The sequence below is a fragment of the Papio anubis genome, chromosome 13 (assembly GCF_008728515.1).
Source record: "Papio anubis isolate 15944 chromosome 13, Panubis1.0, whole genome shotgun sequence".
NCBI lineage: Eukaryota > Metazoa > Chordata > Mammalia > Primates > Cercopithecidae > Papio > Papio anubis.
In genome coordinates, this window is record NC_044988.1 from 51,609,387 (window position 1) to 51,753,565 (window position 144,179).

A 144,179-nucleotide genomic window follows, 5' to 3' on the forward strand; every position below is an offset into this window, starting at 1 on the left:
TAAAACAAAAGCATCACTGATGATTTAATGGGAAGGAGAAACACCTAAAAATAACCTGTCTAATAACATCATATTTTATTTAATAATTCACCTTCCTAAGGAGTGTTCTACTTTATAATTTACATCAACCAATGTCACTTAGGTTTCATTCATTCTGAGGTAGTTATGTAACTATAAAGATATAATGTATCATTTTAATAACACTAATTGTAAAAATCAGTAGGAATGGAAACGTCATATAAACCAAAATGGTGAGAAGAAAACACATGGGGCTATGCTTTAGAAACTTTTGAGCTGCCATTTTCAAATTATTTCAAGGTAACATTGGTACCATTTCCAGAGTATATCTTCTGCATTTCCATAATTATATAGCAAGCAGAGAGCAAAGATACTCCCAAAATGATAAGAAATACATATGATGAAGTTAATAAAATAGAATTCAATTCCTCTATAGTATAAATAACCGTAACTTTAAAAATAAAACTCAGAAAACAGTGTGGCACATGATATTTGATTAATCATATGAAAGGCTGATAAATATATAAAACTCATATTTAATTATATTTTAAAATTATATTTATATTTATTCAGTATAATAAATTTTACCTGATTCAATGTAACTAAATTAGTTATGGTTGTCAGTATTGTTAGATATTACCCAATGCTCTCTCTCTCTCTCTCTATATATATATAGTAGAAACTCAAAATGATAGCTAATAATTATAATGTAATAGCAGCAGTAGCATCTTGACATGTAATGGTCTCTCTAGTACCTAATTTGAACAATCCTTTGGCATATATTGGGAATCATAACTAACAGATCGTTTCACCATCTCCACCTTTTCCACCATCTTGTCCTCTTTTCTTTTATGACTATTACTTTTCTTTCTCAGTGAAGAATTAAGATCAATAATCACAGAAGTACTTTCACAGTTATCCACCAGTATGACTGACCACCTAACGTCTTCTATACTCATTTTATCTTCTTTTTCTCTCATAATTGTCAGTGTTCCTCTCGAGGGGCAAATATTCCCATTGTGCAATGGATCCTAATTCCTCTTATCTTCTAAGGGATATCACGCCAGCTATTCTCTTTTCTCTTTCCTATATCATTAATTTTCCCTTCAATATACAGACATGCTATCATTCCTCTAATTAAACCTCTCTGTTGCCTTCATTTCACCCTTTGGGCACAGCCATTCCTCTGTTCCCCTGTATATCAAAACTCGTTAAGAGAATTGTACATACTCACTCTAATTCCTTTCCTCTTATCCATTCCTAAACCTGCTGTAGTCAAGCTTTTTTTCTGTATATTACAAACAAAATTGATTTTGTTAAAGGTAACCAATGAACTCCATACTGTGAATCTCATGGTGAATTCTCATTTAAGTGTCCTATGTATCAGCAGTGTTTGACACAGCAGATCAATCATTCACCTTCAAACATTTTTTTTTTTTCTTACTTAACTTCCAGGATGTGAGTCTTATGTTCTTGTATTCTCCACTGGAAGGCTTTTGGAATTCTTATTGTCTATGCCTGAAATTGTCTCTTCCCATTGCTCACTCCCTCATCTCAACCATATCTTTAGTTAGATTTTATCTTCTCAGCTAGGCCTACCTGGATCTCTCTTTAAAATGGGATTAAAATTGGATTCAATGTATCACCAAGCCATTGACAACCTCACTTACTGGGCTCTATATTTTTGTTTTAGTTTCCTGCCTCCTTTCATGAGAATATAAAACTCCACAAGGACTGAGATTTTTATCTTTTTGCTTTACTAACATAGTACCAACACCAAGAACCACTTATTTTGTGTAAAAACACTCAATAAATATTTGTTGAATTTAAATGGTTAGTATTTAAGATTTTTTAAATAATGAAAATGAAAAGGAATAGTTATATCTTCACAAAAGTTATTGGCGAATGAATCACATCAACTTCAATTTTCTTGCTCTCAGATTTCTATGAATCAGTTTTACAAGGCTTCAAAGTTAGTTGTAGATGTTATCTTGGATCCGACCTACATGAGTATAGTTTTTCTTGATCCTTTCTCTTGACTTTAAGTATATAGTTCTTGCATTGTTTCACAAGAAAAACAAGACAGTTGTCACAGAAAGAAAAAAAGGCCTCAAAATAAAACAGTCATAGCTTCTTCATAGAACCACCATCTCATATTTTAGTGCCTATACTGTTCCAGTCAGTTTTATCTACATTTTCTGATTGATTTCCTTCTGCAGTTTAATAAGACTCCATAAGGTTCACTGAGTTAGAAAACTTTACAAAAATAATATTTACATAAATCTATTATTTCTTGTGTGGTAGTGGATATATGTAATTATTTCCATCAAAACCCTTGGTCATTCCCAAGAATCTATTTAAAAGAGAATATTTGTGTGTAGCTACATATATATAGTAATGTAGCTATGTAGAAACAGATGCATGCACATAGTTAAATTACTTTCACTTTTAGGTTAACTTCTCAGAAAAATTGCTTTGCCAAATAATCTATCTGAATTGTTAATTTTACGAATTGCTTACAAATGAAAATTTCTTTGGCATTCACAGTGAAGAGTCATAGTGACTATACAGTAGTTATGAAATCTTGATTGGGAATATCAACTTTATCATGAAAGAAACTTTTTCTAAAGTACATAGATTGTTGAGAATGACTGACTTTTCCAGATGCATATATTGCTTAAGATTGGCAAGATAGTATAAAGAAAAGTTATTTGACTCTTGTCAGAGTGATGAATTTGAACAATAAAAAGAAAAACACAAAAGTTGACATGGGAAATATTTGGAAATTTTCAGCAATCTAGTTAAAGGTGCATATTGAACTTCCTAGTACCTCCTGTTTTACATTCATGTCCACAGGAAAAGCCATATTTCCATGCCAGGCAAATGTATCACATTAAAAACAGTTCATCTACATGATGTAAAATATATATTTTTTCAGCAGGCTTTGCATTTCCAAAACTCCTTGTCATTTAGTTCCATTGGCACTAAAATGCTTACATATTAAATGTCTCATAATTCGAAGGGTACAGAACTAAAATGATGCATCCATGATTTACTAGATTTATAAAGCTGACTCAAACAATGTTCCTTTGCCAATGTAATACTTATGCCTTAGAATTACTTCAGTTTCACAATATTTTATCAGACATATAAAGTAATGTTCTCTAGTGAATTCCTGAAAGTGGTTTGCTAGACTCTTAATTTTAAATTGCTTTCACTCAGATACACATTCCCAAACACCAAGTACCGGCTATAGTTTTGTTCTTAAATCAACCCAAGACAATTTTCAACAAGTGTGTCAATAAACTATTGAGATCTGAGAAAAAAAGAATACCTTACTAGATCAAGTATTTACAAACATGAGATGGAAGGATAAGAATTGTTAATTCTACATACATGTGTATATACATAAAAATACGTAGGTCTATAATCTGACTGCTCCCTTTTCATATTGATGTGCTTTCATTACCTAATCTTTCAGGTCTTATTGTCTTTGTTGTCAGGCATTTCTTTTGCAATGAAAATCAGATGCTCTTGAAATTTACTTGTGACTCATATTATTACTTTTTAAAAATTCTTTCCACTAACTCATTAGAGCCATGCATATTCATTTTTGTCGTGTAATTTGTTCAAAGAGCATGTCAAGTCTATGTATCCCTAATTGAGAATAAATCTATCTGAGGCAGATGTTTGGCAAAAGTAGTGTGAGTGGGTTTTTGTTAGGCCTTTTACCATTCATAGAAATGCTGTCAGCATCGGCAGTCAGATCATAAACCATAGGACCACGTGATGTAGTTCTAGATTTACCATTTCAGGAAATCCACGGCTGTGGTGAGGTGAGGAGCAAGGAGCTGGGAGCATAAGCCATTCTAAAAGTCATGTCTACATGATTTCTGTCTGGCATTTGCTAATGTTGTTGAGCCAGTGACCAGCTTTTCATAGTTAGTTTTCAGTGTGGCCTGGCATCTATGCTGCGCCACACCATGCCTGAGACTGGCTTTCTCCCTAGTGCTGTTACCTCTTTAACTGAATAGTTCCTGCTCCATTAAGAACGGACTATGCTCCATTGGGAAAAATTAAAATATAGTCATTCAAAGAGGAAAATTTGCATTTAAAAGGAGGCTCTGCAACCAAAGGACTCTGGATTTGATGTAGTTAGGTACAGATTTCAGCAACTGTTGAGAACCTCCACTGGAAAGGGGGGTTTAAGTGAAATCACACCTTCACTTAACTAGAACTTCAGATTTTAAGCCTCCAAGTTGTAGGATAATCGGCAAATTCTGCCACTATTTTTACCTGTATTTCATGAATTTCATTTATTCATTGCTGTGTTTTATTCATTAAGTGATTTAGTAAATAAATAATTATTAACTGAATTACAACCATGTTCTAGGTAATGCGATAGTGAGCAAAACAGACCAAATCCCTGTCCTCCAGTTCTTGCTTTCTAACAGGAATATTAACCTACTTTCTTAGGAAAGAAAGTTATAAGTCAACTATAAATTATGTCCTTTAATCTGGTACCAATTTAGCTATATCTAGCAATAAACAGTAATATTTATATTCTCAAGACTTTTATATTGTTGTAGTGATAATGTAAGATTTCTTTCTTTGGCTCTTTAACTATTTAAATTGTTTGTGGAGGCCTTATTCTAGAGGAATGGACTTCAATTTTTTTCAGGAGGGAGAACAAATATTATCTGAAGTAAGTAAAATATGTAGGATATATAGAGTCATTTTATGGACGTCATGGGGGGAAAACTAACTTTCTCTTATCATAAAAAACCATTATCAGTCTGTTCCTTTCATTTTCCTGTGACCCCTTTTTCTTCTCTATGGAATGGCAATTCCTAGCACAGGTCAGAGATTAATGCAGTTTAGGAAAAAATAAGAGAAAGAAATATTGAGGTTTAATGCTTTGAATTTAAAAATAACAATATTATATTTTCTACCAAAATTATATTAATAACATAATATTAGACTGAATTCATTTTATTGACAAATGGATCTATAGTATAAATATGCTAATTTCTTTGATAAGATATATTTCAACAGTGCTATGTAAAAATAGTGCCAGTTCAATATATGAGCATTCATTTTCAAAAATAACACTGATAATTATTGACCAAGTAAATTTAAGCATCAAAAATAAAAACTATCCTGAAAAACATAAAGATTATTTACCAAAGGAGAAAAAGCAAATGCCCAGCTGCAAAAAATCCATTTGATAGGTCCAAGCCAATGCCAGTGCTGAGATCTGGAAATTAAAGCTGCATTATCTTGAATCTTTTATAGAAGTGTCAGGATACTTTTGGCTTTGGGATACACTACATACAAATTATTTCTTAACTTAGACTTGATTCATCTCAAGATACAAAGTTACCTCTTAATTTTACTTTTTTAATGGACCATATTTGGCAAAATGAAGAGGAGGCCTATTATTAGCTTATCAAGAACAAGGAAGTAAAATCCTCCAGTGTGGGATACGTAGCATTAATAAGGAAGTAGAAGTACCTCTAAACTTCACAAAAATCATTAGCAGAATGATTTGGGAAATGGAAAACAGGAAAACCATCAATGTGGTGATTAAGACAACTTCCTAATAACCGAGGCTGATAAATGCATATCTATAGATGTAAACTTTGTGTTGAAAGGAATTTGGGATGGGGGTGATTTGAGAAGGAAAGTCGCTTGTCTTATCTATTGTGGATTGAATCTTTTAAGGTGAAGCTATTTTAAAAATATATTAACATATGCTTCATTATTTGGATAACAGAATATTTATGTAAAGTTACTTTAAAATGCTTTCATGGCCATCAGCTCACTTGAGAGTTTTATGAGGTAAGGCAGGAAAGGCATTATTATCCTGAGATTCATGAAAGTAACTGACTGTCTAGCAAGAATTGGAACAGAGATCCCAAACTAAACTTTCATTCCATCACAATGAAATATACCTAATATGGTTTGGCTCTGTGATCCCCCCCAAATCTCACCTTGACTTATAATAATTCGCATATGTCATGGGAGGGACCTGGTGGGAGGTAATTAAATCATGAGGGTGGGTTTTTCCCATGCTGTTTTGATGATAGTGAATAAGTCTCATGAGATCAGATGGTTTTATAAAGGCGAGTTCTTCTGCACATACCCTCTTGCCTGCCGCCATGTAAGACATCCCTTTGCTCTTTTTTATCTTCCACCATGATTGTGAGGTCCCCCAAGCCATGTGGAACTGTGAGTTCATTAAACCTCTTTCCTTTTATTAGCAACGTGAGAACAGACTAATACGATACCTTCATACCTATGCTAATGTGTTTGTGAACTAATATGTAAGTATTCATTGTATTCAGAAAACACCCTTAGATTCAAAGTATTCTAGGAGCAAAAATGACAAAAAGTATATGCAATATTAGGTATTTTGGGGATCTTCATGAGACCTAAAATAGTAAGAACTACCTGGAATTGAAAACCAGGCAAAGGAATCACAAGAACACCAAAGTTGCATGCAAACTCACTTCCCTTTTCATCCCTGCTCCCACCATAAAATGAATCCAATCTTTCTCTGACTTCTTTATTTTCATTTTTATGAATACATACTAAAGACCTAAAGACTTGTTTATTCCTGTGCTCTAAAATTTAATCTTTGTAGTGGTGTCTTACAATCTGAAACTTGATGTGTTTAAGTATAGAAACTTTTATTTTGTAGGACAACTTATCTCCTAACAGTTCTATTGTTCCCTTCTTCCCTAACTACAATTAGTCAGACTGATTTTCACTTCTCTACCCCATTTTGTGTAGCCTTTTTACTTGTATTTCTACTTTAGGATTGTGCCTCAGCTACCTATTTTGAGTGTTTCACTAAATTCTTATGTTATTTGCTTACATACTTTCATTTCCAGGGCTATAATTTACTTTTTGATTGCTTCTTTGCAAAAACGTCTGTTCTTGTTGCATAAATACAATAACTTTCAATCTTTGTGAGGTATTAATTATAAATATTTGCCATATTCTGCTTCTTCCATTATTCTTTCTTCTTTTTAATTTTTGTTATTGTAATTGTTATGTGAGGCTTTTCTTAAATGTATTTGATTTTGTGTTTTGTATTCATACTTTGAATCCAGCAGCACATCAAAAAGCTTACACACCATGACCAAGTTAGCTTCAGCTTGGCATGCAAGGCTGGTTCAACATATGCAAATCAATAAACGTAAGCCATCACATAAACAGAACCAATAACAAAAACCATATGATTATCTCAATAGATGCAGAAAAGGCCTTCTATAACATTCAACACCCCTTCATGCTAAAAACTCTCAAAAGTAGGTATTGATGGAACGTATCTTAAAATAATAACAGCTATTTATGACAAACCCACAGCCAATATCATATTGGATGGGAAAAAACTGGAAGCATTCCCTTTGAAAACTGGTATAAGACAAGGGTGCCCTCTCTCACTACTCCTATTCAACATAGTATTGGAAGTTCTGGTCAGGGCAATCAGGCTAGAGAAAGAAATAAAGGGTATTCAAATAGGAAGAGAGGATGTCAAATTGTTTCTGTTTGCAAATGACATGATTGCATATTTAGAAAACCCCATCGTGTCAACCCCAAAACTCTTTAAGCTGATAAGCAACTTCAGCAAAATCTCAGGGTACAACACCAATGTGCAAAAATCACAAGCATTCCTACACACCAATAATAGACAAACAGACAGTCAAATCATGATTGAATCCCCATATGCAATTGCTACAAAGATAATAAAATATCTAGGAATACAACTTACAAGGGATGTGAAGGACCTCTTTAAGAGAACCACATACCACTGCTCAAAGAAATTAGAGAGGACACAAACAAATGAAAAAACATTCCATGCTCATGGATAGGAAGAATCAATATTGTGAAAATGGCCATACTGTTCAAAGTAATTTATAGATTCAATGCTATCCCTGTCAAGCTACCATTGACTTTCTTCACATAATTAGAAAAAACTACTTTAAATTTCATGTGGAACCAAGAAAGAGCCCATAGAGCCAAGACAATCCTAAGCAAAAAGAACAAAGCTGGAGGCATCCTGCTACCTGACTTCAAACTACACTACAAGGCTACAGTAACCAAAACAGCATGGTACTGGTACCAAAACAGATATATAGAACAGGGGCCTCAGAAATAACACCACACATCTACAACCATCTGATCCTTGACAAACCTGACAAAAGCAAGCAATGGAAAGAATTCCCTATTTAATAAATGGTGCTGGGAAAACTGGCTAGCCATATGCAGAAAACTGAAACTGGACCCCTTCCTTACACCTTATACAAAAATTAACTCAAGATGGATTAAAGACTTAAACATAAGACCTAAAACTATAAAAACCCTAGAAGAAAACCTAGGCAATACCATTCAGGACATAGGCATGGGCAAAGACTTCATGACAAAAACACCAAAAGCAATTGCAATAAAAGCCAAAATTGACAAATGGGATCTAATTAAACTAAAGAGCTTCTGCACAGAAAATTAAACTATCATCAGAGTGAACATACAACCTACAGAATGGGAGAAAATTTTTGCAATCTATCTTTCTGACAAAGTGCTAATATCCAGAATCTACAAAGAATTTAAATTTACAAGAACAAAGAAACAACCCCATCAAAAAGTCAGTAAAGGATATGAACAGACACTTCTCAAAAGAAGACATTTATGCAGCTAACAAACAGATGAAAAAAGCTCATTTTCACTTGTCATTAGAGAAATGCAAATCAAAACCACATTGAGATACCATTTCACACCAGTTAGAATGGTGATCATTAAAAAGTCAAGAAACAACAGATTCTGGAGAGGCTATGGAGAAATGGGAATGCTTTTACACTGTTGATGGGAGTGTAAATTGGCTCAGCCAATGTGGAAGACAGTGTGGTGATTCTTCAAGGATCTAGAACCAGAAATACCATTTGACCCAGCAATCCCATTATATAGCCAAAGGATTATAAATCATTCTACTATAAAGACATGCACATGTATGTTTATTGCAGCACTGCTCACAATAGCAAAGACTTGGACCCAACCCAAATACCCATCAATGATTGACTGGATAAAGAAAATGTAGCACATATACACCATGGAACACTATGCAGCCATAAAAAAGGATGAGTTCATGTCCTTTGCAGGGACATGCATGAAGCTGGAAAATATCATTCTCAGCAAACTAACACAGGAACAGAAAACCAAACACATGTTCTCACTCATAGGCTGGAGTTGAACAATGAGAACACATGGACACAGAGAGGGGAACATCACACACTATGGCCTGTTGGGGGGTAGGGGACTAGGGGAGGGATAGCATTAGGAGATACACCTGATATAGACGACAGGTTGATGGGTGCAGAAAACCACCATAGCACATGTATACCTATGTAACAAACCTCCATGTTCTGCACATGTATCCCAGAACTTGAAGTATAATACAAAGCAAAATGAAGTACTACAAAACTGTTTGGTCTTTCCACATATATGAGTGATCATCTGCACTATTCAACATTGCACTTGAGGCATTAGCTGGCAATAAGAAAAAAGAATTAGATGCATAAGAAATATAAACAATTGTTTAAGAAGAAGTAAAATGATCTCATCTCACTTTGTAGATGCTATGATAATATATATGGAAAGCCCCAGGCCATAAAAGATAAAACTAACACAAGTAATACAATAATTTATTGTGAATATATCATGAAGACAGCTATAAAATAAACAATCAGAAACAAATAGCTCTCATATATGCAAACACTAACCAGTTAGAGAAGAAAATCAAGTTTATGAAAACAGTAAGAATTATTAAATTGTTTAGGACAAACAACAGAAAGAGTGAAAAATGTTATGAAAAAAACTTTTAAAAAATGACTGAAAATGCAAAGTCACCCTATGTTAATTTACAAACTGAATTAAATCCAAACTAAAACATTGTGTTATATTTTTTATCATATTAGACAGGTTGACACTAAAACTGACATAGAAAAACTAACATTCAAGAATAGTCATAAAAACACTAAAACCAAAAAGCTATGATGGAGTACTAGTCTCCTAGACATTAAAGCATACAATAAAACTTTTGTAATTGAAATAATGTGTCACCACGCATGAATAGACAAAGCATAATTGACTAAACTCCAGTACCTATGAATATTGAAGAATAAACCTCAGTACATATGGATATTTAAGAATTGGTAAAGGTGGCATCTCATATTACTGAAACAACAATGGAGTTTAAAAAATATATTGCAACGAGGCAAATGGCTACCATTGGAAAACTGATGAAATTAGATGCACACCTCACATCAAACACAAGAATGAATTTTAAATGTCTCAGAGATGTAAATGTGAAATAACCTTTGAAACAATTCATGCAACAATAATGAAACCATGCAAATACTGGAAGAAAATATGGGTACATTCTTTGATAATGAGTGTAGGAGATAGTTTCCTAAATATGACTCAAAATCCAGACGCAGTGAATTAATGGATTAATAAATTTGACAATTTAAAATATTTTAAGAAAACTCTCCTTTGCAAAACACAAAATCAAGAAAGGCAAAAGGCAACGGAAAGACTGGGAGAAATTTTTGGCACTGTATATCACATATAAAGAGTTCATGTCATTACTATATAAAGAACTCTTATATGCCGACGTAAAAACAGATCTATCCAACAGAAAAAAATGGGCAAAGACATAAACATACAATTCACAAAAATATATATTAAAATGGCACTTAACTATATGAAAAGATGTTCATTTCAATCATATTAAAAATATATATTGAAACTACAAGAAGGTATCATTTCTAATATATCACAGTGGCAAAAATTAAAATTTATAAAAATTAATTCCTGATAAAATCACTGAAAAGTAGGAATTCTGTTGGAATAGCTGTAGGGAGACAGAGACTCTCACAAATCTACTTCTGATCCTACAATTTTCACTTATTGGAATTTACCTGAAGATATCCTTCCAACAATACAGAAAAATATTGTTGGACACACACAAGGTTATTCATTACATTATTTATAATAGAAAAATATTAAAAATAAAATAAATAGGTATACATGGGAGAGTGAATAAACTATGGTACATATAAAGAAGTACAATAGAGCTGGATAAAAGCATAAGTTATATGTTTGAGAACTAATACAGAGTTGTTTACAAAATATATATTTCTCAGGGGGAAATGCAAAGGGCAAAAGAGTATCTTTAGCTTTATCTTTTCTGTAAGAAAGAAATTTTATGTCAGTGAGACAGGATTTTTCTTGGCCCCTTTGCCTGGCTCACATCAGGAGGTGCCGTGGCTACTCAGCTGGCTGGGCCACATCTGGCTTGCGCTCTGGCTGGCGGCTCCCACAGTCACTGCGACTGCCTACTCAGCCCCTGATGTGGGATGGGGTGTGCTCCATGCAAGGCTTGCTGTTGGACCAGGCACGTTGCTGTGAGGGGAACGCAGTGGTGCCCAGACAGGGGTGCTGGTGACCGCGAAGCCCCAGAAGGAGTGTTATAGCATGCTAATTAGCTCTTTTAGTCCCATGTTTGCAGCCTAAGAGATGGTGGCATGTTAACAGTTCAGTCAGCCCGTTGCCTCATTAGAGCCTGCAGCTCCAGGGCTCGCTCAGCCGCATTGCTGCTTCTTGTTACATGGGGTGGCTGCCCTCCCCTGGTAGAAGGCAGAGGGTCACAGCATTACAGCCTTCTGAGTACCCACATGTACATGCAGTGAGTTCTGAGTTCTTGTCCTGTGTCCAAGAAGAAAGAGGTCATGCTGACAATTGAAGGGTGACAAGGGTGGAGAATTTTATTGAGCAATAAAACAGCTCTCAGCAGAGAAGGGATGGGAAGGTGGTCTCTCACCCAAAGTTGGGTTGTCTCTTGTAGTGTGCCTGAGTCTGGGGTTTTTATAGGCACAGGATGTGGCAGGAGCAGGTTGTAGGTAGTACTGGAAAAGGCAACATTTGATTGGTTAAAAAGCATTGTTCAGAAAGAACCAATAGAGAAAGGATGGGCAAACTGGAACAGAAGTTCTCACTTTGGGTTGTGGGGTTCATCCAGAACCAGCAGTCCCTTCTTTCAGGCTTAAGGCTGTTTTGACCTTGAAGGTGCAGTTTCACCTGCAATCTGCCCCTATCTGCCTAGGCATTTGTCTGCTTCCTGCCACTACCATAAGCATACTATATGTTTTTAATATATGCATAAAATATGTATATACCTATATATATTTACTCATTTGTGCCAAAAGATATAAATAGAAAAAGTTAACAGAAACAAACAGAAAGGGTAAACCAGAAATGAATGAGATTGCTTATCTGTAAGAGGTGAGAAGAAATGGATTGAAAAAGATAAACTAAAATGACAAAGAATGGAGACAAGAAAGTACATTTAAATATAAATATCTAGGATATGATGATCTGAGGTGCATTTTAAATCAGCCACTCTAACTACTTATTAACAGCTTTGAAGAAAGATTTCTTTAAGGAAAGGCTTTAAAACTAGAAGCTAAAAAGAATTTTTTGGATTAACTGTGGATTTTATTTCATCCTTGATAAGCATGAGCTCTGTGTCCTCTAGAGATACAAATGAACAAGTAAAACTCTAAAAGTCAGAAGTCAGTTTCTTCAAAGCTGGCTGTATTTTAGATTTTTCAAGAGATTTAATTTACAATATTTTCTAATATCTGTCATTGTAAGTTGGTTATATTGTGGCTCAATTTTCTAAATTTATTTCTAAAAACTACAAACATATAAATGTTTGATTACATAAAGGAGATTTTCCTTAAAACATTTTTCTCTTCATACAGTCTCCAAAGAGATAGTAACATGCAAAGTTTGCGAGTGAGGTAGCCACCAAAAAACCCACAATCAAACCAAAACACCAAGATTTCTGGTCAGGGCCTATTGGAGGTAAAAGAGCCAAATTTCTTGAGAGGAGAATAATGTTATTCAAGAAGATTTTCTAAATAAAGATGGTTAGGCCAATGACAAAAATGGCAGGTATTTTTTTGAACCAGTTTTACTCTTCTTAGAATTTAAAAATCAAGCCATTAAAATTAACAGTTGCAGTGTTAACAGTGAATGCCTGTTAAAATGAAGCAGTTAATCACCAGGAACAGCATATTAAAACTGTTAATTTGTAGGTTTGAAACTTTCCTTTAATTAAAGCTGTAGGAAAAGCTTCCTGTTCAAAGCAAATCTGAGATCTCATGGCCTCTGTTATGCTTGTGAAATATCACAAAGAAAAGTCCTTTTGGAGGGGAGGGTCAGGGTGATGATGAAGGGAATCTGAGTGCTTGATTTGAGAGGATTAAGCTTTCTCCCCCTTAGCCTTTAAAAATAATCTATAACAGAATAGCAATAATTTTGATTTCTGGAAAGTGACAAATGCAATCAGACTGCATAAGTATTCTACAGAATTAGTGGGTTGAATCTAGATGACATAAATATTAAAAGAGAAAGAAAGAAAGAAGGCATTTCCAGAAACAAGGTCTAAAAAGCTAGCATGGCTGGGCTTGGTGGCTCGCGCCTGTAATCCCAGCACTTTGGGAGGCTGAAGCAGGCGGATCACTTAAGGTCAGGAGTTCGAGATCAGCCTGGCCAATGTGGTGAAACCCCATCTCTACTAAAAATACAAAAAATGAGCCAGGCATGGTGGTGCATGCCTGCAATCTCAACTACTCAGGAGGCTGAGGTGGGACAATGCTTGAACCTGGGAGGAAGAGGTTGCAGTGAGCCAAGATCATGCCACCGCACTCGAGCCAGGGTGACAGAGCAAGACTCTGTCTCAAAAATAAATAAATGAATAAACAAACAAATACAACTAGCATCATAGAGTGAGATTTTGGGGGTAGGGAGTTGTTTATAACAATGTATTTGAAGTTAATAGGTTTTGATCCCTGAGACCAGCTCCCTAGACTAGTGTCTCTCTGATTCTAGTACTGCATGAGGGAGATTTGTGAAACATTGATTCCAGGACCAGTGCTAATAGAGATTCTGATTCAGTAAGCTTTAAGTGAGCCTGGAATCTCCATTTCAATGTGTATCCCAGAAGTTGTTCATATAGGTGCTTCACAGGCTGACTTTGAGATACGATTTTTTAAAAAAATTTACACCCTCAAGAATGCTTTTCACCTCCTATCCTGGTGAGTTCTCTGTATGAATGAAAAAAACAGCAGAAACCAGAGGGCACATTAGAAACTACAGTCATAAATAACAGTTACAACTATCGTGAAATTTTTAAGTACTAAGAAGTGAAAATAATAAGCAAAATTGATGATTCAATTTCTAATATAAGTGTGTTTATACTAAATAAAACGTGTGTTGTGAAAATGAGCATCAAAAACACAGCAACCAGGATAAGTTACATCAAATATCCTCATACTATTGACTCTACACATGGGCTTCTAATTCTGCTTACAAACAAATTAAAAGCAATGAATAGCATGTGTTTTCTATAGATACTAGGTATGTTGAAAGAATATTGAATATATTAAATTTTAATACTTGCAACGTGCTATGCAGGATCTACAATTATACTAATCATTTTCAAAATACTGAAAACTGATAGATAATCTGAAAAACTTTTTCAAGGACACAAACGTATCATTTGCTGGTACCAAGACTTGATTAATTGCTTACCTTATTAAAAAATACAAAGATTTTGTGTATATGCATATTGAGCATTTATCACTCATTCTGTGCCTGGCCAGATGACATATTTTTAGATCCTCGCATCTAGCATAATTTATGGTATATATCAGACACTATGTAAATGTTTCTTGAATGAGATCACTTTCCATTAATATTTTATATTTTAAAGAAAATCATGAAACATTATTTTTAAAATAAAACATGATTTTTATTACTTCCCACATGTTGCAACCCAACTAAAATATCTAAATATGGGCATCCACCTTGGCAGTGATGACAATATAGGCTACTACATAAGGATGCAGGTTCTGGGTCTACAAGACTTGATTGCTAATATTTACAGACTATGTGGTCTAATGCAATAACTTCACTTCTCTTAGTCTCAGTATCTTCAATTATAAAATTAGATAATAAAAGTAACTACCTCAAAAGTTGTTTCATAGATTGAATTAGCATTGTTTGCATCACACAAATGCCCAATAAATATAAATTATTCACTGAAACAGCTGTATGCAGTATTGAAATTTACATTTCATGAATAAAATCATAATGTTCAATCACATACATGCAACAATATTAATTATGTTCTGATTGTCAGGTCAAAAAGTAGTAATTCAAGCTATGCCACTACATCTAATATATGATAATGATAATTATGGAGAAAGCACGTGTTATTACTGGTAATGATAGGAAAAGATTACTCCAAAGTAAATTCTACAAAGAATTCTTAGAAAAACTGCAGTGTATATTTGTTGACACAAACAACACTCACATACATATTCACATGGACATATACACACATACCACTATATATGCCCAGTATTTTTTAATATATAGGAATAACCATAGTTTCTAACAACTTATATAGGATGTAACTGACATACAATAAGCTGTACATATTTAAAGTTTATAATTTCATAAGATTTAGCACATGTAAACATGCATGAAATTCAAGAATCAAAAAAACAAATATATGTATCATGTTCAAGAGTTTTCTTAAGCCTTTTTGTAATTTATTCCTCTCATTGATTTTTTTATATCTATAGAATCTATAGTGATATCTCCTCTTCGATAACTGATTTTACTAATTTATGTCTTAATTTCCCCCAAATTAGTCTGACTGGAGATTTATTCATTTTAGTGATCTTTTCAAAGAATCAGCTTTTGTTGTCACTGATATTTTTCCCCATTGAATCATATTTTTTATGTTTGTTTTCTCTTCTTTATTTCATAACTTTGGCTTCTTTTGTGTCTAAAATGTGTTGTTTTCTTAATTGGTGTCTTAAGGTGACAGTTTAGATAAGTGAATTTTAGATGTTTTTTCTAATTCAAGCTCTAAATGCTATACATTTCTCTCTAAACATTTTATTAACTATATCTCATAAAATCCGAAATGCTTTGTTTCATGTGTGTATGTGTGTATATATAGACACACACATATATACACACATATATACATATGGAAAATATTTGTTTTCCTTTACATCTTTATTGATCATCTTTGTGTTATTTCGAAGTGTGTAGTTTAATTTCACATATTTATGAATTTCTAGATATTGTTCTCTTACTGCTTTAGAATTTAATTCTCCTACAGTAAAAATGCATACTTTGTATGATTTTAGTGTATTATACGAATTGAAAATATACTGAGACATGTTTATGGCCCAAATTTTATTCTACCTTGATGGTATTTTCATAGGCACATGAAAGAAAAATGGATGCTGCTATGGCTAGAAGGAGAGTTATACAAATGTAAACTATATCATGATAGTTGATAGTATTAAGTTCTTTATACCCTTACTGGCTTTCTGTCTTGTGTTCTGTCAATTACTGAGAGAAAAATATTATAAGACTATTTGAGTGTTTCAATTTTGTTAGTTTTGGCTTCATGTATTTTGAAGAATATTTTGATATAAACACACATAGAATTGTTATATCTTTTTGATGAATTGACCTCTTTATCATCATGAAATGGCTCTTTTTAATATTCCACAGTCTACTGTAGAATTAATGTCTTAATCTGACATTAAGATTTCAGATTTCTTTTGATCATTCTTTGCATGGCTTACATTTTCCAAACATTTTACTTTCAATCTATCTGTCTGTATAATTAAAGTATATTCCTTGTCAAAAGTATATAGTTAGACCTTGCTCACACTATCTCACAATCTTTGCTTTTCAAATAAACTTTTAGAACCATTAACATTTAATGTAATTGTAGATATGTTTGGTTTTAAGTCTACACCTTGCTGTTTTCTATTTAAGCTATATGTTCTTTATCTCTTTTTTCCCCATTTTTCTGTCGTCTTCTGAATAAATTGAGCATTTTTAAAATTCTATCTCCACTATTGTTTTTTTAATAATACTTTGTTTATTTTAAAATTTGTATTCTAGGCTATTATGCATCTTTAAATTATTATAATCTAGTGTAAAATAATGTTATGCCATGTCACATATAATGTAAGGATAATGTAAATATCCTTACAAAAGCATACTTTTATTTCCTCTTCTTTTTTTTTTTTGCTATTATTGTAATGTCTTTTATTTCTGCATATGTTGGAGATTTAATTATCTTTAAGAGATTTAAAATGCAAATAATTTTTTTTTAATGTAACAACATATTTAACATTTACAGTGATCTTCTAAATCTTTGTTGTTTTGATGTAGATGCTCTATGGCTTTATTTTCCTTCTACTTAATGAATCTTCAGTGTTTTCTTATAGAACACCTCACTGGTAATAAAATGTTTGGCTTATATTTCTTAAAATTACTCTTTATTTTGCCTTCTTTTTATTTTTATAGATACATTTGCTAAATATATATTTCTAGGTTGAAAGTTTATTTTTCTTTTAGTGCTTTAATAATTGATTTCTAGCTTGCATTGTTTCTGAAAAAAGTCTAACGTCACTGTTTTGCTCTTCTCTATATAATGTATCTTTTTTCTCTATCTACCTTTAATATTTAGTTTTCATAATTGTTTTTCAAACATTTATTTATTATACATCTTGATGGGGTTTTTCTTATTTTTCTTCTGCTTATATTTCACATAGTTTCTTGAACTTTTGATTTCAAAAACAACTTCAGTATTATTTTCAGTCATCATTTCTTCAAATACTATTGCAGATTGTTTTTCTTTCAAATATATAGTCTGTTACCTTTCAGATATTATAATTTTCATCTACAGATAACTTATGATATGGTTTGACTGTGTGTCCATCCAAATCTCATCTTCAGTTGTAGTTCCTATAATCCCCATATCTTGTGGGATGGACCCAGTAGGAGGCAATTGAATCATAGGGGCGGTTACCCCATACTGTTCTCATGATAGGGACTGAGTTCTCACAAGATCTGAAGGTTTTATAAGGGGATTTTCCCTCTTTGCTCAGCACTTCTCCTTGATGCCACCATATGAAGAAGGATATGTTTGCTTCCCCTTCCACCATGATTGTAAATTTTCTGAGGCTTCCCCAGCTATGCTGAATTGTGAGTCAATTAAGTCTCTTTCCTTAATAAATTACCCAGTCTTGGTTATGTCTTTATTAACAGCATAAGAATGGATTAATATAGTAAATTGGTGCTGGGAATGGGGCACTGCTGTAAATATACCCAAAAATTTGGATGCAACTTTGAAACTGGGTAAGAGGCAGAGGTTGGAACAGTTTGGAGGGCTCAGAAGAAGATATGAAAATGTGGAAAAGCTTGGAACTTCCTAGACTTGTTGAATGACTTTGACCAAAATGCTGATAATAACATGGAAAATAAGGTCCAGGCTGAGGTGGTCTCAGATAGAGATGAGGAACTTGGGAACTGGAATAAAGGTCACTCTTGCTATGCAAAGAGACTAGTGGCATTTCGCCCCTGCCCTAGAAGCCTGAGTAATTTTGGATGATTTAGGGTATCCGGCAGATGAAATTTCTAAGCAGCATAGCATTCAAGAGGAAGCAGAGCAGTAAAGTTTGAAAAATTTGCAACTTGACAATGTGATAGAAAAGAAAAACCCATTTTCTGGAGAGAAATTCAAGCCAGCTGCAGAAATTTGCATAAGCAATGAGGAGCCAAATGTTAATCACCATGACAATGGGGAAAATGTCTCTAGGGTATGTCACAGACCTTTACAGCAATCCCTCCCATTACAGGTCTAGAGGCCTAGGAGAGAAAAATGGTTTCCTGGGCTAGGCCCATGGATCCATTGCTGAGTGAAGCCTTAGGACATGGTGCCCTGAGCCCTAGCTGCTTCAGCTCTAACCATGGCTAAAAGGGGCCAACATACAGTTCAGGGCACTGCTTCAGAGAGTGCAAGCCCCAAGACACCATCATTGAGCCTTGGGTGCACAGAAGTCAAAAATGGATAATTGGGAACCTCTACCTAGATTTCAGAGGATGTATAGAAATGCTTGGATGTCCAAGCAGAACTTTGCTTCAGGGGTGGAGCTCTCATGAAGAACCTCTGCTAGGACAGTGTGGAAGGGAAATGCGGGATTGGAGCCCCCACACAGAGTCCCCAGTGAGAAACTGCCTAGTGGAGCTGAGGAAAGAGCCACCGTCCTCCAGACCCCAGAATGGTAGAGTCACTGACAGCTTGCACTGTGCACCTGGAAAAGTCAGTGATACTCCACACCAGCCTGTGAAAGCAGCCAGCAATGGGGCTGTGCCCTCCAAAGCCAGAGGGTTGGAGCTGCCCAAGCTGTGGGAGCCCAACTCTTGCATCAGTGAATGTAACACATGGAGTCAAAGGAGATTATGTTGAAATTTTAAGGTTTAATGACTGCCCTTTTGGATTTTGGACTTGCATGAGACCTGCAGCACCTGTGTTTTGGCCAATTTCTCCCATTCAGAACAGGTGTATTTACCCAATAACTGTACCCCCATTGTATCTAGGAAGTAACTAACTTCCTTTTGATTTTACTGACTGATAGGCAGAAGGGACTTGCCTTGTCTCAGATGAGACTTTAGATTTGGATTTTTGGGTTAATGCTGGAATGAGCTAAAACTTTGGGGGTCTGTTGGAGAGGCACAATTGTATTTTGAAATGTGAGGACATGAGATTTGGTAGGGGCCAGTGGCAGAATGATATGGTTTGTCTTTGTCCCCACCCAAATCTCATCTTGTAGATCCCATAATCCCCACATCTCATGGGAGGCAATTTAATCATGGGAGCTGTTACTTCCATACTGTTCTCATGATAGTGAGTTCTCACAAGATCTAATGGTTTTACAAGGGGATTTCCCCTCTTCACTTGGCACTTCTCCTCGCTGTTGTCATGTGAAGGTGTTCGCTTCCCCTCTCACTATAATTGTAAGTTTCCTGAGGCCTCCCCAATCACGCTGAACTATGAGTTAATTAAACCTCTGTTCTCTATAAATTAAGTCTCAGGTATGCTTTTATTAGCAGTATGATGGACTAATGGACTAATATAACCCATTTATTTCTTTTTTATATCTCATTTCCATTCTCATGTTTATGTTCAGGTTTCCCTTCAAATAATTGAGTTTGTAAAGTATATTTATTATAGTTGCTATAATGTTTTTGGTTGATAATCCTTTCATGTTTCTATTTGTTCATTTACTTTTTCCTAGCTATTGATGATATATACCTGCCTCATCTTATGTAATTTTTAATTGAATATCAGATATTGTGAATTTTGTCTTGTTGAGTTTACTCAACAAGGATTTTGTTGTATTTCTTTAAAGTTTGTTGGACTTTTCCTGGCATGCTGTTATTTAACTTGCTGATGAGCATTATCCCTTTTAGTTTCTTTTTAATATTTTGCAGAGATAAAATTTAGCTTTTATCTTAGAGACAATTTATATGCATTTCTTCATGTGGCTTTCTGCAGGTTTTACTTAATTCTCTGTATAATTGGTGAAGTTTTTCCACTCTGGCTTGGAAGAACATAAATCTCCTCTGTGTTTGCACTGGGAATTGTTTTCTACACACCAACCCCACTCATTTTTCTTTTCTTATAAGTTATTCTTAACCAACAGGGTTTGGATTTTATACTCTGCATGCACAGACTTGTATCCAGCCAAATATTCAATGGTACCCCAATACAGATTTCTGGATCTCATTATCTGCCTAACCCATACTTTGTGAATGAATAAAAATGATAATTTGAATGGCTTATTCTAGTCATTTGTTGGCTTATTAGCATATCATTAAAGCTTATGAAGAAAAATATTATTTTAAATTCATTTAACACAGGAAAAAAGAATATGAAGCTTAGTTATAGAAGATCAAGATCTTTTCCACTTTACCATAGGGTGCAGAATAAACTTAATAAAATAATAGCAATATGAGAAAAAAATCATTGTTATTCTAAAATGGATAATTTTGATCCATGATGATAAATATTTACAGATAGTACTAATTAGCATAGTACCTAATCTTGGTACTATGCACCAAATTTGGTGCAAACACTTAGTACCTGTATAATATTTGGCAAGTTATATAAAATAAATTCTAATTTAGTTATTGATAATTTTAGTTCACAAGATGATATTAACAGTAAACCATATGTACCTGGTACAAAATAGAAACTCAATACATTAATAAATCATTAAAACATGTTTTAAGTAAACTAGATGGCTGTCATCAAATCCAAGCAGAATAAACATTACCATAGACAGCTTTTCTGGAGAAGTTAAGGTCTTCTTAATTCCAAAGAGGTTTGAATATGGGTGGTCAGTAACATGGATAGCTCCCTATGAGGAAATGGTTTTAAGACACTCCATTTCCATGTAAGGTTTTATCTTTAGTGCTCCAGGGTTTATTCAGTTACTACTATCTCTTCTTTGAGATTAGCCTCTTTTTTTGTAGGAGGCTGTCTTTGTGGATTTGTGCAATTGTATTTCTCCCTAGAGCTTTTGGTCTCCATCAATTTTGTTACATTTGTTTTCTTTTTTTTTTTCCTCAAAGGTGCAGTCCCTTATTATACTGACTAGTCTTTTCCATGATGCTTCCATCTTCCTTAGATGAGACAGTATTCGTGTTAGGGTATAACCCCAATGCCTTCTTACCACAAAATACATTAAGTAAATTGGACAATACGAAACCATAATCTGTGTGCAATAGCACCCTGATTTTAGGCAGGAATGTCTTGTCTTTAGGACATTGTTTTCTTCTTCATCATTTCTCACATGTGCTCTACTCCTGAAGCCTATGCTTTATAAGAGACTCTCTTTTTTTGTTATTCCCCAAATGGGCACCTCTATTATAACTTCAAGATATTTCATGTTGTTTCACAATTCAGGTTTCCCTTCAAATGACTGAGTTAGTAAGGTATATTTATTATAGCTACTATAATGTTTTTGGTTGATAATCCTTTCATATGTTTCTATTTATTCGTTTACTTTTTCCTACTATCTCTGACTTTTACTTTCTCTCACTATCTCCTTATCACCTCCATAAAACGTGATTATCAAGTACTAAAGTGTATTTTTCTCCTCTTATATGTCACACTTCAGTTCACCTCTCTTAACTTTTTGGTACCTCCAGTATCTTTTTCTCCAGTTTATCCTCTTAATGATTATACTACAACACAAATCAGAGTATGCTACTCTCCTCAAATATGCCTTTCAAAAGCTTGCCTTTTATTATAATATTAAGAAAAGCTTTTCAGGACTAGATCTGTGATAATGCTTACCATACTATCAAATTCTATGAAACATAGAATTTGTTCTTGAAGCTATATAACCATGTTTATATTTTGTAGTCAATTACTTAGAGAATGTTTCTTGTAATATGCCTCATTCCCACAAAATAAAATAGCAGTCATTGAAGTGGGCCATGTGTATTTTTTAGTAATGAGCATATTGAAGAGGGTAGAGAGACCTAACATAATGCCACAGTGTGAGAAATATTTTTATTCACTATAATTTGCCACATGATGAGGGTGAAGAATAATTTATAATATTAGAACTGAGAGTGAAAATGTTATTTTAATAACTCATCCCAGAAACTTTCTCAAGGAGAAAATCTGTCCTTTTTTGGAGATATTTCAACGCACTTATTTGGTATATAAGTTGAGATTCTCTAGTTATATCCTGAGAGGACTGAGATAAAACAAAGAAGCAGCTAGAAAAAAGATAAGATTCCTGCTAATAAAAAAATGTAATGAATATGATTTTGACTAGGTATTTGTGGTTTAGTAAACTTGGATAATAGAAGAGGAAGCGAATGTGCTTAATAGGTTAGGACTTTCTATGTACAAACAATATGTTCTGAGGATAAAAATGGCAAAGGAATTTTTAAGAATATGAATTGATATTAATAGTAAGAGTATGCTTTATATATAGTAATATGATGCCATTTCTATTATATCAGACCATCAGTAGATAGTTATCTCACACCAAGTCTTATGCTACTACCCCTTTATGGAAGGAAAAAAACTGGGACCTAGAAGGATAAAGAAATGTGGGAAAACAGGATAGGCATATGTTCCAAAGAATCATAGAGACTGAGAATATAATTATGTTACGTTTGGAGGACAGATATACGCTGGTAAAAGAGATACTCCCTGGCTTTCTAAAAAAAATAATAAATCTACAGATATTGGAAGAAACAATAGTTTCTTCTTAAAGAGTTTGAGTGAAATTTAATCAAAATTTGTAAAGACAGGCTATCTTGGTTAAAATATAACAAGCATCAAAGAATACTGCTATCATTTGAATGTTTTTGTCTTCTCTGAAATCATTGTGTTGGAAACTTAGTCTCCAATTTACCAGTGTTGGGAGATGGGGCCTAATGGGAAGTGTTTACTTCATAAGGGCTCTGTCTTCAAGAATGGGTAAACGCCACTGTTAAAAGTGTTTGCAGAAATGGGTTTTGTCTCATTCACTCTTCTGCCATGTGACGACATAATGTTCTTCCCCTCTGGCAAATGCAACATTCAAAATACCATGTTGGAAGCAAAAACTGTATTCTTATCAAACATAAAAGTGCTGGCTTCTTGATATTGTAACTCCCAGCTCCAGAACTAGGAGAAATAAATTTTTATCCTTTATAGATTACCCAGTCTCAGGTATTCTGTTATAGCAGCACAAAATAAACTAAGACAAATATTTTAGTATATGTTTTCTCATAGTTTTAATATATAATTTATTCCCACACACTGTATTTATTAAAGTCTTCCATTTATTTATTTTAAACTGCATAGTTACTGGTAATTGTGCAAGTTTGTTACTACAGCAAGCTGAGGATACTATAGTAATAGTACCTTAAAGAACACATTTAAATTTTTTGGGGGGGTCAAATAAGCATATAATTACTGAATTTACAGAATTATTTGTCTTTGATATTAAGAAGTTAATAATGTGATGGTTTTGATACTAATAGTGACATCTAAACTCTGTACCCGTAACAACTGTTCTTCCTTTTACGGGCAGAGGTATTATTAACAGGAACTGTCTTTATGCTTCAGTCACCTTTCAAATACCATACCCTTGCATCTCAGCTTTTCCCTAAGCTGAAAAATTTTATTTATAGTTTTAAACTAAACACTTCTAAAATTGAAATTATGTCTTCCTTTGGTTCTATCAAGCTTACATCTCTTTCCTGTTTTTTAATTCTGTTAATAATATCATCTATTTACTTACTAAACTGTAAGACATGGCTTCACCTGCACTATTTCTCTCACTATGTCTTTATTACCTCCATATAACGTGATTATCAAGTACTAAAGTGTATTTTTCTCCTCTTATATGTCACACTTCGGTTCACCTCTCTTAACTTTTTGGTACCTCCAGTATCTTTTTCTCCCGTTTATCCTCTTAATGATTATACTACAACACAAATCAGAGTATGCTACTCTCCTCAAATACGCCTTTCTAAACCTTGCCTTTTATTATGATATTAAGAAAAGCTTTTCAGGACTAGATCTGTGACAATGCTTACCACACTATCATTTTAACCTTATTATATAATACTTTTAAAAATATCCTTTATACTCTAAACATATCAAATTTTTCTGTCATTCTAAGTACAACATATTCATCTTCCACATTATGTACTGACATTCTTTTCTCCCTCTACTGCATGAACTACTACTTATCCTTAAACACTGAGTTAAAATGTCAGCACTCTTCTAAGACAAGGTATAAATTTCATTAGCAGATCAAAAATAGCTGCTACTACTTAATTTATTCACTAAGAATCTATTAGAATCTACAAATCTCTCAAATGACACATTGACTTTCTCAGATTTAGTTGTTTCCTACCAATCCATAGTATATTGAAGAGTGAGAGGACCAGGAAGTAAAATTCCATGATATGTCACAGGCCTGTGCCTTGCTGCAATAAACTATATGAACATTTATATCAGATAGTTGGTACCCTTTGATATCTATGAACAAAAGTCATTGATACAGCTATTTGAGAGGAAAGTTAATGACTTTGCTCTGGATATGCTCATTTAAGAAAAGGGATTATAAACAGATTTGCAAGGTCAGCAGAGCACTGTAAATTAAGGATATGCCTGGAGAAGATTGAGGTCATGCAGCAGATTGCATTGGCTTACCATAAAGACTTACCTTCAGTAAGCTTAGAGAAATAGCAGAAAATATCCTACATGAAAAAGAGTCAGGCAATAAAAAGAAAGCTTGATTCACTTTCCAAGAACTGAGAATCTAAAGGGAAGTAATGCTCCATCAAGAAATTCAAAATGCCAGCTGGATAACACATAGTTGCAGAGAGACCAAATACTCAATTAGGACACTCATGAAAAGGGAGACCTAAGCCAACTAAAGGAAGAACATGAGCTTAAACCAGAAACTAAGGACATATTTCTTCCAAGAAGTATTTTTTGAAGTTTTTTTCTAGTCATCTGAGATATATAGAGAATATATTTCTCTGCGTTTTGTGGGGATTACAATTTTGAACAGATGGTAAGGAGTAAGGGGATATAGCCCTGAAAAAGATTAGAAGAACAAGAAACCTTATACCTAACTAAGTCAAATCACAACATTTTGAAGATGAGAAAACTGAGGTTCAGAGAGGGTAAGACCATGCTCTCAATTCACATTCTGGTGCTTGACTCCAGTAAGGATTGGCTTTTTAGTACCTAATTCAAAGTCTGATGTCAGGATGTCATCATAAATTGAAGGCTTTAGAAAATAATGAACCACATTTCTGGAACAATCCCCTTTATGACCATTTGGGTAGAACTCTTTTAGTATGTCTTTTAGTATGAATATTATTGTTATTTTTGGTCTCTTGAGATATAACTAGCTTGATGATGTACAAAATTGGAAAGATCAGTCATTAAATTGTGTGGAGGCTAAAATCATTTTTGCTTTTTCTTGGCCTTAACTAATGGATCTAGCTATTTGGGAACACTCCTTAGATAGAGGTGAAATGTATGGTTAGTGTTTATCCTATGAGTAGTGAGATGAAGAACTGGAAAATCAGTGTTGGGGAAAATTTCATTTTTTTCTTTCTTATAGCTTATATAAACAAACAAAGAAGATCTGTATGCTTCCAGAAACAAACTATATCTGCAAGTCAAAAATTTATGTATTATCATTGTTTATTTATTCTTTGCTCTGTTAAGTATTTTACTAAATTTTTTTTATTTTATAATGTATCAATATTTTCTCAGTCATGTGATGGATAATAAAAATGTTTATGTTCATAATTGGATATAGGCTTAAAAGAGAAGTTGTATTACTATTATCTTATGTAGTATATAAGTACATATAATTAAAAATATGTAATTAAAATATAAATATCGCTTAACCTGAAAGAGTTATTTCCTCTCTAGTTAGAAACATTAACAATTTAGGTCCCTGTCCTTCATGTTAACAGATTCAACATTTTGGTACATGACTCAAATGTACAGAAAACATGTTTATAATATAAAAACTGATACAAATCATGAAATAATAAAAATTACAACAGTTACAGAGTTAATATCTAAGATGATCTTGCCAGGCTGAAACAAAGGGCCATGTGTTTAATAAAATGAAAAAAATGAATATCAAATACTGCATTTAGATTGAAAAACTCAAACAAGTTCAAAGAACTGTTACTTCTAAATGCATTTCAAAGTTTTGAAGTATATATTTTTTTTAAGCTATCTTTTAAGGGTTGGTTTTTGAGTGGCCTTATGGTTAAAAATGTGTTTTATGGATAATCATTTCTTTGAAATTTTAGTTTTCTATAACAATGCATTGAATTTAAGGGTTTTTACTTTGCTTGATATATCAGTGTCTGATGATATTGCAGTGTTTGCAATTTTTGCTTTATTAATTTTTTGACGATGTTATATACATAAAATGTCATAACCTTCTATGTAAATGTTATTTTAATTATTATGCCATATACCTGTTTACCTATGTTAATACCTTTCCCTTAATTTTAACTATATCTGTTATTATATTAGTATAGTAAGATTCTTCTGAATAGTCTTTATTCATTAGATATTTTTCCCATTTCTTTATTTGGAACATTTCAATGCAATTTTATTTGTGATATGACATTTAAAAGCAGACAATAGCTAGATACATTTTTGTTTCTATCAACAAAGTCTTTGTGTTTTAGTAGGTATGTGTAAGTCATTTACATTTATTGTGATAATATATTTTACCTTTTCCATTATTTTACTCTGCCTTTTACAGTTACCTTTTTTTTTCATTTTTTCTCTGTTACTGTTAAACTGATACTATTTTCTACAACTTAACCTTTTATTAATTTACTGGTTTGGATGTTATTATGTATAATATAGTTCTTCACTATCTGTGGAGGATTGGTTCCAGAAATGTTTCAAGAATAGTGACAAGAAATAAAAACTATACATGCTCACCAGATGTAACCATCCATTTTTAAATCAAATACATATATAGTTATATTTAATCAAATATATATACATATATATGTGTATATATATATTATAGTTTGGTAGTTTGTTTGCTTTTGAGATGGAGTCTCACTCTGTTGCCCAGACGGGAGTACAGTGGCAAGATCTCAGCTCACTGCAACCTCTGCCTTCTGGATTCAAGCCATTCTCCTGCCTCTGCCTCCCAAATAGCTGGGATTACAAGTGCATGCTACCATGCCTGGCTGACTTTTGTATTTTTAGTAGAAACGGCGTTTCACTATGTTGGCCAGGCTGGTCTTGAACTCCTGACCTCACGTGATCCACCTGTCCCCCAAAGTGCTGAGATTACAAGTGTGAGCCACCATGCCTGGCCTATCAAATATTTTTGACCCATGGGTGGTTGAATCTACACATGTGGAACCCACAGATATGGAAGGATGACTGTATATGGAAGTTATAATATTAATATATACATATTCAAATATAATTTTAATATAAATGAAGTATTTATTGCAAAAAGTCCATTGTTATTCATTCAGTATTTCTGTCTTTCTCCCAATATGGTAGTAAATCTCTTCAGGCTTTAACTATCCATTGCAACTACTGGCCCAACCTGTACATCTTTTTAATATTTTAGTGTCTATTCACTTTTTTAAACTCAGAAAATAGTATTAAATCCTTAATCAAATTTACTGATATCATTCATCAAGCTCTATGCTTGTTCTTCCTTATAATCTGTACATGCTCTCTTGGTTCATTGGATTCACTGACCTTCTAATCAAGTACAGCCTCCAAAAGTTATTTGAGTTATTTAGGGTGCTAAACTCTTTCTGTTATAATAACTTAAAAATACTAATTTAGCCCTCTTTCTCAATCATTAAGTGAGAATATAAACAGGTAAACAGCTTCACCTTTTAATGTTTGTCTCATTTTAGGAAATTCTCTTCTCAAAGCCTCAGCTTTCTCATTTGTAAAATGGGGATAAGAGTTACTATCTCACAAGATGTACAAATCATTTAGAACTCAGAATAAGTCCAGTGGAAAAATTTTTATTTTTAGCAACTATATTGTTGTTTCTGGAAAATATTGTCACGAATACCCATTTGTTTATATGAATGTGCTTTTGGTTTTTTCATTTCCAGTAGATTTTAAGATTGTCTCTGTTTTCTTCATTTTTTGGTAGTTTGACTGCAGTGTTTCGTGGTATGGGTTTGTTTTTACTTAAAAGAATATGGTTCAGTACTTAAATTTTTAAATTAGGAATTCATATCTCCCTTTATGTCTAGAAAACTCTCAGCAATTACTTCTTCAAATAGATTCTACCATTATTTCTGTCATTCATTATTTCGGAATCCTCTTAAAATTAATTCTAGGGTACTTAGTCTATCTTCTATTCCTCTTAAATATTCTTCTGTGTTTTTAAAAAATGTCTCCACATTTAAACTATACTCACAGGGTCATCTTCATCAAAAGCCAAGATACACAAGTGTAATACAAATTATGATCTCAATTATTAGAGTTACAGATATCTCGGTAGTTTCAAGGGAAATGATTTAGTGATAAGGTAGTACTTTTATCATTCCTCTAGAAGGCCACCTTCTTCATCTACATTTATAGTGTTACCACTTTCCTAAAGAATGTGAAAAATGAGAATTGCTTATTTCATCATAGAGATCAGTGACAGTAACATGTATTGAAAGCTTGTTATGTGCCAGGCAGTGTTCTAAGTGCTTAAAATTATTTTCTAATGTATGCAAAATAAACGCATTTAATCCTCACAACAATATTAGGAGTAGATCTTCTCATCATCTTCTTTTAAAAATGAAAAAAAAATGAGGCTCAGAATGGTTAATTACCTTTCATATGTCACACAGTGAGTGAATAACAGAATTGTAATGTTGTAATTTCTTTTTCTTTTTTTTTTTTTTTTTAGATGGAGTCTTGCTCTGTCACTCAGGCTGGAGTGCAATGGTGCGACCTCGGCTCACTGCAACCTCCGCCACATGGGTTCAAGCAGTTCTCCTACCTCAGCCTCCTGAGTAGCTTGTATTACAGGCTTGTGCCACCATGCCCAGCTAATTTTGTATTTTTAGTCGATACAGGTTTCTCCATGTTGGTCAGGCTGGTCTCGAACTCCTGACCTCAAGTGATCTGCCCGCCTTGGCCTTCCAAAGTGCTGGCATTAGAGGCATGAACCACCATGCCTGGTCTAGAGCTGTAATTTCTTATGTAGCAACAGCAAACTATACAGCAATGCGGATATGATATTTTATTTAAGCCATGATGACATTTTCCTTTACTAGAGGTGTAATTGCATCATATTTTCCTTTACTAGAGGTGTAATTGCATCATATGGTTTCCATGACCACATAGGCTATTGTTGCTGCTTCCGCTATTTTTAGTTGTTATTGTTACATTATTGTCATAATAATGTTAATAACAATAAGACATTAAATAGCACTGCAACAGAGCTTTAAAATGCTATTTGTTCCTTACAGCATTATGTTACTCAATGCAAAATTCTTAAGAAAGCAGGTGAAAAGAAAGCAAACCAGAAATGAACACACTTTTATGGCAAAGAAACGTATAAATTTGGGTAGTTAAAGCTACCTGAGAGGCAGAAAAATGTACTTTAAAAATGAGGTCTCGGACCGGGCTGGATTACACAAAATGTACCCAAGATTCTTGTACAAATGAGAATGCCCACAGAAAACTAAAACCCACATGACACACAGAAAGGGACATCTGCCAGCATCAGCAAATTGATGATATGTATAAGGCATTTCTTAGAGAGGATGTGGGGGCAGGAAAACATCACCTCTTTAGTTAATGATGCTTTGGCAATGAACATATTCAAATGTCTTGGTTCTGAAGACAATGCCACTTAATGAGCATAATCATAGACCACAAGATATTGCCGTAACTCAGAAATGTATACACAACACACAATTTCAAGCTCTTAACAGCTTTAAAGAATCTTCACCAACTACATCTGGTCACCTCCTTTTTAGTATTCCTAGAAACATACAAAGTAGTGTTGGGGTTAGGTGTGTGAATGCATGCATATATTATCACCATTTTCCCTAATGCATTATATGTGTATAAACTTGTGCTATACCCATTTCTATTAACCTTGTTTCTCACTCTTAACCCAAAGAGTAGCAGCTTAAAAAACAAAACTCCCTTATATAATGTATGGATAAGTCCACACAAATAATTGTAATGTTTAATTAAACTAAACTGTCATCAGCAGAGGTCATCTTTCAACGATCATATATCAGGAGCTTTAACTGTTGGAAATTAACTGTAAGATTGGCTTGACTTTTAAAGACAGTATGTGAGTTTCTCATTAGCCTTATTATCATTTTTGAATCATAAATATGTAAATGATGAGTTTCACACGGGAGATTTAATTCTGCACTCTTCTTTCTGATTAGCTGGAAATACACTCTGGCTCTGTCAGATAATTGGTAACATCGCACACCAATAAGGCATTTCCCTACGCTTCATCAGAGGCAGTTGAAATTAAAGAAGGCAGAGCTGTTATGTTTTTGACAGTTTTGTAACACCAACTTGTTAAAGTTTTAACTCAGCCATTAATATAGTCCATGAATTATTAATACAGTTTTTATGTCAAGGTTATTTTTTAAAGTTGAGATCCAAGAATAAAGTAAAATGCTCTAGGAAAAAGAACACTTTCATTATTTTCACTTAAAAAATCTATACTAAGCAATAAACACCAACGTAATTTGAGTACCAGTAAAAAACAACAACAATATTTTGACCATTTACTGTGAACCACGTACTTCCTAGATCATAGTGCCAAAATATTTGTAAACTTTTAGAAGTTCGGCAGTAGGTGGACTTTTACTGCTTTAATGTATGATATTTTGTTTTTAATATATGCACCTTCGTTTCTTTGTTAGTATAAATTATGCATAATGAATATCGTATCAATTTTTCTTAAGTTGCCTTATTCTAGAAATGAAGGGAGTTCAGTTTACTTCAACTTGAAGAAGTTTAAGCAGTTTTAATTTACAAACATTTCTCTTTTTCTTCTGTCAAGATGACGCTTATACCTTCCACAAGATAATAAACTCCTATCTATATTTTGTCTTCCATGCTAGTACACAAGCAGTGTATGCATTAAATGTTGGTTTATGAAACAAAGAAATAAGTTGCCACTTAAAGACACGCAATATTTCTAAGTATGACAGACATATCTCTAGTGGAAATTTTTGTTTTCGCACCTCTTTAAGTTGGCTTTAAAAAATATTTATACTTCCTTAATAAGAAATTTCAATGTCTAATAACTAGCCATATGTAAATCTACTGGAAACATTGTCAAAGGAACTGCAATATATGGTTGGCTACTATTTTTTTATTTCTATTTTTAAATTAGACTATCAATATATTTATGAATATTTGTGCTACATATGATCATAAAAGCTTTCAAAACAATTGAGTTTACTTCAAAGTTTTTCTGTTGGATAAATCCTTTATTATCACCTTCACTTTTCTTCAATTTTTATCATCACTTTCACTTTATAATAACAATCAAGGTGTAGATTGATTACATGCAATTTTTAATAAGAAAACTAAAAAGAGGGCTCCCAAGTGTCTTCCTTGCAATAGGCAGCATTTGTGTTACTGCCAACATTGCATTCAGTGAACCTCATTCCCCATAACTCTTTTCTCAATTTTCATCACTTTCTTTCAGAGTTGATCATTACACATCTTCCTTATTACAGAATTGGTGTCCTATATAAAGTCCAAAACCAAGAGTATTCCAGTGCCAACTAAAGTACTAATATTTTAAAGTCAATACATATTTGCAAGGGGTGTCTTCTTTTTTTCCAAAAAACTCACAAATTTATTTTTTAAAAATGTATATGTTTAGAGTTGAATGAAAAATATTTATAGTATAGGGAAAAGATCACACATTCATTTTTACAGGCCTTCATTCCAGCCACTATCTAATTCATTCACAGCTAATTTCTCAGCATAAGTAAATTTTCTCTAAAAAAAGAAAAGTAAGCTATTACATGAAAAACAATATTTGGTATGAAATTTAATTGCAATTGTCAGCATACACAATTGAATAGAGTACATTCTCTTTAATCAGTCTTGTCCTCATGTGCTTCTACACATTTGTTTGATTCTATAGTAAGTTGTGAAACAAAACAATAGAAAATATGCTGAATGTTACCAAATTCAGAGAAGGCTAAATGTATAGAAAGCTATATCCAAGAAATTTAAATCAATCATATGAGGACTATAATATGGAAGGCAAGAAATCAAACCAAGTGGTAAAATTTCCCACTGAGATAGGCATGTGACTGTTAGAGGAAATAGGCATGTGACTGTTAGAGGAAATATGATACTAGATATTCTTGTTAATTAGAAATGAATGCTCATTGCTGATCTGAGAACTGAGCTCAGGTGCATTTATCTTCACACATGAAGCCATCATATAAGACAGAGTAAAATGAGAAATGAGCCATCAATTCCCAACTTAATTATCAGCCATCATGAGTGGTGTTATACTACCTTACTGTAGTATATTAAGTACACACAATTAACAATGTGGACTGTGGGCCCAAGTAGACCCAAGTTCAAATTCTGGCTTTGCAATTACCTAGGCACAGTATCTTTGAATCTCAGTGTCTTATTAATAAAATAAGGAGATAAAATCTACCTTACATGTTAATAGGATTATATGAGCTAATATAAAGCTTATTGCATAATAAGCAGGCACATTGAATATGACTAGACTTTAAAAAAATTTCTCTCCTAGATTTTCAAAGAAATAGTTATAAAACTCGAAGGCAAAATCTGTCTCTCATACACATATACACATATACATATATACATATACATATTGAAATTAGTCTAAAATTTTACCCTTCAAAAAAAGCAATATTGTCTATTGACAGTTTTGTGTACAGTCTTACAGATTTCATTTTTCTTACTCACTAGTGTAGGCAATGTATCTTTAGAGGACATTGCTCTGAAATATAGAATACTTTAAAAAATTATCAATGTTCAGGTTTGAAGGGGTCTAAAAATAGCACTACCCTTCTCAACATAAGGAACAACTTAAATGAGTAGTAAACCAAAAGCAAATCAGACAGAACCCAAAATATCAGCTATACTAGTGTTAAACTAGAGTTGCCCTCTTGGTCTATCAGGGACAGTTCTGATCTAGGGTGGATAGATCAATTAACATTTGTTTATTCTGTTTGGTACACTCCTTTGTTCTCAAAAGTCTCTCCATATGGGCAATAAATACATAATTACCATAGCTAAAAGTTATTAGAAGAATGTCACTTAGTTTTAAAGCAACATTTAACTGCCAAAGAAGAAATCCCACCATTAAACAGACATGCCTATCTGGTGACTGGCAGTACTGAATCACCACAGGTCTTCCCATCCAGTGATGTCATCCTGACATGCTTACAGCAAAGATGCGGAGCAAGGAGAGGACGGCAGTTTCTTGCTGTCCTCCTGGCTCTTAAGAGAAATGGCCCAGAAAGGTTATGTGATACATGCCTCACATATTTTCCTAACCTACCAGTTTGGTGGCTCACTCACCATCCATAGGAGCACTAAAAGCCAGGGCAGGACAAGAACACAAGAGTGTTTCACTGCTGAATGATAATCAATGTAGAAGCATGAGATGGAGGAAAGGAGTGACTCACCCTTTCTACATAAATAATCTGGCTTTCTATCTTGGGGAGGTCACTCAATAAAAGACTAAGGGAGCCTAAAACTGGCTCCCAATACATGTTACTATGTAAACTAAGTTTTTATTATATTATTATGTTAAACAAAGGGAAAATATACAAGAGTATAAATAAAAAATAAAAATCACCAATAATCAAAACTCACCAATAATCCAATGACTATGGTGTACACATATTTTTGTATATATCCTATCAGTCTTTTTAAAAAATAAGACGAGTAGTTAGACATAAAGAAAATATAAACAGTAGGTATGTGGCCTTCCTTCGTATCAAGACACTTGAGGGTTTGTTCTTTGGTTGAATTCTCCTTATAATGGTAATTTAAGGAATTTATTGAAGTGTTACAAGATCCCAGAAAAAGAAGAATCTGGCAAAGTTACCATGCACAAGATCAAGCACCTAAAAACTGTTGCCCAGATTGTTTATTGAGTAATGATATGTATGAAAGACAGTTATATTTGTAAATGGAAGTTAGTCATATATCCCTCAAGAGGTTAAGTAACTATTGGGTAAGCTATGGTTTGGATGTGGTTTGTCCCACCAAAACTTACGTTAATGTTTAATTGCCAGTATGGCAGTATTAAGAGGAGGGGTCTAAAGGGAGGCATTTGGAAAATGAGGGATTTGATCAGATTAATCAAATTCAACAAAATTTGGGTACCTACTTGTATTAGTCCATTTTCACACTGCTATAAAGAATTACCTGAGACAGGGAAATTTGTAAAGAAAAGAGGTTTAATTGACTCACACTGCCACATGGCTGGGGAGACCTCAGGAAACTTACAATCATGGTGGTAGGTGAAGGGAAAGCAAGCACCTTCACCACATGGTAGCAGGAAAGAGAGTGTGCATGAGGAGAAAAGGGCCACACATTTTTAAACCATCAGAACTCATGAGAACTCACTCACTATCACAAGAACAGCAAGGGGAAATCAGCCCCTACGATCCAGTCACCTCCCACTAGGACCCTCCTCCAATTCAACACGAGATTTTGGTGGGGGCTCAAAGCCAAACCATATCACTACTATAAGACAAGCAGTATGCAACTACTTAGGATGCAAAGGCAAGAATATATTGTCTCTTATTTATAGACAAAATAGACACTACTTTATTTTCTTGTGTCTTCCACAGTATCCTCCTTGAAGATAGTAACAGAAATTGTAAAATGATGCTCAATATTGAATCAGTGAATTACCAGGAGAAAAAAAACTGATCTCAAATGATTTTCAAGAGATGGCTAAGAAAAGGTCCTTTTCTAAAAGGATTATTAAAATATATATATATATATATATATATATAGCCAAGCCGCATTGGCATGGCGAAGCCTATGGAGTTTTAAAATGTTTTCAATGACTATTTTTATCTCCTCAAGCATAATCATTAGGCATCACAAACACAACTAAGTGAAGATTTGCTTTCATCTTACATTATTTTCATTTAAAAATCACAAAGCATCAGGAGACCTTTCTTTCTACCTTGATGGTTAGATGCTTCTGTTCCCTGCTGCTATTAGTCCCAAGGATAAAACTGTGAAGTTGCTATAAATGACTTTGTCAATTTTATTTAGAAATTCAAAGTTTCAAACTGACACCAAGTCAGGCAACTCCAAATCTTATTCAACTTCACCCTCATATGTATACCTTCAGGAAAATTGTCTTGCATGAAGAAGAGAAAGTAGCAGCAGAGAATTATATTTTTAAAGCACAAAATGATTTCCCTCGCTACTGGTATCACCTATGTAATGACAATAATTTCAAAATAGATATTTGAGCTTTGCAATTTTGTTTTCATTAAATCAGTCCTCAGAAGAGATAGTTTTTTTTCAGTTTGTTAGATAAAATAATTTTTCTCTATTATTGTACCTATCAGGCTATATTACTTAATATCTGCATAACTTGCCACAATCCAGTACACTAAATCATCTGGGGTAATTAAAATATTGAGTGAATATATAGAATATGGCAGAAAACAAATGAAGTAATATTTTTATCTGAGTTAAATAAATAAATTTTATTGTCCAATATGGTAAGCAAGAATAAATAGGGGCAAAGGTTGAAAAGGCAACAATTTATAGAATAGATATCAGGAAAGGAGAGCATGAAAAAGCAAAAAGAGAAACAAAAGTGCTTTAGAAGTCAAAATGAAATCATAATAGAAATAAAAATAAAAGGAATTTGTAGGGTTTCTGATATAGTGGCACCTCTTGGGTTATATCAAAGTTATTAGAGATTCAAATCAAGTAGGAGAAAAGAAGCTTAATGACAGAGAAAAAACTTCAAATTACCTTTTGAAAAATTTCCATGTGTTCACATCCATTTACAATATTCACTATTTAAATCTGCTGAGATTTTATTTTTGTTTTTAGAGAAAAGCAAAACAAGTGGTTTCATAATACCTTGCAGTAACATGTCATTGCTTCTTCCAGCTGTGGTTGCTCAACCTGTGAGTTTATTGTAGCCCTACTCTCACTTTAATCAGAATGGATTTAATAGAACCTTCCCAAGGTTTTGGAACTACACATCCAGATTCTCTTGCTTTGAACCTCCTCCTCTCAGGTCTATAACTGGACTTCTGAAATGTTCCTGAGATACCAGCTTCACTTTGTGCCCCAGTTTGGATAACTGGGTCTCTGTCTTCTCTCCTCTGCTTTTAGTTCTTATTTTTATCATCTAAGCAATTCTTTAATGCTGTGAGGACTGCACCTCTGCTGTGTTCATGATAGTCTCCTAACCAGGGGAGGGATGTGGCCTCTGGATTCTAGCCAAATACTCAAGCACTGGTACTTGCTGACAGCCTAAACTCTGCCTATGCTTATATTACCATTGCCATGTCCACTGGTATATTTTATCCACTCATTGAATTATTTTTGCTGGAATGAATTTTTTATTATGTCATCAGCTTACATGAAAGAACATTATAAAAATTAGCCAGCTCTTTAAATTCATTTATGTATGGCTACTATTGAGACTATTTCTCATCACCTTGTACAAAGAATTCTTTGAGGATCCATAGGAAGACTTCCTCTTTGAACCTAGACACAGGAATCATTATATCTGAAACTCATTCTTTTTTATTTATTGTCATGCTTGTTTTTATTTTTTTGAACACTCAAATTATATAACTGACTGTTTTCCACTTTTTGATAGTTGTTAGAAAAATTCAGCATCCACCTTTATCAATTATGCAGGACCTCACAGCCAATGTTTGTTTGCAGTAATTTCGTCCTCGACTTTCCCTACAAAGTTCATCTCCCCAAAGTTACAAAGGCTCACCTAATTATTTTTAGTTTGCTCTGATCTTAGTGAGTTGAGAGTATTTTTGTAAGCTGTTTATAGTTTTGGAGAGGATAAAGATGGGGTAAAATAAACACATTCTACAGAAACATCACTTCCTGTTCCAGCCTGCAATCATGTAATGCCAGTTACGTCAGGGCAGAGGTTCCCCACCCCTGAGATTCTGATTCTTCCACACTGTCCTCACAGTCTACAGTGACTGCCAGTTTTCAGACTCTACACACAGGTCTGCATTCCCAGTGTCTGTCTTAGGATATGGGGGAGACTAGTTCCGGGGTCTAAGTCTTCAGTCCGTCTGTGTTCCTGAGGATGACTTGTAAAAAGCCAGGTAGGATAGTATAATCTTTCATCCCTTGACCTTCAGCTATCATTGGCTTCAAAAATATCCTTCTCACTTTTAGAAATTTCATTTTTAAAGTTCTTTCCAAAATGAAATTTTACTACCTCCTTCAATAATTCATTTCAAGTATAAAGTATTCAAGATTTAGGAAATTCTATTTGTCTCTAACCAAAGGCAATGTATTGCTTTACATGATAGTTATTGTTAAGACTCAAAGGTGGAAGAGAAAATCTATTCATTCTCTCTTCATTTTCTTGAAGATGACTATTAACCATAACCAAAGGACTAAACATCTTAAAAATATTCAACTCAAGAAATCTTTAAGTTTTACATACGTCAGTAAACATTCACCAGGCAGTGTATATGAAGGAGGTTCATACAGGGTTAGATAGTATTACTATCACTGGCTGTCAGTTATCTTGAATACACTTATGCATATGAATTTATACATTCTTAAAAAAATACTTATGAGATAAAGGCTATAATTATCCCTCTAGTATAGATGTGGAAACTGAGGCACAGAGATTTAGAAATTTTCCTGTGGTCACAAGCTTTTTCAGGTCATGGAATCAGAATCCAAATTTGGGACACTTGACAACATAGCTGTGTATGCTCTGCTGCCTGTAAGCTCCAAGGCCTATGCCAGTGACCAAATGTCCCCTATTTTTGCAGAAGTCTTTTTTAATGTGTATTTATTGTTTTCTAAGAAATCAAAATTTCACTCAACAGTACCTAACACTGTATATTTTATATGAAATTTGTGTATTTTGATTTAATAAGTGCTATTATAATCACATAATTTTCTATTATTTTCAGGGCAAACGAACAGTTTCAGACCTGTGCAAGCTTGCCTAGACGCAGCTCTTCATAGTTATGATTTTGTTTCTATGGACAGAGGGAAAAAAACAATTTCTACTTTCTATATATCTGAACTTGAGGACTACCAGTAAATATAGAATATTAATAATTCATACAATAAAAACCTAACTCGATTTTACATACAACTATTCACAACTATTATTTACAACCATCAGCTATCATTATACCAATTATGCTGATACGGTGATATTATATTAACTATCATATTACACCTGTCACTTTCAGCAGTCATTTCTCCAGCACTTCAAAATCATGGAGCTAAGCCTTTGTAATATATTTTCTCATTTATTGCATCCAAGAACACTATGACCTAGATAAAATTATTAGCCCTATTTTACAGGTGAGAAAATTAAGGATCATAAAAGTTAAGTAACCGGCCTGAGTTTAGTGCTGAGGCAGAATTGGAATGTTTTTCTGCTACGTATGTCTCACAGCGAAGAGCATGGTTTTATTACAGTGACCCTATAACACAGATCCTGGGTACAAGTATAATTATTTTTGAACATACTATACTTGTCAGGCTCTCACTGTATGATTGCCACTTTGCATCAAAATTCATTAAAATATTTTTTCAATTTCTCACTGAACCAATTTTGCAAAACCAAATAAAAAGAAAGATAATGTACCATGTGTGTTGGCCACCAGGGGGTGCAAGGACCAGCATCCTTAATCATATCCTCAACTTTTCAGGCCTTTTCTTGTGGTATATGAAAAAGAGAATTCTCTTAAGAGAGGCGTAGAGTAAATCGACGGGGTTTTGTAAATCAAATGTCAACATTCCTTTGAACTACACCTGGTGGTAAATGAATGTCTTTGAATTGTGAAACTTGATCGAGGATGGGCAGACTGTGATAAAAAGAAATCAAAGAAATGGAACCTCTATTTCTACACTATTTTCAGCATTATAAAAATTTGAAAGTGTCTGGCAGAACATTTAGCCACAAGAGTTTTTAAGGTATTGATTTCTGGGAGACAATTTCTCTTGAGAGACGGCCTACATTTTAATGATGACCACTTCTAAGGGTGGTCTTGCCTGTCTTCATGTCAACTCACATAAATTGGACAGAGTGGGGTATATATGCCCAGCAAGGCAGGCTGGGGGTTCAACTGTGTATCTTTGTTTCTGGATGTACTATTTGTATATCTAAAATGTATTTGAAGGCATGTTTCCTTGGAGGTATAATGCAACTGTTGCCTCATACTTGGGTCACTTTTGTTTGAATATTTCCGTTGTCATGCAGATTGTCAGCAAGGTCCATAATTATGAACAGTCCCTGATTGTAAAATAAAATAATAAAGAGAAAAATCAGTAGGAGAGTGCCTGGGGTGAATTTATAATGCATTTAAAGTGTGAAGCTGTCCATTTAACCCTTAACAATATTCATTTTCTTCACAGTGTGCAAACCTTGTCAGTAGTTTGAAAAGCTATGAATTTAAATAACCTTAAGCAGCCTGAGAAATGAATAATTTGATAGGTATATCTGGCAGATGGTTGAAATGTCGAAGTTTTTTTTCTTTTTCCCTGAGAATATGCTGCAGGGTTTCTGCCAAACTTAGGTTGTAAGAAAGGCAAAAATCAAACAATAAATGCTCCATATTTGCAAACTATCAATACTAAGATAACATTTAAGAACAGTTGCCAGTCCTTCCTCCCTTGATTCTTTGGTGGAATGACCTGAATAGCAATAGCTTTTTATTTAAGATGAAATTTTTTAGTTTGTCAAAATAAATATTAACCTTGACTAAGTTTAAAGTCAATGGCTTACTAGTGCCTCTCCAGCTTGTCTTTGTGGTATCGTAAAGCTTAATGCTTATTTCAATATTAATGTGAGTACTGACAACTGGACTAGCAAACTTTGATTGACATCTCATTGGAGGGACTCTAGTGAGAAAGAGAACATAACTTTTTTTTTCCTCTGGCTGTTGTTGATATATGTAGACACACACTGTATCTTGCACAAATAGTTGGGGGAAAAAAAAAAAACAGCTGAAAATAATATTGTAGACACAAGTCAACACACACCTTTAACAGGATCTATTTGTTACAAACCAGCGTCTTTACCAGAAGTATAGTCTGGATGTAGAGTGAATGTTCCAATAACATCTGTTGTTGTAAAAGAGGATCCTGATTTAAGGATGCCTACAAATGATCTGATTCATATTCAGAAAAAAGGAACACATACCCAAGACTTCAAAAGCCATCTAAACAAAAAGAGCAAGATGGTAGCATTCTTTGGAAAGTGTCAAGGTGGGAGAAGACATTTTTAAGTAAGAATCAAGAATATACTAAATATAATAATATAAAAAGCCATTAATTATTTACCCAAAGTTATGTTGGCCGTCAGAGGGTATGTGTAAGTCAGAAATGATTGAGGAAATTTTAGAAAACAAAATTCCAACTAATTATTATTAGAATGTTTACCATTCTTAAATACTTCAGAAAGTTAAGATAATAATAAGAGTTAAATACATGTAATATTTTAAATGTCAAAATAACTTACATATATATATTTTATTCAAGCTCCACATCTTAATGACATAGGTGAGCAAAAGAAGCAAGTCATGCAACTAATGATCAGAATTAGATTACAGATTTTAGAATTCCTTATCCAATGTCTTTTACTATGCAAATTTAACATATTTATAAAAAATAATTGTAAAGGACTTTCAGATTTATAATTGAAAACAAACACAATAATTACCTCTTCCAATTACCTTAAAATTTTATATAGCAGAATAAATAAGAAGTTGGTTTTCAAATATTTATATTTATTGGTATTATTATCCTAATTATCAGTATGTCTTTGGTTTGAGTTTGATGTTTCAAAACATTTATTTATATTGGAATTCAAAATGTTCTATAATCTGCAGTGATTGAGAAAGACAGTCATTGTTTCTGCCCTGGCGAAGCTTCTATTCTTTTGTCGGGGGAGAAAAACCTTCAAGAACTACTACTGAATCAATTATTCAATTATTGCTGAGTTAAGTATTTTGAAACAGAGGGTAAATAGGGTTTCCTGAGGTTATTAAAGGAAGGAATCAGAAACTGCTTTTTAGAAAGGTAATATCAAGCTGAGATTTGAAGAATTAATTAGTTTTGTAAAACAAAACAAAAAAAAAGTGGGCAATAGATTTTGGCAAAGGGAACAGCACATAAAAAATCACTAGGATTTTTTTTCCAGGGGCTTATACACTTTATTTTTATAGCAATTTTAGGTTCACAGAGAAGTTGAATGGAAAATACAGAGTGCACATATATTCCTGTTCGCCTACTCATGTAAACCCACCCCGCTACTGACATCCTGTATCAGAGTGGTACATTTGTTATAACTGGATGAACCTACACTGACATTATTATCACCCAAAGTCCATACTTACATTAGGATTCACATTTGGTGTTGTACATTCTAGGGTTTGGACAAATGTATAATGATGTGGATCCACCAGTATAGTATCATAGACTGTAGTTTCACTGTTTAAAAAACCCTCTGTGCTTCCCCTATTCATCCCTCCCCTTCCCCAAGACCTGGCAAACCACTGATTTTTTACTGACTCCATAGTCTTGACTTTTCCAGAAGGTCATATAGTTGGATCATACAATACATAGTCTTTTCACATTGGCCTCTTATGCTTCGTAATATGCATTTAAGTTTTCTCCATGTCTTTCCATGGCTTAGATAGCTTATTTCTTTTTATCACTGAATAAAATTATTTTATCTGGATGTACCAGTTTATTTATCCATTCACTTTCTGAAGGACATCTTGGTTGCTTCCAAGTTGTGGCAGTTACGAATAAAGCGGCTATAAAATCTATGTGCAGGTTTTTATATAATTGTAATCTTCAGTTCATATGGGTAAATACCAAAGAGCATAATTGCTGGATCATTTGCCAAACTGTCCTCCAGAATTGCTGTTCCATTTTTAATTCCCACCAGCAATGAATGAGAGATCCTGTTGTTCCATATCCTTGCCAGTATTTGTTACTGTCATTGTTTTGGATTTTGGCCATTTTAATAGGTGTGTAGTGGTGTCTTGTTTTAGTTTGCAATTTCCCAATGACTTATAATGTTGAACATCTTTTCTATGCTTACTTATCATCTATATCTTCTTTGGTGAGTCATCTTTTCAAGTCATGAGGATGTTTTCAGGAGACAAAGCATGTTTGAGGAGCTTAAGGGAAGTGAGCTATAGTCAATATAATAAAGGGGGGAAATCAAGAGGTCAGCCTTGTGCAGAGACCACATTGTGCAGATCCATGTAAGGACAGGTTAAGGATTTCATTTCTTATACTAAAATAATTGTATTACTCAATGGACTAACATGTTTCAAATTACATAGCTTGGTCCCAATTCACTAGCTTCATCTTCCATTCCTTTGTTTATTGAAACTTTGTTCTAGTTAAACTGATCTACTTGTTAACTCTTAAATATGTAGTTTCCCATCATATTTCCATTTCCTCCATCATTTTCCTTGCCTAAAATTATCCATATTTCTTGACCAATAAACGTTTTTCAGAAATGTAGCCATCCCTACTAGTCTGCATGTTTGTAAGTATTTAACACATCTATATTTCACAGACTATGGTTATACCACTGTGTATAACTATAATAGCACATCCATGCTGAACTTTACCCTGGACAACGAGTCTTTGTAATCAAAAATTTTTCTAGTTCTCATCCAGAAAGATACTGACAGACTCAGAAGAAGAGAAAGACCAGGTAATGAATTGGAATGAATGCCTGAGTATGTGGGCCTATCCCTACATCTAAAATTCTTTACACTAAGAACAGACATTTAAAATTAATAAATACTGAGTGCTGAAGAACAGAATACTATCTGTGTGATGAAATTTTGGAAATTCCTAAAAGATTGGAAGATACGTATCAGATGTATAGAAGTGACTATATCCAAAATCATACATATAAGGGTAGTTCTGCAGAGGTGGGAACTTTCTGTGATATAGGAATCTCAGAAGTAATGAACAAATGGCATAATAAAAGCACTGGGAAATGTTCAGGGTGATAATTTGAGAAATAGCACTTGGAGCAGCCTAGAAATCTGGCCTCTGAAGGAGTTGGTGGCATAAGTATTTACTTATGAGTGACTGTACCTTGGAAGCAGGGAAGTGCCCCAGAAGATAGTTTATTTCTTACAGAGGTTTTCTGAAAGAATTACTGATGGATATACTTAAGCAAAATAAGAACCAATTTCAGGTAAACTCCTCAGGGACAGCTACATCACATTAGTACGTGCCCACTCATCAATTACAAGTTACTTAATAAACTAATTCAATCATGACTTTCTGATGCTCAGCCTGCATATGGCATTTATCTTGGATCCAGTATATTCCTATAAGGTATTTGACTTTGCATTGTCAGAAAAATTCTACCAAGGGTCAAATGTTCATGTGTTTCTGATAATAAAGGTCACAGACCACCTTTTAAATTTTTGGCACATCTTGATTATAACTAGCAGTGCCGATCTACTTTACATATATAGAACATTATACTCAACTGCAGAATACATATCATTTTCAAGCACACATGAAACATGCAAATATTTACAATGTGCTAACAAAATTTCCAGTAAATCAAAATTATACAGAATATGTTCTCTGACCAAAATGCACTGTTAAATCAATGTAAATAACCATAAAATGTCCATATGTCAGAAACTGGAAACTACTTATCTGAATAATTTAGGGTCGGATTAGTAATTAAAATGAAAATGAGAAAATATTTTAACTAAATGATAAGCAAAGTGTATATAAATCTATATTTAGGAGGAAATTATAGCCTTAAATCCATATATTAAAAGGCAGAAAAATTAAGCTAAGCAAACGCTTAACTCAAGAAATTAGAAATATAAGCAAATTAAATACAAAGAAATTAGAAATAAGGAAATAATATAAAAACACAAAAGAAAATAATGAAATAATAAACAAGTACAAATGTTGGGTACTTGAAAAGCTTAATAAAGTAGGTATCTGCCTAGAAATACTGATTAACAAAAATAAAGACACAAATAACTGATATTTAGAATTTAAGAAGGGCATTACTAAAAGTACTGTAGCTATGAAAATGAATATTATACTATAAACAATTTAATAATAATAACTTTTAAAATGTAGATTTTTAGGACATATTTCTAGGAATAAACATGACCAAAACCAACACTAAGATATAGTAAATCTCGATGATCTTACAAATAGTGAAGAAATTATGTTCCCTTAATTCTATGAATTTCAATTACTCTTTAATTTAAAATACTTATACTAAAAAATTTGAGGACCAGATGGTTTCTGTAGGAAATTCTATCAGCTTTTAAATTCTCAGTCTGATAATCCCAATGTCTGACATATCTGAGTGCAATTTTGATGTTGCTTTGTCTCTTTTAACCATTTAGCATGCTTTGTACATTTTTGTGGAAAGCTGGACATGAATGTATTGAGTCAAAAGGACTGAGGTAGATAGGCTTTTGATGTGAAATTTAATATTTATGTCACCAGCAATACGTGTTTACTATTTGCTGTGTCTTGTTTTTATCTTCTCTGTTCTCTATGGGCTTTTCTAAAACCTCCTTAAATAGGGTTTGTTTAAGGTTTGCAGTTCTTTTGGCTGTAATGGTTGCTACTATATAAGAATCCTATTTGATAGGGGTGGAGGGAGAGGAACTATAGTGTGATTAGGTCTCAGTCTTTCTGCAAGCCTTTGTTGGATATCCATTTCCCTTTGCTGAAGTTGGTTATACTCTGTTAAAACCCCAGTCTGTCAGGCTCTGGTAAGATAGTTCCCTTGAGGACAGGTCTTGTTGAGAAGAACCTCTGGATATATTTTGAAATAGTTAATTTTCCCTCCCCACTGCCAGAAGCAAAGGGGATGATTCTCCAGTCTTCACCCAGAGAACCAGGTAAAGCTCCTGGAGGTAATAGTCATGAAAGTGTGAGGGTGCCCGCTAAGACTGGGTCCCCTGGAACTCTCAAGCTAGTTCAGAGTGAACCACCAAAATTTGTCAATTGCAGTTTAAGGAGTTCCTACCACAGCCGGGCGCGGTGGCTCACGCCTGTAATCCCAACACTTTGGGAGGCTGAGGCGGGCGGATCACGAGGTCAGGAGATCGAGACCATCCTGGCTAACATGGTGAAACCCCGTCTCTACTAAAAATACAAAAATTAGCTGGGTATGGTGGAGGGCGCCTGTAGTCTCAGCTATTCGGGAGGCTGAGGCAGGAGAATGGCGTGAACCCAGGAGGCGGAGCTTGCAGTGAGTCCAGATTGCACCACTGCACTCCAGCCTGGGCCACAAAGCGAGATCCCATCTCAAAAAAAAAAAAAAAAAGAGTTCCTACCACATTGGCTTCAGTTGCACGGTTCTGCTCCTGGGCTCCTGCTCACAAAAAGCTGTGAGTCTCTTTGTCTGCCTGCCTGTCTCTACAGTTTATAGGGCAGCAGTTTGCTGTGTAACCTCAATTCTCAGATGCGTCTAAGAAGAGTGGTTGATTTTCAGTTTGTTCAGCCTTTTACTTGTGAGAATGGGAGTAAAGACTTTCAAGCTCTTTACATGGACCCCAAACTTCAAGTCTATAAGCTTTTCAGGATATAAATATTAATAATATTACATAAACACTTTTAGCAAATAAAGCTGTAAACCACTCAATTATTATTATTTTTTCTCTGTCGCCCAGGTTGGGGTGCAGTGGCATGCTCACTGCAACCTCTGCCTCCCGGGTTCAAGCAATTCTCCTCCCTCAGTCTCCCAATTAGCTGGGACTACAGGCACATGCCATCACGCCTGGCTAATATTTTGTATTTTTAGTAGAAATGGGATTTCACCTAGTGTTAGCCAGGATGATCTCGATCTCCTGACCTTGTGATGCACCCGCCTCAGCCTCCCAAAGTGCTGGGATTACAGGCATAAGTCACCGCTTCCAGCCAACCATTTAATAATTTTATGAGGCCAGCAAAATACTTAAACCTGACAAACAAGCTGAAAAAATATTCCAGATCAAAACCACACTTTATATAAACATACCCATTAAATTATAAAAGCAGAAAAAATTTCAGAAATATCCAAATGTTGATACAGCACAAATAAGCTGGATTCAATACCCAAATCCTAAGATAATTTAACATTTAAAAATCAATTTGATTCAACATATTTACTGAATAGTGTGGAAAATATCACATGGGTATTGCAGTAGATACAGAAAAGCATTGATAAAATTCAGTAAATTTTCATTAAGAAATATGCATGGAAAATTAAAAATAGAAAAGAATTCCCTTATCATGGGTTAAAAAATATAGTAAAAAATCTATATTATAAAATCTATATATAACATATACCAAAATATCTGTGACATATATTTAATTGGAGAATATTGAATGCCTTGTCTTTTAAATAAACAAAACAAGGTACCCAGGAACAACATTTTTTTCAAGGCTCAACTTGATGATGTAGTAAAACAAAAACAAGAAAGTAAGTAAACTAATATGTAATATAAGGATTAGACGGGGGGAAATGAAACTCTCATTATTTATAATGATATAAGTGGGTTTAGCAAATCCAAAAGAATCCACAGATACATTACTAAAATAAGTTAGTGAGCTGAAAAAGTTTACTCAATGCAATTTACTTTGATACTACTAACAAAATGTTAGAAAATAAAATATTATAAAAGATACCTTTTACCATACCATCAAAAAATATTAAATATCCAAGACTGAATCTAACAAAAAGAATATAAGATACATATGTATGAAACTATAAAGCACTTGATCATAAAACAATGAACCAATTAAATGAAGATATATATCACATTCTTGGATGAAAGCCTTAATATTATGAACAGCAGTTCTTAAACTAATCCATACACTCTAATCCTTATTTTCTTATTTCTATCCTTATTTTCTTAAATCTACATATTTTTGGTGAAACTTTACAACATACTTCTAGAATTTAACTGTCCCAGAAGAAGTTTGTGGAGAAGTTTGCTTGGAAGACCTGCCATCTACTCCTTTTTCTACAATCTTATTTGTTAACTTTCCAAGATGGGGCACTTAATTATGTGCAGAGTTCCTTTAGGTTTCAAATTTCTCATATCATCCAGGATAACCTACATGCTTGGGATACGACAGAAAAATTATTCACTGGGTGCTGATATTCTGCATTTCTCTTGGCTCTTCCAAGCAGTCATTTTCAAACTACTCCTAACAGTGAAGGGGTGTCCATTCTCTACATCTGCCTCTCTCTAAATTGAAAGAGATTGGTCAATTTTTTACTGGATTTGGTAGACTTACTTTTTCCCATTTGACTATGCTTTGAAGCATGCATCATATCCTCACCAAACTATACAAAAATTTCTATGAGTTATTAGATGCTACTTTCTCTATGTTTCAAACAAAACTTTTCAAATATTTTGGGATAAAGTTGTAGTCTACCTTTTTTGCTTAATAACTGTTGATATTTTTTGCTAGTTCTAATTTAGTTTAGACCACTAGGTTGGAAGGGGTAGAATTTCAGATCTGCTCTTCTGGTGTAGTTTGCATCCACAAGTGTAAATACTGATATTTTAACATTATTTTTAGTTAATTTATTGTGATAATTATCTTACAAAAGTAGACCTAATGAATGCCAATTGCATAACCAGGCCACATTAAACACTGCAGAAAATTCAAAGTGAAAAACAAGAACATGCTTTTCATTTGGAGTAAATTTGAATCATTACTGTAACTAATTAAATATTTCTTTCTTCAACACAAATGCTCTTCAACAACTGATATACCCATTATAAGTTGCAAATGTTGTACTTTGAAAATATATTTAACCTACAGAACACTAAAGTACACTAGATTAACCTAGTGTACTTTATGCTCAAAACAATTACATTAGTCTTTTTTTAAAATTTTTTTTATTATTATTATACTTTAAGTTCTAGGGTACATGTGCATAACGTGCAGGTTTGTTACATATGTATACTTGTGCCATGTTGCTGTGCTGCACCCATCAACTCGTCAGCACCCAACAACTCGTCATTTACATCAGGTATAACTCCCAATGCAATCCCTCCCCCCTCCCCCCTCCCCATGATAGGCCCTGGTGTGTGATGTCCCCTTCCCGAGTCCAAGTGATCTCATTGTTCAGTTCCCACCTATGAGTGAGAACATGCGGTGTTTGTCCATCAGTGACAGACTGGATTAAGAAAATGTGGCACATATACACCATGGAATACTATGCAGCCATAAAAAAAAGGATGAGTTTGTGTCCTTTGTAGGGACATGGATGCAGCTGGAAACCATCATTCTTAGCAAACTATCACAAGAACAGAATTACATTAGTCTTACATTAGTCCATGATTAGGTAGAATCATCTGACATGAAGCCCATTTCATAACAAAGTATTGAACATCTCATGTAATTTATTGAATACTATCCAGAAAGTGAAAAACAGAATGGTGGTTCTGTATTCAAAGTATAGTTTCTACTGAATGTGTATTCCTTTCATACAATCATAAAGCTGGAAAATCTTAAATCGAACAGTCATGATTTGAGGACCACAATGGAGGGAAGAGAGATAGGGAGGGAAAGAAATAGGGTGAGGAAAATAGAAGAAAGGCAAAGGAGAAAAAGAAACAGAGTGGGGAAGAAGGAGTGAGGGAGAGAAGAAGGAAGGAAGAGAAATGGGCCACAGGGTCATTTAGACTAGAAATGTATGTCATTTTATTTTATTAATCAACACTCAGTTAATACAATTGCTTTAGATGGAAAAGCCTTCCCTATTTGATTTCACAAGTGAAGAATTAAAGTTTTGCTGTGATAAACATGATTTAAAAGTCATTCTGCTGTAACTGTGAGGTTGGAAGTGACAGGATGTTTAAAATACTTGCTTGAATGCCTTACACATGAATTGAGCCAATGTTAAAAAGATAATAATATATATTCCACATCATTTAGCAATCATTAGAAAGAACAAGAAAGGCTATAGAAATAGCTTTAATATTCCTTCTTCCCCACCCCCAAAACTAGAAAAAACAATAAACTGCACAAACAAATTTAATCACACACACACACACACAACAGGCAAACTGGTCTCTTAAAATCTTGGGGCAAATGGCTAGGAAGAAAGGCAAACACACACACACACACACACACACACACACAGACATATACATAGACTGTACGGCACATTCACTTTTTCCCTATTCTAACTACATTATTGTTTATAATACGGTATCTGAGGACTCTCATATCTAAGTTACATTTCCCAGCACAAAAGCAAATTATTCTTTTGCATTAATAGTTTAGAACAGTATGCACTGCATTGAGACCTTGTAGAGCACGGTGTTACATGTAAATCTCTGATCTCCAAAACAATACCAGGATCAAAGTTTTCCATCATTTGGACATAAATCTCAGCTCAAACAAAGTGGTAATAGTCTAGTCAAGGAAAAGCAACCTGGAACAAATGCCTTTGAATTGGTGTTAGTCTACGTGGTTGGTGCATTACTGAATTAATTAATCATCTCTTTGAACTTCGATATTCTGCAGTCTCTAGGTTAGGAGTAAATGTCAGTCACTGTTCATCTATTTGAAATTCATTCTCAGTACTAATATTTTGTAAATCAAAAGATAAAAGAGCAAAACTTTGTGGCTCTGGGAAACACATTATGGAGAAAGTTTATGATGTAAAGAAATGCACCCACAAAATTTAACATCTTTACTGCTCTTAATGAGAAAATTCTTATCCTAATCAAAGGACTGATTGAAATTGTGTTTTTGTTGTTGTTGTTGTTGAAGTTAATTTGAGTATCCATTGCAGTAATTAATGTAGTTATTAATGTGAAATCAAGCAGGCTGAGCAGAATCCCAGCTCCTTCAGTTACTAGTTATTTGAACTTGAACCAATTATATGACCTCCCTACTACAGGTGCTCCATTTGCAAAATGGGGATGTTAATAGTATCCATCATATAAGGTGGACATAAGCATTCATGAGATAACAGTTGTAAAGTGTTTTCCACAATGATTGATTAAGCCATACTTTCCATTAATAATTAATAAGTATATCACTGATATTTTAAAAGTATTCATCAATGGCAGGAGTTTTAAATCTTGTTCTGAGGATTTATGGAAAGTCTCTGGAAGAGTTAATAAGCCTGGGATTTCCCATCCTGTGTTGCAAATACCGCAGTTCTATTCTTACCTCTTTATATATTTTTAAAATGCGATTTAACATATTCAAAAGTAGTGAGAGCATTATAAAAAAAACTCCCATGTACCTATCACCCATCTTTATGTAATTAACATTTCAACATATTTTATTGGGATTTGCTTAATAAGATTTGGCTTGCAAAGATTTATGATGTTAAAAATTAAGGGCTACATATATTCTGGCAAAAATGCATTTTTTTCTTTTCTACTTTTTATTGATATATCATTGTTGTACCTATTTTGTGGGAACACGTAACATTTCAATACATGTATACAATATATAACAACCAAATCAGAGTAATTGGGATATTCGTCACCTGAAACATTTATCTTTTCTTTGTGTCGAGGGCATTACAATTCCTCTCTTCAAGCTATATTGAAATATACAATAAGTAACTATTAACTATAATTTCTCAACCATGCTACCAATTACTATATTCCTTCAATATAATTGTATTTCTGTACCCATAAACCAGCTTCTCTACATCCTCCCTGCCCCTTCTCCTCCAGTCTCTGGTAACCACCATTCTACTCCCTATCTCCCTGAGATCCATTTTTTTATCTCCCACATATGAGTGAGAAGAGGTGATATTTGTCTTTCTGTGCCTAGCTTTTTCTACTTAACATAATTACCTCTAGGTCCATCCATGTTGCTATAAAGGCCAGGATTTCATTTTTTCAGATGATCAAATATTCCACTGTGTTTATATATGACAGTTTTTAAATCAATTTGTGCATTGATATACACAGGTTGATTCAATATTGTGGCTAATGTGAATCGTGCTGCAATAAACATAAGAGTGCAGATATCTCTTTGATATCCTGATTTCCTTTGTTTTGAATATATACTTAGCAACGGAATTGCTAAATTATATAGCAGTTCCATTTTTACCTTTTTTTTTTGGATTTCCATACTTTTTTTTAAATAATGGTTGTAATAATTCACATTTCCATCAACACTGTATAAGGGTTCTCTTTTCTCACCATCCTCACCAGCATTTGTTATTTCTTGTTTTAACAATAGCCATTCTAACTGGGGTGATATAATATCTCATTGTGGTTCAATTTGCACTTCCTCATGATAATTCTGAGCATTTTTAAAAATATACCTGTTGGCCATTTATATATATTCTTTTGAGAAACATTTATTCAGTTCTTTTGCCCATTTTTTATTTAAATTATTTGTGGGGTTTTTGCTATTGAGTTGGTTGAGTTCCTTATATATTTTGGTTATTAATCCTTCATCAGTTTGAAATATTTTTTTTCCTTTCTAGAACTGGTCTTTATCCAGACCAACGTCCTGGAGAATTTCACCAATGTTTCCTCCTAGTAGATGCATAGTTACAGGTCTTACATTAAAGTCTTTATCCATCTTAGTTGATTTTTGTATGTGGTGAAAGGTGGGGACCTAGTTGTATTCTTTTGCATATGGATACCAGTTTTCTCAGCAACATTTATTGAAGAGACTATCTTTTTTCCAATGTATGCTCTTGGTATCTCTATCAAAAATGAGTTGGCTGTACATGCAGGATTTATTTCCTGGGTTTTTTATTCATCGGTCTTTGTGTCTATTTCATTGGTTTAAGTGTCTTGTGCCAGTACCATGCTGTTTTGGTTACTCTAGCTTTACAGTACAATTTAAAATCAGGTAATATGTTGCCTCCAGCTATTTTTTTTTTTTTTTCTCTCAGCGATGCTTCAGTTATTTGGGGGTTTTCATGGTTCCATGTGAATTTTAGGATTTTTTTTTCTATTTATGTGAAGAATGGCCATTGGTATTTTGACAGGGATTACATTGAATCTATGTACAGCTTCGGGTAGTATAGACATTTTAACCATGTAATTTTTCCAACCCATGGAATTTTCTGTGTGTGTTCACTTCAATTTCTTTTATCAGTGTGTTACAGTTTTCCTCTTATAGATCTTTTACCTCAATGGTTCAGTTTATTCCTAGGTATGTTTTGGTAGATATTGTAAATAAGACTGCATTCTTGATCACTTTTTTCAGACTGATTGCCCTCAATGGTCTCCATACTTGTTTTATTGCCCTTTTATAATCCATTCTCAATGCATCAACCTGAGGAATCTTTTATAAACATAAATCAAATGGCATCATTCCCCAGCTCAAAATCCTAGTTTTCTCTGAATGCAGTCCAAATTCATCACAAGAACCCATGTTATCTCTCCTTCCCCCACCTCATGTGGTACTCTTTTTCTTATTCACAGCACTCCAAACGCATGACTTTGAAATTGTCATTACTTTTCTTTAAATAATCACACCAACCTTGTCCCTGTCTTAGGCCTTTGTGTTTGTTGTTCCCGCTGCCAGGAGCACTGTGTAGCCTTTCATATCACAGGCCTCTGCCTAAATGTTGTCTCCTTGAAGAGTCCTTTCTTTTCTCCTTGAAGAGTCCTTTCTTGACCACCTAATCTAAAGCAGTCAATCTCCTTTCCCAGTCACTATCACAGGAAGACCTTATTGCAGTTCTCACAGCACTTATTAGTATCTGAAATTATCTTTCTGATTTATTGATTTCATTTTGTCATTTTTTTCTCTTGTATAATTTTAATAAGATGATGGACTTTGACTCTTCTGTTAAGTGAATTTTCCCCAGTGTCTATTTATTGGCTGATGCAATAAATATTTGCTGTGATAGTAGTTAAATAAAAATATTATTAAATAGGGGGTGTGGAATACTGTCCTTTTAGACCAGACTTTACCCTAATTATAATTCCATCCATTTTTAAATAAGCTTCAGTTACTCATTTCATTTTCCTAAGCCATTTTCTCTTTTAAATAGAAGTAATTATTCTAAGATATGTTATTGCTGGGAAGATGGCATGAAATGACATACAGCTTATTCTGCATTCACCACCAGTCCAGATCCACTTCCCACTCTACTGCACCCTGTTCTGTGCCATGACTGGTATCCATAATCTGTATTACCTGGATCCATTTTCCCTTAAGTTTCTCCTTGAGATCCAACAATAGGAGAACTCCTCCACTTCCCCTATTTTCTTTTCCAGACATGTTTTCTTTACCAGCTGACTGTGACTCTAATAACAGATTCTGCCTGACTGCTTTTTCACTTCCAAGTCCCAGATCTTATCAGGCACTGGCAATGCCATTGTTTCTTCTTGCTTTCCAGGGGTGGTAAAGTCTAACTATTTTTAGTACCTGGATGCCTTATTGCCTGTATGTTTGTAAATAGTTCTTTCCTTAATTAACTTAGGCTAAACTCTTTCAGGTGAGCATTTGTCTCTTGCCAGGACCGTGATTAACACCGATATTATCTGTGGGCATTTTCTGCACTTCTCAGAAATAATCTATTTTAAGAATGTTTATTGAATGCCAATTGCATATCAGGCACTAAGTAGGCAACTCAGCATTATGTGTATCTGATATATATACGTAAGTATCATAAAGATGTTTTAATTAAACAAGATCGCAAGTCTTTTAGGCATAATTAAAAATCAAAATAAAACATCATCAAATTAAAATGTGGGTTAAGAAAACGCAGCAGAATATTTGTGTTCTGGTGAGTTGCTGCTTCTTTTGTTAGTGCTTCTATTGGTTTTATGCACATATCATGGAAATAGAAAATACATACATATTTACATACATACACATGTACATATATAAATAGACTTATTCATGCTTGATTTGTATGCAAAGCTGCATCTTATCAAACTGTAGGAATAAGTTTACATATAGTCAGTTATATATTCACTGGCATGATCTACAAGTGCATTAATGAATCCGATGAGGCAAATACAATAAATGCTTATTTATTTTCATTTTATCTGGCAGAACTTGCTGGTAATCAGCTACCTGTAGATCCACACTGCAGTAACATTTCTACATATTCATGGCAGGCAGGGATCAGATCATTGATTTTCAAGGGCTCTGACTTGGTCAGAGTTCTTAGGTTCCAAACCCAGATCCACATCTTACTAGCCTTTTGCTTTGGATAAGTTGATAAAACTCCAAACCTCATCTATAAAAAGTAGACAGAAATAAATAATAGTGCCAGTCTCATTGAATGGGGCTGTTGTGAGAATCAACTATATTAATGCATTTAAAATGCTTATCAAAAGAACATGGTGAATGCTTAAAAAGTAGTTGCTACTAGTGTAATTATTATTAGTGATGATCCTGAGACTGAGTAAAATTCTGGAAGATATTCAGATACATAGTTTGTAGTCTCCTTATTTGAAATAGCATGTGGCTCTTGATATCTATTCTACATCAGACTTCCTTGAACTATCTATATGATCACTGTGTGTTCTTTGTAGACAACACATATACACATACACACACAAAATCCCCTATAAAATATAAATAAATATATTTCTGATTTTTTTTTTTTGAGACAGAGTCTCATTCTGTCATCCAGGCTGGAGTACAATGGCACAGTCTCAGCTCACTGCAACCTCCGCCTTCCGGGTTTAAGCAATTCTCCTGCCTCAGCCTCCTGAATAGCTGGCATTACAGGCATGCACCACCACGCCTGGCTAATTTTTGTATTTTTAATTGAAACGGGGTTTCACCATGCTGGCCAGTCTGGTCTTGAACTCCTGACCTCAGGTGATCTGCCTGCCTTGGCCTCCCAAAGTGAGGCATGAGCCACTACCCCCGGCCTATTTCTGATTATATATGGAGACTTGATTGACAAAGTATGCTACCTTTATAACAATCCAGCATAATTAGCTAAACTCTACAGCTCTCTAATCTGTGAATAATCTAAAGTGGTAGAAAAGCAACAATTATTGCTGAAATGGGAGTGAGACTAAGCTTGCCTGTTTCATGAAATCATTAGGAAACATGAATAGATCTCTTCTCTGTAATCTCTCGCCTTCATCTCTCACCAAAGTAAAGGAAGTTATAAAGTAAATGAAGTGAATTAGACATTGTGATTTTCAAAGAGTTGTCCATGAAACACTTCAACAAGGCTTTTGGGTAATTCTTATCCATGCTGAGTACTGGATAGAAAATGATCTAAATGGTATCTTCCAACTATATGCTTCAGATGTATGTCAAACCATTACCACTACATTAGGAATATATTCCTGTTAAACTGGTGACTGCACACATGGGAAAGAGAAAATGGACACTGATCTAAATCATACAGACCTTTCTATGTTAAAACTATTACTATCTACCTTATCTTTTAACTGGTGTTTTTGCATCATCACAATTTTAACATCCACAAAAAAGCATAGGCTTAATGGACTGTGAAGCAGTGAGCCAATCATAAAGGCAACAAAAAATTCAATCACAAACACCTGCAACTCATTACAAATTTAGCAGCACAAATGCCAGAGGCTGTAATGGGTCTTAGATAGTCTCTGCAACTCTGCCAATACTCACCTATAATTTGGACTTGACATTTACAAAAAAAGACAACATTTACAAAAAGAAAAGGGCAAAGAGTTTTACCAAATAGTCCCATTCTTTCAACTTCCCCCTTCCTGCCAAGACACCTCAGGGGGAAAAAAAATCAATTCTAAATACAGGTGCTATTTGTATTCCTTTTGGAGTACTTATGAAATCAAATTAATTAATGAAGAATTTAAACCAATATTCACTAGGAAACTGGGATGTATTTTATTTTTCCCCCAGAAACTAACATTCTCTACAAGTATCTCTAGTATAAAAAAAATAGGGACAAAAGAGAGAAAGAAGGAGGGGGAGTGGAAATAAAAATAATGTCAGTTTTATTTTTAGATTTCCTTTCTATTTTGATTTAAGGATTAGGAATAGGCAGTAAATGTAGACTTAAAATCTTGCAAATGAGGACTGTTACATTTGCAAATATGGAACGTTTTGGTTGTCATTTTGTGGAGTGGAAAGGAAAAAAAAAATGGAACATAGGCATCTGGAGAGTTGAATTCTGGTTCTGGATTTGTCACTGGTTGTGTAACATTGGAAAAGTTGTTTAACTCCTTGAGATTCTGTTTCCTCCATTTAAAATTTTGAAGATTGCAGGCTCTGGCCTGATATCCCCCTCAGTAGCTTCATTTCCTGAGCAAGAACTCTCCATCAGATTCAAGCTGTAGACAGTTAATTTTTCTCTCCACATTTCCTTTGACAATCACTCCCTTCTTTCTTTTTCACAGCATAAGCCTGATATACAGACACTGTCATTTGGAACAGACCCTTTAAAGTGCCTACTGCTAACGCACCTGCTATCTTAAGGAGAAATTCTACTTTGTACCTCATTCTGGGATGTGTTTTAAAATCTTAGCATGATTTTTCCTTTCCTATTCTCTCAGAGCATTTTGGAACTTGCTTCCTTTCAGTGACATTTGATGTTAATTGAGGAATGCAAACTCATTTTAATATCTGAAATATAAATAGAAAAGTAGCCTTTTAATAATCAAATTGTAAATAAATAAAATATTTTAGTGTTATGCTTGGCGTGTTAGCCCAACATTTACAAGTATTATTGAAAGTTTTGTAAGGAACCATGATTTGTTTCTTACAAATACTTGATTTCTCAACTGAAATCTCTCTCATTTCCTGTCCCACATGTTCCATAACATTTTTTTGTCATTTTCCTATACTACAACTAACAAACATGCTTAAAATTAATAAACACTTTTCTTAAGCAAACCCTTCATCTAGCAAGTATGCTGCTGAAATAAAACAGCCCTGAACGTCTGTGACTTAGGAGCCTCATTCTCTTATTTTAGGTATCATATCAAACATCCATAACTCATCTAGAAGATTCACAAACAAGTCATTTTCACAAAATTTCCTAAATTGCCCTTTCTTCACCTCAGCAGTTTGGAAAGGTCCTCTTTTTTAAAAAAGAAAAGGAATGCATGCAATATCAGAGTATCCAGGGTGGAGTGTGATGATCAGGTATGAAGGAAAGAAATGGAAATAGAAATAGAAGATAACTGAAAATGACTAGGGGTTAAGTCTGTCTATTCGTCTTCGTCTGTTCTGGCTGCCATAACAAAATAGCACACACTGGGTGGCTCAAAAAACAAAGGTTTATTTTCTCAGCATTCTGAAAGGAGGCTGGAATTCTGAGATCAGGATACCAGTATGACTGGGTTCTGAGTATACCCTTTTAGGCTTGCAGACAGACACTTTCTTGCTGTGGTATCATATGATGAAGAGAGGGAAAAACAAATCTCACTCTCTTTTCTTCTTCTTAAAAGGCCACAGTTCTACTGGGTTATGTCCCCACTTTCATAACCTCATACAACCTTAATTTCCTCCTAAAGATTCTATCCTCACATATAGTCACATCGGAGCATCAAAATATAAATTTAGGAAGGCCACAATTTAGTCCATAGCAGTATTCTTATAAAAGTAATAAGGAGGAGAAACATTCAAAACATGTATTTAATTTTAAAAAGTTTATAAACATATACTGACGTTATACATATATGTATTATATGTATATATTTGTATGGTATATGTACACACACATGCATATATATACATTCATAGAAAAATTACTAAAATATATTTTGTGGTTACTTCTGGGTAATCAGATTATGAGTGATACCTAATTCACTTTAGTTTACACTTACATAATTTCCTAAAATTGGGAAAAGTATTATTATTAAACATTACCTCAATGAACTGACATACTCTGGAAAATAATCTGCTAACTTTTATAGTGATTTATAATCCTTTAACTCAGGTCACTATAAGTGAAAATATTTCTCTCTTCAATGAACTCTCAACCTCAAAATGCATTTGTGAGTTCTCCTGCAGTGTAAATTATGAGATTATTCCTAACCTTGTCAGGTTCTGATGACATACTGCCTACTATAATATAATAGAAGCAATTCATAAAATACATATTTTTTTTTTACCTGAACTAGTTTCAAGTTCTGTGGCTTTGCAACTGCCATTGTTCCTGTTTCACAAAGAACATTCAGTACAGGGGATACTTTATGGGACAGAACAGATAGTTGAAAGCTGATTTTACTTGCTAATTCTCACTTGTTATTCTGGCATTAAGGTTACATTAGAAGGATGCAGAGATGTTTGATGAAAGTGATCTGTGCTTGGGTTGGTGCTCCGCAAATGCTTTAAAGGTGTGGCACATGACATTGAGCCGATGCATCCAGGTGGAGCCTGGGACAGACATAAAACCCTAGGTTGGTAAACACCTGTCACAAGAAGCCTCATCAAGGAATTCTTGGGGAGTGGAACAGTGGAGCACCTTGCAATCCTCACAGGCAGTAGCCATAGTAAGCAATGTTCAGCATTTGCTGTGCCTTAGGGATGCACACAGCATAACCCTACTTCAGCAGCTCACTGCAAAAAGTGAACCATATCCCACAAAACAAGGCAGTCAAGTGCTTGCTAAAGGAAGTTCCCAAAGAGTATTGTTCTGGGCCCAAGGTGTGGGCCTTTGGGTTCAGGTGTGAGAGACAGACAGAGGCAGGGCAAGGCTGTTGGTATACACTGTTCCAGGAACAAATCTTTGCAAATTTAAGGCACTTTATATTGCAGCCAATAAACTCTTTTAGTAGCATCCGGTTTTGCTTCATGAGTGACTTCTGAAATAAAGTGTGCTATTTTTAATACTCAATATCTGTGTTTGCCATGATATTAAAAAGATTCAGAAACAACAGGTTAACCAAATGGCATTTTGTCATTATCTAAATTCAATCCAATTATGAGAAGTGAAAGTAAAGGGAAAAAGTTTAAGAAATTTGGTAGTAAAGTAAAAATTATTAAATATTCAGAGTCAATGTCTCTCCCCACTTAACTAGCTCTTTGACTAATGGTCTGATCTTCACAAGGCTTAAAATGCAATTCATTTAGTACCTCCTCTGCTGCTAAGCAAAACCTAGTGCACATGGTTCTCTAAGAAGGTCTGTTTAGTTACATCTTCAGTCACACACTACTCTGGCTGGCAGCTTACCTCATCATAGAGCTAAGAGACTTTGAAGACTATTTATTTCACATTCCACTAATTAGGCTGCATATTTGACCTTACTAATCAAAGGTTCAAAAGAACCTGAAGAAAAATAATACATTGTTTTTCAAAATAATACTCTCTGATTGAGAGTTAGTATAACGGCAAAAGTAAAATCTTAGAAAAGATTTTCAAGGGGTGCAAATATTCTTACCTGTTTATATAACCGTACAACCTCTTATTATCTGATCAGAAAATTAGACTAAGTATTTCCATCACAAAAGTGTCTGGTGATCACAGGGGAGGTGTGGTATGTCTAAAAGACATCATCAGATTCACTTTTGAAACATCATATGTTATAAACAGTGCTAATATTTCAGTAGTCCACATTGGAGAACCCTTTAATGGGTTGGTTGACTTTCTCTATAAAAGTATAAACACTTATTAGTATATTCAATTATACTATCAAAATGTTTTGCTTCAAAAATCCCAAACTCTTTTTCTGTTTAGTCTATGAATTTCCATTTATAATATGCTTTTTTTTGTTCTTTTTAGACCTCAATCACGTTGGAAAGACATGAGGGCCACAGAGAAATTGCTTTATCAATATTGAGATTTATTTCTTTATAAATGATGATCTTATATTTACTGCCTTTTCTTAGGCTTAAATAAAGGATAATAGAAACATCTAAAAATCTTAAATTATTTCTGAGTTTTATTCACTTTTCTTTCTTCTCCTACCCTCAAGGCATATTATAATATTAAATCTCATAAAAAGAAGGAAGATAATGTATTAGTCCATTTTTACAAAGCTATAAAGATACTACCCAAGATGGTAATTTATAAACAAAGGGGGTTTAATTGAGTCACAATTCTGCATGGCTGGGAAAGCCCCAGGAAACTTACAATCATGGTGGAAGGGGAAGTAGGCACCTTCTTCACAAGGCAGCAGGAGAGAGAAAGAGTGTGTGTAGGAGGAAATATCAGACACATATAAAAGCATCAAATCTCATGAGAACTCATTCACTATCATGAAAACAGCATGGGGGATTCCACCCCCAGAATCCAATCACCTTCCACCAGGTCTCTCAATACCTGGAATTACAATTAAAGATGAGATTTGGATGGGGCACAAAGCCTAACCATATTCTTCTTCTCCTGGACCCTCCCAAGTCTCATGTCTTTTCACATTTAAAAACCAATCATGCCTTCCCAACAGTCACCCAAAGTCTTGTCTTATTTCAGCACTGTCTACAGTCCATAGTGCCATCTGAGACAAGGCAAGTTTATTCTGCCTATGAGCCTTTAAAATAAAAAACACGTTGGTTACTTCCTAGATACAAAGGGGGTGCAGGCATTGGATAAATGCTTCCATTGCAAATGGAAGAAATTGGCCAAAACAATGGGGCTACGGGCTCAAGCAAGTGCAAAACCCAGTAGAGCAGTCAGTAAATCATAAAGCTCAAAAATAATCTTCTTGGAATCTATGTCTCACATCTAGGTCAGGCTGATGCAAGAGGTGGGCTTCCATGGCCTTGGGCAGCTCTGCCCCTGTGGCTTTGCAGGGAACAGCCCCCTGCCCCAGCTGCTTTCATGCTAGTGTTGGGTGTCTGTGGTTTTCCAGGTACATGGTGTAAGCTGTTGGGGGATCTACTATTCTGGGGTCTAGAGAAGGTTTCTCACAGCTCCACTAGGCAGTGCTCCAGTGGGGACTCTGTGTGGGGGCTCCAACTCCATGTTTTCCCTTTGCACAACCCTAGCAGAGGTTCTCCATTAGGGCTGTGACCCTGCAGCAGACTTCTGCCTGAACATCCAGGTGTTTCCACACATCCTCTGAAATCTAGGCAGAGGTTTTCAAACCTCACTTCTTGTCTTCTCCATACCTGCAGGCCCAATACCATGTGGAAGCCAACAATACTTGGGGGTTACACCTTCACAGCCTGAGCAGTACCTTGGCACCTTTTAGCCCTGGCTGCTGGTATGCAGGGCACCAAGTCCTGAGGCTGCACAGAGCAGTGGGGCCCTGGGCCCAGCCCATGAAACCATTTTTTTTCCCCCTAGGCTTCTGGGCCTGTGATAGAAGGGGCTATCACAAAGGTCTCTGACATGCCCGGGAGACATTTTTCCCCACTGTCTTTGCTGTTAACATTCTAATTCTAATTCTAATTCTAATTCTAATTCTAATTCTAATGACATTCTAATTCTCATTACTAATGCAAATTTCTGCATCAGGCTTGAATTTCTCCTCAGAAAATAGGTTTTGCTTTTCTGTCAGATCATCAGGTTACAAATTTTCCAAACTTTTATGATCTGTCACCTCTTGAATGCTTTGCTGCTTAGAAATTTCTTCTTCCAAATACCATAAATCATCTCTCTATAGTTCAAAGTTCCACAGATCTCTAGGGCAGGGGCAAAGTGTCACCAGTCTCTTTGCTAAAGCATAGTAAGAGTGACCTTTACTCCAGTTCCCAATAAGTTCCTCATCTCCATCTAAGACCACCTCAGCCTGAACTTCATTGGCCATACCAGTATCAGCATTTTGGTCAAAGCCGTTCAACAAGTCTCTAGGAAGCTCCGAACTTTCCCATATCTTCCTATCTTCTTCTGAGCCCTCCAAACTGTTCCAACCTCTGCCTGTTACCCAGTTCCAAAGTTGCTTCCAAATTTTTTGGTATCTTTATAGGAGGACCACACTCTCTGTGGTACCAATTGACTGTATTAGTCTGTTTTCACACTGCTATGAAAAAATCTCTTAGACTGGGTAATTTGTAAAGAAAAGAGGTTTAATTGACTCACTGTTCCACATGGCTGGGGAGGCCTCAAAAACTTACAATCATGGCAGAAAGGGAAGCAGGCATGTCTTACATGGCAGCAGATGAGAGAGAAGTGCAAGCAGGTGAGACGCCAGACACTTATGAAATCATCAGCTCTCATGAGAACTCACTCACTATTGCAAGAACAGCATGACCATATTATTGGAAAATGGCCCCATGATCCAATCGCCTCCTACCAGGCCTCTCCCTTAATACCTGGGGATTGCATTCAAAATGAGATTTGGGTAGGAACACAAAGCCTAACCATGTCAAATAACATCATGTTTCCTAAGGCTTTGTTTTTGTTGAGGTTCAGAAAATAATAATCCAAAGTATGAAGTTTTAGCATGCTGAATACTTTGAATTAAAGACATTAAAAGGCCTTAGAAACTGCCTCAGAATCAGGAATCTCTCTAACCTTTCCTGTTTCTACCCTGCTAAGTGAAGGGAGGGGCCCTCTTTAAAGTTCTTTTATCCTGACTGAGGAAGCTCTTCCAAAAGAAATGTCATTATCTTGGAACCCCTTTCCTGGAATCTACATTAACCAGAGGAGTTCAACTCTTATTGCTAGAGAGGAAACTAAAAGTCTCCATGCCCAGAACACCATATCTGGACATATTTTTTACCTATTCTTTCAACTATTCTTCTAAGCGTTGTTAGAGAAATTTTATCTGCGTAATAAAACAAGTTTTGTTCACAGCGCAATTTCACCCTCAACTGCCCATAACTGTTGCCACGTCCCCTAGAGCCCAAAGAATCTTTGTTCCAGGCTATTGTCTGATACTTGGGTCCATTCGTTTCCCCTAAAAGTCATCTACTCTTCCTCTAAAATTGTCCACATTTCCCACTTCCCTCCCACTATGAATTGGGTATTAAATCTAACTGTTTGGTCCTACTTTGAGTCTCATTTATTGTTGTTGCTGTTTAATAAGTAAATGTACTATGTTCTCCTATGACTACCCTCTAATTTCTTTGTTTTTTAAAAAAGATTTTTATAAGTACTTAGTAGGATGTTTATATTTATGGGGTACATGAAATGTTTTGATACAGGCATGGAATGTGAAATCAGCACATCATGGAGAATGGGGTATCCATCTCTCAAGCATTTATCCTTTGAGGTAAAAAAATCCAATTATACTCTTTAAATTATTTTAAAATGTACAATTCAGTTGTTAGTGACTGTAGTCACCCTATTGTGCTATCAAATAATAGGTCTTATTTAGTCCCCTACTATGCTTGCCAGCCTCTGGTAACCGTCCTTCTACTCTCTGTCTCTGTGAGTTCAATTGCTTTGATTTTTAGATCCTATAAACAAATGAGAACATGCAATGTTTGTCTTTCTAAGCCTGGCTTATTTCACTTAACATACTGATCTCCAGTTCCATCCATGTTGTTGTAAATGACTAGATCTTATTTTTTTATGACTGAAGTAGTCCATTGTGTGTATGCACCACATTTTCTTTATCCATTTATCTGTTAATGGACACTTAGGTTGCTTCCAAATCTTAGCTATTGTAAACAGAGCTGTAACAAACATAAGAGTTCAGAAATCTCTCTAGTATAATGATCTCCTTTCTTTCAGGTATATAGCCAGCAGTGGATTTGCTGGATCATAGAGTTGCTCAATTTTTAGTTTATTGAAAAACTTTCAAACTTTTCTCCATAGTAGTTGTACTAATTAACATTCCCACCAACAGTGTTTAAGGATTCCCTTTTCTCCACATCCTTGCCAGCATTTGCTATTGCCTGCCTTTTGTATAAAAGCCATTTTAACCATTTTAACTGGTATGAGATAACATCTTATTGTAGTTTTGACTTGCATTCCCGATGATCAATGATGTTACGCATCTTTTCATATGCATATTTGTCATGTGTATGCCTTTTGAGAAATGTCTATTCAAATTTTTTGCCCATTTTAAAAATCAGATTATTAGATATTTTTTCCTACAGAGTTGTTGGATCTCCTTATATATTCTGGTTATTAATCCCTTGTCAGACATGTAGTTTGCAAATATTTTTTCCCATTCTGTTGGGTTGTCTCTTCACTTTGTGGATTGCTTCTTTGCTATGCAGAAGGTTGTTAACTTGATATGATTTCATTTGTCCATTTTTGCTTTGGTTGCCTGCACTTGTGGGATATTGCTCAAGAAATCTTTCACTGATGTTTTATGGTTTTCATTATAGAGATCTTTCACTTCTTTGGTTAATTCTTAAATATTTAATTTTATGTGTGGCTATTTAAATGGAATTAATTTTTATTTCTTTTTCTGAGTGTTCACTGTTAGTATATAGAAATGCTACTGATCTCTGTATGTTGATTTTGTATTCTGCAACATTACTGAATTTGTTTATCAGTTCTAATAGTTTCCTTGTGGAGTCTTTAGGTTTTTCCAAATACAAGATTATATCATCAGCAAACAATGATACTTTGAATTCTTACTTTTCCATTTTGATGCCCTTTATTTGTTCTCTTGTGTGATTGCTCTAGCTAGGACTTCCAGTACTATATTGACTAACAGTGGTGACAGTGGACATCCTTGTCATGTTTCAGAACTTAGAGGGAAGGCTTTCAATTTTCCTCATTCAGTATAGTACTAGCTGTGGGTCTGTCATATATGGCTTCTATTATGTTGAAGTATGTTCCTTCTATCCCCAGGTTTTGAGGATTTTTATCATGAAGAGATGTTGAATTTTACCAAATGCTTTTTCAGCATCAATTGAAATGATCATATGGTTTTTATCCTTCATTCTCTTGATATGACGTATCACTTTCATTGATTAGCTATGTTGAACCATCCTTGCATCCCAGGGATAAATACCACTTAATTATGATGAATGATATTTGTAACCTATTTTTGAATTTGGTTTGCTAGGATTTTGTTGAGGATTTTTGTATCAATGTTCATCAGTGATACTGGCCTGCAATTCTATTTTTTTATGTCTTTGCCTGGTTTTGGTATCAGGGTAATACTGGCCTAGTAGAATGAGTGCAGAAGTATTTCCTGCTCCTTTGTTTTTCTGGAATAGTTTAAGTAGAATTGGTATTACTTCTTAAAATGTTTAGTAGAATTGAGCAGTGAAGCCATCATATCTCAAAGTTCTTGTTTTTTTGTTGTTTTTTGTTGTTGTTTTTCACTGGGATACTTTTCATTATGACTTTAATCTTGTTATTGCTCTCTTCAGGGGTTTTGGATTTCTTCTCAGTTCAGTCTTGGTAGGTTGTATGTGTCTAGGAATTTATTTATTCCTTCTAGATTTTCTAATTTAATGGCATATAGTTGCCCTTACTAGCCACTAATGATCCTTTGAATTTCTGTGGTTTCAGAAGTAATGTCTCTTTTATCATTTCTGATTGTATGTATTTGGATCTTCTCCCTTTTTATTCTGTCTGGTTAAAAGTTTGTCCATTTTGTTTAACTTTTCAAATAACCAACTTTTTAACTAATTCTTTCTATTGTGTTTTTCATTTCATTTTTTTTTATTTCTGTTCTAATCTTTATTATTTTTTTTCTTCAACTAATTTTGGGTTTGGTTTGTTCTTGCTTTTCTAATTCCTTAAGATGCATTAGATTGTTCATTTGAAATTTTTCCTCCTTTTTCGGGTAGAAACTTAAAGCTATAAATTTCCCTCTTAGTAGTCATTTTGCTGTATTACATATGTTTTGGCATGTTGTGTTTCCATTATCATTTAAGAAATTTTTCAATTTCCTTCTTAATTTTTTCATTTACCCACTGGTCATTTAGGAGCATATAGTTTATTTTCCATATTTTCAAATACTTTCCAAAATTCCTCTTGTTATTAATTTCTAGTTTAATTCCATTGTGGTCAGAGAAGATGCTTGATATTATTTCCATTTCTCTAAATGTTTTAAGACTTGTTTTGTGACCTAATGTATGGTTTATTTTGGAGAATAATCCATGTGCAGAGGAAAAGAATGTGTATTCTGCAGCTCTTAGATAAAATGTTCTGTAAATATCTATTAGATCCATTTGGTCTATAGTGTAGATTAAGTGTAATATTTCTTTGTTGATTTTCTGTTGGGAAGATCTGTCTCACAATACAAGTTGGATATTGAAATCTCAACTATTATTGTATTTGGGCCTAACTCTCTCTTTACCTCTAATAATATTCCCTGTATATATCTAGGTGCTCCAGTGTTGGGTGCATGTATATTTAAAATTATTTTATTCTCTTGCTAAATTGTCCCCTTTATCATTACATAGTCACCTTCTTTGTCTCTTCTATAGTTTTGCTCTTAAAATCTATTATGTTTCATATAAGTATAGTGACTGCTGCTCTTTTTTGGTTTCCATTAGCATGGTATATATTTTCCTTTCCCTTTATTTCAGTCTGTGTGTGTTTTCATAGGTGAAATGTGTTTCTTGTAGGCAACAGATCAACGGGTCATCTTTCTTAATCCATTTAGCCAAACTATGTCTTTTGTGTGAAGCATTTAGTCAATTTATATATCTAATGTTATTATTGATAAGTAAGGACTTACTCCTGCCATTTTGTTATTTGTTTTCTGGTCATGACTTCCATCTTTCTTTTCTTCCTACCTTCCTTTAATGAAGGTGATTTTCTCTAGTGATATAATTTTTAGATTCCTGCTTTTTTGTGTGTATTCATTGTATGTTTTTTGGTTTGAAGTTACTATTTGGCTTGCTAATACGATCTTATAATACTTTGTTTTAACCTGATTACAACCTAACACTATTTGCATAAACAGACAAACAAAAATAGACTAATACAAATGCCACACCTTAATTTCATCCCCCAGTTTTTTTAACTTTGTTGTTTCTATTTATATACTATTGTAATGACTATGTCTTGAAAAGTTGTTGTAGTTATTATTTTTGATTGGTTCATTATTGAGTCTTTCTACTTAGGATAAGAGTAATTTACATACCACATTTACAATGTATAATATTTTGTGTTTTTCTGTGTATTTACTATTACCCAGGAGTTTTATGCCTTCAAGTGATTGTTTATTGCTCATTATTGTCCTTTTCTTTCTGAGAGACATATTCCCGTTAGCATTTCTTGTAGGACAGGTATTGATGAAATCCCTCAGTTTTTGTTTGTCTGGGAAAGTGTTTATTTCTCCTTCATGTTTGAAGGATATTTTTGCTGGATTTACTATCCTAGCATAATTTTTTTTTCCATCAGCATTTTAAATATGTCATGCCACTCTCTCCTAGCCTGTAAGGTTTCCACTGAAAAGTCTGCTGCCAGACATATTGGAGCTCCATTATATGTTATTTGTTTCTTTTCTCTTGCTGCTTTTAGGATGCTTTTTTAATCCTTGATCTTTTGGAGTTTGATTAGTAAAGACACTGAAGTAGTCTTCTTTGGGTTAAATCTGCATGGGGTTCTATAACCTTCGTGCATTTGAATATTGATATCTTTCTCTAGGCTTGGGAAGTTTTCTGTTATTAACCTTTTGAATAAACTTTCCGTATCTCTTTCTCTACCTCCTCTTTTAAAGGCAGTAACCCTTAAATTTGCTGTTTTGTGGATATTTTCTAGATTTTTCAGATATGCTTCATTTTTTAGTCTTTTTTCTTCTCTGATTTTATTTTCAAATACCCTGTCTTCAAGCTCACAAATTCTTTCTTCTGCTTGATCAGTTCTGCTATTAACAGACTGATATATTCTTCAGTATGTCAATCGTGTTTTCAACCCTAAAATTTCTGCTTGTTTCTTATGATTATTTTAATCTCTTCGATAAAATTATCTAATATAATTCTGAATTCCTTCCCTGTGTTATCTTGAATTTCTTCGAGTTTCCTCAACATAGATACTGTGAATTCTCTGTTTGAAAGGTTACATATTTCTCTTTCTCTATGATTGGTGCCTGGAGGCTTATTTAGTTCATTTGGTGAGGTCATGTTTTCCTGGATGGTCTTAATGCTTGTAGATGCCTGTTATGCCTGGGCATTGAAGAGTTAGGTGTTTATTATAGTCTTCATTGTGTAAGCATATTTGTAGCTGTCCTTCTGGGGAAGGCTTTCCAGATATTTGAAAAAACATTATGTGTTGTGATCTAAGATGTTTCTGCTTTAGGGGGCACCCCAAATCAGTAACATCATGACTCTTGCAGACTCATAGAGGTACTGTCCTGATGGTGTTGGACAAGATCTGGAAGAATTATCCAGATTACCAGGCAGACTCTTGCTCTCTTCTCTTACTTTCCCCTAAACATAGTTTATCTGTTCTGAGCCACCTAAAGCTGGGGGCACAAAATACAAACACTCCTGTGGCCACCACCACTATGACTGCGCTGGGTCTGACCTGAAGTTAGGACAACACTGGGTCTCACCCAAAATCTGTTGTAAGTACTACCTGGCTAACACCTGTGTTCACTCAAGTCCCTGGATTTCTGAAATCAGCAGGTGGCAAAGCCAGGTAGGCCTTTGTTCTTTGCTTCATTCCTGCTCCAAAGCTTTTTAATACACTTTCACTCCTGCTCTAAAACTTGCCTTAGTCTCTCCTTTTGCCTTATGGCCCTCAGTCAAATTCTTTCTTCTGAGGAGGCAAGAATTAAGGTTTCTGCAGATCCATATGGATTCACTGCAGGTAACAACAACTGTTGTGTTCTCCCTTCCCCAGCACCCAGAGATGCTTTCTATACCACATCGCTGCTTCAGGGGGATGGGGGAGGGGTGGCATTGGCAATTGTTTTTTCTGTCTCCTCAGTGCCTCTTTCAGCAATATGAAGTTAAAACCAGGTACTATGAGGGCTCACCGGATTTTTGGTTCTTAGGAAGGTGTTTTTTCTTTGTAGATACTTGTTAATTTTGGTGCTGCTGTTGGGGGGGATGATCAGTGGCGCCTTTATTCCACCATTTTGCTCCACCCTCAGAGTCTCATATTTTGTGTGGCTCCTGCACATTTTTGAACATTAATACATTTGTATACATTTTCTCCTGTTAATCTCTTCATTGTCAATTTATTTCAGCAGTCAGTCAATCAAATCTTCATAGGGAAAATTTAAACTTCCCTATATATTTTCTCTGCAAGTGGAAATATAAGGCTGTAGGTGAGAACCTGAGTTCAAGAGCTAAAAACAAAAAGCAGAATTCACATCCCATTTTCACTGTGTGAACCTGGATGCTATTTAACCTCAATTTCTTCATCTCTAAAATAATGTATTAATAACAAGCCTCAGAGTGCTGTTGGAGGGGAAAATAACAAGCAAAGTATAAGGCATATGATGATTACACAATAAATCATATTTTACTATTATCTATAAATGTTTACTATGACATATTATTATGACCAATTTACTGTTTTTAAAAACACTCAAAGTATTAAATTCTATGTCATAGTTCACCTTGTTGGAAAACCACAGTCCCTGTCCCTTTAACTCCAAAGTATATTTTTCCTCCGGGTGCAAACATAGATATATTAGTTCTTTTATTTTTAAATTTCAGCAATCTATATCATCAAGCTCTGGGAAGGAATTAAAAACAAACAAACAAAAGCCTGATGGTTACTCTTTGTCCTTGATAGAACATATGTTAATAGTTAATGAAATCCAAGCAGAATGTCCTGCTTCAACCTTTTCATCTTCAAATCCATCTAGTCCTGGCTGTCATGCACCAATAGGAAATATCTAGGATGCTTCTTTGCCACCTGAATTTGTTTGTTTGTCTCTTTCTCCATTACTAGGCCTGCATTAACATTTTCTTTCTTTTATGAAAAAATATTCAAATGCACACAGGAAGCAAAACACTTAATCCACTCTAGTAGGTCTGTGAGACATATGGCCTGTGGAGTAATTTAATCCAGCCCACCATGGAATCTGAAAATTGCTTCTTCTATCCCCTGCTGTACCCAAATCTGAATGCAGGAAGAACAGTCTCAAAAACAAGAGCTCCTCAGTGCTGTTTCTAAGGGGCAAGGCCAGAGAGGTGTGCAACAGTAGGGGTTTATGAATTCAATTTACTCATATTCAGAGCAATGCAAGAGAAATCACTGTAGTTCTCCTCTCCTTTAAAGAACTCTGGGTTAGAATAGAAAGAAAGAATTCAAAGCTTCTAACTCATTTAGAGAAAATAGAGAGCCAGACCTGACCCAGGACAGGAGGAGACCTTCTGAAATTTCAAATAGCTCCCGTTGATAACCAATCGCTTGATGAGACAAAACTGACATTATCACCTTTTCAATAATGATGGTGCTTTCTGCAAACTGCACCCCTCCACACATACACTTTAAAACTTAGTGATTTCTGCTGTTTTATGTACACACTTTAAGAGCTGATAATTTTTAAGATTCTTTAGGGAAAAAATACTATATAAATGTGCCTAAACCTTTGTAAAAAGGGTTTTGGATATTCTTCTTTGAGTACATGTGATTAAAATATTTAATGATGTCTTTGCAAAAATGACTACATTTTAAGGAGTTACATCCCTTATAATAGTCTCATTAATTTGTTCACTCACAATGCTCACTCCCATTTATTTTTTATTATATTATTTTATCTTTCTTGGGTTTCTTAGTGGGTTTTCATTACCCATATGGCTGGAGCATGTCCAAGCATGAACATCACAATTTCATTAAGTCAATTCAGTGGCCAAGAAATGTAGTTCTTCATAAAATATTAGACATCTCCAAGAAACACAGTTTAGTAGAGATATTTTCAAAGATTAAAACTTTTTTTTTAATTCAGTAAGCCATCATCATTATATACTAGAACATAGCAAGGCACACAGAAGATGGCATACAAGCCTCCCTAACTGCATGCCACTGCTGAATTTGGAATTAGAGAATCTTTTGCCTTATCTTGGCACTGTCTCTTCATGTAGCTATCCATTCAGTTAGTCTATTTACAAATAGTTTTTGGATACTTTTATATCTGTAGGTGCTGTATGCAAATACGAAAAGCCAAAGTCTCTGAGGGCTAGTTTAATGGATTAGTCATCTCTTATTTGCTGTCTGAACCTAGCCACATCACTTAAACTCCCTGAGTTCCAGTTCTTGCATTTACTAAATGGGGATACTACTACTTCATAGCCTTACTGTGAGGATTAAATAAAATTATCTATGTAAAATGCCTCGTACATCTAAAATATTCAAAAAATATTGGTTGGTGATTATTTCCCTGCTCAATGTAAACAGAATACAGTGACTATGATGTTATTACCCTTGTCTCTCTTAATTTTCGATGACCACGTTCTCACTAAAGAATGACCCTTAACCAATGTCTCTTTTTTATGTAAAACTACATTAAACTTTGCACATCTAGTCCATTGCATTTCCTTCCATTCTCATCCTTGTGGGGCGGGGAGGGAAATTGTTCCGTATCATGGAAATCTCTATAAATTTTCCACACCTGCACTTTCCGAAGTCAAAAATTTTCTTATATAATTTACTTTAATCTCACTTTCTAAGGACTGAATTTAGTGGTAAAATGAGAGGCTTTCTCAGATCTGCTGGTGACTATTACCAAGTCCTATGACATTTTTGTCTCTTCATCCATAAAATAAATAAAATACTTATTTAATGATGAATTATGAAAATTAGAAATGAACTGTGTATACCTTACCTATGTGATCAAAGTCAACATCAACAGTGATAAATCATGTTCAAAATATGTACATTTAACATAATATGGCAAAAATGGCACTTTACAACTGTGGTCTTAGTCCCCAAGGAATGTAATACCTGTGTAATGATGAGAAAAACATCAGAGAAATCCCAATGAAAGGACATTCTACAAAATACCTGACTAGTACTACCCAAAACTGTCAAAGCTATCAAAAAACAAGGAAAGTTGCAAAAACTGTTACAGCCAAAATTTTAAGGAGATATGACTTTTAAATATAATATGGTACATGGATGAGATCCTAAAACAATAAAAAAAGGGACACTTGATAAAAACTAAGAAAGTCTAAATAAAGTAATAAAGTATGAACATCAGTTAATAATATGGTTCATTAATATTAGCATGGTACATTTGCTACAATGTTATCAATAGAAGAAATTAGCTATGGCATATCTCAAAACTCTCTGTATTATTTTAAAATCACCATTCTAAAAATAAAGTTTATTTTAAAAAGGGATGGCACATGCAAATAACTAGAAATATTGCCTTAGATATAATAAGTGCTCAAATAAATGGTAGACGTTATTATCACTATTATGTAATTGACTAGAAGGCAATTAACCCCAAAATTACAAAAAGTTATTTTTCATTAATATGCATATGATTTAAGAATGTCATGAGAGCAAAAAATAAATATTGAAAGAACAGCATCAAATACATCTATTCCAATATTTCAATTAATAAACTAATCTGCTTCAATCTTCCTGGGTGTGATAGTTAGTTTTATGTGGCAATTTGACTGGGCTAAAGGATCCTCAGCTATCTGATACAACATTATACCTGGATGTCTGTGTGACAGGGTTTCTGGATGAGATCAGAAATTGAATTGGTAAGCTGCATAGAGAAGATTTCCCTATCTATGTGAGTGGGTATCATTATATCCACTGAAGGCCTAAATAAAACAAAAAAGCAGAAGAGTGAATTCACTCCCTCTGCATGAGCTAAGGCATCCATCTTCTGCTCTTGGATATCAGAGCTCCTGGTTCTTGAGCTTTCAGAATTATCCTGGAACCTATACACCATTGGCTCCCTGACTCTCAAGCCTTTGGTCTCAGACTAAACTATACCACCAGCTTTCCTAGTTCCCCAGGGGGCAGATAGCATGGGACTTCTCGGCCTTCATAGCCTATAACTGCATGAGCCAATTCTTTTTTTCTTTCTTTCTTTCTTCTTCTTTTTTTTAAATACAAAGTCTTGCTCTGTCGCCTAGGCTGGAGTGCAGTCATGTAATCAAAGCTCACCACAGTCTCAAATTCCTGGGCTCAAGCAATCCTCCCACTTCAGCCTCTTGAGTTCCTGGCACTACAAGTATATACCATCAAACCCGGCTATTTAAAACAAATTATTTGTAGAGATGGGGTCTCACTATGCTGCCCAGGCTGGTATTGAACTCCTGCCCTCAAGTGATCCTCATGACTAGGCCCGCCAAAGTGCTGGGACTTTAGGTGTGAGTCACTGCCCCCAGCATGAGCCAATTCTTATGGTAAATCTCTTCTCTCTCTCTCTGTGTGTGTCTCTGTGTGTGTGTGTGTGTGTGTGTGTGTGTATACATATATATACACACATATATACACACACATACATATATACACACACATACACATATATACAAACACACACACACACACACACACACATCCTGACTAATGTACTGTGTTAATGTAGATAGCTAGGTCAGCTATTTTTACTACTCTGAAACCAAAATGTACATTTGCGTAGGTCCAGTGACCATGATCTTATTTCTATAAGCATTTAGAGTGAGATTTACATGTGTTCTTAAACATAATTAATGGCCTGAACAATCTATTGAATCTTCTTAATTTTGGCCCCTTCTTCGTCAAAAGGTTATAGTAGCATCAATCTCATAAACATGTGAGAATTAAATATAGCAATCTGTAAAAGGATCTAAATAGTGATGTTTAAATAAAGAAGTGTTCAAAAATTCCTTTCATAATTTTTTGGCCTAGAAAATACAGACATATTTAATTTTGTGTACATGTAGCTCACACACTTATAGGTACACATATATTTTATTCTCTACATTTGAGGAGTTCCTCAAATTTTACTTTGTCCAAGGAGTCTCCCTTGATTAACCTGAAAAGACACAGAGATATTTTTCAGCACCATACTAGAAATAGAAAGTGTGAACATTGCCATTAATAGGCTTAGTAAACATTAGTGTTTGCATACACTATACACAAATATATTCAGCCATTTACTGCACAAACATCTCAAGAGGGGATTCTATGTGTCAGAAGCTCCCAGGTGATGGAAACACAGAGATAAATATTCTCCATGTTCTGCCTTAAAAGGACCCCAATAATATGAGTAAACAAATACCCAAACACAGATGTTAAGTTCAAAAACCTAAGGTACATACACACAATTGAATAATATTCAGCAACAAAAAGAAATGAGGAAGATCTCTGTTATTTAATACATAGCGATATATTGCTAAGTAAAGAAAAAGAGTATAGAGGCTTCAAGACGGCTGACTGAAATCATTTCACTCCAGCCTTCTCCACTTAGAAGAACCAAAATAGTGTATAGACGGTCATATTTTGAATACATTATCCACAAGAGAATGCTGGAATTCAACAAAGAAGTGATAAAAAGCATCAAAAGTGGGGAAGGAGAAGTGAGAGAGGCAGTCTGCCTGGCTGGCATCAGCTGGCAGCCAGGAGTGACTTCCAAATACAGGGAAAGGGTAAGTGACAGACTTTCAGTGTCCCACATCCTGACTGTGGAATCATGCAATCCTGGCTACGGAGAACCTTTTTACCTTTGTTCCCCTGTCCTATGGTCTCCTGGCAGCTTTCTTGGTCCTGAAAGTAACATAGGAAGCTGCCAGCAGACCATGAGACAGCATTGCTCCAGAGAGGAAGCTCATGTTGGGTCCCACACCCTTTCTGAGACCCAAGCCACTACAGCAAGGTGCCATTTTCAAACCTAGCCTTTGGCAGACTGCATGCTGTCCTGGAGCCCAGTGACACTGGGACTGAGGTATTACAAAAACTGGGACTGTCACTAGTAGAATTGGGAAGCAAGCTGGGAGTCCTCCTGCAGCTGGGATTAGAGAGCAAGTGAGGCATGAGCTGCAACTACCAGTGCCAGGAACTGAGCACCACTGGAATGGAGACTGGAATATGAGCAGAACATGAGTTGCTGCTGGGACTTGGTTGCCAGTTGGGTGAGGCTCCTGCAACTGGGGAGGAGCAAGAGCTAGGTGTGGGCTACTGCCAGCAGGTTTGGGGAATAAGACCTGCTGGGACTTGGGCATGTGTGTTCTCTAACTGCCAGCCCAGGCTGTGGCCATCAAGGACAGTCCTGCCCTCTCCAGTGGCAGGGCGTCAGCATGACTACTACTGCCCTTCACCAGAGCATTATACCTGGGGTCTGAGGATTGCCCTACCCCTGTCCATCATGGCTGGTGCCTGCTCTCGCCATTGAAGGGCCTGAGCACAAGCTTGCCCACTCCAGCTTCAACCCCCTTCTTTGAGAACCATCTCCTTCTTTGAGACTCTGAGGTCCAGGGGATTGACCAACCCAATCCACCATCTTGGGCACCTAAGTATTCATCCCAGGGGTCTGGTGTGGGGCTTAAATTCCCAGCCATGACCAACTCAGCTGTGAATTATGTGCAAGCACTACCAGTGCTCCTCACAATTGGTGGGCCCAGTCTGTCTTAGTCACTGCTAACATCAATGCATACCACCCAAGACCCATAGAATCATCGTGCCACTGCTATTGCCATCACCCATGCCATGCCAGCTTCCCAGAGGCCAAAGAAACTGCCTACCCACCCAGTTCCACTGCTGCCACTACTGGCATCCAAGCATGCCACCTGGAGGCCCAAGAATTAGCCCAGTGGTAACCACCAAAACAGGTATCAGCATATACCGCTCTGGGCACAAAGATAAGTATGCTCAGCCCACTACTGCCACCACTGGGGCCTGAAGACTTGCCCATCTGGCATTCTAATACCTAGCACAACTTCACTATACCCTAACTCACTAAGAAAATCACAGACACCACTAACACTACCTACAATGAAAGAAATCATATAGAGATTACACTACTGAATGCACCTAGGATCAAAGCAAAATTACCCTACCCAACAACATATATACATCTTCAAGAAAAATTCCTCACCTATAAGAGTATACTCAAAAATAGGAAAAAGAGACTGTTATACCAGGTGCACAGATAACAACATAAGGACACAGGAAATATGAAAAAGTAAGAAAATATGATACCTGATACCTCCAAAGGAACACAATAATTCTGCAGCAATACATCTTAATCATAAAGAAACTTTTGAAATCACAAATAAAGAATTCAAAATACTGATCTTAAACAAGCTCAGTGCAGTACAAGAAAATTCTGAAAAATGATCAAAAGAAATCAGAAAACCAATTCAGAATATAAATAAGAAATTTACCAAAGAGATAGATAGTTTATACAGGAACAAAATAATAATTCTGAAATTGAAGAAATCATTAAAATAAATACAAAATAATTTTGAAAGCTTCAAGAGACTTGATGAGGGGTAGAGATGGCAAAATAGAAACCTAAACCATTTGCCTCCCCACCACTACTGTTCCATCAAATTTTAACAACTATCTGTATACAGAAAAGTAGTTACAAGACCTAAAAATCAGGTGAGCAATCACAGTACGTAGTTTTAACTTACTGTCACTGATAGAGGCATTAAAGAGGGTAGGAGAGACAGTCTTAAACCACTACCACCACCACCCCTACCCGATGTCCCAGAAGTAGCCATTCAGCATGGAGAGACAGTCTGTAAACTTGTGGGAGGGAGAGCACCGAAACTGGGGCACTTTACATTGAACTCAGTGCTGCCCTTTCACAACAGAGAGCAAATCTGTGCTGGTCTCAGCCAGCACCTGTGCATGGAAGGAACATTTGGACTAGACCTAGCTAGAGAGGAATTCCCCATCTCAGTGGTTGGAATTTGAATTTCCCAGCAAGTCTTGCCACCATAGACCTAGGTAAACTTGAAAGGCAGTCTAGGACACAAGGACTGCAATTCCTAGGCAACTCCTACTGCAGGGCTGGGCACAGTGCCAGTGGACTTAGGGGTCATGGGACCTAGGGAGATTCCAGCTTGGGTAGCTAAGAGAGTGCCTGTGCCACCCCTCCCCAACCTCAGGCAGCACAGCTTACAGAAATGAAAGTGACTCCTTCCTTCTGCTTAAGGAGAGGAAAGCAAAGAGTAAAGAGGATTTTATCTAGCATCTTAGATATCAGGTCAGCCATAGTAGGATATGATGGAGGGCAGAGTCATGAGGACCCTACTCCAAGCCTGAGCTCCCAGACAACAGTTCTAAATACAGCCTTGGTCAAAAGGGAACATACTACCTTGACAGGAAAGAACCAATCAACAGGAAGGATTCATCACCTGCTGACTACAGAGCCCTTGGACCCTGAATAACCAGCAGCAGTACATAGGTAGTACCCCATAGGCCATGGTCTCTGAGATGTGCTGGCTTCAGGTGTGACACAGCACATTCTTAGCTGTGATGTCTATGGTAAAAGACTCTTTCTATTGCGCTGAGCTTCTTTAAGATCAATATTTTGAATTCTTCATCTGTAATTTCGAAAGTTTCCTTATGATTAAAATGTATTGCTGAAAGAAGGAAAACTAAAAAGGACTTTGTCTTGCACCTTAGGTACCAGCTGGGCCACAATGAGGTACAGCAACAAGCAGGCTCTTGGGGTCTCCAAGTCCAGGCCTAGACTCTTAGACAGCATTTCTGGACCTTTTCTGGATCAGAGGGGAGCTTAGTTCCCTGGAGGGTGAGTCACAGACATGGCAGCATTCACCACAAGCTGACTGAGGAGCCCTGGGGCTTTACGTGAATGTCAGTGATGTCCTGGCATAAACCCCTGTGGGCTGGTGATGGTGGCTGACCAAAGAAAGAGGCTCTTCTGTCTATGGAAAGGGGAGGGAAGAGCAGAAAGGACTTTGTATTGTAGTTTGAGTGCCACCTTAGCCACTGCAGAATAGAACATCAGGTAAATTTCTAAGGTTTATAACTCCAATCTCTGGCTCCTAGACGGCATATCTGGACCTGCCCAGTACCTCAGGGAACTCACTGCCCTGAAGGCAAGAACATCAACCTGACTGGCTTCACCACCTTCTACTTGCAGAGCCCTAGGGCCTTGAGTGAACATAGGTGGTAGCCAGTTAGTGGTTACAGTGGGCACTGGGCAAGACCCAATGCTGTGCTGGCTTCAGGTATGACTCACTACATTCCTAGTGGTGATGGTAACAAGGATACTTGCATCACTACATCCCCAGTTTAAGGCGGCTCAGCAGAGACAGAGAGAGAGGGACAGAGAGAGAGAGACAGAGAGAGAGACAGAGTCTATTTGTTTCAGTGAAAGTATGGGAAGAGAACAAGAGTCTCTGCCTATAATCCAGAGAATTCTTCTAGATCTTATTCAAGACCACCAAGGCAGTGCCTCTATAAGTATGCAAAAACACAGCATTATTGGGATTGGAACTCAAATCCCTTTGAATAGCTGAAAAGCCATCCCAAGAAGGATGGGCATAAGGAAACCCAAACTGTGAAGACTACAATAAATACCTAACTCTTCAATACCCAAACTAAACAAACATCTACAAGCATTAAGACCATCCAAGAAAACATGACCTCATCAAATGAACTAAATAAGGCACCAAGGACCAGTCACAGAGAAACAGAAATATGTGAAGTTTCAGATAGAAAATTCAAAATAGCTATGCTGAGAAAATGTAAAGAAATTTAAGATAACACAGAGAAGGAATTCAGAATTCTATCAGATAAACTTATCAAATAGATAGAAATAATTAAAAGAATCAAGCAGAAATTCTAGAGTTAAAAAACACAGTTGACACACTGAAGAGTGCATCAGTCCCTTAATAGCAGATGTGATCAAGCAGAAGAAAGAATTAGTGAGACAGGCTATTTAAAAATACCGTCAGAGAAGAAAAAAAAAAAATTTTTAAAAATTGAAGCACACCTAAAGGATTAAGGAAGTAGCCATAAAATGGCATATTTAAGAGTTATTGGCCTTAAAGAGGAGGTAGAGAAAGAGTTAAGGCCTAGATTCTTTATTCAAAATAATAATATCAGAGAAGGTCCCAGACCTAAAGAAAGATAGCAACATTCAAGTACAAGAAGATTATAGAAACCAAAACAGATTTAAACCCAAAGAAGATTACCTTAAGGCATTTAATAATGAAACTCTAAAAGGTCAAGGATAAAGAAAGCATCCTGAAAGCAGCAAGGGAAAAGAAACAAGTAATATACAATAGAGCTCCAATATATATAGCAGCAGACATTTCAGTGGAAACCTTATAGGCCAGGAGAGAGTGACACGGCATCTTTAAAGTGCTGAAGGGAAAACAAACCTTTACCCTAGAACAGTACGTCTGGTGAAAATATCCTTCAAGCATGAAGGGAAGTAAAAACCTTCCCAGACAACCAAAAGTTGAGGGGTTTCATAAATACCAGAACTTTTGCACAAGAAATGCTAAAGGAAGTGCTTCAATCTGAGAGAAAAGGAAGTTAATGAACAAGAAGAAATCATCGGAAGGGACAAAACTCACTGGCAATAGTAGGCATACAGAAAAACACAGAATATTAGAATATTATAACACTGTAATTGTGCTGTATACACTACTCTGTAAAAAACTAAATGAGGAAAATAAAAAATAATAACTACAACAACTTTTCAAGACACAGGTCAGTAAGACATAAAGAGAAACAATAAAAAATTAAAAAGTGGGAGGATGAAGTTAAAGTGTAGAGTTTTTATTAGTTTTCTTTTGGTGTGTTGTTTGTTCATGCAATCACTGTTAAGTTTTCATTAGTTTAACATAATGTATAATATAGTAGTTATAAGTCTTACGGTAACCTAAAATCTAAAAACATATAATAGACACCCAAAAATGAAAGGTGAGAAATTAAGTCACACCACCAGAGAAAATCACCTTCACTCAAAAAAAGACAGGAAGAAAGGAAATAATGAAGAGAACAAATAAAATAATAGGCAGGAATGAGACCCAATTTATGGATAATAACATCAAATATAAATGGACTAAATTCTCTAATCAAAACACATAGAGTTGCTTAATGGATGAAAAAACAATACCCAATGGTCTGTTGTCAACAAGATACACACTTCACCTATAAAAATTTTATTTCAGTAAATAAAGAGATGAAAATAAAGAGATGGAAAAGATATTTCATGTCAATGGAAACCAAAAAAGAACAGAAGTTGCTATATTCATATCAAACAAAATAGATTTCAAGACTAAAAGTATAAGAAGGGACAAAGAATAAATAATGAAATGAAATGAAATGAAATGAAATTATATAATGAAAAAGTGTCAATGAAGCAAGAGTATTTAACAATTGTAAATACACAGGCACCACAGTGGAACACCCAGATATATAAAGCAAACATTACTAGAGATAAAAAGAGAGATAGACCTCAATAAAATAATAGCTGGAGACTTCAATCTCTCACTTTCAGGATTAGACAGATAATTCAGATGGAAAATTAACAAAGAAACAACAGCCTTAATCTGTACTATAGATAAAAGAGACCTAATAGATATTTATAGAACATTTCATCCAATGGCCGCAGCATACACATTCCTCCTCAGCACATGGGTCATTCTCAAAGACAGACCATATGTTAAGACACAAAACAAGTATTAAAACATTAAAAAATGGGCTGGGCGTGGTGGCTCACGCCTGTAATCCCAGCACTTTGGGAGGCCGAGGTGGGCGGATCATGAGGTCAGGAGATCGAGACCATCCTGGTTAACATGGTGAAACCCCGTCTCTACTAAAAGTACAAAAAAATTAGCCGGGCATGGTGGCGGGCACCTGTAGTCCCAGCTACTCAGGAGGCTGAGGCAGGAGAATGGCATGAACCCAGGAGGTGGAGCTTGCAGTGAGCCGAGATTGCGCCACTGCACTCCAGAATGGGTGACAGAGCGAGCCTCCGTCTCAAAAAAAAAAAAAAAAAATTATAAAATGAAATATTATCAAGCATTTTCTTGGGCTACAGTGGAATTAAACTGCAAATTAATAAAAGGAATATTGGAAACTATACAAACACATCAAAATTGAACAATATTCTCCTGAAGGAGCAATAAATAATTGAATAAATGAATAAGGAAATTGAAAATTTTCTTGAAACAAATGATAATGGAAACACAACGTATCAAAACCTATGAGATACTGCAAAATCAGTATTAAGAGGGAAACTTATAGCTGTAAGTGCCTACCTTAAAAAAGAAAAATTTTAAATAAATAACCTAATGATCCATCTTAAAAAAACTGGAAAAGCAAGAGCAAATCAAACCCAAAGTGAGTAGAAGAAATAATAAAGATTGGCTCAGAAATAAGTGAATGAAATGAAGAAAACCATACAAAAGATCAATGAAGCAAAAAGTTGATCTTTTGAAAAGACAAACAAAATTGACAAACGTTTGCCCACACTAATGAGGAAAAAAAGGGAGATGACCCAAATAAATAAAATCAGACATGAATAAGGAGACATTACAACTGATACTGCAGAAACGCAAAGGATCATTAGTGGCTACTATGAGCAAATATATGTCTATAAATTGGAAACTCTGGAGGAAATGGATAAATTCCTATACACATACGACCTGCAAAGATTGAACTTAAAGAAATCCAAGACCTGAACAAACAAATAACAAGATCAAAGCTGTTATAAAGTCTCTCAGCATGGAAAAGCTCGAGACTTAACAGCTTCACTGCTGAATTCGACAAAATATGTAAAGAACTAACACCAAACCCCCTCAAACTATTCTGAAAAATACGGGAGGAGGGAATACTTCCAAACTCATTCTGTGAGGCTAGCATTACTCTAATACCAAAACCAGACAAGACACATAAAAAATATAAATATAGGACAACATCACTGATGAATATTGATGCAAAACTCCTCAACAAAATCCTAGCAAATCAAATGCAAAAACACATTAGAAAGATCACTCATCATGACCAAGTGGGATTTTTCAAAATCATATGCAAATCAATAATGTGACACACCATATCAATAGAATGAAGGACATAAACCATATGATTATTTCATATGATGTTAAAAAAGCATTTGATAAAGTTCAACATCCTTTCATCATAAAAAATCCCCAAAAATTGGTGTAGAAGAGCACACCTCAATATAATAAAAGCCATATATGACAAACCCATAGCTAGTATCACACAAAATGATACTAGTTCTAAGATTGGGATTATGAAAAGGATGCTCACTTTCATCACTATTATTCAACATAGTACTAAAAGTCCTAGATACAGCAATGAAACAAGAGAAAAAAAATTAAAGGGCATCCAAGTTGGAAACAAAGAAATCAAATTACCAGGGTTTGCAGATGATATGATGTTATATTTGGAAAAGCCTAAAGACTCCACCAAGAAACTATTAGAAATGATAAACAAATTCAGCAAAGTTGCAGGCTAAAAAATGGACATATAAAAATTGGTAGCATTTCTATATGTTACCAGAGAACAATCTGAAAAAGAAATTTTAAAAATAATCCCATTTACAATAGCTGCACATAAAAGTAAGTACCTAGGAATTAACTAAAGAAGTAAAAGGTCTCTACAGTAAAATCTGTAAAACACTTATGAAATAAATTGAAGAGGAAAACAAAAACATGGGGAAATATTTCCTGTTCATGGATTGGAAGGATCAATATTGTTAAACATTTAATGTTAAATGTCCATACTATCCAAAGCAATCTACAGATTCAATGCAATCTCCATGAAAATACCAATGATATTCTTCACAGAAATAGAAAAAAAACTAAAATGTATATGAAACCACAAAAGACCCACAGTAGCCAAAGTTATCCTGTCAAAAATAACAAAACTAGAGGAATCACCTAACTTCAAGTTATACTACAGAGACATAGTAAGTAAAACAACATGGTGCTGGCATTAAAACAAACACATAGACCAATGGAACAGAATAGATAATCCAGAAACAAATCCACATACCTATAGTCACTTCTGACAAACGTGCCAATAACATACATTGGGGAAAAGACAGTCTGTTCAATAAATCTTGCTGGGAAAACTGGATATCCACATGCAGAAGAATGAAAACTATACTTTTGTCTCTATCCATAGACAAAAATCAAATCAAGATGGATAAGCACTTAAATCTAAGACCTCAAACTATGAAACTACTATAAGAAAACTTTGGGGAAACTCTCCAGATCACTTGGACTGGGCAAAGATTTCTTGAGCAATATTTTACAGGTGTAGGCAACCAAAGCAAAGAAGGACAAATGACACTCCAATAACAATGAGGATACTTATTGTTTAGATCTTGGATTGTAATACTATTTCCCACTAAAATGATCGTCAGAGAAATGGCTGCTCCATCGGAAAGTAAAGAAGTGCTAAAAATAACATTAGAGTGTGTCATAAGGATACAGAATTTAGGTTGCAGGCTCTTACTAGCCAAATCTAGGAGAAAGGAGGAACAAAACAAATAAAGATAGTTGTGTATTCCAAACCACTAGAGAGAATAATGAGTCACTAAAATTGGTATGAGTCTAAGCTGATAATATTTATTCAAATGAATAATGTATAAACAAATAAAGGCTGAAGGAAAGTTCTTGCTCACAATAGAATTTCAAGTGAATACAGAGGAAGTTTCAGTAATCAAAGTAAAGATCATCGATCTTTATGCAAGAATCATCAATAGATGCCAATTCTATGGGCAAAATTTTGATGAAGGTCAGAATATTTTCAAAGTCGACTCACCAATTATGTACTACTTGCAAGGGAAAAACATAGTAAATGTACCACAGCAAAAAATGACAATATATGAATTGAGTAATCAAAATTAATATCAACAGTGAAGAGGGGGTGGATATCACGTACTTAGGAAAGAAAGATTCACTATCACCTATATAGCATTCCAGATTTGGAATTTATAATCTGAAGAAACGTTAGACCAATCCCAAACAAGAAACATTCTATAAAATATATTTTTCAAAGGACTATATTCTTTAAAAATGTCATTTTCATAAAAGACAACAAAAGGTTGAGTAACTATTCCAGATTAAAGAAGACTAAAGAGACATGGTAACTCAAAATAATACATGAACCTAGACTGAATCTTTGTAATAGAGGAAAACATACTGTAAAGAACATTACTGGACCGTTGATTAAATTGGAAATGTGCACTGAATTATTTAAGGTAAAGGAGCATAATGTATACAATTTACTCTCAAATGGTTCAGAAAAAAATATAAATACATACATACACACATCCATATACTTACATACATATATACAGATGGATTGATAGATGGCATGTGACAAACAAATGGGGCAAAATATTAAAAATAGGTGAATCTGAGCAAAGGGCGTATGTTTTTTATATTAATCTTGTAGTTTGAACTTAAAACTTAAAAATATAAAATTAATGCAATTTCAGTAATGAAGACAAACTATGTGAATATGGCACAGCTTAGCAATCCTGTAACCAGGGATGGGGAAGGAAGTTGGGAAATGCTTGGAGTGCTAAGGAGAACCTGAGGAGAAACTGTGAATAATTTGAATTTATCTTGAGAACACAGGAGATGTGTAAGATGAGGAAAGTCTGCCTTCTCACTTTAAAAGAGATAGAAAAAAAATGAAATAGAGTTGTTTAATAGAACAGAAAGAAAACTAACGAGATTCATTATTCCCCAAAGGGTGACACATTTAAATGTAACATGTTAAAAAATATTTTTAGCTTAGTGGTGGCCTGTGCAGATTGCTGTCCTGATTCCCTAGGCTACTTTTCTGCAGAACAGTAATCTGGTACATTAAAATAAAAACTTTAGATAAATCTAACAGAGTTACTTGAGCAATAAACAATTCATGGATTGGGCAGCACTGAGAATCAGAAGAGGCTCAGAGAGCTCCACATAGCAGCATAAGCATGAGCTTTTACACGCTGAGTAGCAGAATAAAAACAGAGAAATCAACAGATTGTCTAATGATAGGCATTTATTTTATTTAGGCATGATGTCATGAGGCATTTTCTTTACTTGGGCATGGTCTTATCAGTTAGCTGCTTGTGACTGGCTGAAGCTCTGATGTTTATGATTGGTTGAAATCTACGTATTTGTTACAAAAAATATACTACTAAGTTTCAGTTTGTTTATGGACTAAGTTAGGTTGCAGTTTGTTATGTAGGAGCTCAAAGTTCAGAGACATCCTGAGGCTAATTTAACAGCTTATTTAATGTAACAGATGAAACCTGCCTGGGGGAAAAAGCGGCTGTCAAGTTTGGGAAACACTGCACAGCGGAGAGTCTTGTCCTAGAGATTCATAATGTGTAAAAGTATACTAAGGCTCTAAGAGTTTCAGAAGTGGTTTAAAAAAGATTATTTTAGGGTCAGGCACAGTGGCTCATGCCTGTAATCCCAGCACTTTGGAAGGCTGAGGCAGGCGGATCACGAGGTCAGGAGATCGAGACCATCCTGGCCAACATGGTGAAACCCTGTCTGTACTAAAAATACAAAAAAAAAAAAAAAAAAAAAAATGATCTGGGCGTGGTGGCAGGTGCCTGTAGTCCCAGCTACTCAGGAGGCTGAGGCAGGAGACTGTCCTGAACCCAGGAGGTGGAGCTTGCAGTGAGCCCAGATGGTGCCACTGCACTTGAGTCTGGGTGAGAGAGCAAGACTCTGTCTCAAAAAAAAAAAAAAAAGATGATTTTATTTAATCCAGTGTTCCTTAAACATTTAATAAGAATTTATTTTTCTAGTGTCATAGGTTGTATTCTCTGAAGTAGAAACTGAGATGAAGTTTTGGGTACCAGGAAAAGTATTGCCCATCAGAGCGCCTCAGCTTGGCTCAGGTTCTTTATACCACATTCTCCCTCAGTCACCAAGTGAGGAAGACCAGGAAATTGGCTCTCTGCCGCTGAGGCCCATCCTGAAGGAGCAGGGAGCTGGAAGCAGTCTATTGACCATAGTCGGCTGACTGAATTTCCTACAGCTGAGCAATACATGCTTCCTCAAAGAGGGTGTATCTCCATGTTGTTCACATTTGTCTACACTGCTTTCCATCCTGCAGAATACACTTTAGGAAATGATATCCTAAACCTTTAAGAGCAAGCAATCTATCCCTCAAACCAAATATTAATTAAACTGCCAGAGACAGAACACTGAGGTATAATACCATTGCTCTCCATCTATGTCTATCCCTGATAGTATATTCCTGGTAATAGAATATGTTATTAAAGAAGTGTATTTGCTTGACACAGTGTTTACACAGTATCAAAGAAGCAGACAGCTACTATGTTAGATGATACTGTCTGTTCTCCTAACACGTTTCTTTAAATAAAACTTTACATATTTAACATCATAAAACCTCACATTGATATCTTGCAGTTTAAGATAAGGCATTATGGTTACAATTCAATATAATTAAAGAAACACTAGAATCAGTGACAAAAAGACCTACCTGGATGAACTACTAACCACCTGTGGAAACATGAGTGAATTCAACCAATCTTTCCTTTTCTCCATGAAAATTGGTTGAGTCATTATATATAAAAATATTTTGCAAATTGCAAAGCACTCTAAAATGCAGAGACTTCGTTATCATTATCATTATCATCTTCATCAAACTTGGCAATATTACTGTTAACATAAATAGTGGAGTAGAAATACACAGAAAGATACAGAAGAGTTCAGCCTTCATGTATTTAAACATGTATTCACTCAACATATACTCTTGTTTTAGTATCTATGGTGGACCAGGCATGTTCCATGTATAGCATTTTTGGTACTCATACCACAGATTGGTGTGTTATTATAGAAAAAATTTCAGAGGCATCAGCATTAGAAGGTTTAATAAGATGTGTATGTAACTTGTTATTGTTGTGAGGACTGTGACTCCAGGCACAGTCACCTATTAATTAAAGCTGACTATTAGTATTACAAATTTCTGGCAGAGCACTTAGCAAGGGAATGAGAATTCCCTCTTGTTAAATATTTACCATGTGGGTCCTGTACTCTCATTTCTTTCAGGGCACAAACAGTAGCTCTTTGAAAACTGCTTGACAGCCAGTTCACCAATTCTGCCTCCCCTCAAAGAAAATAAAAGCCAAAACCACATGGTATATTCTAGAACTGTACTATTGAGACAATAAAAGTAGACTAGAAGAGGACCCTACTTGATCTCAGTGGGAATGTGTTTTCTGTAGCATTATCAGTAGAAATAATTGGGAAGCAGATGGCACAGAAATAAAAGAAGGCAATATTATTTTTTAAAAATTAGAACTCTGTTAAGAAACTCCCCAGGGCTCTTAAACATATGAATCATGTATTCCACTCATCTAAAATGTTCTATCTATTCTGATACTGTTATATAACACAGAATAAATTAATAACATTTTTGGTATATTTCAAGACCCTTCTATTGTCATCTCTTGCAGCTGCAGAGAGTTGGGTAGATGGAGAGAAGGGCAGAATAGAAAGAGAGGGAAGAAGGAAGAAAGAAAATACATTCAGTGAATTTTATTTCATTGACTGTCAGGGGATTTTATAAATTATTGGGGAAAGATACTTAGACAAAATTTAAACTAAATGAATTATTAAATAAACAGATGCCAAGTGGAAATGCATAATTTATTGCTACTATGCATAAGTTAGTTTAAGGATTCCAAGGCTTTTTCTTGTTTGCTTGACTAAAATATTTCCACATACAACCTTGTGTACAACCGAGGAAAAAGTACAGTACAGTCATACTCAATTAATCAATCATTTTTCAGTTTAGTTCAGCACATATTTATACAATGTATAAATTTTCTTATGTGTTTTGAAGGGTACAGAAGTAATTGAAGACACGATACTTAAACATCAACATTTGTTTCCAGACTTATCCTTCACCAAATATTTTAGCATGTTTCCTTGCCCAGTTAAGAGCATTTGGGCCACATGTCCCAAATCTGAGTCCTGGAATGTTTCTCTCCACTTCTTAGCCCTGTAAACATTTCCTTCAACACATGATTCCAGGGTATTTTCCCAAGCTGGTGAATAGATTCATTTACTGCATTTCATATACACACTTCATAAAAAATATATTATAAAAGTTATCATGGAATGTGGTTGTCATTGGTTTAGGTAAAAGTGTCATCCAGTAAACTGTGAGTTCCTGGGGCCCGAGAAAGATGTCTTATTCTGCTCAAGAAATAGATAGTGTATTAGGATTGAAATAGTAAACACTGTGAGAATTGAAAAGGAAATTATAAGCTTGTAACTATATGTAGAAAAATGTACAGAACAATGATTCTTAAACTTTAGTATCCACCCCTCTGTGCCTTGGTTTTCCTATCTCTAAAAAAGGTATTAATGATATAATTTATATAATTATAAGAATAAAATGAGTTAAAACAAGAAATTAAGTCAAAAAGTGGTCTGAAACTAGTTAAAGAGTTAAAACTTGAAACAGAACAGTACTAACACATGGTAAGTGTTCAAAAGTATAACAATAATATAATAGTGGTGATGGTGGTGGTGATGATGATGATGATGATGATGGTATCGGTAAATTATTTGGGAAAGTGGTTTGTTAACAAATTACTTGGGTGGGTGAATATTGACAGAATTCAGTTTTAGCTTCTGTTCTGCCATGAGCTAGCTATAAAACTTGGGTAAAATGTTACACTTCTAAATCTTAGGATCTCTATCTGTAAAATGAGAGGTTTGGGAAATGCTTTTGCTAAGGTTTCTTCCCAACTTAATGTCTTTTTTTATTGTATAAGCATATTTCCTGCATTGAATTTAGCCCATTTATTTGTGATTTTAAGGTAGAATATTGATCATCGAGATTTTTTTTGAGACGGAGTCTTACTTTGTCACTCAGGCTGGAGTGCAGTGGTGTGATCTCGGCTCACTGCAACCTCTGCCTCCTGGGTTCAAGCAATTCTCCTGCCTCAGCCCCCTGAGTAGCTGGGATTAATTACAGGCGCAAACCACCACACCCAGCTAACTTTTGTATTTTTAGTAGAGACGGCGTTTAACCATGTTTGTCAGGCTGGTCTCGAACTCCTGACCTCGTGATCTGCCCACCATGAACTCCCAAAGTGGATCAACAGAGATGTTTAAGCTGTTATTCTTTAAAATGGGGCTAGGATAAACAATAAAGCTGTTACTTAATATGAAGGCCAATGGTGTAACAAAACAGGAGGGAGCAGTGAGAAGAATAGCTTATCTAGTTGATAAGTTTTCCTCCCACCAGCAGGAAAAGAAATAATTATTTGCTAATAATAGCAAATGTTAGTACAACTGGCACTGCTAGGGCCTGAACTACTACTTTGTTAAATAAAATGAGATTAGCAAACTGACCTCAACATTTTCTTTCTGCTTTTTTTTTGTTTTTCTGTTTTTTTAAAAAACAAACAACCCCATCAGAAAGTGGGCAAAGGATATGAACAGACTTTTCTCAAAAGAAGACATGCATACAGACACATGAAAAAATGCTCATCATCACTGGCCATCAGAGAAATGCAAATCAAAACCACAATGAGATACCATCTCACACCAGTTACAATGGCAGTCATTAAAAAGTCAGGAAACAACAGGTGCTGGAGAGGATGTGGAGAAATAGGAACACTTTTACACTGTTGGTGGGATTGTAAACTAGTTCAACCATTATGGAAAACAGTATGGCGATTCCTCAAGGATCTAGAACTAGAAGTATCATATGACCCAGCCATCCCATTACTGGGTATATACCCAAAGGATTATAAATCATGCTGCTATAAAGACACATGCACACATATGTTTACCGTGGCACTATTCACAGTAGCAAAGACTTGGAATCAACCCAAATGTCCATCAGTGACAGACTGGATTAAGAAAATGTGGCACATATACACCATGGAATACTATGCAGCCATAAAAAAGGATGAGCTCGTGTCCTTTGTAGGGACATGGATGCAGCTGGAAACTATCATTCGTAGCAAACTATCGCAAGAACAGAAAACCAAATACTGCATGTTCTCACTCATAGGTGGGAATTGAACAATGAGATCACTTGGACACAGGAAGGGGAACATCACACCCTGGGGCCTGTCGTGAGGTGGGGGAGGGGGGAGGGATAGCATTAGGAGATATACCTAATGTAAATGATAAGTTAATGGGTACAACACACCAACATGGCACATGTATATATACGTAACAAACCTGCACGTTGTGCAATGTACCCTAGAACTTAAAGTATAATAATAAAAAAAAAGGCATTATTAATATCTTCACTTTATATGTAGTGAAAAAAAAAATTTCTTTCTGCAAGTTGTCAAATGCCCCACTACAGGAGAAAATGTATTTGTCTGTTAACTAAATTAGAGCAAGAGCAATTCCAGATGATTATTATGATCTTAATAAATCAATAAATTGCTTTACTTTGTTTCCCTCTTTTTCTTTGTCTCTATTCATCCTTGTCTCTTTCAGAGGGGGAATTTAGAGGCTGATTTCAGCAAATTACATGCCTTCATTGTGAGAGCTACATATCTGGCCCACTACTGTTCCCTCCTCTGACCCAGTTTCCTCCCTTCCACAATAGTTGTGAACTTTCAGTTCCTCTCTGTTTTGTTTTTTTTTTAAATTAAATTCCTATAGCTAATCCATTTTCAAGACCTGACCATTCTTCTTTTTTTGATGTCTCACAGTATCTCCCCCGACCGCCCTCCTATTTTTCTACTATAGCTGTTGGCTTTCAGTTCAGGTCACTAATATATCACTTATAGTTTTCTGCACTGGTCTTAGTTCAGTTCAATTTAGTAAGCATTCACTGACTATCTACTGTAAACAAACCTGCATATTGGCCAAAATAAGCTAACTGACAAATAGCACAACAGAAGCCCACTATGGTTTCTACCTAGGGTTCCTCAATCATTACATTTTGTCTCTAGAGGGACCGTTAGAAATATTCCATTCAAGCACATTCAAATAGGGCTTTGTGAGGTGATGAAAATACTCTGCATGTGTGGCTACTGAGCACTGGAAATGTGTCTAATACCACTGCTGCACTAAATTTTTAATTTAATTTTAATGTAAATACTGGCACATCTAGCATGGATTTTATATCTGAGGAAACACACCTAAAAGGTTACAGTTACTAGCCCAAGATCTAATGGCTATAAAACTTCTCAGTAATGTTAAACTTTTTCTTTCTACACACACACACACACACACACACACACACACACAGAGAGAGAGAGAGACAGAGAGACAGAGAGAGATAGAGAGAGAGAGAGAGAGTGAGAAAGAGAGTGAGAGACTGATGTTGCAACTTGAGTCTGAAGGCAGGCTGGAGGCAGAATGCCTTCTTCCTTTGGGGACTTGTCTTTTTCTGTTAAGGTTTTTGACAGATTGGATGAGGGCCACTCACATTATGAAGGATAATCCACTTTACTCGAAGTTTATGACTTAAATGTTAATTTTATCCTAAAAATACCGCCAACAGGATGTCTAGTGTTTGACCAACTATTTGTGTACCATAGGTTAGCCAAGTTGACACATAATATTAACCATCCCATGCTCCAAAATGGAGGACTATTTGGGGATATCTTATCTAAATGCAATGAAGCAGTCCATGCAGCTATGTCCTAGGATTTCAGCAATTTTCTTTGAGTGTGTGACTTTATAAATATGATACTGTAATATTGCACTTGAAATTCTATTGCATAGCTAGAGAAAACATAAGACATCTCACATTGTTATGAATATGGGTATTCACTTAGTCTGCAATGATTGTTTTTTTTTTTTTTCAAAAAGTTGCATTATCTGGCTCTTGTTTGCATGACCTACTATCACCCTCTAATTAAATCAGAATGACATTTTAAAAGAGATTGAAGTAAATAAATTATATTTGTGAATATGACTATAATAGGTGTATGACTTGCCCTCCCATCTTCCTCCTGCCCCTATAAGAAAACAAAACACAGGAAAGAGAACATCCCCATCTATGTTTCAGATCATCCCCATTCTTTTTCTAACTCCATCCCTCTCCATCACCAAAACAATTTTCAAATGCAATAAACAGCATGTGTCTTAAGAAAAGCACAGTAGAAACACATTAAGATTTCTTGGAGTTTCCATTTTACAGTTTTAATCTTTTTTATGTAAACTTTTAGCATCTCTGTATTTACAGCACTACCAAGTAAAATATAAATGCATCTGGCTCTTCCTATGCATCACAGTACCCTATTGTCCAGTTTTCATATGTCAAGTGTCAGCACCTGCTCTACATAAATAATAAAATCGAATTCAGAAACTCAGTATTTATGATCATCTAAACACACTCAAGCTATTTTGAACTCCTTAAAGCCAGTATAACAGCTTCTATTCAGATGCAAAAAATACCAAAAAAAAATGAAGGGAGTTTTTTTCTGTCAAAAATAATTATTCTTTTTAATAATATGTTTTGAGCAATGACTACATTAGGAATCACCATACAAGACACTCAAAAAGTGAGAATATAAAGTTTCAGTCTATGCCATCATGAAGATTTTAGTCAAGAAAACCACCTTTAACAAGGAAAATAAAGACAGTTGAGGAGGATCTTCAATGTCCTAGAAATGGAACTAATCTTGCAGGTAATTCTTTTCACCATGAGCACTTGTGGCTCAGACAATAAAGGTAAGAATATCTAGGCAGGTTTCATAACTGCTTTGTTCCAAGCTAGATGGTTGGCTCAGATCACCCCCATTGTGTTTGAACATTTGGCCTCCCCAATAAAATACACATACCATGAATCTTCCTCCTGTAGAATTGTCAGCATGTCACAAGATTTTTTTTTTTCTTCTGCAGCAGGAACCCTTCTGGTTGAAATAGCATATTTTGTGTAGAGCAGGGTTTGCGTGATATCATTACTTCACATGCACTCTGCATGCCTTCCACTGGATGTTTAGTGTCTGTGAATGTTCTCCTTCCAGGGACTTGCCTATATATGTCTTTATCTGCTTGCCTAGGTTTTAGCCTACTCTTACCCTAGTGTTTGATGTTTTGGACATGGTGGCCTACATCTGTCAGCTTTGCTTCGGCTCACTGCCCCTTTCCAAATTATAACAATTTCCTAATGGTCTTTCTGACAACATACAAAATCTAGACTAATAAATCTGGCCCTATCTACCTGTTGTCCTGCGCTGTTGCTTGCAAGGCTCTACTGATACATTACAGTACTGACCCAGTGGGTCTGGTTTGCTAATAACTTATGGCAAAACTACAGTTAAATTGTTTTTCTCTCACCTAGACATTTTTATAGGTTATTATTAAATGCATAGATAAGCTACTGGAGTATAAGAAAAAAAGGAATAAAAGATATATAATTCTAGATTTATATATAACAGGAGAGAAAAGAGAAATACATTGTTTTATTATCTTAGATATAGTCTATGTGCCACTTAGTGATTGACCAAAAGATAACATGATCCCTGACTCTTAGCAACTCACGACTTAGAGGGGATAGTATGACTTACATGCACATTGGGAAATATGGATTATTTGTATAGAATATTGAAGTTAATTTATCACAACTACTTTTACTGTGGGAATTCAGACTTTATTTGATACAATTCTGCTATTCTGATCTTTTGAAATCTACTACTTAAAATAAGTTTTATTTTATTTTTACTTCATGTATATAATAAATTCTACGGGATAAAGAGAACATGCTACATCTTCTTTTCCTAGAATATCATAAATTTTTGCCTTCAGTAACAAGGGTGAGGGAGCTAACAATAAGAACTTACTAAGAATAAGTTATCCTATTATGCTCTTTACACATATCAGTGCATTTAATCCTAATAGGAATCTGATAATCTTGTTTTAATAAATTTTACATAGTGGGGAAAACGTGACTCAATAGAACTGAACAAATTTCTAAAAACAAAATAGCTAGTAGATGGAACAGAGTCAAAATTTGAAGCATGTTTATTTGACTTCAAAATCCATACTCCATAAATTGCACCCTAAGAAAAAAAAATCTTTCTAAACAATACAACTTAAAATCCCAGGTAATTCCTACAGGTGCCCTCCACAAATGTAATAAAATTTTATTAAGTGCTTTTTCTTAGTACTCTATCTTACTTACTGCAGTATCCCCACATGGGGATATGTTGGTTTTTACATTTCCTTCATTTTCTGTAAACGTTCCAGTGAGTAGACATAAGAAGCAAATCTGCTTAGGGTGTTACTGTGTCCCTGTTGAATAATCCCTAGAACCCACTGCCTCTAGAACATAGATACTTAATATACATTTATTGAATGAATAAACAAATGACTGTAAAGGGGGATAAATCTTTTTAAATAACTCATATACCTTGGTTTAATAGAAATCTAGTAATTATCATTAATCATTTGAGTTACAGATAACTCTATACTCACACATTGATTCTATTTTTCTTTAAACCAGTAATATGCTTAAAAATAGATTAATTGAATAATGTCTGGTTTTATTATTCTGAATTTTATATTTTAGCATGTTTATCATAAGATATGACTGTGAGAATTTGGTTTTACTCCCTGGGTTTAATATCTGGTTTCAGTAATTTTACAGTAGAAAAAAATCTATTGTGTACTACTAGTAAGTGTTGTTGAACACTAGGAGATGTCTATTTCACTGTGTCTTTGATGTTAACATCCATATTTCTTGATGGTACGCAGCTTAGTAGTTAAGTATAACATTTCTCCAACCTTAATAATTGTTTATGGTATATTGGCAGGGAACCACAAAGCTCACATGAATTTGTACTGTCATCTTTTTTTCTTACTAATTTCCAAGTTAGGACATCATTTTTTATTTCATTATCACTCTGTGTGTTTTTTTCTTTATATACTGTACTTTATTTCTTCCTTTTATTCTACTTCCTTTGATAGTCTAACAGTTGGATAGAAAAGAATGACACTTTTATTTATTCTCTTTTTTTCTTTTTCACTGAAGGCAAGGAAATTAGCTCCTTGATGGAAGGCACACTGGTAGAACACATCAGCATCACAGAACCCTTAAACCTTAAAGACATCTCATCTCAGCGTATTGTTATTACAAAACTTAAAGGAGCCGTCACAATCTTCCACTTGTTTAAGTTTCCACTTCTACTACCATGGTCACACAAAATGATGGTAATAACAATGATGTGATTGTTGAAAACCAAACCACACCTCATCAACATTGTTATCAGCCTCACTGAGAAACAAGGATCAAATTTACATCTACCTGTGTCTCCTTGGATAGTCTAACAATTTTAATTTGCCATTTGCTATCAAAGAAGCTGTAGGATATTGAATATAGAAAATACAAGTTTGCAATGCATTCCTGAATGAAATTTCAATCACTACAGATGTAAAAGTTTGCAACATCATTTTGTAAGATATATATATTATATATATTACATATTTTATATATATTATATATATTTTATATATATTTTATACACACACACACACACACACACACAGTCTCACTGTCTTGCCCAGGCTGGAGTGCAGTTGTCTGATCACAGCTCACTGCAGCCTCAACCTCCTGGGCCCAAGCAATCCTCTCACCTCGGCTTCCTAAGTAGCTGGGACTACAGGTATGCGTCACCATGCCCAGCTAACTTTTTATCTTTGTAGAGATGGGATCTCACTATGTTGCCCAAGCTGGTCTCAAATTTCTGAGCTCAAGCAATCCACCCACGTTAGCCTCCCAAAAGGTTGAGATTACAGCCATGAGTCACCAAACCCAGCCGGATAATTTTACCACGTTATTTGTCTTGCCTCAGAGAATGTTATTTGACAGAATTTTTATTTTTAAAAGGTTTATCACCATCTTCCTTATCAATATATAAGTAGTAGGCTCACTCTGTTTAAACAATAGCACAATAGATGACATCTAGAACATTATTTTAAAAAGATCTACCATTTGATAGCATCTAGAAAATCTCACACTTCTTGCAGATCAAAAAAAGAAATTATGTTTCTATCATATTTAAAATATATTTTTTACCCTCAATTAATGAATATCTTTGGTATGAGTCATATATTATAGTTTACCGAGGTCAGAAACAAAAACTATTTTAATGGGATTCTGAAATTAACCACAAAACATTTTGTTATAATTGAGTGCAGGGCTCCCACGTCTCTGTGGGATAAAAGTGGCTATCTATATTTTAATCCCTTTACATCCTCAAAAAGTACTACAAAATCACAATGAGAGAAAAATTTCAGCAAACACCCATTCCTAGCCAAATCTAGGAAGCATTATGACTGCATGAATACCTTAAGCCAACAGAGCTGGATCCAGAGCCCACACTAGCAGAGAGAATTGGGGAATTTTGCACACGAAGTAGTGTACAGTGGAGTCAAGGTGCTGGCCCATCAAAGGTAACACTGAATAGGTATCATACCTGGAAGGAATAAAGTCTACTTTGAGTGGGAAAATATTGAAAACAGCCCTGAGACTTGGTGGTTTAGTCCACGAGTCACTGTGGCTAAAAGAAAGGAGCTTAATGGCAGTCTTAGAAAGGCAGTATCTGAGGGCAGATGCAGGCAACTTTGAAAATGTAGGTGTTCCCCACAGGCTTGTTGGCAAAGAGAAAAAAAAATATGTAACTAAAGACATAAAGACACTGAGAAAGGTTAGTATCAAAAATTAGAAAAAAGCAAGAAGTACACATTTATTTTTAAAGCATATTTTATTGTGGCTCAGAAGAGGGTGCTAAGCACCAAAAAGACCATCCAAAATCCTTAGGCCACCCTCATTGAATTATCAACTATTGTCTGTCTAAAAAATATATAATACAAGTACATATAAGCAAAAAGGAATCCAGTATCTATAGAAGTTCATTAAGAAGAAAACAGAAAATAGAATAAAACATTTTCAGAAGACTGAAACACTAAAAAGTAGCGATGAAACAGAGGCAGGTATTATTATAATATATTCCAAGAAGAATTAACCATGAAGCAAGCAATTGTAGACATGAGGGACCATCACAAACTTAGAACTTAAAAACTCAGAATAATACTGGATAAATACTACATGGATATGAAGTCAGAGAGACCAAACTCAAAAAAGAAACTAAAGAATAATACGTAATTTCAGAAAGAAGAAATAAACTACAAGGTCCAAAGGAGACTAGATATGCCCAAAACTACAATAAGAAACATATGACTAAGTGAAGGATCAGAAAGAAATGGATAAAAAAGACAAGATCTATTTTATAAGCAGAGTCCCTAAAGAAGAAAATCTAAACAATTGAGATGTTTAATATAAAAAGCCATCACTTAAGAAAACTTTACTGAATAAATTGAATGTCCTATTAAATGCTGCCATCAATTATGTGGGAAAAATCAATCCATTACCATCAAATATTAGACATATCTTAGTAAACTATTACAATTTTTAAAAAATCCTTTGAGCCACAGTCAAATATGAAGTAATTAACAAGAAAAAAGTATGTTTACATCTAACTTTTCAACAGCAACATACCAGTGCAGGAAAGAGCAGAAGAATATTAGGAAATGCAAAGAAAGAAAGAGGGAAAGAATTAATATACAGCTGAACTGTATATCAAGTATATAAAAGTACAGTTTTAATATGAAAATCTCAAGAAACATTCACTCAGGAGTTTTTCCTGTAGGATATACTAGAGAGAAAGCTTCATTCAACCAAGATAGGGAAACAGCAAAACGGCTGGTGGTGAATACAATAAATATTTAATAATAAATATAATTTTAACATAAAGGTGAGAATACATGTATGAGAATACTATGTAAATGCTATATGATAATATGGAAATTTTTTAATGGAAGAAGAAAAAAAAGAGAAAATGAAAAATTGGTTAAGCTCCTTGATGGCCAGATAGGTGCTAGTCAAGGGATATCACTTAAAAAATTTAAAACTGTTACCATTTAACTATATAATAGTGCATTATGTAAAACCACCCAAACCTCAGTGGCTTAAAGCAAGAATCATATTCTCGTGGACTGGGCTAAATTCTATTAGGCAATGCTACTAATCTAAAATTGTCTCATTTTCATATCTGGGTGTTGGCTGGGTAAGGCTAAATAAGGTGAGGTTCCACCGAGGCAGTTTCGCTTTGCTCCACAAGTCTCCCATCCTCAACTTGGGACTTTTTGACTCAGGCAATGTCATGAGAAGCCAGGCCTGTTTGTCTCATGGCAGTGGGAGAAGTACAGTAGAGCCCATGGAAACATACGAGGTCTCTCAACTCTGGCTTAAAAATGCCATACTTATGTTTCAATCTCATTCTATTGCTCAAATAAGGTCATATTGTCAAACTAAAAGTCAAAAGGCATGGAAAAAAATGTAAATATACCTAAACATAGTGTGAAATTACTACAAAATTACATGGCAAAAAATTTGAATACAGAAACAGTTGGATAATCAGAACTAATAACAACATACCTACAAAGAGAAAAAAAGGCTAAGTAGAGAAAAAAGAGACTATGTTCTATAAAGTAATCACTATGAAAGTTAACACTAGAACAAAACCACAAAAGTTTATGTATACCAAAATAAATATAAAATAAAAATTTAAAAAGCAAAAGAAGGGAGGGCACCTAGTGAAACATAGTGAATATAATATATTTAGTAATTTTAACTTAAAATAATATGAGCTGATGCCAGGTAAGGTTGCGTCCACCTGTAGTCTCAGCTACTCAGAAGGCTTAGGCGAGAAGATTGCTTGAGCCCAAGAGTTCAGGACCAGGCTTTAGGCAACATCGTGAGATCCCATGCCAAAACAACAACAACAATAACAATAATAATATTAATAATAACAACAACAACAACAACATGAACTTAGCCCAAATATATCAGTCACATTAACAAATATAAATAGGCTTAGATGACCTATTAAAATATTTTCAAATTGGCTTATCAGTAAAATCCCCAAAAACTCTATGTTGCATATAAGCGACAAAACTAAGGAAAAAAGTACGAAAAGCAAAATTAAAGAGAAGGACAAAGCAATATGGCGAAAATTCAAGATAATTATGCAGAGGTTGCAATGTTGCTACCTGACAATGTTAACAATCAGGCAAGATGCTTTATGCAAGACAAAAGAACAATGCTCCATAAAACTACACCTACAATTTACAAGAAAGATAGTGCAACCATGAATATCTACGTACAAATCAATACAGCAGCAAACTTCATAAAGAAAACACTGATGGTTACACAAAAAAGAAAAATTGTAGAAACTTATAATAGGAGACTTTGACACAGAATCCCCTGTTCTGGACAGATCGATTAGACAAAAAAATATAGCATATGCAGGACACAAACAGTTTGATCGATAAAGTATAATATATGAGTATATATCAAATTTTGCAATCTAGAACATATTCTAAAAATAAAAAGCATACAAAGAAATTGTAACCTTCTCTTGATGCCCACAAGCTAAGCAAAAACAACTCTAGTGAAACAAGCCTAGATTTGTTTTTTGCTATAGCAGAGGAGTCTGCACCCCAGAATAAACTATGGGATGTCTCAAGAAGACGTAAGGAATGGATTGTCATAAGATTTGGCCCTATGCTAGATAATCTGAGGAACAGTTCAAAGAACAGGAGTTTTCTCAGGATTGAATACTATCATACAGCAGGGGCAATTCAATGATTGGATAGTTTAATTTTTATTTAGGAGTCAGGAGAAACTAAATGGAGCTTAATTATAATTGATAAAAATAAGCAGTCACTCATGTGAGATAAGAGAGGGAGATGGATCATTTTTATAACTTGCACTGTTCTGTTTCTGTTTGTTTGTTTTTTAGTGTTCCAACATGAGTGTGTCTTCATCCTGTTTTATCCTGTTTCATTATAGTTGCAGAGTTACTCTAATTGATGTTGGTGTTCTATGCAGTTCTGTCAAATCCACCATTTAGGATATTCTATGAAACCTTGATTTCTTCAAATAGTCAACGTGGAGATTTTAAAGACACAATCCTAAATTATTTGGTACTCGTCTTCTCAAGTAGAACTTCATTCTCTACCCTTTTGACTGTTGGCTGTGCTTAGTGACTCATTTCTAATGAATAGAATACAATAGAAGTCATGGGGATGTCATTTTTGAGATTAAGTTATGAAAAGACCGCAACTTTCATTATGATCTCAGGCTCTATCTCTGCCCCCCTCCCTCTTTCTCTGATCATTTGCCCTGGAGGAGCCAGCTGCCATGTTTTGGGAAGCCCTATGAAGAGCCCCATGTGGTTAACAACAGAGGACTCCTGTGAAGTCAGCATGCTTACTAACAACCACGTGAGTGAACTCAGAAGGGTAGCCTTCTGCCCCAGTGGTATTACCAGATAAATACAGTCCCAGTGGACCTCTAGACTGAAACCTTGTGAGAGGCCCTGAGCCAGAATCACCCAACGAAGCTGATCCCGACTTCCTGACCCATTGCAACTATGATGTAATAATGTGTGTTGTATTAGGCCATTAAGTTTGAGGGTACTTTGTTACACAACGATAGAAAACTAATACGGTTAACGTTTTAAAAAGTAAAAAGTTTAGGTTGACTGAGACTAAAGAAATATAATAATATAGCAAAAGCTAACAGAGACTAGAGAAATGTAAAAAGCAATTACAAAACGTAATTTGTTGACATACATACATTTTGAATATGCCATGGAAAAGAGATGATATTAAGAACTATTTCTCAATTGTGATTAATGTTTTCATAGTTATATATTAGAATGTGCATGTTTTTTAATGCAAGCTGAAGTATTCAGGAACTAAGTACCATGAAGTCTCTGCAACTAGCTTTCAGATGGTTCTGCCATAAAAATTGTATACATATACACAGAGTAAATATGGCAATATTTTTTAAATTCCTTAAGCTATGTTAGTGAGTAAATGAGGGTTCATTATTTTACACCTGAGAAATTTAAACATTTCTCTAGGTTTAAATTTTTTCATAACAAACAGGTGGAGGAAAATTACATAAAGGTATCCTGGAAAAAAATTTGACGAAATGAAAAAGAGCCTTACAGCTTGTCAAATCCTTTCACCTAGTAATTCCTTTCCTTGAAATGTAACCTAAGAAAATAATGAGATGTGGCAAAGGTTTGTATATCAGAAAATTTTATTCAGTGCTGTTATCATTGCAAAAAATTGGAAACAATGTAAATTTCCAAAGTAGAGAGTAAAGAAATCATGATATAGTCACGATGGTATATTTTATTGTGACTAAAAATAATGTTTTAAACATGTCTAATAACACACACAGGGAATTGTTCAACATTAATATTGAATGGAAAATGAAAGATAAATATGCAGGAAGATTTTAAAATTATACGATATTATATACATTATATATGAATGCTTAATTGTTTATCTGTTTCTGAAATGAAATACACCACAAAATGTTAATATCTATGGTTAATAGAATCATATTCAGTATACACGGATCTTTGTGCTTTTCAATGTTTTTTTTCTAAAAGGAGTACAGATTACTTTGATAATCAGAAAATATTGTAATTAAACTTTAACCATTTTTATATAATTATATTAAAATTTTAACGTAACAATGTTGTAAAGACTTTTATTCTTTATAATGAAAACATTTTGAGGAAGACTTATGCTATAGCAACCAGGTATATCGTGAACAGCTAAAATAAAAATCAACCCTTTTATTTTTTTTTCTTTTTTGTATAGCACCTAGCATATCACAACTCAGTATTTACTGGCATTGACAATTCAATTTCATTTTCAATGGAGTGACTTTTCTTTTTTGTATTGCCATCGTACAGCTAAATTTGTAAGTGGTACTTTCACCCTTTGTAACTGGCTTTAGCTCCTCCTTGCTTCATTTAGGAGAAACTTGCTACCTTTGCATGGTTCCTCAGTCTAAGACCTTGCAGCTAAAATTCCCTAAATACTTCAGTCTCTTGCTTGCCATATAACTTTTGAACATATTTTAGGCAAAAAGTTATGCTTCTTGTTCATTTCTTTTATGCCCTTGCTATGATGGATCAAATGTATTTAACATGAACTTTGAGTGACTTCTGTAAACCCGTTTACTCAATCTCTTATCGGTTCTCTGTGTTAAAACAAAATGCTTTGGGATGATAGACTCAGCCTAACTTATTAAATCACCAAAAACACTGGTCTAGTTCAAGTACACCTTGCTTGATTACAGATGTTCAAGTCAGTCTCTTGTCCTCTAGGGCAAAAAATGTATTTATGAGCTGTAGTGAATTGGTACAAAGGTTGGATCTAGATGGATGGAAGCCAGCTCCTCCTTGTAAGTTCTCAATTCTTCAGAATATATTTCAGAAAATCCATTTAATGTGTTGAACATATATGTTGACATTTTAGCAGCAAAAGGTTGTTGACCTGTTTTTCCTTCTATCACTGTTATAGCATTTCTCACTTTCCTGTGTATTCATCTCTGTATTGCATGTTGCAGGTACAGAGATGACTAAGACATAGTTCTGGCTTTCAAGGAGTCACATACTAATGAGGAATATGGACACATAGACCTATATTGGTGATTTCATAAGTACTATGAAAAAGAGATATACGCACAGGGTATATGAGAAAAGAGAGGGGCAAATAAAATTTAAACCTAGGGGTTCACGTATATTTTAGAACTATAAAGATAGCCTTTTGTAAATAGTATTTTATGCTCTTCAATAACAATAGGACCAGATTTATTCATTTAGACACTGCTATGCATTGAATTTCATTTTAACTACAGTAACATTATTTTCAAAACCATCACTACTAACAAACTAGGTTCAAAAATGTGGAAAGTGAAGTCTGCATTAGTAAAAGATTGGAAAAGATTTAATTTCCATTAACATAATTAAGATTGAACTCTTCTGCTTCTTGCTGCCTACTGTATTTTTTATTCATGGCCGATTTTGTATATGCATTTCAAACCAAATAATTTTCTCTTTTTTGGGGCTTTTGATTCTCTCATTACTTCAGTCTGCAGCTGGCACTTACTTAATCTTTTATTGAGAATTTGCAATGATTTGGAGAATGGCATAGGCATTATTTCCACCAGACTCGGACAACACATTATGTACTAACTTTTTCCCAAGAAAAAGTAAATCGTTTGGCTCTGAGAATTATATTGCATTTAAAACCCTAAGGACAATTTTGCATGTTATAAAATCACATTGAATTTCTAAATTATTCTGATTTAAATAATGATATTTATAGAATAACCCTGAGTATGTCATATGTTGACATATGTTTGAAGCTGCTATTGAATTTTCCTAATTTTGGAAGCACAGATGCCTCTGCAGATAGAAATGATTATCAGCAATTCTTTGAAGATGGCAGTGATTTTTTTATATGAACCTTTTATTTGTTATTAAATTACTAATCCAACCAATGTGGGACTGGCAGGGTTTGCCACATTTTTCACATGTCTCTCTTTTTGGAACTTAGATGTAGATGCTCTATTTGCTATTTCAAGCTGTTCCATTTTCATGATTTCACTATAGTAATGTAGTTCCTATACATTCCAAGTGTCTTACCCTTGTTATTTTATGTTTCCTTCTATAGTGATCCAAACTCCAGCATCTCATGATAATTAATATAGTTTTGCAACTTCAACTATAATGTCTTTATCCCGTTTGGAGCATAATGATCACTTCTGACCCACTACTTATGAGAATCTAGAATATGCAACACAATAACAAGGTACTTAGAAAAATTTTCCTTAATTGTGACTTTATGACAAAGAGAAATATTTGACACATTTATTGTGTCTTTAAATAACGTATATGAAATCGCTTGGCACATAATGGTTACTAAGATATATTCATCTCTTCCATCCTTAATTATAAAAGAAATTAAGAGTCAGGGGCCTTCAAAGTGGAGTATGAATGCCTTTAGGGGAAGTGAAAAGAGTTACCACTGGGTTAGGAAAAAAAAAATCACAATTTCACATGCTACTTTTTATTATTACGTTATATTAAGTTGTCTGTTTTATATGTCTTATATTACAATTATATGGATAGCTATAGATTTATAATACTTTGATTTTCTTCATTGGCACATGCTCAAAAAGTTTGGAATTCATTGGATTAAAAGAGGTTGCTCAAATTTCAGTCCTCACATACTATTTTGGAAATTTTTCTATATTTGACTATTGCCAAAGATAATTTTAATGTACTGCTGAAAAGGAAACAGTAAAGGCTTGGAAATTCAGAAAGTGAAAGCTCATATTAGACAGAAGATATACAGAAATGTGATAAATATATGATTGATGATAGGTTAGATGATAGATAGATAGATAGACAGACAGACAGACAGACAGACAGACAGACGGAGCTAGATAACCATCATTCTCAGAAGACTTTAGGCTGAACTTAACAAATGCTTGAAACATTCGTGGTCATCTCCAGTCCCACACCAGTAATTCGTGTGTTCTGTGTAACTGGATGACAATGCCCCCATCTTACTTTTTACTTTGTCCTAAAAAATAATATGGCTGCATACAACATTATAGTATGCTAACAATGTTTAATACATATAAATACATATTATTAAAAATACAATAAATTTCAACGATACCACTTAAAATATCATTCTCACTCATGTCAGTCCAGATATCCCATTCCACTCTCTGGGTAATTAGCACAAAATGACCATTTGGCTTGATGATCAGAAAGGCAGGTGTGTACAATGAACATGAGATGCTTCAGACAGATCTTTCCCTTAACTCTGTCATATGGTAGCTCTAAGCCTGAGCAACTCATATTCTCTGAACCTCAGATTTTTCTGCAGTGTGAGGATGACAGTATCCTGAGGGAGAGTTGTGAGAATTTGACACTATGTTGGGGACTACCTCAGTGTTCAGCACATGGTAAGCACTCAATAAATTAGAGCTACTAGTTGTAACTATTAGCGTCCTTGTGTTTGTAGTTCCATATGGTCAGAGGAACTTCCAGTTAATATTGATGCCATGAGTCCAGCCTTTGTTAGCCTTCATATGCTGTCCTATCTCTGCTCTGTGTTGAAAGCTTGGATTTATGACTGTGACAAACCAGGAAATTAATTTCAGATCCAATTTTGTAATCTCCAGTATTCCTTTCTTCAGGTATCTAAATGTTGATTTTCTACATCGATGTTCATACACTACATATGAGGAAATGATCTAGTATCTGTCTCCAAAATTGTTGCTAGATCTCAGTGCTCACAGCTAATATTAAGAATCCTCACAGACTCATTTCTCCAAGTTTCTGAATTCCTTGAACTTCATCTAAGGTGGATGCACACATAAGCCTTTCTTATTCTCCTTTCAAAATGAAATTTCCTTTCAGCCTTCTTCTCAGCCCAAAGCAGGAAACAACTCTCCTGCTCCCCAGCAGCTCTCTCTATGTTTTCACAATATTAGGAGGCACTGTCTGCTATTTGGAATCATTTTGGCTTATTATAAGGGCTCACACTGTACTTCATTAGCAGGGCTGCTGTGAAATTATGAAACATTTTGGTGAAAATTATAAGATATTTAGACTCATTTCTTGCTGAAAATATGCAAAACCCTTCGGGGAAAACACAGACAGATGGTGTTTGAGACATTTATTGTTTTTCCTATGTATTTGTAAACAAATACTATAAAGTAAGCATTTCAGAATGATCTTTAGAAAATCTAGTTGCAAATTAATATATCAATTGATATCAAATTAAAGAAATTGTGATACCCATTTCCATCTTACCAGTGCATTTTTTCCTGTCTGTACTCTGTTTTGAAAAGGTTTCAAAATTGATCCAAAAGTAATTGTTGAAAAGCTCCAGAAAAAGCAAAAGCAGCAGCCTCTGTTTTTTTTTTTTTTCTTCTCCAGGTATATTTTTTGTAACTCATGTAAAGGCAATAATTAACCCTACCAAATATGATTATGTTTCATAATCATATTAACATATATAACATATATAACAATATTATTTGTATCTACCTAGAAAACCTTAGGTAGCACAAATTCACAGTCATCTAGAAATGAAATGAATTATTCATTTATTACTTCAGAGTCTACAAAATGTAATTTATATTATTTGTGGGTTATCTCTAGGGAAGAACTGTGATGTTTGGAAGCTTACATGTGCTACTCTGAAGACCACTGGAGCAAGTGGTAGCACATGAGTAACTGTGTTTAAAGGAAAGTGTCCTTAGCTTCTAGCTGTTTTAGCGCTAAGGCAAAAAATTATTTACTAGTGGTAATAAGCAAAGTTCAGTGGTTCTCATGCAAATCAAGGAGGTAGGTATTTTTGAAAGTATAAATCTTCCGTATCTCTCCATTAATTGATTTAATTTTTTTTTATTTTGCTTAATGTTCCTTCCTCTTGTTCCCATAATAATTTTACTTCGGTTTCTATTTTTCATTTTCCAATGTTGCCTACAGAAAAGCAGAGAAAAAGTCCAAATAATGTATTTGATCACCAGAAAAAGGTTTCTAAGAAGGATATAGTAGAAATAAAACACCTTTTAGAGCACACCTTTGTAGATATGTTATCCATAAGCAATGCTGTTTTTGTGTAAGACATTTACTGTATTTTGACATTCAGATTAATTTTCTCTGTTTGAAGATGTGCATAAATACAGAGAAAAACCTTCTATTTTTGTGAAAAAGGTTAAGCCAGTGAATCACATTGTTTTTCTGACTTTTACAAATAGACATAGTCATTTCTTCCAATAGTCTCATAAGAACTGGAGTTAGAAATTGAATTGCCTGTTCTTTTTCTTTCTCCCTCTCCTTTACCGCATTTCCCTTATTCTCTCATTGTTACAGAGACATTAATATATAGACACATTTTAGAAATTTCTAAAGATTTATGAAGGGGTATATTGAATATGAAGATATCCTGTCATGGACAACAGCTAGGTATCATCCCTCTTAAAACGATGGCACATGGAGGATGAGCTATGACAAGCCCAGCTCCACATTCTTCACAGACTGTCCATGCAGATAGTTTACTAAAAATCATTCATATCAGGTACTTGGCATTCCAATGTGAGGAAGAAATAGTTATTTCTATTTGAACAACTCTCTATCTAGTGGGTAGATAATTACCGTGTAGGTCTTTATTCATAGTTTTAATTACAAAAATAAAGTTAAATAAAATCAGTTTAAGAAACATAATAACAGGACTTCATCTAGATGACCATAATCCTTTCATTTGTTTGTATTTTGTTTTTGAATTTGAGTGAATTAATTTATTCAAAAGCACGCTTTGGATGAAAATTTCTTAACTTGCAGAAGAGCTCCTAACTGCCTTAATCCCCAGTCCACAGTTTTCCATTTTGTCCATAAGTAACCAATACAATGTTTTTAAAACATCCTCCACAAATCATGATTCATCATGTCACTGGATTGAGGAGGATGAATAATCTTTCTCTAGGTCCAGAAGATCTAGACTATAATTCACTTTCCTCTGTTCTTCACAAAGAACATAAAAGCCCTTGGAGATATCACCACAACCATCATCCTTCTTTGCCTCTCATATACAGAAAAGAATTATAAGCAGATTAAACATCTTTTGCAGAAAACAGTTCCTCTGTTACTTCTCTCCCTTTTTGCTCCTTTCCCTGAAGCAAACACAGCTGTTTAAAGTTCAGCCCTGTTAAGCAGAATGACAGAAGGGATTTCCAGACAGGATCCAAAACGGGCTGAAAATTAAAACTTGGTATCTTCAGAGGATAGATTTGTTAAGAAAGCCTAGAAGTGATGCATGATATGATTACCTATAATACCTGCATACCAAAAAGTGACATCTTTGCGCTCAGTGGATGTGTCTCTAAAAACATGGCATCCTAATCGTGTGCACTTAATGGAGTATGCCAGCTCAGATTATGAGACGTAGAAGCCTAGAAGCACCCAGGTACTTTCAGTTGGTGAATTTGACACCTGACAATGAAAATCCTACTTCTAAAAGTAAAATTATAACCATGAGGTGAAAGACCTCTGGAAAGAAAACTAAAATATTCTGATAAAAGAAACTGAAGAGAACACAGATGAATGGAACCATATCCCATGTGCTTGGAGAAGAAGAATTAATATTGCTAAAATGACCATATTGCCCAAAGAAATAAACAGATTCAATGTGATCCTTATCAAAACCAATGCCATTTTCACAGAAATAGAAAAAGTAATTCTAAAATTTGTGTAGAAGTAAAAAAGATTCCAAATAGCCAAAGTAATACTGAGCAAAAAGAATAAAACTAGATACATCATGCTACCTGACTTCAAAATATATTACAAGACTATAGTAACAAAAACAACAAAGTATTGATATAAAAACAGACACATAGATTAATGGAACACAATAGAGAACCCACAGATTTACAGACATATTTACAGACAACTGATTTTTGAAAAAGGCACTAAGAACATATATTAGGGAAAGGACAGTCTCTTCAATAAATTGTGCTTGGAAAAGTGGATATTCATATGCAGAAGAGTGAAACTGGACCCCTCTCTTTCACTATAATACAAAAAACAACCCAAGATGAATTAAAGACTTAAATGTAAGACTCAAAACTATAAAACTACTAGAAGAAAACATAGGAGAACACTTCGGGTCACCAGTCCAGGCAAAGATTTTATGGCTGAGGCCTCAAAAGCATAGGTAACATAAACAAACAAAGGCAAATAGGACTATATTAAACTAAAAAGACCTGCACAGCAAAGGAAACAATCAACAATCAACACAGATGAAGCAAAGTAATCTATTAAAAAGTGGGCAAAGAACATGAATGGACATTTCTCAAAATAACATATACTAATGGCCAACACTTATATGAAAAAGTGCATAGCATCCCTAATCACCAAGAACTGCAAGTCAAAACCACAATGATATATCATCTCAGTCCAGCCAGAATGGCTATTACTAAAAAGATAAAAAATAACAGATGCTGGTGAGAATGTGGAGAAAAGGGAACTCTTAAACACTGTTAGTATGAATGTAAATTAGTGCAACTTATGAAAAACAGTATGGATATTTCTCAAAAAAAAATTAAAAATAGAACTACCATATGATCCAGCAATCCCACTACTGGGTATTCATCCAAAGGAAAAGAAGTCCATATTTCAAAGGGGTACCTGCACTCATATGTTTATTGCAGCACTATTCACAACAGCGACTATATGGCATCAACCTAAGTGTCCATCAGTGGATGAATGAATAAAGAAAAAATGTGGTATATTTCCACAATGGAATAGTATTTGGTCACAAAAAGAAATGATATCATGTAATTTGCAGCAATAGGGATGGAACCAGAGGTCACTATATTAAGTGAAATAAGTCAGGTACAGAAAGACAAATATTTCATATTCTCAATCATACATGAGAGCTAAAAAAGTTAATTTCATGTAAGTAGACAGTAAAATAATTAATATCCCAGGCCAGGAAGGATGTATGTCAGGGCGAGGGAAAGAAAAGAGGTTGGTTACCGGGTACAAATATATAGTTAGATTCAGAAATAAGATATAATGTTTAATAGCAGAGAAAGATGACTATTGTTAATAACAACGTATTGTGTATTTCAAAATAGCTAAAAGAAAGAACTGGAAATGTTCTCAACATATAGAAATGATAAATGCTTGAGGTAATGAATACCCCCAAATACCTTGACTTACATTACACATTATATGCATGCATCAAAATATCACAGGTATCCTATAAATATGTAGAAATAGTACGTGTCAAGTGAAAAAATAAAATTTTACTGTACAAATATATTTGTGAACAAATAAATAATATCTGAAGAGGAATCACACCTCCGGCTTCAAAGAATTAAGCTGAACTAAACTGTGCTGAAAGAAAAAGAACTGAGCAACTGTGGCAGGAGACAGCTCTTCCTATTGTATAAAATGATTCACAGTGGACTGAGGGCCAACAAGGGTGCATAGGATCACATCCAGGCATCTTGATGTCTTTAGGAGATCCAAATTTAGGCTTCAGATTCTAGGATTTTACTGAAATAGAATACAACTTCTCATTCCCAAAATATAATGAACGGGTGTGGGTGGGGGAAGAGGGGGTGGAGGATTTTAGAACCATGAATATAGGAGGGAAGAAGCTTAAAAATAATCTTGACGATCTCCCTTATTTTATAGATAGTGAAAAATAGACCTCCAATCAATAGGTGATATGAACTGGGCTACATCATTAAGGCTAATTAAAATCTAGTTCATTCATTTGAGGTTTTAAAGAATGCATTTATGTATTTGTTTATTCTTTTTTCGTGTATCTTTATGCTTCAACAACAAATTTGAGCTCTATGAATAGATTGCCTGGGTTCGAAACACTGACTCTGGCACTTAACTGAGTGATTTTATGGAATTTACTTAACCTTTAGTTCCTCTTTCTTCATCTGTAATATAGGCACATTACAATATCTACATTCGGGGGATGTTGTGTAGGTTAAATAAGTTAATTCATACAAAGAGTTGAGGACAATGCCTGGCATATAATATGTGTTCAATGTGTGTCAGCCATTGTTATTGACCCTTAGTGTCACCTTTTGTAGATTAAAAAAATTCAACTTAGCATCTCAAGCTTTCAATTCTCTTTCAAAATTTATCTGAAAATTTCTTCATTTATGTTGAGAAGGTCTTCCTAGTTCAAAAGCTAGTACCTCAAATTATCATGTCCCAAATTTCAGAATAATGAATAATTTCATTATTCTGCATCATGTCATTCCCCTTTTGTGTTTGCTGTCCAATCACATCATTCTTTTGTGTTATACTATTCCCTAGGTGTAGGAAAAAAGTCTATGTCAGTACAGGCTTAAAAAAATAACTCTCCTAAATGGGACTTTTTTCCCCAGGATTGTCTTAATTTCATTTTTAAGAAAGTTAAAAACCTCATACATAAAAATAATTATTAGTATATTTTACATTTAAATAATATTTTAAAACTCGATCTATAAGAAGGACAGGACAGATGAAATACTGAATCTTAGGGCAAGAAAGGAAAAGCCAGACATTACTTTCATTTTGCTGTTTTGCCTTCTCCTTTGCTCTGTATTTCTGTTTTATGCCACTCAGTTATGGATGTTGTAGTAAATGTCTTTGTTTCTGTAAATACTCATAAATCTATATATGTATGTGTATTCATCTATAAAAGGAAGAATAATATTATTTACCAAAAAACCTGTCCAGGAATTTTTAGCAATAGCAATATTCAGAATGAAAAAAAAAAAAATAGTACAGGTGCTGTGAAGTAGCTGGGCACCCAACCATCACCATCCAATCTGCATGACTTGTGAGGGGTTGCAGATATCCTGGAAACCACTTCATCCAGGAGGCACATAAGAAATTGGAGGAAGCCAAAAGAAGTGAGAAGACAGATTTTTTTTAATGGTCACACGATGAAATATAAAAACCTGTTATACCTTTGACGAACTCAATTTTATGCCCTGCAAAACACCTGGACTGGCCACTTTAAGAGTACCTATAACAATATTAGCAGGCTTTAGGATTTAACTGGCATTTCTGATTTCTTCAAAAGAAACTCTAGGAAAAAAAATGAATTATATGTATCATACACATAGAGAATGTGTAAGAAAGTAACCCTTTAAAGATATCTTATTGTCTACAGTTACATGAAACCATCCTAACTAGTAACACTAACTAGCGTGTAAATAATGTTTACAAAAATCCATAGTCTAGACGTAAGTATCTGAGCACATATATGAAAATATAAACTATCTGACATAAATGTCTCATAGTTCTGAATCTAATATACTCTAACCAGACCTAACCTTCAAAATCAGTGCCAGTGACTATAAGGACAGATATGTTTACCGGATGCTACAGGTAAGTTTCAAAATTATACTGCTATTGAATGTCAAATGGATGAAGCAGGGTCAGCAAAATGACTAACATTAACCTGATTCCCATTTCCCTTTTCTTTCCAACTTTTGCAATCTCAGAGAACCTGCTAATGGATCAGTTTCCTATTCTGCTGAGACTGTCCATTATAAATAATATTTCTATGCTTATTATCAATAATGCCACTGCCACAAAGCAAATTCAGGCCAGTTACAATGCATGGTACAAAGCTATCTAAAATGTAAGTGTGGGTGTTTCAGCTTGGGTCTTATCTCATTTGAAATTGAAATATGTTTGCAATGCTTGAATGTGGGAAGATTAATTATCACCTCTGTTTCAAAATAAGCAGCAGTAGAAACCCATCACATGAAAATGTGGAAGTGACATTGTCGACAGCTAACAAGAGAGGTTTTCAGCTGGAAAAGGGTGCAAACAGCAACAAATGCATTCATATTTCTAATCTGCAGCCAAGCAAAATTGTATTTGATACTGGCTGAATTTGCCTCAGAAAATCAAAGCCCCATTTTGGCTAGGATACTAAATGCAGCAAGATGAACCACAGAATTCTGCCTCGCAGTTACATCGATGCATTCATGTTTCCAAGGTCAGGCTAGCTCTGGCTTTTTTTTTTTTTTCTCAGTAAGAGAGAAAAGCATAAACAGTCCCACCATTGACTAGCAATGTGGCCTTAGGCAAAGAAATTAATCTCTCTAAACTTTAGGTTCCCCATCTACGAAACGGACAAAATAAGTACATGCTTAGCGCATGGAGTGGATGCAAGTCTGTTATGTATTAGTATAAATAACACAGCATCTAGCACGCAGTAAGAGCTCAGTAGTGGTTAGCTATTGCTGTTGCAAAACCATGCCATTCTGTTCTAAAACCACTAAAGCAAAAACTCACCCTTCCTGTCTGAATGCAGCTCTATCTCAAGTAGCGAGGGTAATAGAAGGTTCAGTTTCTCCCCCTTTCTTAAACTTCAGTGATTAAGAGAGATCATTTTGGTGCTTCATTCCTGCAAGATACTTCTTTTTTTATTGTTGTTTTAAATGCCATGTCAGGATATCCGTAGTTAACATCAGGTTTTTAAGAAAGGTCTCTTGGGTCATTTGAACACAGGCATCGTGCAGCTCAGGTCTCATTACAGATCCCTTTTGTTAACAGGAAGGTTTTAAGTCAGTAAGTCTGCTGACTGTACCATACATTAAGATAATGAGATGAAAATGATATAAATTCAAATCATTTGGCTCCCTTCTCCATCTCTATTTCTCTCTCAATTTATATTACACAATGACATAAAGCACCACCTTTGGAGGTGAGCCTGCCCTGTGGTTAATCATTCCAATACATGCTAAAATACCCCACACTATAATTTAACATGAAGAACAGCTAGGGGTTGTGTTGAAACTGTCATGACTCACAGGAATCTACTAATTTTGTCCTGTTCACCTTCATTTTATAACTTTGTAAGAGTTTCTGCCAACATTGGCAGAGGTGGCAAATGCTAAAAAAAAAAAAAAAAAAAAAAAAAAAAAGATAACAGAAGCTCTTTGTGAAATGGCATCTCGAGTCTATGCCATTGATAGCGTCTTTCTGATTCCCCAGGCAAGCTCTTTCTGAGCCACTCTAAGCCCTCCAGAGACAATTTCTTTTATGAAAGTCAAGCTTCCTTCTATCAGGCTCTCACATCTTCAGCAACGGTAATCACTCTTGAAACTGGAAGTGTTGTCTGCTATCTTGATGTTGCTGGTACTGAAAGAGGCAAACAAAGTCAGCCTGATTGTTTTAGGTTTGGATTAGTCTGGAGTGCATAGAGAAACATTTTAAAAGGCTTATTTTGACTATCAAAGTGAGTCGACATGACAGCAGTCATCAGGGGAAAAATGTGAATCATGCAAACATACAAACATCCCTCAGCAACCAGCTGCAGCTACTTTGCAGTAACATGTTTGAGGGAAAATTGCTTTCTTGAATGTGGAAAAGAGGGCAGCACTCCAAGTTACTTTGTAAAACATACAAGCACAAAGTGGCATCCAGGATGGCATGGAGGCCAAAGAAGATTGGAAGTAAACTTTCATAGCACATAATTCTTGTAGCATTGTGTCTGTGGTTTCATACACACGTGTTTCTGTGTAATATGTAACTATTTATTAATCAGACACAGATTGGCAGATTCTAGTCCATTATGTCCAAACATAATGATAATTAACAGAAAGGAAAGTGATTTGAATTAGGAAATTGGGAAAAAGAGAAACAAGTAACATGCAACAAAATAAAAACAAAAGCAAAATAAACTAGTTATTGCTGAAAGCAGTTTTAGAATTCAGCTCAACCACCTAAAATTCTGAGTTTATGAATGGAAAGCTACCTGGACTATTCTGATCATGTCATGAGGTGCCTTTTAGCTTTGTTATTCAAATGAGAAAACTCTCATTCATATGGCAGGGAACTGCATGACTCTTCACAGAAATATATGAAATTAAAAACAAATTTTTGGTCTAACTTCATAATCAAGTTTATATTTCATGAGTTTGAAATGCCATGTGATTGCCAGTTTCCAAGAGAAATTCAATCTCCCAGCATTTATCCCAGCTAAATACTGATGTCTACCTCACAGTCTTTCACAATTTACAATTACCAGCTCTATTTTTAAGCAAAATATAACTACGCACTTTGAAACAAACAAGTATTATTTGGAAATAAGCATCCTCATCATGTTTCCCAAAAGTAGACACCCATTATTTATGATGTGTGTTCCACATTTTTAGACACAAAAACAAAGCAGGGTAATTTCTTAGAAAAATAAAACTTCATTAGAAAACAAAGTTGCACAAAATATTCTTTCATATTATCTGGAGAGAATATATAAAATCATATTTTAAATACTTCTCAAAGCAAATATTCAACATACTTTCTTCTACATAATTATATCCTTTAAATATTTTATCTCTTAGTAGTTGGATTTCTATACTAAGCAATAAACAAATTTGATTTTTATTATAGATATAAATTGTTAAAAGAGAACATAAAAGTAATAGAAGAAGAGTGCAAAGGAAGCATTCATCTAGTTTGAGGGACAGGCACATGATGTGTAAGACATATGTTCAGAAGCTCCTGTCAAGGATGTACTTCTCTTAGGAAAGTCTGGGTCTCATATCCACCTGAAGGTAAGAGCTGGTCTGAGACTGACTTCTGCCTGATCCTCTCCTCAGCACCAGGAAAACGATTTCAGAACTGCCTTGAGGTTCTTGATCTAGTCTTTGAAACAAAATGAAATGGACCCTGACGTATTTTAGAGTGGGCCTGATCCTGTGCTCTTATAGATTTGTGTTCATTCTCTTTATCTCAAATCAGTTTGGGCCTTAAGTTTGTAAAAGAAACATTATTATTTATTCTTTATTATCAAATAAAATTTGGTTTAATGTTAATATTTATTCCCAGAAGAACTTTTCTATCACCTCATTGAGACAGCCTTAACCCAAGGTTTTATTTTCTTCTCCTCAAGAATGCCTTTTGGGTTTAATGGCCCCGTCCAGTGGTCGGAGCCACTGTGATTTGTAGTGGCAGAAATTCAACTTGAACTAGCTCATTATCATTAAGAAATGCTCCCAATTATGGGAAAGGAGGGGCAGACCTGAGACCAGTAACAATATGCTATCTGTTGTCCCTGTTTTTCTCTACCAGTTGTTTTTCTTCTCCCCTGCTGTAAAACAGCTTCTAGTACCACATTCTTCCACCTTTTCTCCAGAGAGGAAATGGCTTTTTCTAACTTCATTTCCAGGTAATTGTGGGGGGTGGAAACAGATTCTGATGGACTTAGCTTGTGTAAAAGCTCAACTCTATGCCAAGGATGTGATATATTACAATTATCAGAATGTCTCAGAACCTGTACAGTTTGGGGAGAATGAGTTCCCCAAAAGATCCTGGCTGTGGAGAAAGGGTAATGAGGGTGTGTGGCCATCAGAAGAAAGCTTCGGGAGTTGAGATAGCAAAAACGAGTGATTCTTCCTATATCTTCCTGTACTATGGACAGTTTGTGGCAGCTAGGGAGAAATTTATCAGATTAAAGACATTCATATGTGTTTGCATTGCTCTGCTCTTTACCAAATATACCCATTCCATGAAGAAATATAAAACTATCTGCAATGGTTGATTTTATACGTTAACTTGTCTGGGGTACCTGGAACCTAGATATTTGATCAAACATCATTCTGAGTGTTTTGGTGAGAATGTTTTTGAATGAGTTTAACATTTAAATCTGTAGACCGAGTAAACCAGATTGTCTCCCTAATGTGGGAGGGCCCCATCCAATCAGTTGAAGGCCTGAATAGAACAAGTCTGACCCACTCCTGAGTAAGAAAAAATTCCTCCTGCCAGACAGTCTTCGAACTAGGACACTGGCTTTTTCCTGCCTTCAGGATTGGACATAAACATCAGCTTTTCCTGGGTCTTGAGCCTTCCAGCCTTTGCACTGGAACTATGCCGTCAGCTCTCCCAGGTCTCTAGCTAGCCAACTCACCCTGCAGATCTTGGGACTTGTCCGCAACTGTAATCATGTGAGCCAATTGTGAACATACACAACTGTGTGTGTGTACACACACCCACACATGTCCCATTGGTTCTTTTTTTCTTTTTCTCTGGAGACCCCTGACCAATTTGCTACCCTCCTTGTGTGTTTAAATTCTCTGTAGGAAGTCTTAAAGTAAAGAAGGAATACAGAAAGTTTAGACACCTCACTTAGGGTGTTGTGGGTACCCTCTTTACTGGATGGAGACCATGCAGAAACCAACTTTCACTTCTCAAAAAAAAGTTAACATGTTCCAATGCAGTCCACAGGAGCAAACAAATACCCGAATCTCCAGGTTCTGGAGTTCACTGGGTAGGAATGAGTGACAATTCTATTTTGTCATTACCAATTGTATTAGAGTCCGTTCTCACACTGCTATAAAGAATACTACCTGAGACTGGGTAATTATAAAGGAAAGCGGTTTAATTGACTCACAGTTCCACAGAATTAACAGGAAGCATGACTAGGAGACCTCAGGAAACTTACCATCATGGCGGAAGGCAAAGGGAAAGCAGGCACATTCTTCACAAGGCGGTAGGAGGAAGTGTGCAAGTAGGGGAAATGTCAGACGCTTATAAAACCATCAGATCTCGTGAGAACTCACTCACTATCATGAGAACAGCATGAGAGAAACCTCCTCCATGATCCAATCACCTCCTTCCCTCAACACATGAGGATTACAGTTCCCTTCTTCAGCAAATGGGGATTACAATTCGAGATGAGATTTGGGTGGACACATAGAGCCAAACCATATTACTGTTGTATATAAAATGGCATCCTAAGGCAATCCTCAGTCTTAAGGGCTGAGACAAAGGCTTTTTATTACATCACTTCAACCCTCAGCTCCAGCTCTTCTGCTATTATAACTCATAGAGATTTTATGAAAATTAAATGGGCTGTATGTAAAAATGCCTACCAAAGATTTAAACACAGAGGCATCCAATACATTTAATTTTCTTATTTTCCTCTGTGAAGAAAAGAAATAATAAAGCAGGCCTGAGACTACTATCCTTAAGTCTGCCTGCAAGGTTGGTCCTTGCCTGGAATCTGGGTGCTTGGATTCCAAAAGTTTATACCATTCATTAATTTATTAGATTGGCTCCCTGTGCCTAAATTGTGCAAAAAATATGGCTTATGTTATACATCTGGTCTCAACCTGTGAGTCTCAAACGTTTGTTACCAAAGTGTGCATATCTAACAAGCCCCCAATAAAAATATTGGGTATTGACTCTCTAGTGAGCTTCCATGATAGACAACATTTCACACATGTTGTCACAGTTCAGTGCTGGAGAAATAAACCATGTCCTGTGTGACTCCACAGGGAGGGAATTCTTAGAAGCTTGTACCTGGTTTCCTTCAGACTTTTCCCCATGTACCTTTTCCCTTTGCTCTTTTCGCTTTCATTATAATAAATCTTAGCCATGAGTACAACTGTATGTTGAGTTCTATGGGTCCTAGTGAATTACCAAGATATTGTTGGGGACACCCCAACCTGACTGCTATCTTTTTGGCCACTTCACTCAAATTCAGCTCAACCTTCCAAAATCTGTTATATAGCAGCCTATGCCTTGTTTCTATAGATTCTAGACAGATCACCATTGCCCAAGTACTGTAAACCTGAGTATACACCCAGAGTAATTTTGGGTTTAGAATAGCAGTCTTTCTTTTTATGATAATGTGTCATTGGGTCTAGTTACCTAGCTAAAGAAAATATAACTATATATTATATATATAAAATTTTACGTCTACATCTTTACTTAAGCCAACACATTTGGTTATTTTTACATATGCAATTAGGCCCAAGGGTTTCTGTCATAACCATAGCTACATTTTTAGTCAAGAGAAGTGTTAAGGAAGGTATAACCAAGATGCCTGCCAAAACCATGTTAAAACAAAAAATAACAAACAAAAATCAATAAAAGCCCATAGAACTCCTGGCTTTGAGTAATTCTCTTTTATGTTGAAATCTCCAGGATAAATTAATTATAAAATCTACATCAAAGTGACTGGAGATAGTAACTTTGTGAATGAGATTATAATTTTTGCTTTGGACCCTTTGTACCTATAGCTCATTATTTTCCCTCCACTGATAACATTAAATCCTTTATTCTTATTTTTTTAATTAGAAAAGTAAAATGAATTCCTGTATTGCTGAAAAAATTTCTTTTTGTTTCAATCTGTCAGTAAAATCTTTTTAGTTCACCAGGTTTTACCATGAACAGATAATGTTCTTAGAGGGTAATATTCTTAGATGGTAGAAATGCAGGCATTTTCTCTTTCCAAAATGAAGAGGTTTTACCAGCACAGGAAGTAAAAGGCCATCACTCATAAACAGGAATTAATATACTAATTTAAGTGGTTTCATGGAGTCTTGAGGCTGTGGAAGACTGCAAAGTTAAATAAGCTGCATCCACTTATACAACCTCTGTTTTTCTTCTGCCAAAGGCGTAACATAATATGCACTTCCCATATCTCTAAGAGTCCGCCCATCTTCCCAAATTTCCAACATTTGCTAAAGAATAAAATACAGGAACACAGTCAAAACAGGCAGGAATGAGGTGTCATACTGAAAACAGGGGAATTTAGTGAAATTCTACCCATTTACTGATGAAACCTGATGTTGTCATTTTACCTCCTCTCCCTGATTCATCTACAATGGGCAGACAGGCAGGCCTTTGCCCTTTTTGTAGGTAGACAGGAGAGTGCAGTTTTCTCTCCTTGAGAAAACCTGAGGAAAAAAAAAATAAGACCCAGGCATTTATGACTAACCTAAAAAAAAGAGCCATATTCCTGCTTGGTTATCCAATTATGAATCCCATCATTCACCCTGTGCCACCCATATATTCAGGGCTGCCAATTTATGTTTTATGCTTTTTTGATAAATAGTCTGTTTATTTTTTTTATTTATAAGCAGCATTTTATGTATGCTTTATTGATAAAATACGACAAAATTATCAATAAACAGCCAAATATCACTAGACGTTTAAAAACTCCCAATAAATGAAAGTTAGAGGCCATTCCCACACCCCGACAAAAGGAACTCAGAGAAAATAGAGACCTAAAACCACATATATGTAGAAAGCTTTAATAGAGTTTCAAAATAGAGAAAACAGAGAAATAGAAATAGAGAAAAATAAACCTTCCAAGAACAAAAAATAGGTTTCAGATTTTAAAAATACAACAGGAACAATGTATCATTTACAGAATGGTTGAAAAATCGAGTTGAAGAAATCTCACAAAATATGGAACGAAATTTCAGAGAGGAAAAATATGGAAAAAAATTAAGGAACAAGCTAGGAAGTCATAGACAAAGTGGCAAATATGTCAAATGAACAAGCCTAGAGACCCAGTGTATAACATGAGGACTATAAATAGTAAATATACTGTATGTGAGATTCATACTATGTGAGTAGATTCTAGCTGCTCTTTGCCACCAGAACAAAACAAATGGGTAACTATGTGAGATGACAGATCCATTAATTTAATTTACTATAGTAACCTTTTTACTAACTATATGTATTCCATAACATCATGTTACATGCCTTAAATGTATACAATATGATTTATTTTTTAAAAAAGAGATGATACAGAAAAAAATGGGTAGGAGAAAACTAATTGAGGGAATTAAATGAGATTTTCTTTCATAACTGAAAGTCATGCACCTCCAGATTTAAAGGGTCTGTCAAATGCCAGCATGATGAATGGAGAAAGACCCACAAGACATATCAATGTAAATTTTCATCTCAGCATGGATAAAGTAGAGATTCTAAAATATCTAGCTTGGGCCAGGTGTGGTAATCCTAACACTTTGGAAGACCAAGGCAGGAGGATTGCTTGACTCCAGGAGTTGTAGACCAACCTGGGCAACATGGCAAAACCCCGTTACTACACAAAATACAAAAATTAGCCAGACGGAATCGTGTGAGCACAGGAGGCGGAGGTTGCAGGGAACAGAGATCGCGCCACTGCACTCAGCCTGTGTGACAGGGCAAGATCTTGTCTCAAAAATAAATAAAATAAAATAAAAATAAATGAAATATCAACTTGCCATCAACAACAGATGAAATACAAAGATTAGCAAATTGCATCTCACCTCTCAAAGTCAGTACTAGATGCCAGAAAATACTGGGGTATAAGACTCCAAAATCATTTCGGAAAATATTTTCAACATAGAATTCTATACATTAACAAACAGTCAACCAAGGGTTGAATAAATATATTATTAGTAATGCAAGGAATCGAAACATTTACATTTGTTTTCCTGTATTAACCACTGGAGAATGTGCTCAATAAAGTGAAAGAGTAAATCCCGAAAGAGAAAAAAAAAACAGGATCCACAAAAACAGGGAAATCAACAGGAAAAAGGCAAAGGACATTCCTAAAATAATGACGAAGAGAAAACAGGATAAATGCACAAGACCTACCAAACTACCAATCCAGTTGGAACAGAAATATAGAACTCTCTGGAGGGGATAACTTCCAGAAGAATATGAACCTGTAATTTACGGATGTGTTTGGACCCAATGAGAAAAGTTTGTTCTGTCAAAGAGCTTGAGGAATATTTTATAACATATCTGTAGAAAAACTCCATATGTCAAAAAAGTAAGATCATTTCTAACATTTAGTAAAAAAAAGTTTTGGAAGAAAGGGATCTATTCATAATTCACTATGTAGATTAGCTTTGAATTATATTTATATATGCATAACGACTGTAATAAATATTGATTTAACCAAAATTTTAGACATAACTATTTTGAGAGAATTGGAGGAACGTTTGTGTGCCTCCGTGTGTGTGTGTGTGTGTGTGTGTACACCTGTAGAAAGAGAGAGGGTTGTGTCATAAGTGAATCAATCCTAATGTTTCATAATAAGATTTCAATAAATTATGTCACTATTTCTAAGATTGGAAAATCAAAATATAACAGTTGATATTACTTGGAATTGGTCAAGTAAATGCAAGAAGAAATATCTAAAGTGATAAGATTGATATCGGTATCAGAGTGATGGAGGTAGGAAGGGATGAGAAAGAGAATAAGACTGCCATTATTTATAATATTTTGTATATATATATAAAAAACACATGTATAGCACCAAGGCTTATTATATATAATTTATATTTGTAGCAACTACAGCTACTAATATATATTTCATATATTACTTTTTATATAAATACATGTTAGTTAAATATTTGTTAAATATATGTATATATAACTTTACATATACACATATATGCACATGTATACAAATGTGTTAAATATATTACATATATGTATATATAACTTTATATACACACATATATGCACATGTATACATATGTGTGCACATGTAGATAACATGAATATATAAATATGCATGTGTACATTATACATAATTTTAAAATGAATATTTAATTGTAAGAGGCAAAAAGAAAAAACTTAAAAAGTTACATAATTAGTTTAATGTAGAAAACAGACGATGAGAAAATCCTAAGGGAAATAGAATTTAATAAAATATTAAAGTATGTGTAAAATGGAAAAAGGAAAAACTACAGAGAAGAATCTTTAGGAAAAATATATTTTCAAAACCTCTGACTAAATTTTAGTATAATTCATAATAAATTTGAATGCCTGAAGCAATACGACATTCAAAAGGAATTTTAATTTTTTTCTTATGTCTCTTAAAGCAAATAAAGGGATCCAAATTCACAGTCTTTTGCAACCTTTATTAAAGTCTCCTTCCTGCCATACATGTAGCCTCTGAAATACTAGATTACTTGATGCTCACAGCTACTATTCAGATCTATTACTCAGAATAATTTATTCTAAGGTCATTGTCTGCTTCAGTATAACTGACATAAAGTGACTCAAAATTAACTTAGATGAAGAAAACTAGTAGATAATAGCTTTTTATATATGGTTTATCAAAATATTGAAATTTAAAAGAAGCCAGCTTTCTCACTTGAGTAACTTTAGGCACAATGGTGAATTTGCAGCAGACCACACCAGACAGCTCGTTGCAAGTCTCTGTCTCGCCTGCCTGCCACAATTGTAGCAAATAAGACAGGTGACTATGATAAGGCAGAAATATATGACTTGGAATTAAATGGAGAGGAAATAATTTGGAATAAATGATTATTATGAACACTGCAGATTTAGAATGAAAAGTCAAGAAGTCTGTGTTTTACGTCAACTAAAATTTCACTTTACTTCTAATTACCACTTCGGATTTGAAGCCACTGCTTATTTCCCGTTAATTGGTAGAGATAGTAGATAGAATAAGAAATGGATTTTAGTAGCCAGAGTAGAAGTCAGGGTTAATCTGAATGACCTTATACGCAAGTACTAGCATTGTACCATTATACAGACTCCACTGTGCCATTGTCAGGATTGTTATTCACATCTAAGTTTCAGTGAATGGCACTGGAGGAGTGGAGAGTACAGCTTGAATGGACATACATGTGACATTGTTTACAATTGCCACATTTCTTTTGCAGAAGCTGTGTTGGGCTGTTCTTGTGTTGCTATAAAGAAATACCTGAGTCTGGGTACTTTGTAAAGAAAAGAGGTTTAATTGGCTCACAGTCCTTCAGGCTTTATAGGAAGCATGGTGCTGATGTCTGCTCAGCTTCTGGGGAGGCTTCAGGAAGCTTACTATCATGGCAAAAGGCAAGGGAAAGCAGGCGTGTCACATGGACAGAGCAGGAGCATAGGGATGGGGACAGTGCTAAACACTTTCAACAACCAGATCTCCTGAATTACTGTTGCAAGGACAGTACCCGAGACATGAGGGATCCTCCATGATCCAATCACCTCCTGCCAGGCCCCACCTCCAACACTGGGGATTACAATTCAACATGAGATTTGGGCAGGGACAAATGTTCAAACTATGTCAGAAGTCTAGATGTATTTCTTCCTTTAAAGAAGGGGTTTTGTAAACCTGGAAAAACAAATTCTTATTTGCGGTATGTGTCCAAATGCACCGAAAAAGCTTGATTTCAAACATATCTTGATTTGGAGGTGCTAACTCCTATTGCTCTGACACTATTGTGATCTCAGATTTTGGGAGTTTCCTCTGGGGTTTATTATTGTGGCTCCAGTCTGCAATGTTTTGTCTGTTGGTCAACGCAGAATATTCAAATTTGGAGGAAAAATTTTCTCTACAGTCTCAAGACTTTGCCTTATTTCTCTTCACTTAAGACTTTATAAACAATGGTTTCACAATGACCTCTATAGCCCCTGCCCTCAACAGCTTTTGCAGTTGGCATCTTACCTCACAAATATTTAACATTTTCATGTTCTTAAAAATTTTTTGTCATGTTTAAGTAATAGCTCTTCCAGTTTTACAAAACCCCTTCTTTAAAGAAAGAAATACATCATAGGCAATTTCCCTAAGTTGGTTCTCAGTCACTGAAGCCTCCAAAAGCTCTAAAACCAGATTCCATCTAATTTTCCAATTATGGTATACCATTCCTCAGTGAATAACCAGGGAAATCTGGGTATGGTTGCTTCTGACTATTAGAGAAACACATTCATTCTTTCAGCAAATATGTATGAAGCATATTCTATGTCCCAACCTCTGATCTATAAGCTTGGGATACATCCGTGGACAAACAGAAATATCTGCTAACACGGAGCTTGCATTCTAATGCAGGGGTTAAAGGGGTAAACAAGTATTGTCAAACGACAGAAAAAATAATAGATATAATAAATAAGTAAATTATAGAGCATATTAGAATGCAAAAAACGTAATGGAATAAATGGAGCCAGGCAAGGTGACCAGGAATACTGGCGACTATAGGGTGATCAGGGTAAGTCTCATTAAGAAGATGATTTTTGAGCAAAGATGTGAAAGAAATAAGGGAGTTTTCCAGGCAAACATTTGTAGGAGGAGCATTTGAGGCAGAGAAAACATCCAGTGCAAAAAACCGTGCTGTGGGAGCACTCCCAGCATGTTGAGTAAGAAGGAAGAAAGACATTTTGCTCCAAGGGTCTTTTTTAGCTAGAGTGCCCACTCTTAAATTTGTTTTTCTGGTTTACCCTCAGAATCCAGTGCATATATTTTGTCTCTGATCCTCTGCGAAAATAGCCAGTATTTTAATAATCTGCATTTTCAATTATGTTAGTTTCTTTTGTTTTTGAACCTCTGAGGAAAGGTGGACAAAAATGCATCCATTGCAAAGATAAAGAATCTGATATTCAGAAAGTTTCGTTCCTTTAAAGAGCTCAATTCCAAAGTCAAACCCCAAATCTCTCACTGTGAGCCCAGTGGCATTTCTGTCATTGCCTATGATATCACAGACAAATCTTGTCCAGATTTCCATCACTAAAGAAAATCTAATCAAGTCTCTACATTGGGAGGGTGAGGAAAGAAAAACCAGGCAATGATAGAAATCAAGGAAAGACAGGAGGCAGGTCAACACACACACTTGGAGTGAAAAGCAACACCCACTGTGCCATCATCCTGGTATGAAGAATACTTGCACCAGAAAAAATCTAACTGCAATCCTCTCACACACACACATACACACTTATGAAACACTCAAATACTCCTTCCACACCTCACTCTGCTCTCTGCCTTTGGAGGGGCAAACAGAAGTAATCTAGCCCAATGTGCAATATATAAATGTATAGCACCATCTTGGCTGAAAGTCCCCATGCATTCTGTAGCATGCACATTGTATACATCCAATTGAGTGTTTCACAAAGTTTTATGTATGTGTAAAGGGAAAGGGAGTGGTTGGATTATTTTTTCTTTGTCCATACCAAGGGCAATCTTGTCCTCTCTCCTTCTGCCTTCATTAACAGTTCTGTGTGTCTTCAGGTCCCACTTTTAACTAGCTCTGGAATATGACAGTATCAATTTTGATTCCCTATACCCTGATCATTTTCAGTGGTCCCTTTTTTAAACCTGCCTTGAATTATTCTAATTTGAGTATGCCATCTGTTTCCTGCTGGAACCGTGACTGATAAAAGTGCCATCTTCCGTTCTTCTAAGACCATAGAAATGATAAAGTATGAAATGATAAATGTAAAATGAAATATGTTCATATTGATATTCATTTGGAAAGATAAGCATCTCTATCCCCCATACTAAAAGAGGGACTCAAAGAGTAATCTATCCTGAAAAGCAGATCTATAGAATCTCAAGTTTGCAGTAGGGAGTTCTACTTCTATAGAATAAGGGAGGTTAAAAAGTGCTTCATATGAGGGGGTAACGAGTAGTGGGCCTAGACTCACTACATGAATTGTGTGGCTGAGACTTCCCTTCTCTATCTGCTAGAAGAGAAAGAAAGCTATCTTTTAAACCTTGCCCTGAATTACAGCTATTTACAGCTGAGACCCAGTGGGAAGAAGTAGTGGACATATCCTGGCTAATAAAGATTTGAGGCAAGCTGCCAATTCTCAGTGACCTCAACATTCTAAGTTACTACCTCCTAAAGATCTCTGAGTTACCAGTGTTTGACCTGGATCTGGATAGGGAGCCCTAGGAAGACAGGTGGAGCATTTACAGAACTGTTAGCGATTGTTGTCTTTGAGCAAAGAGAGGAACAATAAGAAGAGGAAAGAGAAGAAGGAGGTTTCCTTTTCTGGTGAGCAACTGAAAATACATGAGGAAAGCTAATAATAGTGCTGAGTCGGTAGAGAGAATCAATCAGAACATGAGTTTTCTCCAGAAAAAAGATAAAAAATAATAGAATAATCAAAAATGGTTTTTCAAATGGTACATATTAAACAGTGTTATATTATATTAAAACTATGATAATCATGTAGAACAAATGCATAGGTTCAAAAGTAGACCAATTAAAGTTACAGAAGAAGAGAATAGAAAAAATAGTGAGGGCAAAAGTTATTGAAGAGATGTTAGCTAAGAATGTTCTTGAATTGAAGAGAGACATACATACATCTTCATATTAAAAGGGTACAACAAATCCTGAGCAGGATAAATAGAAGCCCATATCTATTCACATTTTTTTAAAAATATTCAATGATTAAAAACAAACTCAAAATTTTACCCAGGATAAGTGGTAGACAGCCTATAAAATACTGACAGACAGAAGAAATTTTCATCATCATTAGTAGCTAGAGAAGAGAATGGATTTTGTAACATTTTTCTACATGTATAGTCAATATCTTTATTATGTTTAACCATTACTTGAATTGGACAAAGTTAGTGTTAATTTTCTACAAACACTGTTGAATAGAGTTTATGAATATTGTCTTTGAATTTAGACAATCCTGACTTCTAATACCCGTTCCAATTTTACTGATAGTGAGATCATTATCAAGTGACATAACTCCTCTGAGACTTTGTTTCCTTAGAATTAAAGTGGAGGCACTAACAATTACTTTAGAGGACTGTTAAAAATATTAAACTTAAGACAATCTCTGGTGTGTGGTCAACATTTACTTTCTGGTGGCCATTGTAACCAATTGACTAGATTTTCATAATTTTTAATAAGACAAGTCAATTAAGAATGAAACTTATTTGTATATATATGCAAAATAAGGACGCCAAAACGTGAGACATTGTAGGAGGTCTAGGTATCTACCAAGAACCATTCTCTTAAAGCCATTTTCATTCTATAACTACATTTTTCCTTCACTTACTTCTCTTTTCATTTTAAGATCTCACCCACTTAGGTTACTTTCTCCCCACCTATAACTTTAACAATTACCTATACACTGATGCTATTCAAGTATGTTATACTAGTCTTACATCTCTTCTGAACTTGAGGTCTGTATTCACAACTGATTATTCTATATATCACCATGAATAATTCAAATTCAACAAACAAAAATTAAACTCAATTTTTGTTTGTATTGAGGTCTATATTCACAACTGATTATTCTATATATCACCATGGATAATTCAAATTCAACAAACAAAAATTAAACTCAATATCTCTCCTTCCCACTCCAAAACCAGCCCTTCTCATATTTCCCTTTTTGAGCAAAATCCACCCAACTGCTCAAAAACATGTGAGAAACATTACCTTCTATTATTTCCTCAGTTCCTACAAAAATGGACTACCCCACAAGAACAATATTAAGAATATCTTACAACCTGGTTGGCAGGCACCAATGTATTAACACAGATGTCAGCTGTAGGGCTAGGGCAGGATTGAGAATGCCCTTTGCTAAAGATTCCTTGACCCTGCAGCTTTTGGGTCATAGGGAAATCTAGAGCTTTCAGGGAATGGATTGTTTTTAAGAGTCTTGAGAAAATAATGATTTAGCAAAGAATATGGAAAGATTTCAATATTTTTACTATTAGTATGAGCCTGCTGATATATGGCAGTATCATCTTCTTTTCACAATACAATAGCTGTTTCTGTTTCTTATCATCATTTGCCTGTGCAATTGCAATAGTCTACTAACTCTAATCCAGAGATCCAATTTCTTTTCTCATAAGTCTTCTCTAGTGATGATTCAATCCTGCCAGTTAGTGTTGTCACTTGCCACACTTTGATAATACCACCGTAAGTAAGGCATTATAAAAACAGTTAATACTTGCTTTATCTGTATTTGTTTCCCCTTTGACAGTTTCTTGTCTTTTGTCTGTATTAGTGTAAGCCTTTATTAAAAATTTTGGGCAACTTTTAAAAAATAAGTTACAATTTTATATTCTTTCTTTTTAATGTAGAAATGATGTCCTTTTGCTGGGTGGGTAGTGGGAAATAGCATTAAAAGCAACACTGCAAGCAGCAAAATCCCTGAGCCAGCTGCACGACATAAAGAAAACACCTTTAAAAACACATTTTTCTTTAGCCTGAAGATTTGGGGAAGAAAGCATCACTTATCTTTTACTATAAATAATGGATTTGTGCAATCTCACATATGAGACTAGATCTTAATTGATGACTGCACAGAAAGTAGTAAAAGCTCAATATTTATGGTAATCCCATTCTGTCATTTTAGTTTATAGCATTGCAGATTTTTACATGATGATGGGTCATATTTAGTGTTTCCATCACTTCTAGGAGGATTTGAAGATGTTTTTGGCTCAAGCATAAATTCAACTTGGATATTATTGAATCAATAGTTAAACCAAATAAATGATCAAATAGTAAAACCAAGTAAGTGATCTGTACTACCTAAATGATGGGGATCATTTTATATGTTTTCAATGTGCATCTAGCTTCTATCATACATTGATATCAACTTCCTACTAATTTATGCAGTTTAATACTCATTTGAAAGTGAAAATTATCCATTTACATACATCTCAGTGTAATACATGGTGGTCAGCTGATGGTGGGGGTGAGGAACAAATGGTTTTTGCAAAACTTCTGAGCATCCTCCTTTCAAGTCCAGGTCTCTATACAACCATTATATGCTTTTCTTTTAAAAAATATTTCTACTATTAATCCATTTATTACTGAAGTATATAAAGCCAATTTCCCTGTAACTGATCATCTAAAACAATAAATTGTATGATTTCATTAAAGCTTTGCACCTGTTCAATGTCTTAGACCTTACTTTTTAAAGCATTCATTTTAACTATTTATATTATCTATATATATCTAATATAACTATTATATATATAACTATTATATAACTGTATATATCTATAATAATTATATTATCATTTAAACTATTAATATTTGTAATTTCCAAAGTAGCTACTTAACGATATCTGTTTAGAAATTATTAGTATTATAAATAATACTGTTCTTTCAATTTTGTTTGACACTTAATAATTGTACATATTTATGGAGTTCATAGTGATGTTACAATACATATAATGTATAGTGAACAGATCAGAGTAATTGGCATAACCATCATCTCAATTATTTATTATTTGTGTTGGGAACATTCAATATCCTCCTAGCTAATTAAAACTATATAATACTAATGTTTTATGTCTAAATATTTTTTCATGATTTTGAATGTACTTTTGGAAACAATGCAATAGGAGATTAAAAACCATAACCATCCAAGAATATACCTAACACATATATTTAATAGAAACATAAAGATGCATTTCTAATTTTGTTTCCTGAATTTTTAGATTAAGCAAGCCAAGCATTTTTACAAGAAATACTACTTCATCATATGCTATTGTTTTGTCAGTGTTAACTACTATAACAGTTTCATATTCAGAATTATTAAATATTAATTATAAAATGTAATAGCATATATATATGGCAATGCATAGTAATATTTATTATGGTCACCATAACAGTTATGTAATAATATTTTTATGCTAATAACTAAACCTATTTAATGTGTATTTTCAAAACAGGAAGCACTATTTCACTCGAATAATGAACTTCTAACACTTAAAGGGACTAGTTATAAGCAATTGAAAAATATTAAGCACTTCAAGTCACATATGTTATGATTTAGGTATAAACTGTTTTGAAATAGAAATAAGACAAACATTAACCAAAGTGGAAGATTTTTCCTTATTTTTAAAATTATATATGACAAATTCATTCTTATACAAGATTTTCTGAGAAAATAAAAGTTTTAATATTCCTATTAGAACTGTATCTCAATGGGAATGGCAATTATTTCCTGTTGTGTGGCACAGAATAGGTATTCAATAAATATTTATTTAATAAATAATATTCAGTAGAAATATGAATCTTAGAACTACAGAATGCTGATCCAACATATTAGACTTCATTTTAAAACATGTATGAGGCCAGGTGCAGTGGTTTACACCTGCAATCCCAGAACTTTTGGAGGCCAAAGCAGGAGGATCACTTGATTCTGGGAGGTGGAGGCTGCAGTGAGCCCAGATCACACCACTGCACTTTAGCCTGGGCAACAGAGAGAGACTCTGTCTTGAAAAAAAAAAAAAAAAGAAAGAAAGAAAAAACCAAAAATTTGTGAGACACAAGTGGTACTATTGTTACATGAAGAAAGAATAAAGTAAACAAACTAAGAGCATGAACAGGCCGTTCACAAAAGGATATAAACAATTGATAAACCCTAACAAAATATTTAATCTTGCAAGCAGAAAAAGAAATATTAGTAAAAACAATACAAACGCCTTATTTCTTTCTTATAAAGTTAGGATTTCTAGAAGAATGACAATGACTAGTTTGGATATGAGCAAGGAATATAAAATCAGTGCCAATTCTAAATAAATATTCATTCAACAATTCCTCTTTGAATATTTAAATAAATACCAAAAATAAAAAACAAATGTACACAGCAACCCCAGACCACAGTTATGGTCTCTAAACACCATTCACCATTAAAAGGAAGCAGGCCAACTCTTAGGGCAGAAGCGGCTGATGTGAGGTCCAGGCAGGGCAGGAAGTCTTGTCATATGAGAAAACAAGTCAGTTGGATTATTAAAAACTACTGGGTAATACCCAAAGGACACAAAAGCCAACTCAGAAATTCCCACTGACCAAAGTTGGGACAATTATGGAATCATCAGAAAGAACAAACTACAACAGATTAAGATACAATAAATAAGTTCAAATCCGTTTATCATCTTTTATAACGAAGATTCAGTATTTACCACTCCAAATTTGAAGCACATGGTTCAAAATAATAACCACAGTTTCAAACATTTTAAGTCAGCTTTCACAATGTTAAGTTGAAGGAATGTTTAAGGAACTACTACCTCTAACAAGAAAACAAGTATCCTTGATCAATTTCCAATTTCTACTTTATGTGTTAAATTCAGTTATAATTAATAGTTTTTATTGAAAATATCGTGTCTATTTTGATCCCAATTTTGTCTCCTTACCTCTTTTTTCGTTTTATATACACATATATAATTTGAGTTTTTCCTTACTTACATTGCTTAAAATTATGTTAATACTGTGGATTATTTTTTAAATTATATACTTTTTAAATGAGAAAGAGAAAAGTAAATTTTTGAATTGCAAAATATAACTAAAAATATATCAATTAATTTTCTCAAAATTAAAAAGTAGTTTTCTATTAATACAAACTTTTTTGTTTCTTCCTTTCTTTTTCTGAGACAGAGTTTTGCTCTGTCAACCAGATTGGAATACAGTGGCACAATCGTGTTTCACTGCAGACTTGACCTCCTGGATTCAAGTGATCCTCCCACTTTGCCCTTTTGAGTAGCTGGAGCCACAGGCATGCATCACCATGGCAGGCTAATTTTTTTATTAGTTTTTTTGTAGTGATTGGGTCCGTATGTTGCCCAGGCTGGTCTTGAACTCCTGGGATCAAGAAATTCTCCTGCCTCCACCTCTCAAAGTGCTGGTATTACAGGCTTGAACCATCATGCCGGGCCTATAAATTATTTTTTAATGTGTAGGGTGATGACAGAACAGGTTTATTTCCTTTATTGGCGCACATCATTTATATTTACTATAATATAGTAAAACAGTGAGTGCTATTAGTAATATAGCATTCTTTAAAAAATAAATAAAATGTTATTGACATTGTTACATTGCTTCACTTACAGGATTAGATCTAAACCAGCTTTCATTTCATGCAAAATATATATCATGCATGGTATTTTTTCATGTAATATTTATGTTGCATGAAAAATACCACGCATGATCTCTGGAACCTGGGAGACTGCAATAACCCTCTATGTTTCTGAAATATTTTTAAGTGATTTATTAATAACTCAAGATATTTCTGCCTACCAAGCTCTTTTTTCCCTGTTTATATTCCATTTTTAATAATCTCACATTTCTAAGAAAATTAGATGAGATTACATTTGTGTATCTTTTTACAATGAGAAAGATTGACAATATTTTAAGGTTATATTCCAAAGAAAAATCTAATAATTTCAATAATTGTAATATAATTACAGGCACTATTTCAGATTTATTAGAGATCAAATGTATAACCAAATTTGCAAATAAATAGAAAATATTAGTACGTGAATGTATTTGTTTAGCTTTTAAATTTGAAATCAGTTACCCGCAGTATTTTATTACAAGTGAATTAATGATATTTATGAATGTATACATTCATTAATTTAGTACTTAAAAATGCTAAGCATTCACATCTTCCAAATTATTTATTTTGGTTACATTTTCTTTTTAAAATAAATAATTACTCCTATATCTTTTTATTCAAATTTAGATCCTTATTAAAAATTTTGAAACTCTTGTTTTTGCTATACTCTTGTCAGTAAATATATAGAAATCTTTCTATCTGTTTGCATGTTACTTACTCACATGCCATATTAGCCCTTAATGGACTATAATTGACTTAACAAATCACTCAGTACTGTCTACCTGGATTAAGACCAGCATCTATAGAAGCCTTGATAAAATGACCCTCTCTTCTCAGTCCTTTTATATATCCTAATACCACATAGACTTCCCAGAAATGTTACAGATAAAGAGGCCATATCACTGTTTTAGAGAAATTGATATTCAATTGCTCAGGGCTTCCTCCAATGTATAATGTTAAGTTTGATAGAAATGTATTTATAACAGTTAATAATTTACCCAATCTTAGAACTCTATTGAAATTACTTTCTTGAAAAAAATTTACTGTTGAGGTATAATTGACAAAAATTATTCAATGTGTATCAAGTGATGCTTTGATATATGTATGCACTGTAAAATGATTCCCACAGTCAAGCTAATTAACATATCCATATATTTAAGACTAGCCAGGCATGGTGGCACGCGCCTGTAATCCCAGCTACTTGAGGGCTGAGGCAGGAGAATCACTTGAACCTGGGAGTCAGAGCTTGCAGTGAGCCAAGATTGCGCCACTGCACTCCAGCCTGGACAATAGAGTGAGACACCATCTCCAAAATAAATAAATAAATATAAAGAAAAAGATTTACTCTTAGCAAATTTCAAGTATACATTATTATTAACTATAGTCACCATGCTATACATTAGGTCTTCAGAACTTACTCATCTTATAACTGCAATTTTGTTCTCTTAGGCCAACATCTTCTCCCGTTTCCCCCACCCCTCGATTCCCTGGTAACCACCCTTCGATTCACTCTTCTGTGTGTTCAACTTACTTAGATTCCACATGCGAATGAGATCAATAAGCATTTGTTTTTCTGTGACTTGCTTATTTTATTTAGTGCAACGCCCTCCAGGTTTATCTATGTCTCAAATATGACAAGACTTCCTTCTTTTTTTAAAGGCTGAATGACAGTCTATTGTATGTGTGTATGTGTGTATCCCAATTATTTTAAAGGATGTTGGTAACTCAGAAATGCAAATTCCCTAGTGCTTCTCAAACTTGAGCAAGTATGAGAATCACCTGAGAATGTTATCACGGATTCCTGGGGCCAGCATACAAAGATTCTGATTATGACTGAGTTCACAGCCAGGGGGAAGACCCGTAATTTGTATTCCTAACAAGGTGCTGGGTGGTGCTGATGGTCATTTGTAGCAACTAGAAGTCTGCATTCTCAGTTTAATTTGTTTTGGTCCTTAAATTAATTTGGCACTAATCTTTGTTAATCAGTCTTTTCCCTTCCCACACCTCTCTGTTACTTTAAATAGCACCTCCTTTGACTTTAGTTTTTATTTTAAAATGTCCTGGGAGCTACTGTTCATATGTTATTCCTGTACCCAGGAGACGACCTTAAATATTTCTGCTTATCATTTCATTTCAAGAAACACTAACACTCACGCAAGTTTAAATGATGTATGTCTTGGTTATTGTCCCCTACGTTGTTGGAGTTATAAACAATTTGATTTCAGCACCACAGGAAAAACTTGCTGTTTTAGGTTTTAATGTTTATGTGCCACAGTCCAACAGAAATTATTTTTTCTGATAATGCCTTTGAACTTCAAAAGTCTTGTTCCTTTAATAAACTTTTTAGAATGAAATTATGCAACATCCATCTTCTAGTCATTAAGTTCTATGAGATCATGTTCCATAAAGTTAACATTTTATAGTATTAAGGTTGGTTCCCAGCCTATCTGTAAACATCTTTTCCTTGTTTATTGCAGTATTTTAGCACTTGATAGCAGAAAATAATAGCAGACGTCAACATTCTACAAATCATTTCTAGGATGAAAACATTTTTAATAATATAAAACCAGTATTCCCTGAGCATCTGGCCCCAGAATTTCTCTTAGAAAGCAAAAGGTATTTTTCTGGAAACAATCTTGATAAGTCATTGGAGATTGAAAGTGACACACTGATAGAGTCCAAGAAACAACAATAAAAGGCATTATTTTTTTGCTTACTCTATACAAATCACTGTTTTCAGTGCTTATTCATATTAACAAAGTTAATTATCATAACTATGTAGCATGAATTCTATAATCCTTCATTTTACAGATCATAAAACTGAAGTATAGGGAGGTTAAATGACTTATCCAAGGTACTGTAGCTGTAAGTGGCAAAGCTGGGATTTGAACCAACTCCTCAGTCCAAATATTCATCAGCATACAATACTCCTTTATCTGATAAAATAAGAACAATTTTGCAGGTGTCTGCTGTCAGTGGTTGGTTGGTTGGTTGATTGAAAAAGAAAATGTGGGAGTGGGTGAAGTGAGAAGAGAAAAAAGGAACCAGAGATGCCAAAAAGCTGGAGGATGATGAGGTAAGGTCTCTGTTTTTAGTGACAGAATGACTGTTTAATATGAAATGGATGCAGGACTTTTCTTGGCCCCTTCACCAGACTCACAGCAGGGGCAACCCTTCTTCTCCACCTGCCACGTTCAGGAGCATATGAAGGGAAGGAGCACCCTCTTGCAGGAAGTGAGTGCAGGATCCAGCCAGAAGCTCCGGGCGCCAACTCAGGAGCAAGTTCCATGCAGAGCCATGGCCAGACTAGGTGTGCCACCTCGAGGGGAATGCAGCAGCACCCAGGTGAGGATGCCTATGACCCCGAAGTCTCAGAGGGGGTGTGACACTGCTCCTTTAGATCCACTGTATACAGACAGCAGTGTGTTAGCAGCTCAGTTGGCCCCTTGCCTCATTGCATGGGGTGGCTGCCCTCCGCTGGCGAGGGCAAAGGGCTGATGTGAGAGCCTTTCTGGGTACCGACACTCGGTGGGTCCTGAGCTCTTGTCGGTGTCCAAGAAGAGTGAGGTCACATAGACGGAGAAAGCAGAGAGTTTTATTGAGGAATGAAAATGGCTCTCAGTGGAGAGGGGCGCTGGGGAGGGGATGGGAAGGGCTGATTGTCATCCCTGAAGTCAGGTTGTCTCCTCCTCTACCGACTAAGTCTAGGCACAGGATGGGGAGACTGCTGATTGGTTTGTGAGTACACAAAAAAAGTTAAAGCAAAGACACCACTCAAAGGTAGGGGCACAACATTGTAGAAAACCGATTAGGAAAGGGTAGGTGTAAGTAAAATAGGTGAAGGGTGGGGATCAAAGGGAAGCGTGCCTAACAGGAAGACAAGTTCTCAATCCGGTCTGAGGATTACTGAATCTCTAGCTTGGCTTTCAGGCTTTAAACTATCTTCATCTTGGAGGTGGCGTTTCACTGGGTACCTGCCTCTATCTGCCTAAGCCTTTGGCTGCCTCCTGTCATTATCAAAATGAGACATTATTTTGCTGAGCCATGCACATTGTGGCCTCTCCTCATGACTCCCCAAATCAGCAATCTTGTAAAACTCAGTGACAGGGCAGAGTTTCACATGTGAGTTAATGCTGAATGTTGTACAGAACAGAGATTTCATGGGGTGGGGCTGTGGAAGCAGAAATAGAGGTGATCAGCCAATCAAAAGCCCTTGCAAGTAGTCTCAAGAAATCTTGGGTCAGGTTTTGGACTTCTAAACTATAGAATGGTGGTTAAAACAATGTTTTTGAGAGAAAAGGAGATCCCAGCTAATATGTATATTTCATTTTATGGTGAAAAAATTATTTTAAGTTTTCTCTACTGTAAACTGAGGGGGAACTCTATTATCTAATTTTAACGATACAGCACCATGCCCAGCTCAAAGAATACCATGGGTACTTATTTTAATTATAATAAATTATATGAATACTGTTATAGTTAAAGTAAGAATAAACAAGAATATTTTCAAAAATCTTCCTTTACCTGTGGGCAATTAAGTTTTACTTGGGTAGATCATTCCTGTTTTAGTTTACTTTCAATCTTTAGGATATTCTTGAATAATTGTAAAGATATTTTCATGACATCGAACATAAATCTTTATTCTTCATAGGTAAAGCCAAGATTTCCCTTTCTTACTCATACATGTGGCACCACAGCCCAAATCAAGACAGGTTGGTTGAACAAGGGATATACCCAGGCTGATGACCTGATTTACTCTGTGCATTGGCTGTTATTGTGCATCTGAGGCCATATGGGCTCCTGAGGGTTCCCAGGCAGAAATTTAGCAGGTGGGGCCTCCTGGTAGAGTCGATGAGAGCACTAATAAGCTTGTCTCAGCTGGATGATACTCTTTGCATATCTTTGCATTTCCTTGTTCTTTACAGGGAACTGCCTTCAGGAGAAAATTCACCCAGGTCACCAATTACCGTGCTCCCCAGTTGGTTTGTGAATGCTTCAGCAGACTTATTTGTTGCACAGACAACTAACTTTTTTGGTTACATACCCTTAGTTCTCACACATTAAAAAATAAATACACTAAGAAACTTAACTCTTTGAAAGAGGACATTTTCATTCATTCATTAGTTCGTTAATTCAGCAATCAATAAACTTTTATTGAGGATTCAATATGATCATAACCTAATGCTAGGCATTTTAGGGTGGAAGATATAATAGCATATTAATTAAATATCTTCTATGTGACAGCCAATGTCCTAAGTGCTTTAAACCCACCATAATGTTTAACTTTTATTACAACCACATGAGATGAATACCTGACATGCAAGTTGGGAAGTTGAGGCTCAGAGAAGTTCAGAATTTTGCTCCAGTCTATACAGTATCAAAGTTGCAAAACTAGGTATCACCTCTGGTTCAGTCGACTCCAAGGCCCATTTTTTAAATATTTGTGCCAGTTATAAATGGTTCTGGTTCTCAAAAAGCTTATGGTTTCATGATATATGAAACTCAACATAAGAAAAATCAGTATATATTAGGTGTTATAATAATGGCATGATCAAGGTCCATGAACAAAACAAATATAAATAATTCCATATCATGTGCTTTTCACTGGGGATGCTAGAATTTGTTTCAGGTTTTTCAGCCAAGATAAAATCAGCATTCCAAGTAGAGTGAACAATAAACAGACAAAAATCAGAAGCAAGAAAGTGCAATGGTAGCTCTGGGGCAGCCTCTACAGCTTGCTATTGGAAAAGCATAAAGCGTTGAGTATGACACTTGGAAATAAGACTTGAGCTAAAATCAAGAAATGCCTTGGCTTTCACAGTTACGATCAAAAAACATCAATGTGTAGTGGTTACCAGACACGAGCACTAAGGAAAACTCAACCTTTAATGCAGTTTCTCACTTCAGTGTACAAATTATCTATTGACAGAGAACACCCAGGTTCCAAGGATTTCTTCTACCTTGTGCAACTTCTCTTCTCCAGTTAACATAGACTAGATTTCACATGACCGTATAATTCTATGTCATGAGATATAACAAGCCACAACTATACGCCTGTACTTTGAGAAATATGTAGAAAAGCAACACTCCTAAAACAGAGCCTTTTTCAGCCTTCTGATTCTGTTCTCATGTACTACAGGATAAAGAGGGAAGAAAAATAAGGATGGTCAGATAGATCAGTGAGTTTTCTGGTACATGTAAATATTCAGGTGAGGTGTGTGTGAGACAGAGAGGCAGAGACATACAGAGTGAGTGTAGGTTTGGTTTCCCTTCCCACTTTATATTTTGTCTAAGTATGCTAAGTATATCCATTATAGAATAACCGGTATTTTACTCTTTTAGTGAAGCCTTTAAGTTAATCTTTATGTCCAAAGAAATAATTATATGGTGAGAGAGGAGGTAATAAAAATTATAATTTTGCAACTAAACATGTATTCTATAGGTAACAAAAATTATAACTTAAAAACTAAACATGTATAATATAGGTCTTGAAATAACTCATTAAAGTTTTTGATTGCTCTTTCTTCAGATACATTCCATCTTCCTTGTGGTTTTGAAATGTTTTGACTTTTCTTTATTATACTTTAAGTTCTGGGTTACATGTGCAGAACATGGTTTTTACATAGGTATACATGTGCCATGGGGGTTTGCTACACCTATCAACCCGTCACCTACATTAGGTATTTCTCCCAATGTTATCCCTGCCCTAGCCCCCCCCCCGCCCACAGGCCCTGGAGTGTGATGTTCCTCTCCCTGTGTCCATGTGTTCTCATTTTTCAACTTCCACTTATGAGTGAGAACATGTGGTGTGTGGTTTTCTGATCTTGTGATAATTTGCTGAGAATGATGGTTTCCAGCTTTATCCATGTCCCTGCAAAGGACATGAACTCATCCTTTTTTATGGCTGCATAGTATTCCATGGAGTATATGTGCCATATTTTCTGTATCCAGTCTATCATTGATGGACAATTGTGTTGGTTCCAAGTCTTCGCTATTGTGAATAGTGCCATAATAAACTTACATGTGCATGTGTCTTTATCATAGAATGATTTATAATCCTTTGGGTATATGCCCCGTAATGGGATTGCTGGGTCAAATGGTAGTTCTAGTTCTAGATCCTTGAGGAATCACCACACTGTCTTCCACAATGATTGAGCTAATTTACACTCCCACCAACAATGTAAAAGCATTCCCATTTTTCCACAACCTCTCCAGCATCAGTTGTTTCCTGACTTTTTAATGATCACCATTCTAACTGGTGTGAGATGGTATCTCATTGTGGTTTTGATTTGCATTTCTCTAATGACCAGTGATGATGAGCATTTTTTTCATGTGTCTGTTGGCTGCATAAATGTCTTCTTTTGAGAAGTGTCTGTTCATATCCTTTGCCCATTTTTTGATGGGGTTGTTTACTTTTTTCTTGTGAATTTGTTTAAGTTCTTTGTAGATTCTGGATATTAGCCCTTTGTCAAAGGGATAGATAGCAAGAATGTTCTCCCATTCTGTAGGTTCCATGTTCACTGTGATGATAGTTTCTTTTGCTGTGCAGAAACTCTTTAGTTTAATTAGATCCCATTTGTCAATTTTGGCTTGTGTTGCCATTGCTTTCGGTGTTTTAGTCATGAAGTTTTTGCCCATGCCTATGTCCTGAATGATATTGCCCAGGTTTTCTTCTAGGATTTTTATGGTCCTTGGTCTTGATTTTAAGTCTTTGATCCATCTTGAGTTGATTTTTTTTTTTTTTTTTTTTTTTTTTGTGAGATGGAGTCTTGCTCAGATTTTTGTATAAGGTGTAAGGAAGGGGTCCAATTTCAGTTTTCTGCATATGGCTAGCCAGTTTTCCCAACACCATTTATTAAATAGAGAATCTTTTTCCCATTGCTTGTATGTGTCAGGTGGTCAGATCAGATGGTGGAAGATGTGTGGTATTATTTCTGTGGCCCCCATTCTGTTCCATTGGTCTATATATCTGTATTGGTACCAGTACCATGCTGTTTTGGTGACTGTAGCCTTGTAGCAAATAAATGAAGGCAGAGGTCAGGCATGGTGGCTCACACTTGTAATCCCAGCACTTTGGAAGGCCAAGGCAGGTGGATCACAAGGTCAGGAGATCGAGACCATCCTGGCTAACATGGTAAAACCCCATCTCTACTAAAAATACAAAAAAAAAATTAGCCAGGCATTGTTGTGAGCACCTGTAGTCCTGGCTACTTGGGACACTGAGGCAGGAGAATGGTGTGAACCTGGGAGGTGGAGCTTGCAGAGAGCTGATATCACGCCAATGCACTCCACCCTGGGTGACAGAGCGAGATTCTGTCTCAAAAAAAAAAAAAAAAATACAAATGAAGGCAGAAATAAAGATGTTCTTTGAAATCAATGAGAACATAGACACAACATGCCAGAATCTCTGGGACACATTTAAAGCAGTGTGTAGAGGGAAACTCATAGCACTAAATGCCCACAGGAGAAAGCAGGAAAGATCTAAAATCAACACCCTAACATCACAATTAAAAGAACAAGAGAAGCAAAAGCAAACAAATTCAAAAGCTAGCAGAAGGCAAGAAATAACTAAGATCAGAGCGGATCTGAAGGACAGAGACACAGAAAAACCTTCAAAAACTCAATGAATTCAGGAGCTGGTTTTTTGAAAAGATCAACAAAATTGACAGACTGCTAGCAAGACTAATAAAGAAGCAAAGAGAGAAGAATCAAATAGATGCAATAAAAGATGATAAAGGGGATATCGCCACTGATCCCACAGAAATACAAACTACCATCAGAGAAGACTACAAACACCTCTATGTGGATAAACTAGAAAATCTAGAAGAAATGGATAAATTCTTGGACACATACACCCTCCCAAGATGAAACCATGAGGAAGTTGAGTCTCTTAATAGACCAATAACAGGTTCTGAAATTGAGGCAATAATTAATAGCCTACCAACCAAAAAAAAGTCCAGGACCAGACGGATTCACAGCTGAATTCTACCAGAGGTACAAAGAGGAGCTGGTACAATTCCTTCTGCATCAGGGTAACCCGCCCCCGATAATTCAACGTGGGTCTTTTTCTATTTTCCCTAAGTGTCGGCCAGTCTGAGAAATAAAGGGAAAAAGTACAAAAGAGAGAAATTTTAAACCTGGGTGTCCAGGGGAGACATCATATGTCAGCAGGTTCCGTGATGCCCCCTGAACCATAAAACCAGCAAGTTTTCATTAGCAATTTTCAAAAGAGAGGGAGTGTATGAATAGGGTGTGGTCACAGAGATCACATGCTTCAAGGGCAACAAAAGATCACAAGGCAGAAGGTTAGGGAGAGCTCACAAGGTCAGGGCGAAACTAGAATCACTAATGAACTTCCATGTCCCATTATGTACGCATTGTCATTAATAAACATTTTAACAGGGTTCAAGAGCAGAGAACCGGTCTGACTAGAATTTGCCAGGCTGGAATTTCCTAATCCTAGCAAGCCTGGGGGTGCTGCAGGAGGGTGTGTTTCATCCCTAAGTACATCTGCATAAGGCAGACACTCCCAGAGCGGCCACTTTAGAGGCCCCAGCCTGGGAATGCATTCTTTTCAAAGGGCTGTTAATTATTAATATTCCTTACTGGGGAAATAATTCAGTGATATTTCTCTTACCCATTTTTGGTAATAAGAGAAATATGGCTCTGTCCTGCCCAGCCCACAGGCAGCCAGACTTTAAGGTTATCTCCCTTGTTCCCTGAAAATCGCTGTTATCCTGTTCTTAAGGTCCCCAGATTTGATATTGTTCAAACACACGTGCTTTATAAACAATTTGTGCAGTTAATGCAAGCATCACAGGGTCCTGAGGCAACATACATCCTCAGCTTACGAAGATGATGGGATTAAGAGATTAAAGTAAAGACAGGCATAGGAAATTATAAGAGTATTGATTGGGGAAGTGATAAATGTCCATGAAATTTTCACAATTTATGTTGTTCTGCTATGGCTTCAGTCAGTCCCTCCATTCAGGGTCCCTGACTTCCCGCAATACTTCTGAAACTATTCCAATCAATAGAAAAAGAGGGAATCCCCCCTAACTCATTTTATGAGGCCAGCATCATCCTGATACCAAAGCCTGGCAGAGACATAACAAAAAAAGAGAATTTTAGGCCAATATCCCTGATGAACATGGATGAGAAAATGAGTATTTTATTTGCCAATAAAATACTGGCAAACCGAATCCAGCAGCACATTAAAAAGCTTATCCAGCACGATCAAGTTGGCTTCATCCCTGGGATGCAAGGCTGGTTCAACATACACAAAAAAATAAATGTAATCCAGCATATAAACAGAACCAGTGACAAAAACCACATGATTATTTCAATAGATGCGGAAAACTCTTCGACAAAATTCAAGTCTTTCATGCTAAAAACTCTCAATAAACTAGATATCGATGGAACATATCTCAAAATAATAACAGCTATTTGTAACAAACCCACAACCAATATCATACTGAATACGCTGTATATTTCCAGTGGAGTATGGGTAAGAAAATGGTTTTTACACTTGCTATCTCTTCATTTTGGAATTTTAAGATTTTGTCTTCCAAAATGAATGACTTTCTGCCTTGTTGAATCCTACCACTTGGCACAGACTGTGTGATCTTTTTTCTTCGGGGGCAGGGGCCAAGATATGAGATGGCAAATTTGAAGTTTCCTGTGTTTTCCTGTGTGCAAAGCTCATAAAGAGCCAAAATAATTGTATACTGCTATTGTATGATCTGTGTTTAGCCCTTTCCTGAGGAGAGGCAGTTTCAAATGCAGCCATCTTGAAGATTACAAGTTCTATTTTGTCCCAGGAAAGAGAAGTTAATCATAGTAAATGTGACCATTTACTATGGACCATACACTGATAGATATTTTGTGGACCATACACTGATAAATATTTTGCTGAATTTGCTATGACAATAGCAATGTATTATCATCTAGACCCTTGTGAACAGATAATATCAGAAGCCTGGTGCCAATAGGATAAACACATCAGGATGGAGAGCTAAGTTGATATCACTTTCCTCATTTTGTTTTAACGTCCTGCTGAAATGTCTCTGAAGCTTCACAAGAGAGTTTGCTTTGATCAACATTCCTCAACCTTCAAAGGAATCTTGGAAGTGTTTGTGAGACAGCTGTTTGCTGAAATAACCTTGATTGCTTGTACTAAGAATTATCACTGCATGCCTCATAGATTTGTGAGAAGCCTGTAAAAAAAACTGCTGAGATTGGCACCCAAGTTCATTTACCTTCAATGTACAAAGTATCCCCCTCACTATTTTTAATGAGTGGTACCTCAGCTTATTGTGCACACATATGTGCCCAAATATAAGTCATTGGTGATACTATTTTCTTATTTTTAATTTTTATACAATGTTTCTAGTACAAAAGTAATGCATACTCGATTATGGAGAATTTGAAAATTCAAAAATATGAGAAGAAAAAATATCCTCTCTGAAACCACCATTGAAATTTTTTTAAAAAGTCTTTCTAGTAATCTGTAATGTGAATAGGGTTTTGGTTTTTATGTTGTCAAATATAGTTATAATAAAAACTATCCAGAATAGAGTGTCCTGGTTTATTTTTAAGTAATCACATAATGTATGTCTTTTAATAGCAAAGAAAAAAAAATCCATTCCATTGCTTTCTGACTAAGTTTCCCTTATTCCATTAGCAGACTTATATAGTCATGTTCAGTTCCCCAAGCATTACCATTACTCCCTGTAGTGGAAAAGGAAAAAAGCCAAGTTAAACAGTTGGACACTCGAGGAATTGTTGGTTTGGAACACATAAAAATCAGCTTCTGAATTGCAGTTTCTTTATTATTTGACAAAAGAACACACTGGCCTTTAAAGTATTCTCGACATTGCACTGCCTACAGAGAAAGCGAGTTTTAGTCATCATTGGACTACTCATAGAGGACAGATTTTTGAGGTGCTGGGGGAAACAATTAGCACCCTCCAGGGATGGACTGTGGGATAGTAATAGAGAAATCAAAAGCCATATGAAGGAATTGGAAGATATAAAAGTCAGATCGTTTTAAGAAAATTTTAAAA